At 39.8% G+C, this 138,433-nt stretch overlaps 4 protein-coding genes and 1 pseudogene across 5 annotated transcripts; 2 read left to right on the top strand and 3 right to left on the bottom strand.

Moving 5' to 3' along the window:
* The first annotated feature begins 510 nt into the window (after window positions 1–510).
* On the top strand, window positions 511–29,458 carry tfpia (tissue factor pathway inhibitor a). Its single transcript, XM_088352851.1, has 6 exons — window positions 511–743; window positions 17,442–17,645; window positions 19,360–19,536; window positions 20,964–21,035; window positions 24,944–25,132; window positions 29,046–29,458. Exons 1-6 carry the CDS (start codon window positions 629–631, stop codon window positions 29,111–29,113), a joined length of 825 nt encoding a protein of 274 aa, XP_088208977.1. The 5' UTR covers window positions 511–628; the 3' UTR covers window positions 29,114–29,458.
* On the bottom strand, window positions 16,633–16,752 carry LOC148352928 (U2 spliceosomal RNA; annotated as a pseudogene).
* A 1,852-nt stretch (window positions 29,459–31,310) lies between the features above and the next one.
* Window positions 31,311–58,635, top strand: calcrla (calcitonin receptor-like a). The gene is made up of 13 exons (XM_088352673.1): window positions 31,311–31,454; window positions 47,999–48,095; window positions 48,175–48,316; window positions 48,393–48,503; window positions 48,573–48,685; window positions 49,347–49,438; window positions 49,505–49,631; window positions 50,956–51,109; window positions 51,188–51,248; window positions 51,341–51,407; window positions 52,883–53,101; window positions 55,109–55,150; window positions 57,129–58,635. Exons 2-13 carry the CDS (start codon window positions 48,021–48,023, stop codon window positions 57,348–57,350), a joined length of 1,425 nt encoding a protein of 474 aa, XP_088208799.1. The 5' UTR covers window positions 31,311–31,454; window positions 47,999–48,020; the 3' UTR covers window positions 57,351–58,635.
* A 27,335-nt stretch (window positions 58,636–85,970) lies between these two features.
* LOC148352930 (protein FAM171B-like) lies at window positions 85,971–105,076 on the bottom strand. Its single transcript, XM_088353221.1, has 8 exons — window positions 104,720–105,076; window positions 96,555–96,788; window positions 95,750–95,842; window positions 94,263–94,421; window positions 94,022–94,192; window positions 91,122–91,238; window positions 90,938–91,061; window positions 85,971–89,746 (listed from the first exon to the last, which is right to left on the bottom strand). The coding sequence occupies exons 1-8, from the start codon at window positions 104,883–104,885 to the stop codon at window positions 88,888–88,890; spliced, it is 1,923 nt and encodes a 640-aa protein (XP_088209347.1). The 5' UTR covers window positions 104,886–105,076; the 3' UTR covers window positions 85,971–88,887.
* A 9,404-nt stretch (window positions 105,077–114,480) lies between these two features.
* On the bottom strand, window positions 114,481–119,669 carry lrrc3 (leucine rich repeat containing 3). Of its 2 annotated transcripts, none has more exons than XM_088352878.1 (2): window positions 119,486–119,669; window positions 114,481–115,953 (listed from the first exon to the last, which is right to left on the bottom strand). In XM_088352878.1, the coding sequence occupies exon 2, from the start codon at window positions 115,712–115,714 to the stop codon at window positions 114,935–114,937; it is 780 nt and encodes a 259-aa protein (XP_088209004.1). In that variant the 5' UTR covers window positions 115,715–115,953; window positions 119,486–119,669; the 3' UTR covers window positions 114,481–114,934. The 2 variants fall into 2 exon arrangements, with proteins under 2 accessions (XP_088209004.1, XP_088209003.1); XM_088352877.1 differs by having other exon boundaries at window positions 114,481–115,959.
* Between the last annotated feature and the right edge of the window lie 18,764 nt (window positions 119,670–138,433).

A 138,433-nucleotide genomic window follows, 5' to 3' on the forward strand; every position in this document is an offset into this window, starting at 1 on the left:
AATTTGATGTTTGCTGGTGATAGGAATGAGTGGAGGGGTGTTGTAAAAGGTTAGTGGGATGTTGAGACGCGTTCTAAGGGATGGGCAAGGCACCTGTATGATGCGGCAGGGGTAAACCAGTGAAAGCTGTCGGGCCCTGCTGTTGAACAGAAGAGTGTGTTGTGTCACCCTGACCGGCGTGACATGACCACTTTCTTGTGTCCTGTTTCATCTGGAGGGACGAAAGCATGACCAACTTGGGTGCTGAGGTGCTTAACTTGTCTGGGTGTTTGGGCATTTGGGTATGCCATGGACAAAAATTGCTGTGTGTCTTTTTTGCTACTTCTTCCCTTATTTTAATTTTCTTTGTTTTTGTATGTGTTTGTCTTGCTGTCGGTCACCCCTCTCGAGGGATATGACCAGGGTATATAGATAGATAGTTTGATGTTTCTTTTTCTTAGTCATATTTCTAATATGACGCATTTCGCGGACGTGCAATAATCACGTTGCCTTATCATAAGGCGTGCAGGGTGAAGTGCGTGCTCGTTACCGACGGAAGTGCGCGCTCTCTTTTACTTTTCGAGTAGTGTTTCTTGGAGGGAGGGGGACATTTGGGACACTTGGGACACTTGGAGCAAGAAAAGCAAACATGCCGACGCGCCACGACGACGCGACGCGGTGCGTCTTTCGGACAAGATGCGTTTTTTGGATCTGGTGCGTCTTTTGGATGTGGTCGTTTATTTGCTGCAGCACGACGGCGCAAGGTAACTTATGCAAAAATTCACCTTCGGGGTGAATTTTGTGTGGTTAAGTGTCGTTTGTGTGTGATAGTTTTCAAGTGAAAAGAAGCGTCCGAAGTCCACACTTATGCACGCAAGTGCGCGCGCCTGCTGCGCCTTGGCGAGTGAAGAAATCAGGCTGTTGTGGTTCCGCGTTATATGTCATTTTTTAAAGTTATTGAAATAATGCTGGGTGGAAAAATAAACCACTTACTCGGCATAAAGTGGTTGAAAAGAGATGAACATGAGGCTTGGGTTTTGCTTAAAAAAATTTGGTAAGTGAAAGTTGGAAAGACGACTTTTTCAAAACGTTGAAAAGACTTATTCCCGGGGCTTTACAATTATCCTTGAGTGAGACATTGATATCGTGATTTGGCCAGAGACGTCTTTTGGTGGTTCGAAAAATAACCATCAAAAATATGGCATGGTTTTGCTCTAAAACGTCTTAATTTGGTTAAAAGGTGACCGTTAAAAAGTGTCCTTTTGAAGACTTTGATAAAAAGTATTTCTCGTAGACTACTTAGCACTTGGGAAAAAAATGGTTTAAAATAGGTTAAAATACCCCAAAGTTTGGTCCAATAGATGTCTTGGGAAGTGAAAGCTAAAAATGTCCTTTGCAATATATTGACAAGACGTCTTCTGTGTATAGTTTTGTCCGAAAGATGTATATTTTGAGTAAAACAAAAGGGTTGAAAAGATGCCAAGGTTCCCTCCAATATAGTGTTTTGGGGGTTTTTGTTCAAAAGACATCTTTTTTTGGTTTAAAATACGTCGTAAAGATTCCATGATTTCGTCCCAAAAGACATCTGAATTTGGTTGGAAAGTTGAAAAACGTCCCTTCCAACATGTTGAAAAGACGACTTTCATCAAAATAATGCCATGTAGTTATCCCCAAATGTGAATTTATTTGTAAAGTGAAAGTTGAAAAAATGTTGAAGAGGCGTCTATTAATGGGCTTTAACAAGCCATTAAATGCATCTTTTGGGGACATAACGTTTTTTTCTGGAGTGGGAAAATAATGTCAACACCCACTCAGCAAAATTTGGTTGGAAAGACGTTTAAAAAGAAGCTAAGTTCTGCCCGAATGACATCCGAATATGGTTGAAAAGTGAAAGTTAAAAAGTGTCCTTTTCAAGATGTGGAAAAACATGTGACGGTTTCATCCCTAAAAGTGAATTTGTTAAAGTGAACGTGGAAAAAGGTCCTTTTGAAGACCTTAAAAAGCAGTCTTTTGAAAGGCTTTACAATGATGGATAGGTTTTGTCTAAAATATGTCTTTTTCAGTTGATAACTGCCAAAAAGATGCAATTCTTTCATTCCAAAGAAGTCAGAATTGAAATTTGTTTGGAAAGTAAAAAACAGGTATTTTTCAAGAAGTTCAAGAGAAACCAAAGTTCTGTCTCAAGTAATAGTTTGAAGTTGGTGAAATAAGTGAAAGTTATAGAAATCTGTTTGCGAGACATTAAATTGGACGTATTTTATGGGCTGGACAATTTATACTGTTATGGGTTAATCACGACCCAATTTTGGACACCTTTATTTATTAAACACAGCCCAATTCGGGAAGTCTGAAGGGTAATAGAGAACCCAATTCTGTACATTGCTTATTGGCTAAAGACGACCAATTTTTGACGTACTTTATGGGGTAAAACATTACTCCATTTTGGATGTTTTTAATGGGCCAAACACAACCTAATATCAAATGTCTTTTATGTGCTGAACAATAATCAATTTGGAGGCATTTAATGTGCTAAACACAACCCAATTTCGGACATATTTTATGGGTTAAACACAACCCAATTGGGAAGTCTTATGGGTTAGGGACAACCCAATTTTGGACTTTCCTTATTGGCTCAAGCCGACCAATTTTTGATGTATTTTATGCGCTAAAACATTGCTCCATTTTGGATGCTTTTTATGGGCTAAGCATGACCTAATATCAGATGCCTTTTATGTGCTGAACAAGACTCAATTTATGATGTATTTTATTGGCTAAATACAACCCAATTTTGGACATTTTTATGGGTTAAATACAACCCAATTTGGGATGTCTAATGGTTGGGAGACAACCTAATTTTGGACATTTCTTATTGGCTAAAGTCGACCAATTTTTGACGTAATTTATGGGCTAAAATATTACTCCATTTTGGATGCTTTTTATGGGCTAAACACGACCTAATATCAGATGTCTTCTACGTGATGAACAAGTCTCAATGTGGAGCTATTTCATCGGCCAAACACAACCTAATTTCAGAGATATTTTATGGGCTAAACTTGACCCAGATTAGGACATCTCTTATAAATTAAATCTGACCCAATTCAGATCCATTTTTAAAGACTAAATACAACCCAAAATGGGCTGTCTTTTGAGGGCTAAATCATGTCAAAAACAGACTCGATTTGTCTCGTTTCTGAAAACCATTACGGGTATAAGTAATTTTCACAAAATGTGCAAATGATCGTTTCCATAGAACTTTCTCGTTATCATCAACTAGGAGAGTTCAGCACTTCCTGAACGTGTTTCCTTTCCCAGAAACATTGTCGAGCGGCAAGCTTGATAGCCGATTAAGATGGTATTCCTATTTCAACGTAAGGAAACCGGTTCACTGAAAATAACTAGTGCTAAATTTTTCCCATATAAATACTCATGTGGAATGAATCATAAGGAAGTTGGCCTGTTTTCAGTCTTTAATTTCTGGAATAAAAACCCTAATGCATGACGAAGCCCGGGTGACTCAGAGTTGACTTAGCTTGCAAGTGGAAAAACTTTTGTTGTTATACACTTGCCCGAATATATCCCGGTTGGTGTTTATTGCCGTGGAGAGAGTGCTGCGCTGCTGTTTGAGTGGTCACTGCCTATTGGATTTTCGGCCAATGGCCGTTGGATCTCTCGTTCATTCTAAATGTGACGAAATATAACGTAGACCCGGGATATGGCGTTCCTTCCTTACGACGTTTTCACTTTATACTGTGGAATAAGATGACATTTGGCCCCTCTTTACAGCATTTCCCCCACTATGCCACAGCAACAAGAATATTCAATCTAGTCACCTGCCTCATATGTCTCTGATATGCCTGTTTGCTATTCGTTGACATCATGTAAAATGCTGGTCTGCTACTGGTTTGCGTGACTGTATCATAAAAATGCCAATATGCTATCGGCTGAACTCTCTGCCACAATACCTTTCTCCTAATTGAATTAAATTGTCTTTATTGTCTCTGATGTTAAAGCCGTGAAACATTAAAAGCAATGAGATTAGACATGGCACTCCAGGGTTAACCCATAATAAGACTTTAAAGTGAAACAAATATATAAAAGCCCCCCAAAAATCTATTTACAACGTGGTGCTTAGAGACTGGCTTAAGTTTTAATAATCGTGCCATGTTTATGAATGAAAAGGATAGTGCATCGTAACAATAGTGCAACGAAGTTAAGAATCTCGTGTGCTTCGTAAAGACTTAAGTCGGTGGTACAATACTGAATTTATTGGCATTGGGTCCGAAGGCTGGCAGTGATGCTAAAGGGAAAAGCAAAAACATTGTAACCTTGGTAACAAAGCTTGCGATTGTCAAGAAATAAGAAGGCACCTGAATGCTACCCTCACTAAGTTGCACGGCCTTAAATAATTGAAGGTCAGAACGATTATTAAAAATGAGGCAATAAAGGATAAAAAAGAAGAGAAAAACAAAGGGGCAATAAAAGCAACAAATCAGCACTAATTGGCATCGACCCAATACGCCACTTTACCTCCACAAGTTATGTCACACCAAAGATAAATACAATGTAACTTTTACTTTACACATATTTTTATTTAATTGGATGCACGTATAATACTCATAAGTAGTACTTGCTATATAGATAGATAGATAGATAGATAGATAGATAGATAGATACTTTATTCATCCCCGCAGGGAAATTTACATTTCCAGCAGCATCCCTGCACTGAGAACAATACAATAATAAAGCAAAAAGAATACAATATACAAATACCCAATGTGACGTGCTAATACCCACTGTAGCGTGTTATATAGAGTATCTAGATAGTGCTACACAAAATACACATTGCAATAAAATACAGCAATATGCAATGTAGGGGGTGTGGTTTAATGTGGGCCTTTACTCCGCCGGGTGGAGTTAAAGAGCCTCATGGCATGAGGAAGAAAAGATCTCTTCAGTCTGTCAGTGCGACAGACTGCATGGTAATACGCAGTCTGTCACTGAAGCTGCTCTTCTGTCTGGATATAATGCTGTGTAGTGGATGTGATGAGTTGTCCATGATTGAATGAATGAATGAAAATTTTATTTCGAACATAAAAATAAAAACAGGACAAAAACAATGAGTCAACAACGAAATAATGTCCCACAAAATGTTCGAAAAGGGGTAGTCAGAAGCAGATGCTTATTTTTCCTACCCCTTTATCTTCCCTATTAAATACATTTTATAGATAGCTCCCTCTTGTGTACAATACAACAAAATCTCATGGATATACTTATTACATAGGTCAGATATCAATAATTATAAGTTACAATAATCACATATTTTATACACTAATCTTCGCAATACCCATCCCTCAACATCATAATGCGCATGTCACTGCGGCACCAGTGATAATATCAATAAAAATGAACACAATATTTATAACAGTTCTGATGTGATAATAGCACAATAACAACAAGTTAGCCATGGTTTGAAGTGCAGTATTTCCAGTCTCCCTCATATCCCATTTTCTTCATCTCTGTATTTCGCCAGTAATGCTTTTTTGTATTTAAATTTGAACACATGGATATTTGGACATTGTTTGATTTCATTTTGCAAATTATTCCAAAGTCTGACTCCACACACAGACACACACATACTTCTCCTGGTGGTTCTCACCTTTGGGATTATGAATTCACCACAGCCCCTCAAGTTATAATTTCCCTCTTTCCGAGTGAATAATCTTTGTATGTTTTCTGGCACTATGTTTTTGTTGACTTTAAATAACAGTTGTGAAGTGAAAAATTTTATTAAATCATCCAGTTTCAATAAATTGGACTGCATGAATAAAATATTGGTATGATCCCGATATCCTACCCTGTGTATGGTTCTTATTGCACGTTTTTGAAGGATAAAAAGGGGCTTTTTTAGTGCCCGTCTCTCAGCTACGGTTGTCAGGCTGTCCAGCTCTGTGCCCACAACAGAGCTCTCTCTCAGTTTATTGAGACGAGAGGCATCCTTCTTCATGACGCTGCCTCCCCAAAACGATGCCGCATAGAAGAGGGCGCTTGCCACAACTGTCTTATAGAATATTTTCAGGAGCTTTTTGCAGATGTTGAAGGAGGCCAGCCTTCTGAGGAAGTAAAGTCGGCTTTGACCTTTCCTACATAGAGCTTCTGTGTTGGCAGTCCAGTCCAGTTTGTTGTCCAGCTGCACACCCAGGTATTTGTAGGTCTGAACCAATTCTACACAAGCTCCTTTGATGGTTACAGGAACCGGGTGAGTTCTAGTTCTCCTGAAGTCCACCACCATCTCCCTGGTCTTGGTGGTGTTCAGGTGCAGGTGGTTTGCGTCGCTCCATTGGACAAAGTCCTGAATCAATTTCCTGTACTCCTCCTCCTGCCCACATCTGATACATCCCACAATCGCAGGGTCATCAGCAAACTTTTGCACGTGGCAGGACTCAGAGTTGTACTGAAAGTCCAATGTATACAGAGTGAATAGGAACGGAGAGAGCACGTTCCCCTGGGGAGATCCTGTGCTGCTAACCACAGTGTCCGATGTACAGCCCCCCTGTTTCACATACTGGGGTCTGCCTGTCAGGTAGTCCGTAATCCATTCGACAAGGTGTGAGCTAACTCCCATCTCTGTCAGTTTCCTACTAAGTAGTAGAGGCTGTATGGTATTGAAGGCACTGGAGAAGTCCAAAAATGTAATCCTCACAGCCCCCTTAGCCCTATCCAGGTGAGAGAGGGATCGGTGTAGCATGTAGACTATAGCATCCTCCACTCCCACCTTCTCCTGATAAGCAAATTGCAGAGGACCTGTAGCCTCAGGTGGTGCAGCAGCAACCACTCCATGGTTTTCATCACATGTGATGTCAGGGCGACCGGCCTGAAGTCGTTGAGTTCCTCAGGTCTTGATTTCTGTGGGACTGGGATGATGCAGGAGGGACTGGGATGATGCAGGACCTACAAATACCTGGGTGTGGACAACAATATACTATTTTATCCACCATAAGTTTCAGACTATAAGCCGCAACGTTTGCCATACAATTTCAACTCTACACTTTGTCTAACATCTGCCAGGGTTGCTCAGGCAAAAAATTAATTGTGAGACAGTTGGTGTCAAGGAATATGCAAGACAGTAATAAAACACAACCGCCAATAAACACCATAAAATAAGTTTAATTGCTTTTAGATGAATACGATTAGTATAAACCAACTCATGGAAAGTGCAACTTATAGTCAGGTGAGCGGTTTATGTATGTTTAAAATTCTTATTCCTTTTAAAATGTACTGGTTGCATTTTATAGTCAGGTGCGGCTTATAAAATGGAAATTACGGTAAATGTTTTTATCTGGGTTAACAGTGGTTGTTTACGCTTTAGCTAATTAGCATAGGTTTCTATCCCCCGCTATACAGCAATTTCACTTTGCAATCCACACCCAAAACGGATTCCTGTTGTGGGTTTCTACGGTATGTAGATGTGTATATATAATACATACATTAACTTCAAATAAGCAAAAATATTTCTCCAGTGTATACACGGTACCATTTTACTTTTTTTCGCCACCTGTGAGCGAGCACAGCATCTCCCACACCACTCTGGTATCGTTTCGCTTTTTATCAGTGGCCCGAAGAAATCGAGATTGACGAATTTCACGTCCTGAAGCAATTTCCCGCCCGCTGCTACGGTCGGTTCTGCATTAGCGTGCCCGAGGTGACAGATAAATAATGAAAACGTTTGTCAAATGTTTAATGGATGCCGTTCCAGAACACGTTATTTACCCATTTATTATGCCAAGGACTGCATAATGATTTTTCCCCCCCAGTATTTTGTTCTTCTATTTAATATTGTTGAGGAATACAGTCAACTTTGCACTAACTTGGCAGAATACTTCCGGAAGGAGATTTTATGTATATATGACTGACTTGAGGAACTTACCTGATCCAAAGGTTTGGACACTCAAAATGTCAAATTTTGGTGTTGTTGATAAGATGTAAAAGGTAGCGCATAGTTTTTTTTTCTGAAGGGGGGGAGCGTGAGAGAAAATAATTTAGGTGCTCTGATTAGGGGTATCTTTAGGATTAGGGAGAGGGTTTAAGGTTAGGAATAGGGATTGGGGTTAAGGTTGTTATTTAGGGGTAGGGTTCGAGTTCGAATTTACTGGTAGACCGAAAGCTTTGGGTAGAGTTATGATCAATGGATTAGGCCAGGATTCAGGGTTAGAATTCATGTGTAGACTTAAGGGCATAGGCTACGATTTTGGCGTTTAAGTTACGGGTTTATAAGTAGGCCTTAGTATTAAGGTTACGGATTAAGATAATGAACAATTGTCAGATTGAAAAGAAATCGTTCAAGACCCAACCGACGGCCTACAACGTTGGGATCCGTCACTGTGAATGTATTTCCTTATCCACTCTCTTTATACAATTAGCATCCGTCAAGTCAAACTCGTTCGAAAGCTCTTAAGTACTTTTAAAGTTGCCATAATAAAGCCTCAACGTTAAAAATGTATATTTAAAAAGGGAATAGCCCCGTCGTCTCTATTGGCTGCCAATAGTTGCGCCGCTAATGAACACAAGGCAATTGCTTCCTCTTGGATTTGCTTGAACTTTGCCCCTTTTCTTGACTGCTCCGCATCACTAATGGTCGCAATCGCGCCAATCAGCTCCAATCTGCATCCGACTGTGGAGAATCGGCCGAGGCATACCAAATCACGCATGATATCCCGGCACTCCGATTAATTATCTCTCCATTGTTCTGTGACCGGACGTCAGATCAGGAACCGATTCCAAACGGACGACCAAAACAAGGACTCTACACCCTCATATTTCTCTATCATTAGCACAACGTCACAGCTACATAATAAACTTTCGATAACTGCTGACTTTAATTGTGAAAGTCTGCCTTTTGACCGCACGCCAATCGTCCCGTTAGGGTTATTATTGTGAGTGCTTCGTAAGAGCTGCTGTTGCAGAATCCTTGCCAGACATTCGTTGTCAGCAATACCTGTACAGTTAACGTATATTTGCTTTGACCCAATTTTATTCACAGTTGGTCTCTGGCTAACTATATGGGTCACAATTTTAAAATTGTATAAAATAATCACAAAATATAATATAAAATTGATTATTAAACCCTGTAATTATGTTTTTAGCCCACAACTAAATATATAACACTATGTATGTAATCTATAGCTACTTATATAGCACATAACTATAAATATAACCGTCACCTACAGACCCTAATCTACATATATAATCCATATATGACTGAGGATATAATACTGTTTATAATCTAGAACTACATTTAAAACTTATGAATTCAAATATAACGCATATGTGCATGTATAAACAGTTACTCTGGTACCTATACAACCAAAATATAAGTCATTACTATACATATATTTAACACCACATATTTAATCTATAAGTATGTAACACTACATATGTAATGCATAACTATGTCTACAAGCCATAACTATAAATATAACCTAGAATTACAGATTTAACCCATAACTACTAAAATCCATATCTATGTATAAAATATCTAAATATGTATACAACTCTTACCAATGTATATAGCTTAAAAATGAGAAAATAGCGCATATATACATATGTATACAACCTATAGCTACGGATATAACACTTAAATAAGTATATATCACCACATAAATAATCTCAAACTTCACACACAACCAAAAACTATGTATACTACTCTTGCTTACGGAAACAACTCATAGTTTTATATATTATATAAGTACTTTACTTATACAACCCCTAGCTATGGATGTAATCCATAGATAAGTATATAACAGCACATATATAACATCATACCTGTCAACCTGTACGGTTTTGCCGTACAAAGTACGTTTATTATGCATTTTAGGACGTGTACGACATACAAGAAAATATGTACGGAAAAACGCATATTTGTCAATTATGGGTACAATCCGGTATACCCCAACTATCACGAAAGGACAAATCAATCAAGTCAAACGAGTTTGCCGCGGTAGCCTCTATCTCCGTATCGTTTTTTTTCCGTTGCAAACGAAGCGCGCGGTTTGATGGTACTGTGCGCATGCATCTGCCGCCTTGGATTTCCTGTGGTAGTTATGTAGTGAAAGGAAGTCCGTCTCTTTTTAGAGAACTGGCATTTTCAGCTCAACTCATTAAAGAGAGCCGGCTCTCAAACGGCTCACTTGCTTTGATGCATTATATTACGAATCATTATTGTTGTATTAAGTTAAGAAAAAAAGGAAGTATAAAAGGGGAAAGGACAGGTTTGTGGTTATCCCTTTAATCAGTATATTACCAACAATAATTTAATGCAGAAAATAAATAACAAATTTGAATAAGAAAATTTATTATTCTATTTAATTATATTTGCATGTATTTTTTTCTTCTACAGTGAACGTCCAAGCTACTTCATTTTTGAACTTTTTTTTATAATAAACCTCATTCATGTCGAGCCACTCAGTATCTCACAGCAAAATGTTAATTAACAATATACATGACATATCAAAACACATGTACAATATAACATGTTGAACTAAATAAACATGTTTGAAAGAAAAATATGGTGTAAGATTATCTTGTATTTCGTAAGGGAAAATACAACATCTTTAAGGGCATGGAGCCCTGGAGGTTGACAGGTATCTAACATGTTACTACATATACAACTTATAACTATGTATACTACCCTTACTTTTGTATACAACTCATGTCTTTAAATGCAAGCTAACCGTCTACAACCCACAACTATTTATACAATCCATAACCAAAAGTATGGGCGGCAGTAGCTCAGGAGGTAGAGCGCTCGTCTTGGGATCAAGGGATCTCAGTTTGAATCCCGGCTCGTCCGTGTTACATGTCGAAGTGTCCTTGGGTAAGACACTGAACCCCTAGTACCCCCAATAAGCAGGTTAGCGCCTTACATGGCTGCAAGGCCGCTATTGGGAAATGTTTAGCACATTGTAAAGCGCTTTGGGAAGTCATTGACTTGAAAAGCGCTATATAAATGCAGATCATTTCATTTCATTTCAAATATAACCCATAACATATATACAACTACATATATAAAGTATACCTACATATACAACACTTGCGTATACAACGTATTACTATGTATACGACAATTAACCTATAACTACCTTTATAACCTACAACTATGAATATTATTCTTACTGGGATATACAATCCATATCTACATATATAACCTATAACAACGTACTCAACCCATAACTATAGTCCATAATTTTGAATATAACCAATAACTATGGAGAAAAGTTAATGCATAACTCTTAACTACATATACCGGTAGTATATAATACATAACTAATAGAGAGAGGTAAGATCTTGGGCCCAAACCCGGCCCAAAATTCGGGCATCAAATATCAATTATTAAATTGGGCTGAGCCAGGCCGGTCTTGCCAGTTTTATTCGGATTACTTCTTTTTACTTCTACTCGAGTAATATTATTCTGAAGTAACTGCACTTTTACTTGAGTAATATTATTCTGAAGTAACTGTACTTTTACTTGAGTATAAACTTTGTCCATGCCCTGTGGGAACTCGCGAACTTCGGCGCCAAAGTTCACACTGGATTTGAGGGACCGAGCCGAAGTAAACCCGAAGCTCCACCTCGGAGCTGCGTTTTGGCGCCATGCTTACTTCAGCCAACGAAGGCACTTGGGTGCCAAAGCGCATACTTCGCATGCCGCCGAAATGCGTTTTTTTCCTCGGATTAGGAGAATCAGTCGGTTCGGGATGGATATTTTAGGACCGATCTTGCCCCTAATAACTAAATAAATGACCAATCACCATGTATGTAACCTACAACTATGCATACAAGTAATGAGGTTAGGATACCAATAATTAAAGCAGTAAATATTTTAAACAGAGGTAATTCAAGTCAAATTGCGTTTCTCTGAATAACCCTTAATCACAAAATGTCTCAAAGGACTGTACGGATTTCAATCACACCATCTCCTGATCTTAAACCAATATGCCGGCAAGGAAAAACTCAAAACCCCAGCAAGAGGCAAATAAGAAACAGTACACAAAACCAAGTGAACATCAATAAAAGAAAACAATAGGTATTATTTTGAAATTTGTCCAGAAAGTACATAACAGCAACGACGCCTCAAGCCTGAAATAAAGTCCAAAAACTACATGACAGTAAAGATGGAGCTTCTTATCTCTGCCGGCTGGTAGATGCAGTCGTTGACATGCTTCAGGGTCAGACGCTGGTCCGCTGATTCATCTCGAATCGTTCTACCTCATATCACCACCAGCCAGGCAGTCGGAAAAAGACAGGAAAAGAATAGTATGAGGTGGGCATCAATCATGAGCTATCAAAGAGAGGTGGGTCTTAAAGTCAAGGTTTATCGGTTATTGTAAGACGGGGGGCAGTTTTATTTATCGTAGTGTTGAGTAACTCGTTGCCCTTTGTTGACTCAAATGAAGTCATGATCACATCACACTGGTGAGCCTTACCCGCCCTACCTGACCGGAAAATGTGTTGTAAAGTAGCCCCGCCTTCTTCAAAATACCTCAAAAAACAAAAAACACGTTTATAACCTTCAGCCAGTGGAATTCAGCCTCAGCATGAGTACTCCACCCCTGCAATTATTGAATTAATCTGCACAAGAGTGAACGGATCCCATGTTCATGTTCTTGGCTCTGCACTCAGATTATTATCTCGCTTTTGTGTATTGTGTGTCCCTGAAGGAGATTGTCACGGAGATGCCCTGGAAAATAATGCGGGTAGAAATTTGTCTTCCCTTGAATTTTTCATCCGGTTTTACTGTGCCTTGCAAAGTATTGCCCCGTCGCCCCCGATCATTTTTGACATATACCCATAAAGAAGGTTTCAAACTTATAAATAAAAAACTCAAAATATGTTCGAATAATCCACAATGTGTGAGACACAATCGTGAAAAGAAACAATATTTATTCAACATTTTATTTTGTTCCCTCAAAAAGTTGAAAAGTAGATGTTGCAAAAATATTGGCCCCTTTTAGGTTAATACTTTGTGCAACCTCTTGTCATGATTACTAACTCAGATCACCTGGAGCAATCATGTGGCTCCTGGGTGGGCGCCTTCTGATTGGCTGGCACTCCTCTCTTAAGCGCCCTGAGAGGAGTGTCAGAGCGTACATTCTCGTAACTCTGTGTGTTTCTCCCGATATCCCGTTCGTTTAGAACTCTGCTTACCTGATTTTTGCCTGCCTCTGATCCGACCTGTTTCCGTCCCACGTTTTGATCTCTTCTCCAACCCCGGTAAACTTGACCTGCCTGATTTCCGCACTATGATTGACGACTCATTCCAAAGTTATCTCCCCGGCGCCGCTGCTGACGTCTGACGGTCATCACGTCTCCAGCAAGCCCTGAACGCTTCCTTATTAAAAGACTGAAACGAATGCTCTGGGGTCCACTGGTCTGTCCTGCTTTTCTGATATTACTGTGATCACAGCCGCGATTCCTTTTTGCGTATGTCACTTTAAGAAGTAGAAATATTCGCACATTATTCCTTACAAAAAAAGCTCAATCTTCATAAGGTTTGATGGTGATCGTTTGTGCGCAGCATTCTTCAGATCTTTCCACAATGCACTATAAGATTGGGGTCTGACTTGGCTTGGCCATTTTAACACTTTATGTTTTATGTTTAGGGTCGTTGTCCTGTTGGAAGATGAACATGCGCCATATTCTCAGGTCTCTTGCAGACTCAAACACATTTTCTGCCAGAATTACCTGTATTTGGCTCCATCTATCTTCCTGTAACGATCTTATCTTTCCAGTTTCTGCTGAAGAAAAATAACCCCAGAGCATGATGCTGCCACCACACTGTTTGACAGTAGGGATGGTGTTTTCAGGGTGATGTGCAGCGTTACTCTTACACCGAATGTAACACTTTGCATTCAGCCCAAAGAGTTAAATTTTAGTCTCATCTGACCAGAGCACCTTGTTCCACATATTATTTGTTTCTCCCCTACGGCTTCTTGCAAACGCCAAATATGCCTTTAAATGGTATAATTTCAGATAGGGCTTTCTTCTCACCACTCCTTTATAAAAGATAGTTTTATACAGAGCATGACTAATAGTAACATTATAACTATATTTTGTAATAGTTCAGACGGATGTACTTATTGGCACGTGGTCTCAATTCATTGTAATGTACTTTTGCAGTTTTCAACATCCAGAGAAGGGAATTAAAGCTTCAACAACACGCCACCCATGTTCACCGTCCTTATTAGGTGATTTGGCCTGGTGTCATATCGACGAATCTACAACCGTTAACTGTCAATACATCAGATTAAATTTCTGTTCTAAAAACGTACTCTGCAATGTATTTGATTTATTTTTTCCGATATTTGGTACGCTAGAAAATTGTTTTGAGAGGGGCAAGCAGAAGTCCAGCCCTGTGCTAGCCTGAGTCCGATCGTGCCATTTATCAGCTCTAGTCTTCCGGTCAATACCGATTCCACAGGGCAGCGAAGGAGGATTTTACGAGTAACCGATAAGGCCCCCGCACTCAACGGGGTCGTAAATCGTGGTCTGACAGGGTACACTAATTCTAACCTGGTTCCCTCGGCGACGGAGCGAAATTTCCTCTTCTCTTTGTCAGCTGCATAGCTAGCCGGAAGGTGAAATTCATTCCTAATTTTTTTTTTTTTTTTTAAGGCCGGGTGACAAAAAGCTACATGTCAGCAAAAAAGCTCCCGGAGGAAGAGAGGGAAATACAAGAGGCGACGAGGGGTCCGTGCTAACGGCAACAGCCTATATAATTAAATGCAGGGTGGGCAGATTCAAAGTATCATATCGTATAAAGTATTCATATCGTAGGAAAAATGTATAAACTTTTTTTATGCTCTGTATATATGTAGTTATGGGCTATATACATAGTTATTGGTTGTATACACACAGTAGTTATAGGTTATACACATAGTGTTATATATTAAGAGTTATATACATCGATGTGGGTTATATATATAGGTGTATCCTTGAAGGGTTTTTAATTTAGTCGTAGATTATAGAAGTAATTGTTTATTAAGTCAGTAAAGCTGCGCCGCCATCGAGCGGCTGCCTTTCCAGCAGCTCTCCTGTTATCTCTCACTTTTTGTGATTCTTTGTTTTATTGTCTGCTTCTATCTTCGGTGTTTTTCTTCCCGTCTTGACAACTACCTGTACACTATGGATTACTTCTATCCTATGGACATGGGTTTTAGCGCAAAAAATGCGTTTATTCAAGGAATCAACTCCTTGCCCTGAAGAATTCTCATGCCGGCGTGATGAAGGGGCCTATCGTGGAAGAAGAGCCAGAGGTAGCGAAGCGGCTAGCGGCGTTATAAGTCTTCGGTACCATCCGTAATCATGGTAAATGCGAACTCACTACCAAATAAGACCAACGAGTGCTGGTAGAGCGCAGTTGCTGTGTTTTGCGTAAACGTGGCTCACGTTTAGCATTCCGGACGCTAACATGTAGCCACCCGGAGCTACCCGGAGCAATCCGGCTTCAGCGCCGCTATACAGAGACACGAAAGCCTGGGGGAATCGGAGAGGAGGCGGACTTGCTAACACGAGGTGGTGTATCCCTGGACACAAAGAAAAGATTTCCATCAGCCGCAGGGACGTCGAACTTTTGGACTAGCGTGTGACGTCATCCGCTCCGCTACAAGCACCACTAGGGCATCATGTTAATCTGTTAATAAACAACGGGGTAGACTGCTGGAAGTGTTAATTTCCCTACGGGGATGAATAAAGTATCTATCTATCTATCTAGTAGTTAAGGGTTTATATGTAGTTATAGCTTGTATATGTAGTTATAGGTTTCTTTCATGGTTGTTTACATAGTTATGGGCAGGGTTATATATATTTAGTTTCTTTTGTCTTTTGTTAGCATATTTGGTATTGGAGTAATCCAAAAGTAATTGAAAGTAATCCAGTTAAAGTAACCCTACCCAACCCTGGTTATGGGTTATATACATAGTTACGGGTGTACAGTAGTCATAAATTATATATGTAGAGTTGTATACATAGGTAAGGGTTGTATACATAGTTATAGATTGAAAAAATAGTGTCATATATTTATTTCTGGGTAATACATGGAGTTTAGGATGATATAAAAACCTATGGGTTGTCTATGTTGTTATGGATTATATATGTAGTGTTTTATGTAGTTGTGGGTTCTAAGTTACATACGTAGTGTTATATATTTATGGGCTATATACAAAGTTATAGGTTACATATATGGTTATGGGTTATGTACGTAATAGATTTATACATCTTTATATATTATTGATGTAGTTTTATATCTCTAGTTATGGGTTATACGTGTAGTTAAAGGTTATATATTTAGTTATGGATTGTCTACGTAGTTTTTGATTATGTAAGTATCCATCCATTTTCTGTGCCGCTTATCCTCGTGATATTAGTAGTTTTTGGGGTATAAATTATATATGTAATGTTATATGTTTAATTATGGGTTGTTTCAATATATACGTGGGGGTTTTGGGGTTTTTAAGGGTTATTGTTCTATCTTCGTTATTCATTATCCATTATCCGTTATCGGTCAGTTCATAATACGCTACAAAGCCTAGGAGCCGGGACACTTACTCTCAGCCAAAAGGCCAAGCTAAGGTCCTTGCCCTAAAGCCTTGCTGCGATCATTGCGAATGCACCGTTCCCGGAGGTACTGCAATACCGGGCCGATGCGTGGAGTGGACATAGCAAGCTCTTATTCCATCTCCGGATTGCAAAAATCAAAGATCATGGCAAAGGCCAAGTTAAGGACTGACATAGCATCAAAGCCACAGTCCAAAAACAACAAGGCCAAGCTAAGGACCTAGCATCATTACCAATGGACACTTCACAGAGCACATTGGCCAAGTTAAGGACCTAGCGTAGTGTTACATATGTAGTTATGTGTTGAATTTGTGACTAAGGGTTATTTACATATTTATGGGTTTAAGATTTTCTGTCCTGTTACATACGCATGTGTCACAAGGGTGGACCGGCCCAGAACGGAGGCAGGAGGCAGGAAGGGAGAACTCAATTGTGTTGACAATCATAACTTTTATTTAACAAAATAAAATTCGTCCAAAACTCCGGGACAAAACAGAACAAAAACATTCTTACACTCAGAATGGGCAAGTACAGGTTTCCTCCGACTCAAACTAAACAGGACAGGGCATAACAGAACGGAAAATGTGTAATGAGCCAGCACCCGCAAAACCCACAACCCAGCCTTAAGTAGCACACACGCAATTGGCTGATCTGCTTCAGCTGGTGCCCAGGGGGCGTGGCCAGCCGGTCACCACGGCAACCATGCTGGCCATGACAGCATGTTAAAGTCTTTCACAATAACGCAGCAGTTAAATAAACATTTTTGGTGCTAAAAAATGTGTAAATATACAAAACTACCAAACCATTTCTACCAATTCTAACTACTTGTTTTTTTCTGGATAATTTATTTTCAGAACCAGGGGCTCCAACGGAGCTTTTCATCTTCAATGAGCTCTGTGCCTTCAAGGAGGACCCGGGGCCCTGTCGGTTCTTGAGGGACCGCTTCTTCTTCGACGTGGACACAGGACGTTGCCGGCGCTTCCAATATGGTGGCTGCGGGGGCAACGCAAACAACTTCCAGACCTTGGACGAGTGCGAAGAAACTTGCGTAGTCTCAGGTCAGTGAAAACTGCTCACAAATCACAACTCCTAATCATCTTTTTTGCAATGGCTTTTACCTTGTTTGTGTCATATGTCAGACGTCAAAGATCGTGTCATCTAACACAGGCGAAGAGTCTGTGTCACCACCTGTTGGCGCTAGAATATATCAAACTGGTATTCATAGCGTTAAAGTCAATCTACAGACGGCAAAACCTGTGTCACGTGCCACAGGTGCAGATTCAGTGTTGCCACCTGGTGGTGCTACAGTACGTTACAACTAGTACATATTTAGTTTGTGCCGTTGGTCAGATGACAAAAAACAGTGCTATGTTCCCCAAGCAGAGAGTCTACGTCGCCACCTGGTGGCAAACAAGTACATCACAACCCTTATTTGGAGCGCTAGTGTAAATCATCAGACAACAAAAACCCGTGCAACCTGACCTAGATGCAGGGTTCATGTCGCTACCCGGTGGTGCTATAGTATGTCACGAGTTGTATTCATCCCGTTTATGTCATTGGTCGGACGACAAAGACCCGTGTCAACTGGCCTTAGTGGAGGGTCCGTGTTGCTACTTGGTGGCACTGGAGTACATCACAACCTGTATTCGTAGTGTTCATGCCTATTGCCAAACGGAAAAACCTGTGTCATATGACCCAGGTGCATAGTCTGTGTCGTCGCCTGGTGGAGCTACAGTACGTCACACCTAGTGCTTACGTCCTTGTGCCATCAGTCAGATAACAAAAACCGTGCCATCTTCCCCAGGGAGGGGGTCTGCATCACCACCCGGAGGCACTGGAGCAACTCTTAATCATAGCGTTCTTGTCAATCATTAGATGACAAAACCTGTGTCACCTGTCCCAGATGCAGTTTCTTTGTATCCCCCTGGTGGTGCAACAGTACATCATAACTTGTATGCATCTCGTTTGTGGTATTAGTCGAACAACCAGAATTTGTGCCACCTTCCTCAGGCAGAATGTCTGCGTTCCAACCTGGTGGAACAAGAGCACACCATAACTCGTATTCTGCCCTACGGAGATTGCATGCTGCCTCCTGGTGGGGCTACAGTACGTTATAACTCCTCTGTGTCGTTTTATTTTCTTTGACAAAAAAGACCTGAGCCACAACTCATACTCAAGTATTTTGCGTCCTATCTGTGTTTTTTCAGATGACAAGGGCCTGTGCCACCTTTTGCAGGTGAAGGTTCCATCTTGCTACCTGGTGGCACTTTAGTATGTCACAACTTTTGCAATTACTTACATCTCGTTTTGTCGTTTTTCAGACAGCAAAGACCGGGCCCTCTCTTCCCAGGTCAAGGGTCTGTGTCACCAACTGGTGGGGCTAGAGTACGCCACAACTCTAATTCATCTGTTTTGAGTCTCAATTGTGTCGTCATATGGTTTTTAGTTTCATCGATATGACAACAAAGACCTGTGTTACCTGCCTCAGGGTTTGTGGTGCACCCTGCTGATGCCAGAGTACGCATTCATCTATTTTGCATCTCTGTCTTCAGACTACTACGACCCGTGCCACATCCCCCAGGCGGGGGCTCTGTGTCGCCACCTGGTGACAAGTGGAGTACCTTACAACTCGTATTAATCTTATTTGCGTCCCGTTTTTCAGATCATAAAGACCCGTGCTGCCTGCCCCAGGGGCAGAGTCCATGACGCAAACTGTCGACTATGAGAGTGCATCACAACTCGTATTCATCAATTTTGCGTCTCGTTTTTCAGACGACAAAGACCCTTGCCACCTCCCCCAGGCGGAGGGTCCATGCCGGGGCCTGATAACGCGTTTTTTCTTCGATGACGTGGACGGGCACTGCAAGCGCTTCTTCTACGGCGGCTGCTTTGGCAACGCTAACAATTTTAGGAACGAAGCAGAGTGCCGGGCAAGATGTCTGAAGGGAGGTAGGTCCCCCCAACCTCCTCCCCTCCATATTGACTCTACCTGGTGTCAAATTACACTTTGACAGTTTTTGACATCATGTGTCACATGATAAAACGAATCCTAATACTTTGCTGTACATTGTGGCAAAGGTTTCCATATTGCAGTGGTTAGCACATTCATCTATAACGGGAAAGGTCCCGTTTCAAGACTGGGTGGAAACATATGTTACACAGGAGAAAGATGGGCCGCCAGGCTGGACTTGCCTAAGGCACACCATAGGAAATGCTCCTATGACCCTAGTGGTTAAGGACTGTGATAAATATATTTTTTTTTCAATAAAAATATAAAATAACCCATTATTTATATTCCCTGCGATTGGCTGGCAACCAGTTCAGGGTGTCCCCTGCCCACTGCCCGGAGATGGCTGGGATGGGCTCCAGCCCCCCCGCGACCCTGATGAGGATAAGCGGTACGGCTGATGAGATGAGATGAGATGAGATTATTTATATTGTTTTGTTTTTTTTTTTTTCAAAATAAAATGAATTAAATAACAGTTTGATTACACTTCAACAAATATGTTTCAAAATAAAGAAAACAAAAAACCCGCCTTATTTTTTTCAAAATAAAAAATTAAATGATTGTTGTACTAATTTAAATGATAATAATGATTTGATTATACAATGATAAATACATTTCAAAACCAAGAACATGATCATACGTGTTTATATTATAAATATTATTTCAAAATAAATACATAAACATAATACTTTGATTATATAATAAATAATAATAACGATAACATTTTCACATTTTCAATATACATTTCCTAATTGCTAAAAATAGTTAGATTATTTTATAATACATACACAATTTTAAAATAACACTCATTATATTAGTTAAAAAATTTGAAATATTTTAATTGTATTATAACATGATTAACCCCCCAAAATATACATGAAAATACAAGATGTTTTAAATTAAACAAAAATATAATGCCTTGCTTGTATTGAAATCAATATTTTAAAAACATTATATTTTTTGTAATTGTAGCACCAACAATAATACAAAAATAATAAGTAATTTGATATAAAAATAATAATACAATTATTTTATTATCAAAGTAAAACACTATATATTTATTATTTTCTTTGAAAGTTATGATGCTCAAATAATATTTAAATACTTTTGAAATGAAGTTTAAAAAAAAAAATTCAAATGAGGGACATTCATACATTCATAATTTAGCATTGGAATTATTTCCAATACATTTTCACCTCAAATAAGGAAAGGAGTAGCTTTTTGAAATGTGCTGAATTTTAACAGACATGCCCTAATTCATTTTTGTTTTCCCCTTGGCTAAAGTTTGTTTGTAGCAACGTTGCCAAAGCCACCTCCTTTTGTCCTGGCTCTTCTTGTCCCGACTTGTCTTTTGTCTGACTTTGTGCAGAAAGCCCACAAAGTCAGGAAAGTCGGACTGCCCCTGCGCAAAATGTGGAAGTTGAACCAACTGCCGCTCCAGGTGAGAAAAATCCCCAAATTCCCCAAATAAAGTAGCAAAAAAATTCATCTGAGTTTAACAATCCCCTTTAGTATGCTGGAAGCCTTTTTCCAACTGAGGTAAAACACTGACCTCTTGTGGCCTGAAAAAGACCCGCAACAACAGGACTGCAAATAATGCTATGACGTCACGAATTGACAAAGTGCGTTTAAACTCCGGTTGGCCAATTTGGGAAATATTTTTAGGAATTTATGAATGGATAAAAAGAGCTGTACAAACACATTTAAAATAATTAATTGGAATTATTTTCAAAACTATGAAAAGAAAAAAGTATTACATAACGGGTCGAAAAAGAAAAAAAAGGTAGTAGGAAGAAGTACCAAGCTTGTTTTAACCCCTTCCACCTTTAATTCCTGAATTACGATTTAAATATTTACTTCTTTATTAATACCTAATCATTAATTCTACATACTTTGCCTTTTTTCTTTTTCCGTGACAATACTTTTTAATTTTTACTTAATTACGGTAATCAAATACTAGTTAACTACTAAATAATTTTAGAATAGTGTTCATTTCAAGTCACATTAATTTCATAGCCCTTAAAATGTTCAAAGGACTGCACAGGATTACAATTACACCATCCCCTGATCTTAAACCAACATGCGGGCAAGGAAAAACTCAAAACCTCAGCACGAGGAAAGAAACCTTGAAGAGGTAATCCCCCTTTTCCAGGATGACCTCGGTGCAATAGATTTAGCATTTGGTAACAATACACAAAACATAGTGAACATCAATAAATTAAAAAGAATGAAAATAAAAAGAAATAAACATAGGTAATGTGTACAAAAATTGTCCAGAAAGTGCATGATAGCAACAAATGAAATAATTAATAAAACAATTGATTACTTCCTATTGATTCTAAATTTTGTGTTCTGTTTTCCTTTTATTCCTGAACTAATACATAATTATTCACAACTTAATTGATAACTAATAAATAAATCTACATCCTGTGTTTTTTGTGTGTTTTCATTCTTTTCCCATTTTTTAAATAATTTCCAACTTAACTGTTTCATTAATTAATCACTATGTACTAATTCTACATTATTCCCTTTTTCCCCCTTTTTAAGGTACTTCTTATAATATTAGTAGCTATTTAATAATCACCAAATAATTCTTTATTCTGTTTTTCCATTTCCTGCTTATTTTCTTCTTTCAAAGTTAACTTTTTAAATAATTATTTACGACTCAATAACAACTACTAAATAATTGTATACTGCTTCCACTTTTTTTACTTTTTCAATAATGACTAAATAATTATATATTCTGCTATTTTACATTTTTCTATTTTCCGAATGTATTAAATTACTAATTAATAGTTCCAAGTTATCATTTAATTGCTAGTTAATAACTTCTACATAATTCCATATTCTGTATTCGGGTTTTTTTTCCCCTTTTCCCGTTAAGTACTACTTAATTAATTACTTCTTGGTTCAAAATTTGAATTAATTCTAAATTTACCGTTATTGTTTGGTCAGTATCACTATTGGTTTAAAGATGGTGTGATATAACGTTCTTCCAAATTGTGACCAATTAGGACGACAGAATGGTGAGTGAGCGCCCCCGTGTGTTCTGTAGGTGAAATTACTCTAGTTCATCCATCCATTTTCCTCCCCTTATTATGATCCAGCCACCTCGGCACTCGGCCCCACTTTCCCATTCATTCTTAATGGGGAATAAGCCCCGCCCACTAGACGTCGGCACCACGATGACGTCACACACACAAAAAAAGAGACCACCAACTATCTGAAGGCCCATTCCCCCTTGGGGGGACTGAGTAGGGGCATAGAAGCAAGGGTGAGCCAAGATGGTTCCGAGGTGCTATAGTATTACTAGCTCGGTGGCCTTGGAGGTTGGGCGCCCGCCTCGAGACTGGGACGTTTCCGGTTCAAGCCTTGGCCCGGTTCATACTTAAGACTTACAACATTGGTACTCATTGACTCCCTGCTTGGTGCTCGGCATTAGGGGTTGGAATTGGGGGTTTTCACCTAAGGACTCCCAACACATCAGTTGGGTTGAGCGAAGGGGCTGGGAATCCCCTCCTCTGTATCAATCTCCCAGAAAGAGTCAGAAAAGACTAGCCACCTCCCACTAATAGTTTATTAATTTTATTAATTAATTCAGCCCTCCCACACAGCCTGGAGATGAAGTCTCTCTAGCATGTGCTGGATTGTCTCTGGCGCATCCTGCCAGTGGAACACACCCGGGACCACTTCAGAGGGAGGCGTAGCATCGAGTCCCTCCTGGATCACTGAGCCTATCTCTAAGGGAGATCCAAACCACCTGGTGAAGGAAACTCATTTCAGCCGCATGTATATTGTTCTTTCGATCATAACCCACAGTTTATGACTACAGGTGAGGGTAGGAACGTAGATCAACCCGTAAATCGAGAACCATGGTTACCGATACTCAGTACTTGGTGCCGATCTTCATCTCTGGCTCATCACATTAAGCTGCAAACCTCTCCAATAAGAGCTGAAGATCATGGCTTGAGAAACCAACAGCACAACATCTTCTGTAAAAAGCAGAGATGCAATGCCGAGGCCCTCAAACCCAACAACTTCAATGCCAAGGCTGTGCCTAGAGATATTGTTCATAAAAGTTATGAAGAGCATCTGTGACAAAGGGCAGGCTTGGCAGAGTCCAACTCACACTGAAAACAATTCAGACTTATGGTTGGAAATGCAGAGCAAACTCAGTATCAGTCCTACAGTGACTGTACAGCCCGTATCAGTCTGTCCAGTACCCCAAACTCCAAAAGTATTCTCCACAGGGCTCCCGGGGGAACACAGTTGAATGCCTTCCCCAAGTCCACAAAACACATGTAGACCAGATGGGCAAACTCCCATGAACCCTTGAGGACCCTGCAGAGTGTGTAGAGCTGGTCCACTGTTCCTCGGCTTGTTTTATTTATGTATTCATCCATCTAGTTGTGTTTTTATTTAAATATATAAATAATTTGAATTCAAATACAAATATGAAATACAAAATACAAAAATATACGAAATAAATAGACTTTGATATGTCACAAAAGCAAACAGACATAACGTCGTCGCCACAAAGTTTGTATTTCAACTAAATAATGAAAGACAAGAATGCAATACTTATTGTACTATGTGATACTCCAAATTTCGACACAAAATACTTTTCCCCAGTGATTTAGGATCTAGTAACACTATTGTCACACGCCCTGGTGTTTAAGGGATCCGTTACCCGTGAACAGTATGTGCAGTGTGTATAGCTGTAGTCTCAAATACAATATATATATTGTTTTAATCCACAGAGGGTTCACCCAAACAATCTGTCTACCCTGGTCATATCCCTCAAAAGGGGTGACGAGATAGGGAGGCCGGAGACCGGAAGGTCTTGCAAACCCTAGTTATAAGGTCACTAAATGTGAGAGGATGTGGAAGTAAAGCGACTGAGTGGAAGAAAGAGGAGATCGGAAGGATGATGACACCCAAACAAACTGTCGGAATACACAGACTGACAATCACACACACTTATAGTTTATAGTCTATTGGATGGACATTGAGGATTTCATGATCTGATGGAGTGGTTGTTTGAAACAAAACAATAAATAAGACGTTGCTAGAGCTACTCAGTACTTGAGTAGATGTTTTTAACCACATACTTTTTAACTTTTACTCAAGTAATTATTTAAATGACTAAATTGTATTTCTCGTCATATTACCTTGACGTAATGGCACTATTACTTGAGTAAAGGTTTTGGCTACTCTACTCACCTCTGCTCTCCAGTGCCCCCAAGTAGATCTTACCAGGGAGGCCGAGAAGTGTAACTCGGAAATTTTGCTAGTTTTAAAAAGGAAAAGAAAACTAAATGACTAGGTTTTTTCTTGTTGTTGTTTTAGAGCCGCAGGTGCCGGATCTGTGTTTGAGTCCGGCGGAACACGGCACGTGCGACGGGAACGTTCGGCGTTTTGCTTACGACGCCCGAAGCGGGAAGTGCCACGCCTTCCTCTACAGCGGATGCCAAGGAAATCAAAACAATTTCCGAAACCGACGACATTGCGTCAGGAAGTGCCTTCGCACCAATAAAGGTTTTTTCTTGTCCCATCCTTTTCCCCTTTTTAATGTTATTTTGTTGTGAACTCAGGCGGGTGAGTGGTTAGCGCGTCCGTGGCACAGTTCTGAGGTCATGGGTTCAAAATCTAGCGACCAGCCTTCCTGTGCGGAGTTTTCATGTTCTCCCTGTGGTTGCGTGGGTTTCCTCCACGCACTCAGGTTTCCTCCCACTTTCCAAAAACATGCATGTTGGGGCGATTGTCCGGTGTTTGCTGAAAATTGTCCCGCCGGCATGAAACGTCCCCCCTCGCACAAATTCTACTAAAACAACTTTGTATCTCATATTTTAGGGACTATAATAGAACAGTAAAGCACCTTGTATATAAATCCCTTCTGGGCTAGTTGAAAACATTGACTTTGGCGAAAGGACACCTTTTTCTTCCGTTTTCAACTTTGATAATTTGATAGTTGTATTAAAAGTACAAACGCTCCCCTAGTTACGAACGAAATAGGATCCTGACGATCATTCGTAAGTTGAATTTGTTCGTAAGTTGCTTCAGTGCTATATTTTGTATAATAAGGTTGATATAAGTAACCTGTATTGTTTTATACTTAAAATAATATGCTCCATAAAGATAAATGAAGTTGAGTTTAACTTACTTTTGGAAGATAGGGTTCAAGAGATAGGCGACGTTTTCTCAACCGCATCAAGCTTTCTTGTTCCGTTTTCGTATCAAAAGAAACGGCTCGCCTGTTCTTTACACTTTACACCAATCGTATTGAATGGAATCACAAAAATATTAAACAATAAAAATGTCAAAGTTCTTAGCGCGCTAGAGATAGTATAGACATGGTATATACAGTATAGAATGTTTACACACGACCTAGGAAGAGGTAGCCGGATTTCTTCTTCGGGGTGGATGCTGGGTGAGCTCTCACAGCGCCACACGCCGGTAGTGGCGGAAAGAAGTAATACAGTACTGTCCTCTCCTCGGAAAAATGTACACACAATACAAACTCTAACTTACAGCAATGACCGGATATTTTTCGACATCCCGAAAAAAATGTTCGTATCTACCGTTTTCTGTAAGTCGAATGGTCGTAAGTAGGGGAGCGTCTGTAATACGCTTTATGTTACAGGACATAACAGTTTTCCATAGATGCGAAATTCGGAAGATTATTATTTTGATTCATTAGTTAGTTGCAGTAAAATCAGCTCATTTACATGACAATCAATTGGTAAGTCAAGGTTTAGTCCTTTTAGTCCTTTCATGCAGGGCAATGTCATTTTGCCAAAGTCAAAATTTTCAACATGCTCAAAAATGATTTCTACAAGGTATACAAGCGACAAATGTTCCATGCTTTACTGTTCCATACCCCCAAAACTAGATTTGGAGTCGTTTTGCCTTCACATTTCATGCAGAGGGGGACAATTTTCTGCACAACGCCGGTCCACATTGTCCCTAAGTGTGAATGAGCGAGTGAGTTGTCTGTCTCTGTGTGCCCTGCGACTTGCTGGCAACCAGTTCAGGGTGTCCCCTGCCCACTGCCCGATGATTGCTGGGATGGGCTCCAGCACCCCCGCGACCCTACTGAGGATAAATGGTCCTGATAATGGATGGATGGATTGCTGTGTACTCATTTCACACTCGAAAAGAAATGATAAACAAAAGCACTGTTGATAGCATACCAGAATCAAACTCGCGCTCACAGTTCACATACCCCTGATCGCCATGTTCGTATGGGGTACCACTTCCTCTGGTGTGAATTGAGCGAGTACAGCCTGGCGGTAACTATTCCTCTCCAGACCGGTTGTTTGAGTAGGGGCTTGCTCCCTTTGCATGAAACAGGTTTCCATGGTTACCAGCAGTAAGAGAAGCCTTCTGATCTGACTTGGTCCACACTGCAGAGCTTAATGCTCAGTTCTGATTTTTGGGTGAAATCCGATGTTTTTGTCAAAGCGGTCTAATTTATGACTAAATGTGACTGGTATGCCACTTGTAAACGCCACAACTGTCACAGCAGGACAAAGACTAGGAACCTTCCCGTGGTGTCTTGCGAAGGGCTCTCTCCCGGGGGAGCCTTACGAATCCAACTCGATCCACTCTATCTTTCTTGGTCCTCTCTCCTTCTTTGTCTCTCCTTTTCTCTCTTCCCCCTTTACACTCTTGTCTCTCATTTTCTCTATCCCTCTCTTTCCTACTCTCTACCCACCACTCTCTTTTCCCCCTTTTTGCATTTTACCCTGTCTGTCTTTCTCTCTTTCTATCCGTCCCTCTCTTTCTCTCTTCTACTCTCCTCTCTCTGTTCTTCTTAGGGCGGGCGACTTCGAGAGCAACCCTGGCCCCCAGTCCAAATGCCAGTGGTGCTTTCGAACCATTCGCTGCGACCACACCCCAATCACCTGTACTGCCTGCCCACCGGGCTTCCATAAATCATGCACCGGCCTGACTGAACGTACTAAGGACTTCGGAGGCTTCGTATGCTTGGTTTGCTTGGGTCACACCCCGTCAGGCCTGGCGGCACAGGACAGTCGCAGCCCCCTCTCCTTCGGAGATCTATGGAGCCTCCCACGAGCGAGTCTAGCGCTACTAAGGATTACCTTAGGCGCCTTAAGTGACTCAACAACAACAACAACTGTCACACGTGCACAGGAGAGGACATGTTACGTCACACACAATGCGCTCATATTTGCAGAAGTACTCATGGATGTTTAACGTCGGAGCGTTGCACCCCCAAAAATGTCATAAATCCAAAACCTGGCTTTCCACAATTGAACGCTGTCTTTTGGGTGTGATTTGAATGTAAATATTGTTAACCACCACTAGAGGACAGGTGTCAGGCCAGCGGACCGCAGGCTGGATCAGGCCCGCCAAGGATTTCAATCCGGCACACAAGACGACACAGAGAAAAATTATGTGCAATTTTCAAATACTGTCGGTCACCCAAGCCAGGCACCACTCACAAACCAACTGGAGTCAAGTTTTTTTCTCTTTTTCATTTACTCTCCCTTTCTCTCTATTTTATCTCTCTTTCTCTTCATCTCTTTTTTTCTTTCTTGCTCCCTTTCTTTTTCTCTATTTTTCTATCTCTAACTCCCTCTTTCTTTCTTTCTCTATTCCCCACTCCCTTTCTTTCTCTTTATCTCTGTCTCTCTTTCTGATTCTTACTTTTTTCTTTCTCTGATATTTCTTTATCCCTTATTTTGTCGTCTTTCTTTTTCTATATGTTTCTTTCTCCTTTTTTCCTTCACTTTCTCTCTCTTTTGTTCTCCCTCTCTCTTGCTCTCTTTCTCTCTCTTTTATTCTCTCTCTCTCCCTCGCTATTTCTTTCACTCTTTGTCCATGTTTCTGTCTCTCTCTCGCTCTCTTCACCATTCTTACTCGGGCTCCCTTGTTGTCTCTCTTTTTATCTCTTTCTTTTTGTCTTACTCTTAAACTTACTACTGTAGTCCGACCCCGAGGAGATTTTCTCGACAACCCTGCAATATAGGATATTATCACTTTAAGAATGAACTCGAGCGACATTTGAATCCATAATGCGATGATGACTGTTCCTTGAGTTACAAAATAAACCAGTTTTCATCTACCATGAATGTATGATTTAATTATACGCGTTTTGTTCCGCCGTGGTTGTTTGTTTCTCCGCTTCATCTCGCCTAATTGAAGGCAGAACAGTGAAGTTTACTGCCCACCGATGACGTGCAGGTCGCCTGATGGCATCTCTACTGTTCACACAAAAGTCGCATTCCAAAAGATCAGATATGTATTGTATTTAGGACCGCATATGAAAGTGCCATATATTTATATATATATATTTAGAGAGCACATATGTTTGCAAAATGTTCTTTTTATTTATAATTCTTTTAAATATGAAAAGTTTAAAAATATTTGCCGAAAGAAACGATGTTTAACCACTTCATTTTTATTTATGTTTATTTTTTTACAGACGGCGTGATGAAAATGGCCCGGATAAAAAGAAAAAACTTGTCCAAACTTCTTCACGCCTCAGTCTGAAGATCGTCAGCCACATTTGTGCTTTATTTAACTTCTCCTATCCTTCTGTATTATTTGTTTATATAAACACATTTAATTCATTGTCTGAAAAATGAACACTTTGTTTTAACAAACCATATTTACAATGATTTATTGGGGGGGCGAACAAAATAACTAATCAACAATTTTACATTTTACTATGAGTATTTTTTGCCTTTACGTTTTCAAAAATATAGCACTTGATTTTCTTTCCCGGCGATTTCTGACTGTGGCAGCAAGGGGCAGTGTTGCCCAATTTAGCAAACCTGCAGATGGATGATCTTTTATTTTAGGACAAATAAAACATTTCTCCTTTTATCAATCAAATTATTGAAACAGGAGTCATTTTTTCCAACATACATATGTATATAATTACACATATATGTTTAATTTTTGGTAACCTCAAAGGTTACATACCCTACTAAAACCAGTAAATAAAAATCAAGATTAAAAAAGGGAGGCAATGATGCAGTAGTCCCAATGCGTTCTATGATGCAAGAGGGAGAAGCAAAAACATAACCATGGGAACGAAGCTGGCGATTTTCAGGAATTACGAAAATCGCTATCCTTGGAATATGGCCGAAACCAATCGGGGAATAAGAACTGTCATTATCAATTAGGTGAAAACTCAAGCAACAAGGCTTCTAAAGTGAAAGTTTTTTAATCGGTTTTGATTTGAATCTGACATGTACTCCCCTCCATGCCGCATCCACCTGCTACTCCAATGAACCAGCTCAAGTCAAGGTAAATAATTTTTTATTTTCATTACTTGTATATGTATTCATAATGAAATTTAATCAAAATACACGTATATAATACTTTATAAGTTTTCCCTATATTTTATGTTTTTTATTATTTGAAATTGTGTACGCCGTATGACAATTTTTGTAAAATATTCTGCTATGTATAATAAGCAACACTAAACTCCCTGCAAGTGGAGAAATAACTAAGCTATTGCAAATGCCCGCTACTCAACTGGACCAGCTCAAGTTACATCATATCAAAGGTAAATAAAATTTCGTTTTTATTTAACTTGTATATTTATTGATGTTATTAAATCATATACACATATATTACACATATACATACCTCTCAACCAATAGGATTTTTCTGTATTTTCAAGGGTTTTTGATCATGTTAAATTGTGTATGCTGTTTAACAGTTTTACGATTTTCAAGAAAATATTGTGTTATGTAAAAAGAGCAACACTACATTTTCTGCAACTGGGGAAGTAACTAAGAAAGATGGTGAAATAGTTGTTTGTGTTCCTTGTTAGGTAAATAAAATGAATTTGTTTTACACAAGTTATTGGGAAGAAGCGTAAATGACATCTGACGTGAGGGAGGTGGAAGGAGGAAGCCACGCGTCATTTAGAAACACAGAAACAAAGAGCTTGTATTAGTTTGGGAGGTAGAGCGCTCATCTTGGGATCAAAAGGTTGCAGGTTCGATTCCCGGCTTATATGTTGAAGTGTCCTTGGGCAAGACAGTGAATCCCAAATGCCCCCAATAAGCAGGTAGGCACCTTGCATGGCTGACTTCCTGTGAGTGTATGTGTGAATGGGTAAGTGTGAAGCACATTGTAAAGTACTTTGGGGGGTCTTCATTGACTTGAAAAGCGCTATATAAAAGCAGACCATTTACCATTATTATTTCTTGTTATATAGTCTGCATTTCTGTGAGTAAATAGGTGCTGTGTTGTGCTTGTCAGGTTTGTAATCGCTTAATAAGGGGGGCCATTGGCTGACAGGTCTGCATGTGCAGTATTACACACTATTTTGTTATTTTAATGCTTTTTTCCGGTACCAAGGTTTAGCATAGGTTTGTATCCCCCGGTATACGTCAATTTATTTTTACCACCCCCCTTTTCAAACGAATTCATGTCGTATTCAAGCTATCTACTAAATGTACATTTCATTTAGAAATATATCGGTCCTCTGTTGCTCGCTTTTGACCCCTTTCTGATCCTGCACTTCACTTTTCATTTGTGGAACTTAGAGAACTTTTTAGCATTTAGCTCTTTTCAGAATCAATTACTTAGAATTTCCTCTATTTGTATTATAGAACTAAGTATTTGACAGACACGTCATTTATGAATGAACTTGACGTCCATGGGGGCGCGCCCGTACTCCGTGCGCGCGCACGCGGCATCTGGGGGCAGGCAGTGACGTCACAGGAAGCGGTGGGCTGCTTCCCAACGCCAACCTGACAGCAACATTTCTCGTTTTGGCTGCGCTGAGTACGGATCTGAATCGGTTTCTGCACATTGTCACTACCGTTTTTATTATTTGGAGCAGGGTCGGATCCGGAACGCACCTTCCCGGGTAAGTACGCGTGCGAAATGAATGCTTTATGTTGCGTTATGCAGAAATGTGCAGAGGTGATGCGATGCGGAATGAATGCGTGAATGCAAGTGCTGATGCGTAATGCATACATGGCAGTGGCACTAGCAACCTCTTTTTTTCATCCCCTTTTCTCACCCTTTCTCCCTTCCTCACCCATTGACAATCAGGCCAACGTGGAATAATCATAACACGGATGCGCAGGGATTGGAAGGCACAGCTGGGCGCGCGCATGCGCTCTGTAAAATCGCTTAACGTGTTTTTTTTTCTCCCCTGTACTTTCAAGCGGTCGATTGCGCAACGTTGCTGTGGTGGTCAAAATAAGGTTGGCGGGATAGATGGTAGATACACAGAAATCTGCTAATCGGTTTTGAAAGTTTATTCGGTATTTGCATTGGGTTAAGATTTTTGTGTGAAGTATTTACAATGCAAAAGTTGTGTTAGCACGCTGCCCCACAGCGGAGGTTTAGGGTTCAAGTCCAGCTACTGCAGCCTTCCTGTGTTGAGTTTGCATGTTCTCCCCGTGCCTGTGTGGGTTTCCTCCGGACACTCGGGTTTCCTCCCACATTCAACAAAAATGCATATATGTGCCCGGCGACTGGCTGGCAACCAGTTAAGGATGTCTCCTGCCCACTGCCCCAAGATGGCTGAGATGGGCTCCAGCACCCCCGCGACCCTACTGAGGATAAGCAGTCCACATAATGGATGGATGGAATTGCAATATTGGGCCAATGATACAAAATACATTCCCTCACTGAGCAACAAATACAACTAGAGTGCCAAGATGGTGAGACCTTGCAATATAATCCTGGAACACTAAATAGCTCAAAGTGAACAAAACATGAAAGTAAGACAATACAGGATACCAACAACTTTTAACAGAGTGAACAGAACAATGACTATTCTGCCATTACAACAAGACTAAGAAATCAAATTAATGCTGGAAAATAACTAGCTTTAACTTAACAAAACATGAAAATACAACCACTCAAGTGCCATGACTGCAGAACCATAATGTTTAATACTGGAACACTGAGTAGCTTCAATTAAAAAAACATGAAAGGAGATTACGCCGGATATGTTGGAAAAATAAGAGGTTCTAACGGAATGAAATATACACTAGAAACAATCCCAATCATTGACAGAATAACAACAAGAGTGCCATTTTGACAAGATCATGGAATATAATGCTGGCACACAAACAAGCTCTGAAAGAACAAATCATGAAAGTCAAAACAGTGTATGTTAGGACTTTAACTCGCTCTAACTGAACATCTACGCTACATAACATTGAAAGACTAACTAGATCCAAATGAACAAAACACGAAAGGAGCAAGACACAGGATATCTTGGAATACCAACTGGTTCTAACCGAACAAAACACAAAACGACAGGGCCGTTTGGAACATATTCATGCGTGTATTGAACAACCACATACTTTTCCCATATCAGACAGCCCTAACAGAGCAAAACATGAAAGGAAAACAAAGCAGACTCGTAATAACGTAAATAAACAAACACATGAAAGTAATATAACACAGGATATATTGAACAATTAACTAACTGGAAAAAAACATGATAGAAAGAACACAAAGGATATATTGAAACACAATCTGGTTGGCGCTGAACAAAACATGAAGACAAAAATTAAAAGATAATTTGGGATATAATGGAATAGTAACTGGTTCTAACCGAACAAAACAAAGTGTGAAGTTGTGGGGATCATATTCACATGTGGATAGAACAACGACATAATGTTCTGACACCACCTAGCTCAAACAGAACAAAACATGACGGTAAGACAACACAAGACACAAGATCTTGAAACACTAACTCTTAACTAAACCGAACGGAAAGAAGAACAATGCAAGTTGTATTGGAATGCCAACTTATTTTAACTGAACAAAACATGAAAGTAATGTTGCAGGAAACATACTCATATTTGAATATAACAATTTAATAATGTTCCAACACCTACAAGTTCAAACAAATTAAAACATGTAAGAGACAACACAAGAAACATTTCAGCACATAGAACATGAAAGAAAAGGAAAAAGACACAGGGTAAGATGGAGGACAAAATGATTTCAAAACTAACTACCTGTAACAGAACAAAAACATGAAAGTCAACGCAGAATATTTCAGAACAGAGCTTTACCTGAACCAAACATACAAGTAACGCAGGACACGTTGGAGCAGTAACTCAACTAAACATAGAAGGAAGACGACGCAGGAAATGATGAGACACTAAGCAGCCGTAACTGAACAAAACATTGTATCCAATATTTTTTGTATCTTTTTTGTATTGCCCTTTTCCCCAGCTTTGGAGTGGAATTTTCTACCCTCCATGTTGTGTTCCAAATGAGCTGCATCTGTTCGATGTTGCCCCCAGGGAAAGTCACAAAATCGAGTTTACCAGAGATTAATCTTAAGATAAGTTAAGATAAGTGGCTATTATGTGTTTAGGCTGGAGGGGAAAATCTGCCTTATTGACTGATTGGAAACCTCTGATTCGAGTTGCGTAATGTAAACCAGACCTCAAATTGGCTCCGTTGTCTTGGATCCTCAATTTCAGCAACAGCATTTTCATTTTCAGGTTTTGTTCAGTTAGAGCGAGTTAAAGTTGTAACATACACTGTTTTGACTTTCATGATTTGTTATTTTAGATCTTGTATTTGTGCCAGCATTATATTCCATGATCTTGTCAAAATGGCACTCTTGTTGTTATTCTGTCAATGATTGGGATTGTTTCTACTGTATATTTCATTCCGTTAGAACCTCTTATTATTCCAACATATCCGGCGTAATCTCCTTTCATGTTTTTTTAATTGAAGCTACTCAGTGTTCCAGTATTAAACATTATGGTTCTGCAGTCATGGCACTTGAGTGGTTGTATTTTCATGTTTTGTTAAGTTAAAGCTAGTTATTTTCCAGCATTAATTTGATTTCTTATTCTTGTTGTAATGGCAGAATAGTCATTGTTCTGTTCACTCTGTTAAAAGTTGTTGGTATCCTTTATTGTCTTACTTTCATGTTTTGTTCACTTTGAGCTATTTAGTGTTCCAAGATTATATTGCAAGGTCTCACCATCTTGGCACTCTAGTTGTATTTGTTGCTAAGTGAGGGAATGTATTTTGTATCATTGGCCCTTTCATGTTTTGTTCAGTTGCTGCGTGTTTGTTTCCACCATTGTATTAGATGGTCTGCCACTTTTGTTATTGTTCTGTCCAATTGGGGGATTTTTTTTTATTGTCTTGTCCTTTTATGTTTTGTTCTGTTAGAACAAGTTGGTGCCCCTTCAATGTTTTGTTTGGTTAGAGTTAGTTAATGTTACACCATTATATTGCATGGTCTCTTTGTAATTGCTCTCTCGTCATCCCCTTGTCAGTCTAGTTGTTGTTCTCTCTCTCGACTGTTAATGTTTCTTGTTTCGTCTAATGTTTAATGTTTTGTTCTGTTAGAACATTTTGTTTTTCCATAATACGAGAAGAGGAAGTTTCCAGTGGAAAAACTTTGCGGTCCGGGAAACTTTCTCTTTTTGACCCATTCAGATGACCTCCACTAAGTACTGTGGGGGGGAAATAACAGTCGGCCGTCTCAACAATTCTCTTAACATGCATTTGGCTCAGATGTGTTGAAAGAGGGAGACCATTAAAACGCCATAAAAACAATTGAATACACTCTGTTGTACTTCTCCTGTTACATAAAAGCAACATTGAAACAGTTGTGGATTAAATTTCTGCTCATGAATTATGGAGGGAGGGCTTCATTTGTTCTACTACAAGCTAATAAAACACGAGGACATTTCTACTTCTGGTCAGGCTTTTCAAAATAATACAATACGTTGTTATCAGGTCTATAAACAACATCTATAGGTGGGATTACAGTATTTTAAAATTCACGCCAAAGAGTTGTTGGACAGTACTCCAAGCTATTAGAATATTTGAATAATTCTACTTCCGGTCAGGCTTTTCAAAAGAAAACTGCACGCCATTAGGACGTTTCCCAAAATAATTTAATAGTAATTTAGTAGTAAAAGCAGTAAAAAAAATTGAAAAGGGGAAGAATGCACACAAAAAAATCACAATGTGTAATTAATGATTAATCAATGTATTCATTTAAACATTTCTGAAATACTTGACCCAGTTATAATTAATGTTTTCAAATAAAAATTTTAAAAGCTGTATCTGAGCAGTGATTTAAAAAAAAAAAATGTAAAATACTAATATGTGACATCAACATTTAATATTTATTATTTTGGGTGTTTGAGTTCAAAAAGCATTTTCAAACAACATTATGTGCTACAAATAATTAGTATAGCCAAAACAGACTTTTTTCCACTGTTTCTCTTTCCAGCCTCTCGTTTATCTGAGTTCTGTGATACGCGGCCCAGACACTTCGATAGTGTGTGATTGTCTTTCCTTGAAATGATTTTAACATGCTAGCTATATCCGGTTTTGTGAAAGGTTCGACAAACAACTTTGTACTTATGCATTTTTTTTGGTAGTTTATTTTATTTGGGGTGGAGATGGGAGCGCTCTTGCATTTTTGTCATTTGTTTGAAAATTTACATAATTTATTAATAATTTATTTAGCTTACCATAGAACTTCCTCAAATAGTAAAAGGTCTGCATTTATATAGCGCTTTTCAAATCCTCCCAAAGCGCTTTACAATGTGCTTCACACTTCCCCTTTCACACACTCACTCACACACCAATAGGGAGTCAGCCATGCAAGGCACCTACCAGCTTATTGGGGGCATTAAGGATTCAGTGTCTTGCCCAAGGACACTTCAACATATAACACAGAGGAGCCGGGAATCGAACCTGCGATTTCTTGATCCCAAGATGGGCGCTCTACTTCCTGAGCTAATACCCTCAAGTATTTTTCATACAGGAGTGCATTTAGGCCAACATTAAAGTACGTCTAAGTATACCTGTTAAAATATTCAGAAAGGGCTTTCTTTCATTCAAATGTTTTTGAACATGCTTGCGACATGGTTCCCGAGGATCCTTGAAAAGTCTTAAAAGGCATTGAATTCAGTATTCTAAAGATATAAAGCCTTAATTGGCATTTAAATCTCTTCAATCCAATCTTCAAAAAGCTTAACATAAGATTTTTATTTGTTTGAACTAAAAAGATTTGGTAACATTTATCAATTGTCTTTAGTAATCACCAATTTACTATCTGGCAAAATTGCGTGACCACAAAAAGGGAACTATCAAAACAGTGATGTGGTTTCAGTCAGGCAATTTCAGAGCAGACTTAGCAGGCTTGGGTCTGCCCACAATACACATAGCAGCTTGTGACGTTTACTTAGGACCATGGGAAAGTGTGCATTTATTGAGAAGTGGCTGTCCGGCAAAGTTTTTTCCAAGGCTGAAAGCTGTGCCATGTATTGTGTGCAAGAAATATTTGTGTTTTTCTGTTTTGGGTGTTTCAACTTTATTTTTTTGTAGACTTGGTCTTAAATCTGATTTCAAAAAGCATTAAAAAAGTCTCGAAAAGTCTTTGATATTACTTGCTCTAAGCTGTAGAAACCCTGTAGCTAGCTAGCTCATAAGTTGCTATTGGCAACTAAAGGAAAATTTCAGAAACTTTTTTTTTTTTTAAATACGCTTGAAAAATTACATAAACATGATGTGTTCATCATTTACCTTCATAAAGATTTCCACTTGGTTACAGCCATTACATGATTTACCTTTTTTATGGATCCAGCTTGCATTTCTTCCGTGGCATAAGTGAATTGGAACATGATAGCTAGCATCAGTTGTACTCAGCGCTTGAATCATCATTATTATTATTTGGGAGGAGGGAATTACACTTATAAAATATGTTTCAAAGGTTAGGATTCTTTCACGATTTCAGAAATTAACCTTTGTTTCTCAGTATTAAGCTAGTGGTTAGCTTTCATGCTAGTCCTTTTGAATTAGAACATGCTTGTTTTTCCAGTCGCTATTCATCTCATCTCATCTCATCAGCTGCACCGCTTATCCTCAGTAGGGTCGCGGGGATGCTGGAGCCCATCCCAGCAATCATCGGGCAGTGGGCAGGGCACACGGGGACAGACAACTCACTCGCTCAGTCACACCTAGGGACAATTTGGACCGGCCAGTTCACCTGAAATGCATGTTTTTGGAATGTGGGAGGAAACCGGAGTGCCCGGAGGAAACCCACGCAAGCACGGGGAGAACATACAAACTCCGCACAGTAAGGCCGGGAGCTGGATTTGAACCCACTCAGGAGGTTCCCACGACTTCAGAACTGTGCCGCACACGCGCAAACCACTGCGCCGCCGTGCTGCCCCCCCCAGTCGCTATTGTCAATGGAAAATTATTCCAATCTCTTTAAAATGTTCCACGATTTTTTTTTTTAAATTATTTCTATGATGTTTTTATCCAGCCAACCCAAAAGTTATTGCAAGCATGTGTATTTCCATCAAAAAATATTTACTGTACTTTGTCTTTTTTCCTTAAAATTTTTGGAATCAGAACAAGCCAGTTAACTCTTCAGTTGCTACTTTCGACTTTATGAACAGTTTGATAAACTTGTGCTCGTATTTCTATAGCATAAATTATAACTATTTTTTTGTTTTTACTGGACTGAAAAAATTCCAAGTAGAGATGGACGTTTTTGTTGGCCCACCAACAAAATGTTCAGCCCCAAGACAAACAGCTGCTAATTAAAGTATTGGACAACGGCACTTTCATTATTTCCTCTAAATTGGATCAGGATGTGGGCCGTTATTTGACCCAGAACCTGATCCTAGAACTCAAGCCTTTCCAAGGAACTCCTATGCTGTGGCCCAAGGCCTTCCTCTCCACAAAGTTAATGCTTAACTGGCCAAACCATTTGAAAAACTATTAGGACATCCTACACTCACATCATCCCAGAATTTGATCCTGGAACCAACACAATTAAAAACCCTCACGAGTAACTCGTATGCTATTGTCTGAGGCGTTCCTTCTCCTCAAGGGTCGTCTTTACTAGGTAACTCCATTTGAAAGCCCTTCAGGAATTCCTAAAACCTGATCCTTGAACCCACCCAATCAAGATTACGTCTGAAAAACCCGTATGCTATTGTCTTAGACCTTCCTTTTCCTCCAGAGTCATCCTTAACGGGTTAAACCATTTGAAAGACAATTGGGATGTCCTAAAATGAAATTGTCCCAGACCTGAAAATGGAGCTATTTGAGCCAATCAAGAAAACTCATGAAGAACTTGTACGCTTTTATCCAACGCCTTTGGTTGGTCCTGGTTCCACACAGAAACAAGTACAGTAGCACTGAAGTGAGAACAAATTAGGTTTTCCTTGTCAAGAGTCATACTTAATAGCTGAAGCAATTCGAAAGACCATCAAGATGTCCTAAATCCACATGGTCCCCAAACCCGATGCAGGAACCGACCCGATCGAAATCACTTGTGAGCAACTCGTATGTTACAGTCTGAGGCCTTCGGTTGGTCCTGGCTCAGACCAGAAATAAGTATCATTGGAACAATTTGGTGGAACCAATCAGGTGTTACTTCTCAAGAGTCATCCTTAACAGGTGAAGCACTTGAAAATGCCACCAGGACTTCGTAAAACCTTCCCAGAACCTGATGCTGAAACCAAGAAAATCAAGAGCACTTGTGAGGAAATTGTACGTCATACTTTCTCCTCCAGGGTCATTCTTAACAGGTGAAGCGTTTTGATCATTAGGACACCCTAATACCACATCATGCCAAAACCAGGGCCTGGAACCAACCAATTTGAACCAATCTTGTGAGAAACTCGTATGCTATAATCAGAGGACTTCGGTTACTCCTGGTTCGACACAGAGACAAGTAGCACTGTAACTGGTTGGTGGGACCGTTCTAGTTGGTGAAACCGTTCACGTGCTTTAATTGACTCAATTGACTAAATTGAGAGCGCTTGTGAGGAACTTGTATGCTTTCTTTCAAAATCCTTGGGTTTGTCCTGGTTTGACCCCTGAAATAAAACAATCTGTGCAAATCTAGAAAACAAATCGGTGGACCAAATCAGTTTTTTCTCCTTCAGGGTCATCTTTAACAGGTGAACCCATTTAAAAGAACACTAGGACGTCCTAAAACCACATCAAAACATTTGGACTCCTGCCCCAGCAGATTTACAAGCAGCTTTGCAGGTGCAGTGCCATGACGGGGCCAGCTCTATTTATATCCACTGTATTTTTATCAAAGCTATTTGTACAATTTTTTCCCTTGCGCAGACGGGAGGCCCCCGGAACTGGATCCCTTCGCTATGGGAAGACCTTGGTGCTCTTAAAGCCGGCCAAAGTCAACTTTAGATATGGAACACGAGTACCATCGTGGGGGACCTGGTTAACGTGATCCTTTTTTTAGATATTTTGTTTTGTTTTGAGTCATGTCTAGATTGTGTTTTTTGATTTTGTTGTAGAACCCGTGTACTGGTTTGAGTCCATGGTCTTGTATATCCCCATTTTTTTGCCTATAAATCAGCTTCCCCGGTCACTTCTCTCAATTGTGAGATTCTTCCCCATGAGTTTAGTCTGCTCCTCGTCATTCAGTTCTTGGATTTTCTTCTACTTATCCAGGGTCAGGTTGCTGGGTGAAGGGCCTCAGTATGGAACTTCCCTACCCCCAGCCACTTCATCCACCACATCCGATGTGATCCTGATGCATTCCCGGGCCTGTTTACAAATATGGTCCCTCCAGTGTGGGTCCTGGGTTGCCCTTGGGCCGCCCTTGGGCCCTATGCCTGTTGGATATGCCTGGAACACCTCCTATCCCCAGCCTCTTCATCCATCTTGCACAATGGGATGTCGAAGCATTTCCACACTAACCTCTTTAGCGTGTCCTGAGTTGCCCCTGTGACCTCCTGCCAGTGAAGTATGCTCCGAAGGAGGTGTCCTGTAGGCACCTTTACCAAATGCATGACCCACCTCAAGTTTCTGTCATTTAGATTGTTGTGTTTTCATACGTTTTTATTTCCTAGGTTGTCCCTGGGGCCTTCTGTCGGTAGGACATGCTTTGAACACCTCCTGATCCCCACCCACTTCATCCGTCTTATATAGTGAAATCCCAAGGCATTCACAGACCAACCTAGAGACCTAGTCTCTCCAGCATGTCCTGAGTTGTCCCGGGACCTTCTCGATTAATTGATGACTCTGATTTCTTAAAGACATTTCTAATTTCCTCCTCTTTATTCAACTATTGAAATTTTGGAAAAAATATGCACAAAACAACTAAAAATTCTGTAATATAAAACAATCAAAAAATAATTTGACAGTTAACTTGACAATAGACAAAAATACATAGAAATGTATGCTATACACTTGCAAATATGTAAGATACTCTTTTCATACCACCTTATCCAAATATCATATTGTATTTGGACTTATCATACAACACCAAAAAAAGAAAGAGCAATAGGTTTTATTTTTTTGTAAATCCTTTTTTTTATATGCAGAAAAATATACAAAAAATGTAAACAAACCCATTTTTCAAAATGTTGTCAGCAAATTAGTTTTCTGGTGTTAAATTTTGGAATATGATAAACATTCCTGGTATGAAAATGATACAGTATATGCTCAAAACTGTGCTGTTTCTCTGTATTTCTGTAGCACTACCTGTTACCTTCAAAATGTTTAACTTTCTTTCAAGATAGAACAGTCAGACACTTCAAAGTTTAAACTTCCATACCGATTTTGTTTGTAAATGATGCAATGTTCAATATTTAGCACCCGTATTTAAAAAAAAAAAAAAAACATAACTATTTTATAAAGAGGTCGCCCTCTGCCGGACCAAAGTAGAACAACAAATCGCAGCGTCACAACAGAATGGTGTGCACTCTTATTTGCATCGATTTAACGTACTTGGTGGCTCATAAATCACTTGATTCAACAAATTGATCTAATTAGTTGTCAACACTTTTAATAATCAATGTTGTCAATTAGTTGTTGCAGCCCTACTTAGCAAGGTACACGTCTAGGAGGCATCCTTACCAAATGCCTAAACCACTTCAACTGGCTATTGTCCACAATGAGTCTCCTGCAGACGACTGAGATTCTCACCCTGTCTCCAAGGGGTTATTCAGTTCTTGCCAGATCATTTGTTAGCCTCAATTTTTCTATTCAATCTTTTTCTTTGACACTCTGTTTGCTTTTTGTACATCTGGTCCTACGACTTCCCCCCAACCCTATCAAGAACTAAAACCCCTCACGTGTCAAAGGTTGTTTCCACAATTCTCTTGGGCTGTAATTTTGTCACACGTGTTATACTTTGCTTCATCTTTCCATGACATCAGACCTGGCATATATTCAAGACCTCCAAGTGAGCCTCCAAAAGCCTACTTCCCAAAGATGTCTGTTGTATGTGGACGGCTGGACGTCTAATTGGGGTCCTTTTTTGTTTTGTTTTTTGGGGGTATGGGGGGATTGCTGAGTTTTACTGACAGTTCGCTTCTCCGGTAGATCTTTTGCAGTATCCAGAGCTTTGCAGACTTTTAGGTGTTCCGCACCTGGTTGCCCCAAACCAGTTTATTATGGTCTTATCAGGTCCAAACAAATCTAAGTAAAATTCTTGTTTGTGGGATTTTTTTGGGTGCAAATTGGTATGTGTATTTTGTAAATACCCCTAAGATACAACATTAATCCATTCTGAGTTGTGGATCGCAAAGGAAAATTGCTGTATAGCGAACCTATTTTAATTAGCTGATGTGTTCCAAACCCCTTAGACCTCAGATAAAAACAAAACAACAAAATGCCACTACGTATGTGTAATATATGCATTTTTGTCATAACAAATAAAAATTAGATAAAAATACTTATTAATGAAGGCAGCACAGCGGCGCAGTGGTTAGCGCGTGTGCGGCACAGTTCTAAGGTCTTGGGAACCTCCTGTGAGGGTTCAAATCCAGCTACCGGACTTCCTGTGCAGAGTTTGTATGTCCTCCCCGTGCTTGCGTGGGTTTCCTCCGGGCACTCCGGTTTCCTCCCACATTCCAAAGACATGCATTTCAGGTGGATTGGCCGGTCCAAATTGTCCGTAGGTGTGAATGAGCGAACGCGTTGTCTGTCCCAGTGTGCCCTGCGATTGGCTGGGAACCAGTTCAGGGTGTCCCCTGCTCACTCCCCGATGATTGCTGGGATGGGCTCCAGCACCCCTGCGACCCTACTGAGGATAAGCGGTGCAGCTAATGAGATGGGTAATGAGACATATTAATGAGAAATGACATATTAATTGCCTTTGGTGTGACGTGACTTTAGATGGTCTACTGGAGTGGTGGATGGTTTCAGCAGAAGTACGTGACAGCAGATTAGAATAAAAAATGATTCTAATACAACAAATGTGTGGATTTTCATGCAATCGCGTCATATTTTTATATACTCATCCCGATTTCCACTTGGTTACAGCCATGCAACTTACCGAGGGTAGCCATTCATGTACCTTATTTGTATTTTATGATAATCGCAAGCTTTGTTTCCATGTTTATCATGTTTTTGCCTCTCCCTTTAGCATCACTGGAAGCCTTAGCAAAAAAGATGCAGTCCAAAAAATTACAGTATTGTTACGCCTCTTCGTCAAGTCTTTATGAAGCACCTGAGATTGTGAAATAAATGTACAGAGAAATGTACTGTGGGAAATAGTTCTAGCCATTAGCATATCCGCTTTTTCATGATGCCAGGATGCAAACCATTACCAGACAAACATCCTTAATGATCTCAACCAATAATATAATTCTGTTGTTGTGGTCTTATAGTGAGAAAATGAAGCACAGTAAAATAAAAATGTTGGAAAATTGGGTCATCATATCCCAGGGTCTACTGGTATCAGCACGCCATCCGTTTGCTAGTAGTTTCCACATGTTGTGAAGTGCTCGTATTTATTCCAGCAGTTGTTCAACACGGAACAACTTAATATTTTCCTTCAAACGATTTGGTGAGTTGCAAATGATCAAAAACGGTTTCGATTAGCCCAGTTTAAATTCCAGTACTTGTGAGTCTTCTTCTCAAGATTTCTTATTTTCTTCATGCTTAGGTTTGGAGTTTTACCTTTCCCCAATGCTGGTTTAAGATCAGGGGATGGTGCAATTGTAAGCTGTGCAGTCCTTTGAGACATTTTGTGATTAAGGGCTATACAAATAAATATGACTTGACTTGACTTCAAGTTATCTTTCTATATTTACTGTCAATTTAATATATAGGTTATTGCGTTATAGTTTGCTTTCAGGAGTAAATTCCACGCCATCCTTTGGGTCTCTGAGTAAAAAGGAAATGTTTGTGAATTCCCTGTATACAGTCAAAATATTTATCCTCAGCTGGTTTCCGGGATTTTTCCACAGGTGCCGGAGATAAGGCACAGACTTTCCGCTCCTTCTTTTATACACGTGTGTCTGACTATAGTTGTATTTCTGACCCTTTCTAATGATGATCATAAAAATCCCAATATAGTTCTTGATAGGGCATCTAATGTGTCTAGATCTCTAGTTTTAGGGTTAAAACTTGGACTTTGGTTGAGGTACTGTGTTAAGGGTTAGGGACAAGGGCTAGGAAAGTCATTGTCAGTGGTAAGTCTCAACTTTCTTGTGTTCATTTATATTTGTGACCTTCTTGGGCCAATTTTGGGATTTTTATTATACACTTAAAGACTAATGTTCCTTATTTTGGCATTTTGGTGTGTTTATGTACGGTTAATGTTTGTGGACATATAAGAACATTTTCAGTGGCTGTATCCCATTTTTCCTGTTAGAGCAGGGGTCGGGAACCTTTTTGACTCAAAGAGCCATAAAAGCAAAAAATATTAATTTTATTTTGGGAAAGAGCCACACCATATATTATGAGACAAATTTACTAAATTGCTAAACCGGCGCCCCAGACAAAAGCTTAGTCTTCAGCACATTTATTTTTGATGATTTGATCAAAATTATGAAAAGAGAATAATGCCAGAGCCCCTGTCCCAAATTCAACAAACAGACCACTTTAAACTTGTCTCTTTCTTGCAATTACTCAAGATCGGTTAAACTCCTTTTGACCCTTTTTTCATACATATTGGTTTCAAAACCAGATGCAAGCATTTATTTTGTAAAAACGTCACAACATTCTGAGAATAGGGAGCCTTATGTGTTACCTTTGGCGAGAGATGGGAGGGAATCCTTGTACTTTTTGCATAGCTCCACCCATCCCCTCCACTCACCCAATCAAATGACTAAGTTCTCTTCCGGTGTTTTGGCGTATTTACAGTTCTGTGGATTCATCATAAAGTATCTGAACACTGAACACAGATTATATAGTGAACTTTTAAATAAAGGATTCTTTAGCGTTGTACAGCCAAATCGACTTTTTTTTCCCCCCTTTTTTGTGTGACACCTTGACTGTAAATTGTAGTGAAAAACGTGCCCTATATATACTGCGAAGTGTTACCTTTACATTTAGCTCTGTTTGGCTTTACGTGTACCTGAATAGGATTGACAACTCTGGTTTTGAACAAGATGGAGAAATTTTGCATGCAATCAAATTGGTCTCTGAGCCACAGATACTCATAGAAAGAGCCATATATGGCTCGCGAGCCATAGGTTCCCGACCCCTGTGTTAGAGCATATTATTTGAGTTTGTGTTGAACTTGCAGATGAGGGTTAAGGGTTAGGGTTAAGGGCTAGAGTCAAGGGTAGGTCTAAACATGAACAGAAAAACAAACGTTTGTGTGTTTTTGCGCATTTCTAAGAACATTTACTTTGGCTAGACTATTTTTTTCAAGTTCGAACTTGGTTTTTGAGTTAATATTGGACTTTGGTCGCCATTGGATTAAGGGTTAGGGTTAAAGGCTAAAGTCAACTTTAACAGAAAACCAAAATGTTTGTGTTTCAATCAGGGTTGGGTAGGGTTACTTTAACTGGATTACTTTCAATTTCTTTTGGATTACTCCAATACAAAAAATGCTAATAAAAGACAAAAGAAACTAAATATGAATAAAATTATGACTCACAACAAAATGAAAATAAATCCAAGCAGCTTGCCAACATCATTTTTGCCGTTCCATCTATTCCGTTACTCCCCAAGCCTGCACAAAATTGAGTAATTTTATTCATATTTAGTTTCTTTTGTCTTTTACTAGCATATTTGGTTTTGGAGTAATCCAAAGGTAATTGAAAGTAATCAAGTTAAAGTAACCCTACCCAACCCTGGTTTCAATGTACTTGTTTTTGAGACCTTCTAAGGACCCGTTCCAGGATTTTAATAGACATTTAATCAAGTCAAGTCAGGTCACATTTATTTGTATTGTCCTTAATCACAAAAATGTCTCAATGGACTGCACAGGATTACAATTACACCATCGCCTGATCTCAAAACCAACATGTGGGCAAGGAATGTGGCTAGATCCCTTTTTAAGATTAGAATGTGGTTTTAGAGTCATGGTTTTAGTTGGACTTTTGTTGAGGGTAAGGTTAAGGGTACGGGATATGAGCGAGGAAATGCATTAAGTTTCAACTTAGACAGAAAACCAAAACAGTTCATTTGTACAAATTTGAGTAATATGTGTGCACACATTCAAGTTATACGCTGAGTCGGCTATAGACACAACAACTCGATTATCGACTGATCCGATGTTGCGTTCAGCTAATAAAATTCAGCGCAAACGTAAATAAGCTCCACCCTCACATCTGCGTGGGAACGATTTTTCTCGACATCTTGCTTTGCCTTCAGCAACCATAAAGATCGTTCTCATGTCTTGAGATTTATAAAGTCCCCTAGATGATAAATTTGGATGCATGTATACATCATTTGTTTAAGGAATGAGGGCAAGGGTTAGCAAAAGGAGAGCAATCCCACGGGAAACGTCCGCTAGCTAAAATTGGTGGAGTGAGAGAGGAAATGGGAGTGTGTTTCCAAGCTGATCCTTCCTGTCGTCCAGTTCCTCTTCAGTTACAACACTTTTCGAGCTCGAAGCCTGAGGGAAAATTTTCCTGTTTACACCGACGGACTTGCTCGATTGCCGTTTTATATGTACTTCTTCTCAACAATAGAATTGTCTTCATTGTCATTAATAAAAACGTAGAAAACACTGTTTACAATGAGATAAAACATGATACTCTATGATAAACATGTCATTAAAAGTAAGAAAAAAAAGATTATTTTATAAATTCCATAATTAAGATTGGGCAAAGAGCAAACCATAATTTTCTGGGCTGTGATGATTGCTCTCTGTAAGGTTTTGTTTTTGATTATAATTTTGGATTCAAGTTTTTTGTTCCATTCTAAATTGGCTGTTGATTTCATTGGCTGTGTTGATGACTCTCTGTGATGTTCTGCTGCTGTGCCATAAGCCGGCCTTATCCTCCAGACTGGGCAGAGAACAGCCGTTGATGTAGATGTGGCTGTGTTGATGATGACTTTCTGTGAAGTTTGTTTTTTGGTTGATCTATAGATGGGTTGAAATTTAATCTTGAAATTGTGTTTTGATTGGCAGGGGACAGTCAGTTATTTTCTGGGATGTGTTAATGACTGTCTGTGAAGTTGTTGTTTTGTGTAATCTATAATCTTGAAATTGAGTTTTGATTTTGTGTCATTCTAATTTTGCTGTCGAGCATAGCAATTTATTATTTCGTGGGCTATGTTAATTAAACTCTTTAGGTTCTGCTGCAGTAGTTCAGGCTGGCTATATCTCCAGACTGGGTAGAGAGCAACCAATGTTTTTTTCTGGGCTGTGTTGATTACTCTCTCTAAGGTTTAGTTTTTAGTACATCTATAATTAGAATGACCTATAATCTTGGAATTGAGTTTTGAATTAGTTTTAATGTAATTTGGCTTCCAGGGAGCAAGCAGTTGATGATTTTCTGGGCTGTGTTGATAATTCTCTGTAAAGTTTATTTTTTTGGGTTTATCTATAGTTTAGTTAATCTATAATCTTGGAATTTAGGTTTGGTTTTGTGTCATTCTAATTAGCCTGTCAGGCAGAGAGCGTTCCTCGTTCTGGACTTTGTTGATGACTTTTTTTTAGAGTTTAATTTTTAGTAGAGCAGCCCATGATTTTCTCAGCTTTGTAGATGACCATGCCAAGTTTTGTCTTTCTTTAAATCTGTCATTTGGTTTACCTAAAATCTTACAATTGAGTTTAGGTTTTGTGTCATCATAAGGCATCAGGCAGAGAGCAGCCCATTGTATTCTGGGTAGTGTTGAGGGCTCTCCGTGAGGTTCTGCAGCTGTAAGGCAAGCAGACCATTTACTCTTTATCGTACAGAGAGAAGCCCATGATTTTCTTGGGATGTGACTTTTGATTAATCAAATTATAATCTTGGAATTGAGTTCTAATTTTGTGTTGTTTTTATTCAGCTGTTGGGTAGAGAGCAGCCGATAATTTCTAGGCTGTGTTGTTGACTCTAGTAGGACACCAGCAGCTTTTGTTCTAGATGTTTTTGTGGAGTTGCTGGTGGCGTTCACTTCTGCTGTGTTTCAAAATAATTGATCCCTTTTGGAACTGTTTTTAAATTATGAATTTAACCCTGTGAAGCAAAGTCACCTAGAAAATCCTGTCCCAATTATCTGCTCTAGATCTGCAGCTGTTGAATCTTCAATGGCCGGCAGGAAAATGGAGATCATCGGGATGAAAACCATCACCGCGCTCCTGCTAATGTGTTCGGTCACGACGGTAGGACACTCAGTTTAACGTCCGTTCCTGGCCAGAATCCACAAGGTTCCCAACAGTTTTTTCTCTGATCTGATCAAAGGCCAGTCTGGAAGTCAACGAAACCCAGCAACAGAACCCCACCAATGTCTACCACGACATTGGCCTGACCAGGAACAAGATCGTCACTGCCCAGTTCGAGTGCTACCAGAAGATCCTCAAAGACAGTCCTCCTGATAGACTAGGTGGTCTTGCTCTCTGCAGCAATTCTATCCTTTTCTTCAGCGTTCCCATTCCTAATCTCTGCCGATCTGGTTCTAGAACCCATGTGTAACCGGACCTGGGACGGTTGGTTATGCTGGGATGACACCTTGGCCGGTATCACCTCAGAACAACACTGCCCAGATTACTTTCAGGATTTTGATCCTTCAGGTGAGTCTAAGTTCCGTCATTGAGTCCAGGGTGGTGGGGTGATGTGGTTTTTGTTCTTTTGGCCTGCAGAGATGGTGACCAAGATCTGCACTGACGGAGGTCAGTGGTTCCTGCACCCAGACAGCAACCGGACCTGGACCAATTACACCCGCTGCAATGAACATACAAACGAAGGAAGAGTGGTAGGACAAAGCTTAGGAAAAACCTTTAGGATGATTTATGACCTGCTAATGACAAAGAGCCCTTGTCATTGTTGTATATTCTTGTCAAATGTTTTTCTGTTTCCCACCTTGCTTTTGGCTGAACCACTGTTATGTGGTCTGCACAATTATTCCACACAGCCCTAGCTGACTAATTAGAACAAAGGTAGCACCTGTATCAAACTAAACTGGTGGTAACTTCAGTATAGAACTGAGTATGCCTAACTATTAGGCACGGAAATATTATCAGTATCAAACTTAGACCCCGCTAACTAATTAGCATGGAGGTAGCGTCTCTATCAAACTAAGCCCCTGCTAGCTAAATAGCAAAGAAGTAGCATCAGTTTCAAACAGACCCCGGCTAACAAATTAATGCGGCGGTAGAATTGGTATCAAACTGAGCCAGTAAGTAGCATTTGTATTAAACTAATTAGCACACTGTATTGAACTCACCCCTGAGTAACTAGTTCGCACAGATTTAGCATCCATTTTGAACTCAGCCCCAGTTAGCTAATTTGCTCAGAGGCAGCATCCGTATCAAACTAACGCCAGCTGATGCACCCATACTGAACTGAAACCCGGCTAACTAATTAGCATCGAAGCAATACTGGTAACATGGTATCTAATTTGTTTTTTCCCGCAGACAGCGATGAATCTTTTCTACTTGGCCCTCATTGGACACGGACTCTCTGTGACCTCCCTCTTCGTCTCCCTTGCGATTTTCTTCCACTTCAAGTGAGTCCCTTCAGATTCAGTTCTTAGGACTTTTACAGTTTTTCCTGACTTCCCTTGTCCCCACAGGAGTTTGAGCTGCCAGAGGATCACCCTCCACAAGAACCTTTTCTTCTCTTTTGTCCTCAACTCTGTCATCACCATCATCTGGCTGACTGCCGTGGCCAACAACCAAGAACTGGTCCAGAGGAACCCGGTCAGTCTTAGGAGATAACACATGGATCGTTTTTTCTGTGACGAATGATTTGCAGCAGTTTTCGGAGATCCTGGATGTGGTTTCAGGACTTCCTATACAAACTTTCTCAATTGGACTCTTGAAAGAAGCTTTCTTATATATGAGACATGCTAAGTGGTTAGCATGTCCGCCTCACAGTTCAGAGGCCCTGGGTTAAATTCTAGCCACAGACCTTCCTGTGTGGGGTTCCCGAGTGGGTTTTCTCTGCAGACTCCTGTTTCCTTCCTTGATTGACAGGTCCAAATTGTCCCTTGGTTGAAGTGGGAATGGTCGTCTGTCTTTGTGTACCCTGTGACTGGCAACCAGTCTGGGGTTATCCCCTACCCACTGCCTTAAGTCATCAGGGGTGAGTTCCAGAATTGTATGCTTAGCTTATGAGTGCTTGTCCTTCCGTATAGAAAATACACATGCCTGTCTCTAGAATCCATGGGGGCAGTTCCACTTCCAAAAAATGAAAAGTCGACTATTTTTTCCTCAGCAACCTTGTGCAAAGAAGCATGGCTTTGTTGACAAAATAAGGGTGGTTATGTTCTAACATGGGTCATATTTTCATTCACAGAGGCAACACTTCGACACTAAACACTGTACCTCTGCTTTTTTTCATTAATATTATATGATTCTGAACCAATTGCTTATAAAGGGCTTTACTCAGCCTAGCTTCTGAGTCCATATCTAGTCCAGAAATAAACTTCCATTCATTTATTCTTTTGCGTTTAACTGAGATTGTCAAGAAACCAGACCTCCTTTTTACCAGCCACTTAGTTTGGCTACTGCAATGGGATCCTGAAACATTCCCAGGTCAACCCAGTGACATAGTCTTTACATGGTGTCCTGGGTTTCCCCGAAGGCTTCCCGCCAGTCAGACATGCCCGGAAAACCTCTTGACCCCCAGCCACTTTGTCCAGCTCAGTCAACAGGATCCTCAGGCATTCCCTGGTCAGCCTAGAGACGTAGTCTCTCCAAGGTGTCCTTTGTTGTCCCTTAGACCTACAGTTGGTGGGATGTGGCCAGAACACCTGCTTGATCCCAAGCCATTTTGTCCAAGTCATCTGACATGGATCCAGAAGCCTTTCCTGGCCAGCATAGTATTTATCCCAGTCGCTTCTTACTTGACTGAGGACCGTGGTCTTGGATTTGGATGTGCTGATCTCCCAGCCGCTTTAAACTCGGCTGCGAACCACTCTAGTGAAAGTTGGAGAACCTATTTTGAGGAAGCCAAGTTATTGAGAATGTTTTTGGAATTATTTATTTTGAATTTTATTAATTATGATTTTTTTTCCCCCAGACAAGCTGCAAAGTCTCACAGTTCATCCACCTCTACCTGTTCGGTTGCAATTACTTCTGGATGCTTTGCGAAGGCATATATTTGCACACTCTGATCGTGGTGGCTGTTTTTGCTGAGAAGCAGCACCTCATGTGGTATTACCTGCTGGGCTGGGGTACGTCCGATTATTACAATTTTTCCCCTGTCACAAGTACTTCCAAGAACTTATTCCAAATAATCTATTTTCTCTCAGGTTTTCCTCTTATTCCTGCGTCTATCCACGCCATTGCAAGAAGTTATTACTACAATGACAAGTGAGTAAACCCTTTTTTAGGAATTCTGTGATGCCGTGGCTCACTTGCCCCACGTGGTGTTAATCCTATTTTTTTTATCCCCTGCTCATTAGCTGTTGGATTAGCTCCAAAACATCACTCCTCTACATAATCCATGGTCCAATCTGTGCTGCTCTTCTGGTAAGAACTTCTTGTCCATGTCAAATCCATCTTGAACTCATTCGTACCGTAAACCAGAATAATCTTGTTCTGGATATACTGTGATACAGTAGACCCCTGGGATACAACATTCATGTGTTCAGGTCATTGGACTCACAGTGAAGAAATACAGTATCACCAAATGAAATTTGGTTTAACTTTGGCTAACACTTTGGAGTTAGTGGGTAGATGCAAAGAAAGAAAGGGGCGATGGATATGAAAATGTAATAATGCTAATTAGCGCCAATTCCTTGCTTAAATCGCATCTATTGGCCGTTCTTCATATTTCTTGATTATCTCAAGCTTCCCTTTCATGGTTCATGTTTTTGCCTAATCCTGTAGCATCACTGCAAGCCTGGGAGCTATAGTGTATAAGTACAGTAAAAAGAATACAGTATTGTATCGCCGAATACTAAATTTATTACTAAGCACAATATTTCTGAACTAAATATTGGCATTTTCATGACGCCGTGACACAAACCTATTACATCCTAGAAATTCATGACGTCAATCAATAGCCGACAGGCATTTTATAGACGTAACTCGGCTTATGCATGAACATCGTAAATGTTTAATTTTATAAACATTTTATGCACGAGAAATCCTTTGTTGTCGTTTTTGTGGTATCGTGGGAAAAATGCCTAAATGAAAGGGCCGAAAAACCTCTTGTTCCACATTGTAATGAGAAAAAGAATTAAGGGGGTGACACCCTATCCCAGGGTCTACTGGACTTGAATAACCAAAACTCATGTGATTTTCAGATTTTTTGTGTTTGGGGTGTCTGTGTTTCGGTAAATAAAAAAATCTAAATTTCACTGTCACAAAATTCTGAATTCCACTTATAATAGTCACAAAACTACGACAGCTTCCTTTTGAATAGAATAGAATAAAATAGACTAGAATAGAATAGAGCAGAGCAGCATGGCGGCTGAGTGGTAAGCACATCTGCAGCACAGTTCTGAGGTCATTGGATCAAATCCAGCTACCAGCCTTCCTGAGTTTGCATGTTCTCCCCATGCTAGCGTGGGTTTCCTCCAGGCACTCTGGTTTCCTCCCACATTCCAAAAACATGCATATCAGGTTAATTGGCCGCTCCAAATTGTCCCCATATGTGTAAGGAGCATTTGAATTTTCTGTCTCTGTGAGCCCTGCGACTGGCTGGCAACCAGTTCAGGGTGTCCCCTGCCCATTGCCTGAAGATAGCTGGGATGGGCTCCAGCACCCCCGCGACCCTACTGAGGATAAGCGGTGCAGATAATGGATGGATGGAAGAATAGAATAGAGTAGAATAGAATAGAATTGAATGAAATTGCCTTTGCTGTCATTATACAAAAGTGCAACGAAATTTGAGGGCTTCTTTTTTCAGTGCAAAGTAAGTTGAATTGATAAGATAAAAATTTGTAACAACGATCCAGGTCCATTAACGCCCAATCCGTATGTTGTACCCCCCGCCTTAGGTTAATCTGTTCTTCCTTCTGAACATCGTGAGGGTCTTGATCACCAAACTGAAGGTGACCCACCAGGCCGAGTCCAGCCTGTACATGAAAGCCGTAAGGGCCACCCTCATCCTGGTGCCGCTTTTGGGAATCCAGTTCGTTTTGCTTCCCTACAAGCCGGACGGACGGATCTCATCTGAGATCTACGACTACGTCATGCACATTCTCATGCACTATCAGGTCAGAAACACCTTTAAAAGATCTGGTCTTTGTTTTTTGCATGTACTTGTGATAAATGTAGTTTAGTGGACACTCAAAATAAGGAGAGAGGACATAAATAAATGTTGCACTTGCAAGGAGAACCCAAGAGAGCTTAACGCTCAAATATGAAACCTATTCTAAAAGTCCTTTCTTAACCCTTCATCTTTAATAAACCTTCTAGGTTACAATCTGCAATAAAGGGGTGTTGAAATAAAAAGATAAAAAACACCATCATGATTGGCCAATAATGACAATGATGAAAAAAGTGCATAATAGTCGAAATAATTAACTTTAATCCAAGCCAATGTACTTTGCAGGTGTCTAGTATTTAAAAAAAAAAAAAAAACAACGAGACTCCTACCCACAATATTTCGGTTTCGGTCATTAAAGCTGCTTTAAAGTAAACTTCACAACCAATAATTGTCAGGTAGTATTCGAACACCAAGTAGATCTAACTTAACCAAACAAGAAAGAAGGGCAAGGAAGGAAATATATAACTGTACTTAAAAAGACTTGAAAGGAGAATGGTTAGAATGCAATTGGTCAGTATAGCAAGCTTGACAACCTATTAAACCAAGGTAACTCTAACGCCATCAAAGGATATACATAGGTAATTAAAGACTTGGAAGGAGCATGTTTACAAGGTGATTGGCTATTGAAGCAAGTTTGAAGACCAATCCCTGCCACTTAGTATTACAAAGTATCTCTGACTTAACCATACAATAAAGTAAGGCAATGAAGGATATTTATATGCACACGTGTTGTATCACTCTAAAAATTATAAAATGATATCGTAATATATGTCAAAGATACTTGGAAAGAGAATGAATAGAATTTGATTGGTCAGTAAAGAAAGCTCGATGACCCATAACTCTTAACTTAACAAAACAAGAAAGAAGGAAGTAAAAACAAAGTATAAATATCATAACATACAGAAAAAAACAAGTATCATGATTTTTTTTTCTCTGCATGTTAATTTGATTCTGGGTAGTGAGAATGTAGGTTCTAAGAATAAAGGCCAGAGACGATAAGCAGTTCCTTTGAAAGTTTTACTTCCAGAATATTCCACGCACAAACAAGATACAGACAAAGACTACTGACTAATCACAAGTACAAAGACTAAAATGGCTTACAATTATTCTTGTACAAAAACGGTGGCCCCTAAGCTGAAACAAACCCTTAACACAGACCTGGGCACTCCGGTCCTGGAGGGCCGTATGTTCTGCATGATTTTTGAGGTTTCTCTGATCCAATACAGGTGATTCCAATCACCAGTACCGTTAACGAGCACTTGCTAGCTTGCTAACGAGGTTATAATTTGTATCACCTGAGTTAAAGAAGAGCAAACTTCAAAATCTGGCAGGACGTATGGCCCTCCAGGACCGGAGTGCCCAGGTCTGCCTTAACAGATAACAAAACTTGTGGTACTTTGGTGGTGGAAATTTCCACTGCACAGCGACCCTTTGTTTTAACTAGTTCTAGCAAGTCTAATATGATAGCGCTCAAGACCACAGCTGGCTACAAAATAAGGCACAACTGAAATGATGGAAAGGTTGTATAATAATGATTAAATACGTTATAATAGAATAAATAATACAATCATTACTGAATCAGGGCAGAGGTACATTTCAATATTTCACACATAGTGTATCACTTTAAATAAACTATAAAAAGGTATTGTGACATATTTTAAAGAAGGAGAACGATTAGAATAAAGAAACAGTTCCCCTTCCTTTTGTTTATGTCTTGGGCGTCAGGAAGGAAGTGGGAATGGATGCGATAGGAGAAGTGTTGAAGTAGCCGGCCCGTTAGCTTACTTGTTATCTTAGCGCGTTTCCAGGATGGGCGCTACAGGAAGCGTCTCTTATGCAAGTGGGGGCGATCGCCTAAACAAACCGGAGAGTTCGAGCCGGACGAGATGAAATATTTGATTTTTTTGTTTTTGTTCCACTCACGTTTTTTTTCCACATTTGCTTGTTGTTGCAGGGTCTACTGGTGGCCACCATTTTCTGCTTTTTCAACGGAGAAGTAAGACTTTATTGTTTTTGGGATTGTCCTTGCGCGTCATTTTCACAAAAAACACAATTACAGTAGACCTCCAGGTTACGGCGTCCTCACCTTATGATGATTTCACCCTACGATACCAAATTACATGTTTTTGGCCCCTCTGTAAGCCGTTTTCCCCACCTGCGATATCAACAACAAATTTTAAGATTACCTATGTTCAGTAAACCCAGAGGTTATATCGTACCTAACTAACCTTTACACGTTACGATGTGGGACCTGAACTTTTTCCAGCCCCGCTTTTAAACATTTTCCCCAGAACCACAACAACACCTTGCAATGTTTTCACATTAAAACACATCATATTCCATTTCTATCTCCCTCGTTATGGCATTTTTCCCATCAGACAAAAACTACCAGTTTTGCGAAAAAATATATGTACAGTTAACCCCCACGTTACGAAATCCCCACATTTTCACGTAACAGTGTGGAATCCAATGTTTTTGGAACCCCTTGTTACGGTGTTTTCCCAACCATATGGCAACACACACATTTTCTGAAAATATACATGTAAGGTACATTCCTGTGTTATAGCGCCACTAAGTAGCACGGCGGCGCAGTGGTTAGAGCGTGTGCGGTACAGTTCTGAGCTCATGAGATCGAACCTTGCTGTGCGGAGTTTGCATGTTCTCCCCGTGCTTGCGTGGGTTTCCTCCGGGCACTCCGGTTTCCTCCCACATTCCGAAAACATGCATGTCAGGTTAATTGGCCAGTCCAAATTGTCCCTAGGTGTGAATGGCGGGTAAGTTGTCTGTCCCTGTGTGCCCTGCGACTGGCTAGCAACCAGTTCAGGGTGTCCCCTGCCCATTCCCCGAAGATTGCTGGGATGGGCTCCAGCACCCCCGCGACCCTACTGAGCATAAGCGGTACAGATAATGGATGGATGGATGGCGCCACTGCCTTAGAACATTTTTATTTTACGGTGGGTTTTGTCAGCCCCAAGTTACAGCCTTTTCCCCACCATTTGACAACAACAACGCCTTGAGATGTCTTTGCATTAGGAGTGGAATACAGTGTTTTTCTGGCCCCCTCATCGCGGTAATTTTCCCACTGTACCACATCAACAACCAATTTTCTGAAAAAAATATATGTACGGCATCCCTACTATATGATGTTTTTATGTAACGATGTGGAATATAAATTTATGCGGCCCCTCGTTACAGCATTTTTCCCGTCATATGAGAGCAACAACACTTTACGACACCTTTACGTTAGGATTTGGAATACAGTGTTTTCAACTCTCTCGTTACGGCATTTTCCTCACGATACAAAAACAACAAATCCTCCGAAAGAATATATGTATTGTAGAGCCGCAGTATACAGTGTTCCTACCTTCTGATGCTTTCACATTACTGTGTGGCATTCCATGTTTTTTCGCCCCCTTCGTTACAGCATTTTTTAACAGTACAACAACAAAATTAGATTCTCCCAAAGATATATACAGGGGTGGAAAACGTGAATTGTTGTTGACGTATCCTGTAACTAATGTTTTTTTTCCCTTCTAATGTATAGCTCTTGATTATTAAACTGACATAGAGGACAGCCACAATTTTTGGACTCAATAAATTGAAGATTTCGTAAGGCGGGGTCGCCGTACCCCAGGGTCCTAAAGCGTAAGCTGGGGTTGCTGTATCCTCTTCTGTAACAAATGCTACTTCATTTTCCTTCAAATGTATAGCTCCTGATTGATAATCGACCAGTAGAAGGCAGCCACAGATTTTGGCCACGCAAACGTTTTTACCGTAAAGTGAAAATGCTGTAAGCAGGTGCATCCTGGGGGCCTATTGTAATAGCTAACCAAAGTAAAGATGACGAAGACTGGAAGTCCAAAATAATCTGGAACTTGTCATAGTCCTTGAAATGTTTATAGTCTCTGAGGAAAGAACTTGAGCAGGAACTTTTTTCAGCAACTGACTGTTTTTTCTCATCTTACCCAAACTAGGTCCAAGCAGTTTTACGGCGGCACTGGAACCAGTACAACCTCCAGTTCGGTAGCAGCGTGGGAAACCATTCGGACGCCCTTCGTTCGGCGTCCTACACGGCCTCCTCCATCACCGAGGTGCCAGGTTGCTACAGCATTGACGGACATTCGGAGCACCTGAACGGAAAAGGGTGCTTTGACGCAGACGCCTCCATCCTAAGGTCCGACAACCCCTTCGCCTGATTCACGGCCTCCTCCGACCCCCCAGGCAGCCGCGACTGGACTGAAAGGAAAAGACCGAATACAAAAGGTCTTCAGTCGGTGTTGTTCTCTGAAGGCCTTGGATGAGAGGACTATCGGTGAATCCTTTGGACCATTGTGCCAGAATCCTAAATCTTCGCCTCCAAGTCCCGTTAGGATTGACGGTTATTCTTCTTTTGACTAATCTCCAGAATCTGTACGTTCCTCCCAGATGACGTTTTCACAGATCAACGGAAGGTTGCCATTATGGATCACTTTTTTCGTTGACAAAACTATAAGGCGGCTTGAGACGACTGCAAAACTACTTTTTTGTGGCACTCGTTTATCATAATACAGAAAAGATCTTCACCAAGTTTTGTATATGTATGGGTATATATGCGAAAAAATGTGTTCAAGGAGTCCCAGAAGCCGGTTTCCCAGATAAACCTCAATTCTTTTGGCCCAATTCTTTGTCGACAAAACGACAAAGCAACCGTCGACACAAGCCCTGAGCCCCGATTTGGTAAAATACGGAACTTTTTCCGAAGTTATGTAGATAAATAAAATATATACATCATATCTTCTATGAGTCCCAGATGTCGTTTTCACAGATCAACCAGAAGTTGGTTGTTCGCAGCAGTTTTTGTTGCCAAAAAAACAGGCGATGCAGGACAACGGTTTTCGTGACACAGATTGGATTTTCACTTAGTTTTATATATGATATTGTATAAGACAAGTCCTAGATGTCTGATTCACAGTTCAACCCTCTTAGTATTTACGTTTATTCTTATTTTGATTAACCAAGCTGCAGAAATTGTACATTTTTCTACTAGTCCCAGGTGTCGTTTTTACAGATCAACCGGAAGTTGGTGGTTTTGGACCAGTTTTTTGTTGACAAAACAAATGGTGATGCATGACGGCGGTTATTCCGGCGCCTGATTTATCAAAATATGGAACAGATTTTCGCATAGTTTTAGATTTAGTATATCTTCCACAAGTCTCAGATGTCCGTTTCACAAATATACCAAAAAGACAGGGCGACTGGTGACACGAGACGTTGGTTCTCGGAATACGGAACAGATTTTCACACACACGCATATACATATATGTATGTATGTATCTCTTTTTATACTATCTTTTTACAAATCAACCAATCAACCCAAAGTATGCCATTTTGGACAAAACAACACCCCGACACGAGACGACGGTTCTTATGGCACCCGATTTAGCGAAATACAGAGCAGACTTTCACATAGTTTATATATATATATATATATATATATATATATATATAAACTATGTGAAAGTCTGCTCTATATATATATATCATACTGTATTTCTTTAACTGCTATAACTGCTATAAATAACGTGATCATATTTATTTTTTGCTGTTGATAAGCTTTTTTCAGGATAGAATTATATTTGTTTGAATAAGCTGAGGTTTATTTTATTTCTTCACCAAATGGCACATAACAGTAATTTTTTGGTGGTTTATTCATTATATCTTCTAACACTGGAAAAGAAGGGCGGGGTTCAGCTGAATTTATGTGAATGTTTTGGTGTGTTGAACACACGATGCAGTATTAGCATTAGCGCTTGTATTTAGCTTTCATGAATTGAACAGATGTTTGTATTGAATGTGAGCGTGAATGAAAAAAATGAATAAACGATGACATTTTTTGTCCCTATGATTATCAGTCAATGTACTGGGAGAATGTTTTATGAATACGTAGCTTGTTTGAACCCGCAAAAAAACATTTGTTGCGTTTGTTTGTTAGCCCTCAAAAGGACGTATTTTCAACGTCTTGAAAAGTACGTATTTCACACCCGAATAAAGACTTCTTTTGGACAGATCATTGGTGTCTTTTAACGTTTTTAACTAGTATTTGCCAGGTGGGTTAGTACATGTTTCTAGAAAAAGGATGTGGCTAATATCGCTAAGGTGCTGCTGTGCTAGCTTTCGCTTGCTAGTCCAGCAAAGTTTGGATTGCGACCGCACAAAGAATTGTACAAATTGAGCTTTCTAAAAATTTTAATGAAACAAATTGCCTGATCCAAAGAAAACATTTGAAAGAAAAAATATCAACCCAAAAAAATCAAACGCGTTGTTTCTTTTTTTTTGGTGTGGTCCCACATTCTTACAAACATTTGGTGGAAAATGACGCACATTTGACTGATTTATTCCTTGGATTATTTTAATCCAACTTTTTTAAAACAAAATTACTCCGTTTTTAGTTTTAGTTTTGTTTTCTGTTTTTTTTTTGCCCACTCCTGCTCTAAATCCAGTCTCAAACCCAGATGATACTGAAGTGTCTGTTTTAAACCCTAATTTGAAACCCTACTTATATGCTACCTAGTCAAAAACACTCATTTAAAACCCAGATTTAAGTCTGAAACCTACTTTCAAGACCTAAATCCAGTTTTATAGTTAACCCTAAACCAAGTGTAATATGACAGTTTGAAAAACTAAAGTGTCTTTGAAACCAAACTCTCAAAACAAAAATATAGTCAAGAACCCTTATTGGAAACCCAAAGTTATGTCTGAACCTTCTTTGACGGCAAACATCTGAACTTGAAATCCTAAAACAAGTTTAGAATCCAAATTTTAAACACTAGAGTGTGTTTCAACCTGGACTTTAAAACCCTACCAAAACCTAGTCAAGAACCTTCATTTGAAACCCAAAGTTATTTTTGAAATTTACATTGAAGACCTAAATCAAGTCTTTAAGCTAACTTTAAATCCTAAAACAAGTCTAGAATGGCAATATGAACCCGAAGATGTTTTGAAACCTTACTCGCAGGATTAGCAAGTCTGCTTTCAGTATTTTAGCACCGGCCGCTTCCCCCCCTCTCAGTCAGTTCCCGTATGGAATTTCTTGGGAGCTTATCTGGCTGTTGAGCAACGTGGCTTCATGGGAGGGAAGGGGCCAAGAAAAGGGCAACTGAAAAACTTTTCTTGTTTTCAGCCGAGGCTTCGGAGAGATCACATCTCGGGCAGAGTCTGACCTTTTTAAGAGAGTTGCTGGACCATTGGAGATTCATAAGAACCAGAACCAAGTCCTATCCAAAGATTTTAGCTCAGGCTCCAGTGGGATTACACCGTCACTTACGAACGTTTGAGGGTCTTGCTGATGCCTCAAACCTTAGAGAACTATGGAGGCTCCTCTAGAAGTAGAACCAAGTTCTACACCAAGTTTTCAGCCAAGGTCTCAGTGGGATCACAACACCAACTAGTACCAAATTCTAAGAGTCTTGCTGATGCCTTAAAGTGGACAATGGAGGCTATTTAAAAACCAGAACCAGGACCCGGTCCTCTGTGGGGATAACAACACTGAGACACAGAGTCCTATTCTAAGTTTTTAGGCCAAGCCTCGGTGGGATCACAACACAGACATGTAAGAACTTTTAAGGGTCTCTCTGAGGCCTCCAGCCTTACAGCACATTAACAGGGCTCCATAAGAACCAGAACCAATTCTTCGGCGGGATCACAAAATCAACAGGAGTTTTGCTGACCCCACCAGCCTCAAACTACACCATGGGGGCTCTTTAAGAACCAAAATAAGTCCGCGGCTGGATCACAACATGGGCAGGTGCCAACTTGGAAGTCTCGCCGATACATCCAAACTCAAAGTGGATGATAGCGGGTGCTTATTAAGAACCAGAACCGAGTCCTATTCCGTGTTTTTATCCCAGGCTTAGGCTGAAAGTGTCTCAGTCACTGAATTGTTATAATTTTGGCCCGTACTTAGCTTGAAACTCTGACCCAGGTCTCAACACCATTGACCTGATTTCCAACTCCTAAAGTACTTGAAACCATATTCCCTGTTTCAATTGTTCATTTAAATGATAACATTCTGAAATTTAAAGCCTAGAAGAAGAGGAAAGCTTTTTTGAAGCGAAGCCCTCCAGACTTTGACTTCACTCAAGTCCATCATTGGCAATTATAGAAGGAAAAGTTTGTTCGGCTGGCCGGCTAATTACCGTGAAGGTCTGCCGTTTTTTTGAAGTCTTCCTGTGATTGTCAGATTTTCAATGTTTGTCGTTTAAGCTTCTGTGGCTAAACGTAGCAAAAACCAAAGAAAAACACATTAGGCAAGTCCATGTTCCGAACATTGTAGTCCTTGACATATTGACAGCCCTGAGAAATAACTCAGGGCTTTTCCAAGTTCAGTTGAGCTTTGAAGCCTACTTTAAACCCAAATTCTTGTTCAAAACCAGAATTTAAAACCCAAAGGTTGGGGCTTCTCCAAACATTTAGAATTTGAATTCCCAGCAATTCCAAACCCATAGTTTAGTTGTAAACCCTAATTTGAAACTGTAATTATAGTTCAAAACCCAAAAGTGACCGTTAAAGCTTACTTCGAAACTCTAGTTTGAAATGCCTAAAACGAAACCCTGATTTCACGTTTTGCTTTAAAAGTCTCGAGCCTTGTTTAAACCCTCAGATGAGTTCTGAACTCAAGTCCTACTTTAAAAGTCTAACTTTTTTTAACTTTGAGTTGAGTTCTGAACTCTACTTTGGAACCCTAATTCGGGTTTAAAGCCCAAATTTAAAACGCAAGGATGACGTTTAACTTTTACTTCGAAACTCAATTGCTAGTCTGAAACACACCCTAATCAGAAAACAAGATTTCAAGTTGTTTAAAGCCTTAAAACCCCAAATATAGTTTGAAACCTTACCTCATGATGCCTGAATATAGAGGGCGCCGCGCTTTGTGCTAAAAATAGTAACACGGCTTCGTGCCGGCATCTTGGAAGTCTGTCGATTACAAGCGGTGATAGCGAGAGGAGCAAATATTTACTCTGTTTGTCTATTTATTTACTCAACTAGCTTCGTTTGTGTACGGATTTTGTCCATCAACACTATGGAAAACTACGTGGAGAGTTTAGACAAGCAAGCACGCGAGCGGTACGCTGCGAAGTTGCATTTTATTGGAAAATTGGATCCCTACAAAATTAAAAACAAGGACTGGAAGTCTGATCCCGATTTGTTGCCGTGTGTGACTTACATCGAACTTGTTAACTATCTTATTTTCCACCCAAGTCCCTTTTGTGAACTGAAGGATTTTCAAAATTACAAAAGTATGGAAGCCTACGACAGATTTGTTGAGGAATCCTCTTACTGTGTTTGTCAAGGTTTGTGATGTGGCGAAAACATGCGAACATTGGATGATACTACACTGAAACTCAAAACGCTATCCCGCCCCCTCAGCCATTGTAAATTAAAGATGTTAATTATGAGCCTTTCATCTAAACAAAGATTGAAAATAAATACAATTGCAAACAGCGCATACTTCATGTTTGTTTGATACATGTGTATGGTGAAGTAGTTATTTAATAATGTTATCCACTGAGAGAGACGAAATAAATCACCAAAGTGGATGAAATGCACATTTACTATATATTCTTGGTATATAATTGTTCAACATCTAGATCTTTTAAGAATATTTTTTCAGAAATGTTACTCAAGAAGCAACACCTACAGTATTTAACCTAGCCATACTTGAATGGTGTCGACAGATGTACATGAAGTACACATCTCCCATAACCTTTTTAAAATTTATTTCTACATCATAAATAATTCAATTTACCTGTCAGAACAAACACGAACACAGTCAAGCTTTGGCAAATTCGACCGGTTGATAGCTGCCAGCCACATTCGTCTTCGCCGTTCACTTTTCTCCTGAGCTTCAATCCCCTGATTGTAAACACACTTCGGAAGTCTAAAGAAGCCCTTCCCACCCTTTCCCCCTCGGCTACAACAGCCAACAATAACGCACGTATTCGGCATTACAATGTAGAATCTAACTGGTTCGCTGAACAATAACAATGAAGTGAAAAGCTTTGTGGACTTCCAAAATGGCCGCCAGCAATGCATTGTGGGTCATCTTAGGACCTCGAAGCACTCTATAGTTCACTGGTTGACTTTGTAATCTTAATTTTTGTCCGAAAACCCTAACATGATACCGAGACTTTAAGTCCTACTTTGAAAGTCTTAAACATTATTCAGTTTAATAAAACTCAACAACTGTGATTTGAAACCCTACCTCTTATGGCCTGAATTTATCCATTTAATGATTGGCTTTGGAACTCCTATTCTTATCCTAAAACTGATTTTAGATTCCTACTATGAAAGTGAGGAATCTTATTTAAATCTTGGAAACTCTAACCGTGATCTGAAACCTTACCTTTCTTACGCCTAAATATATTTCTCAAAGGTTGATTCAGCTGATGCAAAACATTTGATAGTAGCCTCCCCCCGGAAACGAGTTTTTATTAAAGGTTCCGCCCCCGTCGGAACTTCCCGCGTGGGCGTAATTGGAAGTGGAAAAGCCGCAGTGTTCCGACAAGTGCTGAGTACGGCGATAACTCGAGAAAGGGCGCTAAAAATAGTGCTCACCTCCGATACTGAGTTCTTTTGTACCACCACTTCCCACCGCCGGTGAGTCATCACAACATTGAGTCAGGTGACTTTAGACCTTGCGATTATACAAAAAATGGCACAATCGCCCACCCGTCCAGTTTTTTAACTTCGATGGGAAACAACATCCATATGACGTGAAATACCCAGGAAAATCAACAATAAGCTGCATTTATATTCAAAGACACTCATCTAGAGTTCAACGTTTTCAGGTAACATTTGAACCTGACCATTAATGACTGTTTTGATTATGTATTCCTGTTGTTGGTTTTCGTACCAGTGCTGGACGACTTTTGGCAGTGGATTCTGAACTGGAACTGGTCAGGTCCGCTTTGGACATGATTTTTCAAAAATGGGTGTGAAAAATTGGGTTTTGTTGAGTCCATCCTAAATAGAGCAAATTTTGTCCAAAAATGGTAGTTGTTGTGGTTACCTTGTCCTTGTAAAAAAGATGTCTTTTTAACATCTTGAAAAACCCGTTAATAAAGATGTCGTTTGGAAAATGGATCATGAATTAAATCTGGTGCATTTTAAACATAAGAAAATTGACATAAGGAAGACATTTGATTTTAGGCTAATTCTAAATCGGTTCAATTTAGACATTATCTCGTCTAAAAATACACATCAAAATTGGCCCACACAATGTTGAGCTAATTTAGTCTGAAGATAATCTTAGTTGTGTTAACCTTGTCCAAATGTAGCCTTTTAAATGACATATTTTTATCTGCTTGAAGAAGACCTTATTTCCACCAAATTGAGACGTCTTTTTAACGTCTTTTCAAACAGTTTTTGCTGCGTGGGTTGCTACTTTTTCCGGATGTGGATGATATTGCTAAAATGCTACTGTGCTAGGTTTAGATAAAATTCAGCCCACCCATCTTGAACCAAATATAACGCAAAAATAATCGTTGTGTTTACTGTAGTCCAGATTCAGGCCTGAAAAAGAGCTTTTTTCCACATTTTGAAAAATACTTATATGTAAACGTCTTCTGGATGAAACATTAAATATTTTTAACGTCTTTTCAACCAGTTTTCGCTTTTTCCAAACGAGGGATCTTCCTAATCTCACTAAGATGCTACTGTGCAAGTTTGCGCTTGCTCGTTTAGCAACATCTAAATTTAACCGATTCTATATGGACCCAAAATGTCCAAGAATAATCGTTGTTGTATTTACCTCATACAAATTTAGCTCAAATAGTCATCTTTTTAAAGTCTTGAACAATACCTTAAATAGATGTCTTTTGGGTGGAACTTTTGCCTCTTTTGAGCTTCTTTTCAAACTGTTTTCACTGATTGTGATACTACTTTTTTCTGGACTAAGGGTATGGCTAACATCGTTAAGCTTGCTAACTTGTGTTTGCTAGTCCAATGTAAATCAAATTTAGTTCAAAGCAATATGTTGCTTCTCTATTGGGGTTTGAATTCCGCCCTCAAAAAGTCTTGAAAAAGACCTTAATTGAAGAGAATTTTGTCATATATTTAACATCTTTTCAAAGTCTTTTCAAGATCGTTTTAAGGTCATTTAATCTCGTCTATACTGTGTGGGTTAAAAAGATTCCGGACCGAAGATTTGGGTAATATCGGTAAGATACTATACTGCTATCTTGCGCTTGGTAGTCAGCAACGTCTGATTTCATCCAATTGCCTTTGCACCATCCATCCATCCAACCGCCATAGTGGATTTGGTCAGAAAATAATTTTTGGTTTGTTCACCATAGCAAAGACACCTTTGGACGGTCTTTGTCGTCTTTTTAACGTATTTTCAACCTCTTTAAACCAGATTTTGCTGGGTATTCATAGATGCAATGTATACTTTGGATTGTAGCATTAACGTGTTGCTAATGTATTGTCTCTATATTTTCAAGCAGGCAGTGATTAAAAAAAACTGTCCTCAAAATGTCCTCATAAATATGGAAGTCTTGCTCTCAGTGAAGGACACAAAGTGAGCGTTACATTATGGATGACCTCCTGGCTACGGACAATAGAAAGAACCTTCTTCCTGCCCGAGAGAAAACGGGAATGTTTATTTTGTCAAAGTGGGACGGGGGGGCCACCATCCATCCCAGAACACAGGAAATGGGGGAGGGGGGAGGAAACAGTCCTGTATGTTTTTCTTTTTTCAGGAGACCCGGCGGCTAGCGTCTAATCGGTAAAGATGGATGATACCATTCCGATCAGCGCACCAAAAGAATCGAGTCTGGCAGGGAAGGAAGCGACAGCGCCAAATGTCTTGGAGCAATCGAGAACGAATTATCCCTGTCGTCAAAATTGAGTTGGCGAATTCGATTAGCTGCCGATTAGATAAGATCTGAATTGATTGCGTTGTTTTGTTGATCATCGCCAAACCATCGTCAACTGATTTCACAATTTTCTAGAATAGCAGATATCTCAACAGGATCTTTTGGGCTTCTATAGACATATCTAACACATGAAACAACTTCATTCTTTTCTTGAAAAGCACACGAGAACATTTTTAGTTGTATAAATGTTCGTGACTATCAAAAGACTTCATACTTTTCTTGAAAATCAGATCGCTCAACAAGAACGTTTTTGCTTCTATAAATGTATGAGACAATCTAATGTCTTCACACTTCTCCAGTAAATTAGATATCTCAAAGAGAACATTTCTGGTTTAAAAAACGAAAGTGACTCTTCTCAAATTACTTAAATCTTTTCAACAAAGGTAGATCTTAGAACAGTTATGGTTCTATAAACCTACAAGGCTATCAAATGACTTCATACTTATCTCGAAAAAAAAGCACAGTAGGTCAATTTTTGGTTCTATAAACATACTTGACTTTCAAATGACTCAACTTTTTGTCCCAAAAAATTCTTTATTCCATATCATTGCTTTTAAATTATTTAATTCAAAATTTGATTTAGTCAACAGGAAAACTCTCGATTCTACATAATTGCTTTAAATTATATTTATTTAATTCAGAATCTAATTTGGTGGTTACAGAATTGGCCAGCAAGTGGGGCTCACAGTTTCCCACCTGAATTAATTCGACATAGCCTCACATTGTCTCCAGCATTTATCACGAAGGAAGCAATACTCTAAACATATTTTAACCTTAGCTTTAAGATATAGATTTTTCAGTTAATTGATGAGGATAATGATTGATCAGTCCAGAAGGAAAACAGTACAGACACACAAAAAATTATGCACGTGTTTGATACTAATAATCTGAATTTATTGACATGACAAAGGAGAACTGAATCATGGTGTTGAACACTCAACTCATTCTAAAGATCATGAATTATTTTCATAGCATGTCTGAAATGAATTATTAGTTGCCCCCGCACCAAAACAGTCCATTGTGAATGATTTCCTTGTTTTACATCGCGGTTACCCAAAGGTGTCTTGTTCTTCTGAAGAAACAAAGCCCAGTCCCTGGGATACTTAGGGTTTGGAACATATTAGGGAATTAGTATAAGTTTCTCTCCTTGCTCTACAGCAATTTTACTGTATGATCCCTGCCTCAAAACCAATTAATGTAGTATCCTGAGGGTCCAATTTTTTTGCAAATTAAATATTGGAGTGTTCCTCTCTACTCCTTCTTTGATTTATTCGTCTTTTCCATTGTTGAACAGATTGGTAAACACAGTTAATCTCGCCTTTATAGCTGATACTTGATCACCCCGCAATCGCATAATTTATCGCCGTAGGCTATCCTTTCAATTATTTATCCATTTTTTCCACAAGCAATGCGAGGGTGGAAATGGTTGTTTTGTTTTATTTATGAAACCATTTTTCCTTTAGCAGCAAGGCCAAGTGTGCCGGTCAAGAGGTTTACGAGCATGAAGTGAGCGCTGCGTAACAAGCAGCGTTCGTGCACCAGGTGGCCATAATGAAAACAGACAGATAGCCTGACAAGTGTCTCCAGGGAACCTAACCTTTGGGGGAGACAAACAAGATGGCAAACAAGACTGCAAACGAGACGAAAAACGAGACAGTAAATAAGGAAGCTTTACGTAACAAGCAGCATTCGTGCACCAGGTGGCCGTGAGGAAGACGGACAGATAGCCTGTTAGATGTCTCCGAAGAAAATAACCAGGTCGGGAGACAAACAAGACAGCAAACGAGACGGCAAACAAAACGGAAATCGAGTGATCCTTCCATAATGAGAAGTTTTTATACACTGGGTGGCCATGATGAAAAAAGTCAATCTAGCTTCTCAAACCACTCCAGCGGACCTAACCTTGTGGGGAGGCAATCGTGGTGGCTTATGAGACGGCAAAAGAGACGCCAAACAAGACGGCAAACGAGGTGGTAAATGGACGGTAAACAAAATGGCAAACGAGACGGCAAATGAGGGAGCGTTACGTCATGAGCAGCGTTTAGGCGCCAGGTGGCCATAATGAAAACAGACAGATAGCCTGACAAATGTCTCCAGGGAACCTAACCTTTGGGGGAGACAAACAAGACAGCAAACGAGACGAAAAACGAGACTGTAAATGATGAAGCTTTATGTAACAAGCAGCATTCGTGCACCAGGTGGCCGTGATGAAAACGGACAGATAGCCTGTTAAACGTCTCCGAAGAAGATAACCAGGTCCCGAGACAAGACAGCAAACAAAACGTAAAACGAGTGATCGTTATATAATAAAAAGCTTTCATGCACCAGGTGGCCATGATGATGAAAGTCAATCTAGCTTTTAAACGGTTGAAACCACTCCAGCGGACCTAACCTTGTGGGGAGACAAACGTGATGGCTTACGAGACGGCAAAAGAGATGCCATACAAAACGGCAAACGAGGTGGTAAATGGACGGTAAACAAAATGGCAAACAAGACGGCAAATGAGGGAGCGATACGTCATGAGCAGCGTTTAGGCGCCAGGTGGCCATAATGAAAACAGACAGATAGCCTCACAAATGTCTCCAGGGAACCTAACCTTTGGGGGAGACAAACAACACTGTAAACGAGACAAAAAACGAGACAGTAAATGAGGTAGCTATACGTAACAAGCAGCATTCGTGCACCAGGTGGCCGTGATGAAAACAGACGGATAGCCTGTTAAACGTCTCAGAAGAAGATTATCAGATAGGGAGACAAACAAGACAGCAAACAAAACGGAAAACGAGTGATCGTTACATAATGAGAAGTTTTCATGCACCAGGTGGCCATAATGATGATAGTCAATCTAGCTTCTCAAACGGTTGAAAAGACGTCAAACGACTAGACAAACAAGACGGCAAATGAGAGAGTGTTTAGCAACAAGCAGCACTCATGCACCAGGTGGCCAGGATGAAAACATACAGCTAGATAGTTAAACGTCTCCAGGGAAGCTAACCTTGTGGGGAGACAAACGAGACGGCAAACAAGACGACAAACGAAACTGCAAAACAGAGAGCATTGCGTAACAAGTGGTGTTTGTGTACCAGGTGGCCATAATGAAAACAACTAACTTGTCAAATGTCATCAGGGAAGCTAACCTCGCGGGGAGACAAACGAGACACGAATGAGACAGAAAACAAGACGGCAAACGAAAGAGTGTTACGTTATGAGCAGTGTTCGTGCACCAGGTGACCGTGATGAAAACAGTTAGCTTTTCAAATGTCTCCAGGGAAGCTAACCTTGCGGTGATACGAACAAGACGGCGAACAAGATGGCAAAACGAGGCAGTGCTTAAATCCTGCTTAAACCATTGTGCACGAGACACTGGGGAGGAGAAAAAAAGAGAAAAAAAAAACCAAACAATTCCAACATTTTATAATCTTAACTTATTCTATTGAAGTAGGAGCAAAACTTGGTCATGTATCCTCTCTACCTCTCTAAAACTTGGGTGAGGCACAGGAGAGCTAAGCCTGTAGTGTACCTGTTTTCAGGTTTTGTACTGGTTTAGCAAAACATAAATTTGTCACGGTTGCCACGGCGCCCAATTGGTCCCAGCCGTGTTGCGCCAGGTTCTGTCATGGTTGCCACAGCACCCATTTGGCCCCGCCCATGGACACCGGCTGAAACGCGTTGACAGATTGCTCCTTGGGGGTTCTTAATCGTGGTCCTTTGAGCCGTTAGTTGTCAGAGCGTCTGCAAGACTCCTATTAATGCCTAATTCTGTGAATTTGCCTGTGTTTGATCCTGTTTTATTTTTAGCCTGATCTGTTTGATTTTGACAACTCTTTTGTTCTGATTTCAATCCACTTCCGCGAACATCGATCCACGGATCGAGTGTGCGCTCATTCCTCTTCTCCCCAATAAACTGTGAGTACGTTACACGATTGGGTTCTCTATTCCAGTTTCCTGTCCTGGATCGTGACAAAATTTGCGTGACGTGCATAGCTATGAGAAACTTCTCCAAGTGACTTCTTAGACACTGTCTTTAAGTGTCATTTTTCTCTTAAAATACAAACATAGTTAAATTAAGCAAAATTTTTATATGTATATATATATATATATATATATATATATATATATATATGTAACCGCCCTGCGATTGGCTGGCAACCAGTTCAGGGTGTCCCCTGCCCACTGCCCGATGATTGCTGGGATGGGCTCCAGCACCCCCGCGACCCTACTGAGGATAAGCGGTGCAGCTAATGAGATGAGATATATGTAACCGCGGTGCACCTGTCCCACCAAAGATCCACATTCACGCTGGACTGGATGATGAGGTTTTTATTACAGTTGCTTCAAATGAATGAGTCACAACACGTAGTAAGCTGCTCTGCTGGCTTTGATCTCTTTAATCTCGTTGACAGCTCGCTGTTAGACTGCCAGCAAACATATCAAAGAGTTTTCTTTTCAGTTTACATAAAATACATTTTATAATATCAACCATGATAATACATTTTTACATCCATTTTAACAAGATACTTTTAACAAGAGATCGTATAGGGGTTTTTTAACGTTTACAATGAATTCAACATATTTTTCTTTAGTCTGAATTTTAACCAACATCATCCTTTTTATATATATGAGAAAATAGAAATAATAACAATAATGAGTATAAATCCGGGTACAATTTACCTGCAAATGAATGAGTCACAACACGTGGTAAGCTTCTCTGCTGGCTTTGATCTCTATAAGGGGAATTAGCATTTTAGCACAACATGCAACGTCCGGCAAAACTAACATAAAAGGTGACAGAAACAAAACGTAAATAAATCCAAACAGATTGCCAACATCAATCACATTACTGTGCATATTGAGAGATTTGGTTTTAATGTTTAAAATTAACTTTTTTTGGAGCACCATAAGATCATGTCTTGCCGTTGACAGCTTGCTGATAGACTGCCAACAAACCCCGCCTTCCGGTCACATGTCAAAAGACAAAACCAAACTTTACCCCATACCAGCAGGTGGCACTGTTGGACTCATCATTGCAGGACACTTACCAAAAACTATACAACATATTTCAGCAGGAATTTCAATAAAACAAAAGTTATTATTACACCCGTTACATATATATATATATATATATATATATATATATATATATATATATATATATATATATATATATATATATATATAGTTTCCCTTTCAGTATAAGAGTGATTGTTCGCCATTTCAAATTTCCTTAAGAATGATCATCAGCCATCTAAGTCTTTGCGAATGTGAATTCCTACAGTCATTGTTGTGTAACTCATTTTCATCTGGAATATTCTGTAATAAAAAACTTCAAAAGGACTGCTCATCCCTCTAGCTTTTATTTTGAACAATATTCCGTCCAACAAACCGCATATAAACGAACACGCCATGGAAGAAAAATGATTAAGTCTCCACCAAACTCGAGTAATATAACCCACACTTTCGACTAATCCCTATTCCAAGGCAGTTTAACCATCAGAAGGGTTAGACTTTCTTGTTAATATCCCGCTCCGAGCCTAACTTTTTTCGATTTGCAAAATCATAAATCACGTTCCCCGAACAAAAGCCCCTCTCCCCTTTTTCCTCTCAATGCAAAACACATGTGCTCTGCCGACGTTTAGAATTTCCAGCAAACGCTTCCTGGAGCCTCCGAGCTAGCGAGCAAGCAAACGCATCTGTGCTTCCATTAGCCGCCACTAAAGATAGCCACGTCTTCCTGACCTGGCCGCGAACCCCACTCGGATCATTTGCCTCCATTAAGTTGACATTTTCACGTCTGCTTTCCCTTCGGAAACCGATGCTTCGCTTCTCGAGCTACCAATTAGCGCTTTGGCTATATTTCCAAATTAGCGGTTGTGTGTTTGTTGAACCATTTTTGTTCTTGAGCAAAATGTTGTCCTAGATTATCTCCGCACCTGCAGGTGGCAAAGTGCAAACACGGCGATTCAAACATAAAAGGCGCCTTTTGCTATTTGCACAATAGAGGCCTGGGTCAGTCTCACTGCACTTGGATTAAATATTAGAGATAAAGGCTATTCCCTTACTCTGAGTGTTTATTTGTACCTGGATTGTAACACAGTAATTTGGTCAAAAAGCTGGAGGTATTGTCAATTCCTTCGAAGTTTTTATTACAAAATGTTCAGGGCAAAAATGAGCTTCAAAAATGGTGAAAAAGTGCGAAGACTAAAGTGGCTGACCATCACTCTTATATTAGGAGGGCCGTCTGAAGAACCAAAACCTAAGGAAATTAAAACTGGCAGAGAATCACTTTTATACTAGAAGGGCAGTTCCAAAGCGGATGAAAACAAAACTTAAAAGAGTGGAAATTTTGTACTGAACGAGGCCTCTTGGTTTTAACCGGTTCAGACAAGTTTGATACGATCACGTTCAAGACTATATTTGGCAACAAAACACAAGGCACTTTGAAATGATAAAGGTTATACGCTGTTATATGAAATAAGAAAGATAAAGTTGTAATCATGCCTAAATATGGAGTTATAATTGTGGTTAAATATGAAAAGAAACATATTTCAACCTCTTATGTTTCAGATCCTACCTTTCAGATAGGACGCATTGTGTTAAATATGGTGAAATGACATCTGAGCCCTGTGTTACCTGTGGTGTTCCGCAGGGTTCAGTACTAGGCCTCCTTCTTTTCAGATTTGACATGCTTCCATTTGGTGATATTATTCGCAAGTATAATATCAGTTTCCATTGCTACGCAGATGACACTCAACTATATCTTCCGATGCAGGAATCTTCCCCACCAAACTTTGGAAATTTGGAGGAGATTAAAAGTTGGATGTCACTCAACTTCTTGCGCCTTAACTCTGAAAAGACCGAAATGTTAATTATTGGTCCATCGAAATGCCATGACCTGTTCTCAAAAACTGCTCTGAACATTGACAAATGTAACCCAGAGTGACTAAGTCAAAAGTTTAGGTGACCCCAATTTGTCCTTCCAAACACAGGTTAAGAATATGACTAGAACAGCTTTTTTCTATCTTTGCAACATTATGAAAAATTGCCCTATGTTGTCTCAGTCCGACGCAGAGATTATAATTCTTGCGTTAGTTACCTCCCGTCTCGATTACTGTAATGTACTACTCTCCGGTCTCCCGAAGTCCAAAATCAAGAGCTTGCAGCTGGTACAAAATACTGCAGCGAGGCTTTTCACTAAGACAAGAAAGTTTGATCACATTGCCCCGATTTTAGCTAACCTGCATTGGCTCCCTGGTAGATGTGATTTAAAGGTTCTGTTGGTTATTACAAAATCATGCATGGACTTGCCTCCTCATATCTTTCAGGTTAAATTCCCACCTATGTTCCGAAAATGCTGGTCTACTAGTGATCCCAAGAGCCAAGATGGGAACCGCAGGTTCGACAGTGTTCTCCATTCAGGGCCCCGATGTTGTGGGATGCTCTGCCCCCTGAGATTCGATCTGCAACCTCAAAGGAATTGTTTAAATCTAGGCTTAAAACTCACTTCTATTCTGTAGTATATGAATAACCTATATTTTTTTTGAAAATATCTATGTTTTGTTTGTTATTGCAACAAAACACAAGGCGCTTTGTAGCCTGGTCATCCTGGAAGGGGGATGACCTCATGTGTGGTCCCTTCTCAAGGCTTCGTAATTTTCCTCATGTTGAGATTTTTCCTCGCCCTCATGTTGGTTTTAGATCAGGGGATGGTGTAATAATGGTCTGTAGTTTGCAATAGTCTGTGTAGCCCTTTCATACTCCTTGTGATTAAGGGTGTCACAAATAAACATGACTTGACTTCACAATACAGATGTCAAAGAGAGGGATGCATGATAACTGTTTTTTCTACCGATACCAATAACCAATAAAACTTCTGGAGACCTGATACCACTGATACATATTTATTTTGATCATCATTTTGATCAATGTTGTTGATGTGTTTCACTAGACACAAAACCAAAGAAGAAAAAAGATGTTTTATTCGAAAAGATGAAGAACAGACACAAAAAACAAGGGTTATTAGGCTTCAAGTCAGAGGAATGCCAAAAAGCGGAAGATAAAAGTAAAATGTCACATATGTTTGAGTAGAAACAGAGACACTAACAGCTGCTACGCATCTGCAAAAAATTCCATCGCCGCTTCATGAGTAACGTTTTTTATTTTGCTGCACGAAGACACTTTGCAAGAAAGATAAATGTATTTTTTTCTGAAAATCAAAACATGTCAATTAAAAGAGATTACGATATTTGTGAATTATGATATACAGGTTGTCAGTTCAAATTAAATATCTATTTATTGATTTCATTTTGCCACATGTAGGCTTCCATAGCTAGTTGCAAACTTTCTACCAATTGCGATAAAAGCATTTATAGTCAAAACCGGAAGTAGTGTTTTTTTTTTCAGTGCCCATCACAAAAAAAATGGTTTTCTGATATTAAAGCTTTTTTTTAAATGAAAACATATAAATGAAATTAGAAATAAGGTTAAGATAAGTATGATGTTTTTAAGTCAAACAAATATAAACTATTCAATTCAAATACAAAAATCTATAAATTGGTTTAAGGATTAGATTTAGGTCTCAATTTCACAGACCAAGGGCTAATTGCGCCCTGCGGGATGATAAATTGAGGCCCCCGCCTTGATTGAATTGATTATAGGAACAGTGTATATAACTTAGTCCCTCTCAGTGGTAGAAAAATATGTTTATGAAAAAAAAACAGCACAGTGAAAGGTTTGGCAAAATAATTAAAAGAAAAACGTTGCGGTTTGGTTACTTTAAGGTTCTGTAGTTTTTATTGTTCCATGTGCATTTTGGCACTACATTCCTGTTGCAGTACATAAGACAGCAACATCTAGTGGTCAAATAATAAACACAAATCGTAAACACACACAAATTATAGATATTCATTCATTCATTATCTGCACCGCTTATCCTCAGTAGGGTCACGGGGGTGCTGGAGCCCATCCCAGCTATCTTCGGTCAGTGGGCAGGGGACACCCTGAACTGGTTGCCAGCCAGTCGCAGGGCACACGGAGACGGACAAGTCACTCGCTCATCCACACCTAGGGACAATTTGGACCAGCCAATTAACCTGAAATGCATGTTTTTGGAATGTGGGAGGAAACCGGAGTGTCCGGAGGAAACCCACGCAAGCACGAGGAGAACATGCAAACTCCACACAGGAAGGTTCGATCTCATGACCTCAGAAATGTGCCGCACACGTGCTAACTGCTGCGCCGCCGTGCTGAAATTATAGATATATGAAGGATGATTTATGTTTTTCCCCGCGACCCTAATGAGGATAAGCGGTACGGCTAATGAGATGAGACGAGATGAGATTTATGTTTTTATTGGGTCTTTCGTGTGGAAACCTCAATTAAGCTTAAACTTCAGGCAAATTAAGTTTGAGAGTTTTTAAGATGTAGTCTGAATTTTCTTTCTTGATTTAGTTATAAATACTTTCCAGAGAGCGTTCGTTCTTGGTGCATTTTGGCTCTGTTGGGCTCCCATAGTTTAATGGAAAACTTTCTACAATCTTCTGATTTCAGTGTTTACAACAAAACAGGAAGTAGCAATTTTCAGCTCGCATCGCAAAACAAAATGATGGTGTACTGTACTAAAAAAACGCTTTTTGTTTAGATTTTAAATTAAAACGTGATACATTAAATAGAATTTAAAGAGATTAAGGAACGTATGATGTTCTTAAATCAGAAAAAAAAAACAATTTTTTCCAAGAAAAAAACATCTCATAGATTTTTATAAAATAGTAAGTATGTCATACTAGTGACGCACTATTTCTTATGTATAGTTTTTTTTAAAGTAAAACAATTATTTATATTTAATGTATTTTATCATACAAACTTTATACTGTCTTGCGTTTTATACAGTAAGTATTTGTGCCAAAAATACGAAAGTGTTATTTCTATGAGTCAATCAGGAAACAAAATAAAAGTTAAGTAAAACATGGAAAAAATAGGGTTTTTAGGGTTTCGATTTACCGTAAATTCCGGACTATAAGCCGCTACTTTTTTCCCAAATGTTCAGCCCTGCGGCTTATTCAGTGAAGCGGCCAATTTATGGAATTTTTCTAACGGCCACCAGGGGCGCTGGAGTTTATAAGGTAAGATTTAGACCAGTAGGATATGTGCGCCAAGAAAGACTGCAACCTCTAAGTCTAAGCATATACTGTTTGTAAAGTTAAGGTATTTTCCGATATTGAGGAAGACGCCCTCGATGGCGACAGTTACGAGGAGAAAGTTGAGAACGATCTACTGTGAAATTCACAATTACGGGATGCTTTCTTTTGACAGACACGTTTGATGCATTGCGAGCGTGATCCTACTAGCGTGTTGGTACCTTTCAAAGGCACGGTTTGGGATGAAAGTTATATTATTATTATTAAAGCTTTGAAAACTCTCTCGGTGTACCGTCTTTCTTCGTAAATATGTGTAACCATGTATAATATGTATTTGCAACTGTATATTTTGTAACGTATTTATTTTAGAGATGTATTCTGTTATGTGTTCTACGGACGAATCAAAAAGAAGGGGTAAAGCTGAGTTACCGGTAGATCTGTCTGTTGTCGCAGCGGACAATAGTGGATATATATTTTTCCCACCCTTAACTTTGGAAATATACATTTTGTTTCCTTGGATTTCAACGGGACCCGGACTTTACAAGTCTGCATCATACGTTAATTCCGGGTATTATTTATCATTTATGATGTCAACTGGGGTTCTAGAATCTATGTAGTCACAATCGAGGAACTCACAACCTGGTCTGGATTAAACTTGTGATTGTGTCGCAAGTATTAATACGGGCGCACACGGCTTGTACATGGGTGCGGCTTGTGTGAGTACAAAAGTGGCAAAATATCTTAAAAGTGGTGGGTGCGGTTTATAATGAGGTGCGCTCTATAGTCCGTAATTTACGGTAACTTTTGCTGAAAGTTTTAGAATGAAATTTCGTTAACTCGCACCCTTCTGTCCCGTCTGTCTTAAATCATCACGATATTTCGCGCCTTCTTTAAAATGTCCGCCCAGAATTCTGTTGTTATCGATCCTTCTTTTCGAATTCATTTTGAATGACCCAAATTAAAAAATGTATAAAAATGAAAAAAAAAACTAACGAAATGAAAGAAGATCAAGATAAGCATGACATTCTTAATGTTTTCTCCTGTGGTAACAAGTTGTGGAAATTATGTTGTGCCATGTGGTGGCTACAGCGCGGCACATAGACAAATGTTGGGAAAAATGAGATGTCACTTAAGAAGAAGAAGAATCCCCCGAGGTTTCTCCTGCTGGCTTATTTTACCCGCTGGCTATTTCAGTGCTCATTGACGACGAGACATTCTATTTTCAACGGTTAGTACAGTGAGTGTTTGATTACACTTAACAGTTGGGCATTTATAAATCTTTTTATTTAACCCACGTGATAAATCATGTAAAAAACAAAAAATAGGTCAGTGGTAACTTTTAGATTCAAGAAATAATCTACTTTTAGATTCAAGCAATAATCTAATTATTGCCAATTTTACGATAAATGCGCAAATGAGTCCGATTAAAGGGACATTGTGTAATATTTGACCACTGCATGTCGTTGAAAACAAGTGCTGTAAAGCAAAAGGACAATTACAAACTAAGTAGACGCAAATTGACCAAAACAAACCATTATACTTGTTTGTTCCCCAACCTTTTTGAGGATTTTGGGTACCCTTAGCAGCAAGATGGCTGACAATTATCTCAGACCGCATTTACTAAGGCTCATATTATGTAGAAGAATGCTAAATTCTTATCATGAGTATTTTAAATACATGTTTATATGGTGGTTCATGTATTTTTGCTTATTTAAATAAATATTGTTTTTTTAATGAATTGGGATTTTTATCACTAGGGGGCGCTCAAAAAAGCCTTGTTCATTCTTTTGCATCGTCACTGCAATCGCCTTCTTCTAGGCTTTACCTAGTCTCGCACCGTCCCCTTTAGGAATTTAATCCAATAGTTGCTCATTTTTATCTTAAATGCATGTTGATAGTACATGCATTTTTGCTCGTTTTTAATAAAATATTATTATTTGTTTTTTACTACTACTACTACTAATACACAATGTCACTTCAATGAGAAAAACATTTACAAGTATTGTTCATTCTTCCGCATCTTCACTGAAATTGCCTCTCAGTCCTGCTTTTACGCTTGATCTTGGCTCCTAGAGTCCCCTAAAGGAATTTAAATTCTTTAAAGTTCTTTCCAAATAACACACACTGTCCCTTTAAGGTCTTAGTCTATCTGCAATGGCTGGGTCCTTTCATTTTCCGTTGACTCATGCATGCATTCAAGTAATCCGATAGCTTGTTTCCTTTATCATGGAAATTTTGATACTGCAAATGTAAAGACCCTCTTTCATGCACGACACAAGGTTTCACAGTCACTCGGTTTATTGCCTGCATTCAGTAAATAAAACAATACAAAAGTCAGGGCATCTGTTCACGACTGCAATTATCTTCAGCGCATACAAATTCACTGAAGCCACGGCAAGCAGACAACATGCGAGCACATTAATAGTGAAACTTCAATAATAACAATGAACATAACTTTCCCACGTACCTGCATTCAGTTAACAAAACAATACAAAAGTCAGGGAATCTGTTCACGACTGCAATTATCTAAAACATTAAAGATACAAAAAAACGGGTCATCACTCAACAGGCCGCACCCCGTGGCGTGTTTGCATCAAAACATGTTGCATCATCGTTTCAAGCTGTATTACTTTACTTCTTATTTAGTGCTTTTTTTAATATACATCATTTAGCACAACTTATATATCTTTATATACAAAAATAATTTGCGAAAACAGTTCATATATCTAGCAAAATATGCATTTTTTTATCCAACTGATATTGTGCACATCTTACCTTCAGCGCATACAAATTCCCTGAAGCTACGGCAAGCGCTGAAGCCCATAAAGTGCCAAACAAAAAGACAGTCGCAGACGCCCATGACTTAACAACTGAATGAGGTACCGGAATATTAACAGTAATACAACAAAAACACAGATTTTGTGAGAATTCAAAAAAACATTCAAAACAATCAAATTTCAACTCTGTTACACAAAGCACTGTGAGACCAATGATACACGCCAACTTTGGTTTACCAGCTCAAAAGCCTCGTGTTTATTCGTTAACTTTTCTGGGATTTTTCGGTTTTATTTTCTGCATCCAGAGAAAAAACGCCACAGTTACTCCCATCCATTTATACTATAATCCAGGATATTTTTATGCCGAAAAGAACTGTGCGATTTGTAGTACAGAGACCAATGATACACGCAAACTCCGGTTTACTTGCTAGAAAAAACTTCCTGTTTTTTCGTTGATTTTTTTATTTTTATTTCTGCCCCCACAACGAAAATTCCGTAGTTGTAGCCATCCATTTATAGTCTAATCCAGGACATTTTGATGCCGGAAAGCACTCTGGGACTTCCCAAATCAATCATTTTGTACATAACAAAACAAACAGCATTTATACTCAAATCGTTATTTAGCTTCAATGTTTTTTCTCTTAACTTAGGCATTTTCTTTTTTAATTTATTCAATCATAATTATTCAGCTTCGCCAATATTTCAGTTGTGTTCTATTTTGTAGCCAGATATGTTAGAAACGGTACAAAGATTCATTGTGTAGTGGAAATTTCCACCACTTCTGTACCATAAGTTTCATTTCCCACATAGTTTAGGTTTCATTTGAGCTATGGACTGCCTTGTTAGTACAGCCATTTTCTTCTTTCCACCTGTGAATTTCTACCCCCATTGTCTGTATCTCATTTGTGCCCAGAATATTCTGCAAGTAAAACGTTCGAAATAAGTGCTCACCATCTCTACCTTTTATTTTTATAACCTACTCTTTTGCTTTATGGAATCAAATGAACAGGCAAAAAATAAAAAGATGATTAACAACGTCCTAAGAACTCCCCCTCGGATGGGTCTGGCCTTGATGCGGCGAGGGGGCTTGCGTGTTCCAGTGACCCTGGAGAGCGATACCGTCGGGAGCTTGCTCCTGGTAGGGTCACCCATGGCGGGCCGGTCTCCGGGGTAGGTTCCAGACAAACAAAGACCCCAGCGTGTCGGTACGCTGTGAGGTGGCAGCCCCACCAACCGACTATCCTGCGGAGGGCTAACAACTCACCCAGGAGAAACACACTTTGTTACGAAACTGACCAGAGAAAGAAGCCGGACTGACCAACACGGTAACGGACCCCAGCCTGCCCCCGACCAACGAGTACGGATCGATCTTCGTCATAAGACCCGTGTCGCCACCTGGAATGTCCAGACACTCCTTCGCCCCGGAGCTGCCACCCTGCTGTCCCGAGAGCTCTGTCGCTATAACATCACCATGGCAGGGCTCTGTGAAGTACGATGGCAAGGCAATGGTGAAACAACAGCTGGCAACCATTGCTACATCTGGAGTGGCCCCGAGAGTCGGACCGGCCTTTACGGTGTGGCTCTTGCCATTCCAAAAGCCCTCCGGAGGTCCCTCATCAGCTGGACACCAATAAGTGACAGACTACTGTCTGCTCGATTCCTCCACCATCACGGCAAGATGACAGTGATCGTCGCCTACGCCCCCACCGATGTCGCTGATGAGGATGCGAAGGACGCGTTCTTTGACCAACTCCACCAGGCTGTCAACCAAGCCCCACCACACGACGTCACCATCATCCTCACTGATGCCAACGCCACTCTATCCAGCATTGATCGGTCCCCCGGCTCACCTGTCGGCACCACCTTCGTTGACAGCACAACAAACGACAATGGCAACCGCCTCCTCCTCCTCTGCCACCAAAACAACCTTTGTGCTGCTGACACCTGGTTTCCCCGGAAATGCATCCATCACTGGACGTGGTACAGCCCAGATGGCAGAACCAGGAAGGGATTGGACCACATCCTGATATCACGACGCTGGAAGTCGTTTGTAACCAACTGCCGGGTGTTCAGAGGAGCACAGCTTGGCAACACAGACCATCGTCTGCTGGTGGCCCAGCTCAAGCTAAAGCTCCGAGCCAACCAGCACAAGACTCTGCCTCGCCCCGACTCCTCCCGACTCAGCGACCCCAACATCGCCAGAGACTTCAGTTGCTCCATCCGCCGCTCTCTTGATACCCTGGCTCCTGACAAGCTGACAGACTGGGCGGCCTTCAAGGAAAGTGTCCTCCAGTCTGCTCACAATGTCCTCGGACGCCCGCGATCCTCCCCGAGAAAGCCCTGGATATCAGAGAGGACACTAAACATCATAGACCAGCGGCGTGAGGCCCGACTCCGAGGCGACCTCACAGAGTATCGGAGACTGAATCGCCTGCGCAATGTGGCCATTGCTGAAGATAGGGAGAGGTTTTGGCAGGCAGAAGCCCAACAGCTTGAGTCCGCGGCCAACAACAACAACATGAGCCGCGTATTCAGTCTACTACGCCAAGCCCGTAGCGGCCCACACATAAAGACAGCCCTGGTAAAGGACTCAGACGGCAACCTCATCATGACAGAAGCCAACTGCCTCGAGCGCTGGAAGGAGCACTTTAGCCTCCTCTTGCAGCACAGCACCATCCCGGCTGATCCCACCCTCCTACGGGCTGCGAGCACAGCACCTCCTAACGACACCTGCTGCACAGACCCCGTAACACCCGAGGAAGTGAGAGCTGCTCTGAAGAAGCTGAACACCAAGAAAGCCCCCGGCATCTGTGCCATTACCGGCGAGATGCTCAAGGCCGGCGGTGATGGCATGGTGGAGTGGCTAACCCGCCTATTCAACCAGGTGTGGGAATCGGAGCAGCTGCCCACCGACTGGACCAGAGGAGTCATCTTGCCCTTCTGGAAATGCAAGGGCGACAGGCTTGTCTGTGGAAACCACAGAGGCATAACCTTACTCTCCATCCCGGGCAAGGTCTTTACCAGGATCTTGCTCAGCCGTGCCCTTCCAGCAATCAGAAGCTGCCGCCGTCCCCAGCAGGCTGGCTTTATGCCCAACCGCTCCACAACGGACCACATCTCTGCCGTCCGTTTGCTGATAGAAAAGACCCGTGAATTCCGTAAAGATCGCCATCTATATATCGGATTCATTGATCTGAAGGCCGCCTTTGACACCGTCTGCCACTCTTCACTGTGGAACATCCTCCAAGCTCTCAGAGCACCACCCAAGATCATAGCCCTGTTCAAGCTGCTCTACAGCAACACAGAGAGCTGTGTCCGTATCAACGGCATTGACTCCGACTGGTTTGCTATCTCCAGCGGCGTTCGCCAAGGCTGTGTGGCTGCTCCCGACCTTTTTAATTGCATCATCGACCATCTGATGTTCAGGGTTAGTGAGCGCATCCCCGGAGTGTCTTTCGGCAACTACCACCTGACTGACCTGGAGTATGCTGACGACACCATCATTCTCAGCACTTCCTACAGCCAGCTGAGAGACGCTCTGGGCATTTACAGCGAAGAGGCAGCGCGGCTTGGCCTGCAAGTGAGTTGGACGAAAACCAAGTTCATGTATGTCGGTGATGGACCAGATCCACCTCCCATCCAAATTGGTAGCGACATCGTAGAGCCTGTCAAGAGCTTTGTATATCTGGGGTCCATGGTGACAGACAATGGGGACCTAAAACCAGAGATTCTCCGCAGAAGAGCCCTGGCAGCATCTGCTCTGCAGTCTCTCTGGAAACCACTCTGGCGGCACCAGACCATCGCACGCAAGACGAAGCTCCGCATTTACAACCTCGCCGTACTCCCTATCCTGCTTTATGGCTCAGAAACATGGCCCCTGAACGACACCCTGGCCACAAGAATCGATGGTTTTGATAGCAGGGCTCTCAGAACCATCGAGAACATCAGGTGGCCCCAGCGAGTCTCCAATAAAGAGCTCAGAGCCCGTACGGGCCAGCCCCAAGCATCTTCCTTGGTCGCACAACGCCGCACCCGCTGGTTTGGCCATGTCCTTCGTCTACCACCAGACCATCCGACACGAGCCATTCTCCAGTTTGACCCAAAGGCCGCAGGCTGGAGACGACCACGAGGGAAACCCCGCACTCGATGGCTCGACGTCGTTGCGGGCGACCTCCAACAACACGGAGTTGCCGTAGAGGATGCAAAACAGCTGGCACAAGACCGCCAGCATTGGAAAAACCTGGTTCATCTGGTCGGCTCAACGCACAGGGACGGGACCCCCCGACCTTCGCTGGAGCAATAAGTAAGTAAGTAAGTAAGAACGACTTGGGAAATTATCTAATTAGTGTGACAAAAAAATGTTTAAAAATAGTACCATAACTAGTACTGTGTGGATTGGGTGCCAGTCTTGTCACCAGTGTCCTTTCGTGCGTCTTCCCGGCCACATAAAAAATACATTTTTCATTAAGTATTAATGTATGTACTGTGCTTAAGTCCAACATACAAGTCCCCGGAAATGCTCTTCTACCTGTTTTTTTTTAACCGTGTATTTATTTAACAAGATGTTTATCATTTTGTCATACAAACAGAAAGACGTTTTTGAGATTTTCAATGTATAGAATAAAATTTAGTGCTTTTAAAAGGGGACCTCAAATATTGGTTTTCTTTAATTCTGTGTTTTAAAAAAATTGAAATGTTCAATCGATAAATATAAAATGAAATGTAACAGATATATGTATGTATGTTTATTCATAGATGCAAGTCGTCTCTGCTATTCTAAAAAGACTTATCTACATTTTTTGTTATCTTTTATTCTTTGCAGAAATTGAATGTTTACAATGAAAAATGGTCCAAAATGGAGATGTGTTTTTTTCAATGTAGCAGCATCAATATGAGAGAAAAATTGGATCTTTATAATACAGAATTTGGGACCGTATTCGCAGATACAAAAAAAAATCAAATCATAAATTCATTTTTTTCTGCCTCCGCCCACATTTTTAACCCATTTTATCAACCCAAGGACTAAACCCATTTCAAGGTTAAGTTAGTTTTAAAAGATTGACCTGAGGTAGACCTACGTTGGGGTTAAGTTGTTAATTGGTGTTCATGGTTAATGTTAAGATAAGTTCCATCATATCAATTTAACGAGGATATAAAAAACGTTTTTGTGTAAGATCTTTTCATGTTTTCCATTAAATGGAGGCCCTGAAGGCAACCCCTGACCCAGAAACAAACCTTGTGAAAGGCTGGCCCCTAGTGGACGTTTTTATACCCGTTGCAGACTTTCTGAAAGGGTAAATTGATCCAAATATTTAAAGTACAGATAAACTGAAAAGAAAATTTGCCACGGAAAACTGAAAAGGAAGCGTTGAAAATTAAATCTAGTAATAAAAAATTCTTAATTCACACTATATAATCACTATATAATGTCACAAGGAGAGACAAGATTTAGAGCAAAAATGTGTGGGACTTTTTTCTTCACAGAGCATGTTTTTTTATGAAAGCTTATCAAAGATTACATTAAAAAAAGTACTCTGGAAGAACTAAGAAAATCCAATTTTTGTCAGACTGATGCTGATGAATATTGGATTTTATAGGTATTAGTCTTTGTCTTACCATACTGTTGTCTTATGTAAACAACAATTATGGGAACAAAAATCATGGTATTCAATTTTCTATTATGCGCTGAGGTGTAATTCAACACATGTAATACTTAACTTATGAGCATTGTACACATTCAAAAGCTAAATACTAGAAATCAATAACAATCATTAGCAAATCTACTTCAACGTGTAAAAACATTAAAACAACTGCCATCATATTTTATTTTTTATGGTCATTAGGCGATCATTATACTGTTCAGGTTCAAGAGCGTTCTTCATTCGGGCCCCAGTGCTGTGGAATGCTCTGCCCCCTGAGATTCGATCTGCAAACTCAATGGAACTGTTCACATTGTTGGGAATTAAATATCAAAATGTACTGTTTACCAAATTGTTCGAATTGATTATCTGACTCCATTAACCAAACACAACCTACTATCACCCAAAAATGTATGCGCGCTCGTTTCTTGAGGGAAAAGATGAACAAGAAAGCCGTCATTTTCACTCGGGTCAGATTTAATTTCATTAACAATTTAACTAAGTGTACTCCATCGAAAACGGCCGAATTAGTGTTGTTGGGGTCTCTGGGAAGCCCTCTTCTGAAGTCGTTTAGCTTTTTTTCTTGGCCCACGTCTCCCCGCAAGATGGTGTGCCGGCTCCTCCTATGGGCATACCAAGGAAGACCAAATTGGGGCTTCTCAAAACAACGCCGAGCATTTCTACGTCATCAGGGCCTTGTTCTCAAAACAACTCCTGCCGTCCTCCGTCAGTCCTGTTATCAAAATTCCCTGCATTTGGAACAGCCTGACCTGTCATTGAACTAAAGCCCAGTCAGCGAATACGTTGCATTAAACTCAATAAATGTAACTTGTATTCAATCGTATAAAATCCTTTATTGTTGAATGTATAAAATCCTTCAACATCTAGGCTTAAAACACACTTCTATTCTATAGCTTATGGATGACCTGTACTTCCTGTTGACGATATCTGTGTATTAATTGTTATTACAACATCCGTTGCAGCCTGGTCATCCTGGAAGTGGGATTACCTCAAGGTTTCTTAATTTTCCTCATGTTGAGGTTTTGAATTTTTCCTTGCCCTTCATGTAGGTTTTAGATCAGGGTGTCAAGTCAAGTCAAATTTATTTATATAGCCCTTAATCACAAAAATGTCTCAAAGGACTGCACTGGATTAGAGTGTAGTCTGTAGTTTGCAATAATCTGTGGTCCGTGCAGTTCTGTGAGACTCTTTGTGATAAAGGGCATCACAAATAAACTTGACTTGACTATATACAACATAACTGACAGGCAGATTACCAGATGCTAATTTAAGATGTTTAATTCATCAAACTCTCAAAAAAAACAACAAAAAAGAGAAACGGAAGGCAACACTTAAATTGCACAAAGAAGTTTATTTTGGGTAAAAACTAAAAAAAATAAGTGGATTAAAAGAAATAGAAACAGGGAGGAATGCTATCTACATTAACACGTTTTGGAGTCAATAAAATTTGACGACAATGCACAAGCAACTCGGCGATAGCTTTTGGTATTTTTGAGAAATACTAATTGGCATCAACCATGCGTTTGTTTAATGCAATCATGAGCGCATAGACAGAAAACAAACATGAAGCTCAAGAGCAACAAAAACAAACAATATTTTGCATGCAATCAATGTAATGCAGGCCAATACTTGAGTATTAAAACGATGAGGCCATTCTAAAAATATGAAATGAGTTCTGATTTATGAACCATGGACAATGACATCCACCTGATTCGTTCACAGAACTGAAAAAAATGTTAATACCACCACAAATGTAATAAACCACATGCGCCACATTTTAGAGCTGGTTTTAGGTTGTTTTCAAGTGTCCTTTCTGTCAGCATAATGCAAAAATTGAATTTGATTATTAAGCTACAGCAGATCCCCAGGATATGGCGACCCCGCCTTATGATGTTTTCACTGTACGGGCTAGAGTAAAAAAAAATTGGCTCCTCGTTATAGCATTTTTCCCATCTCGAAGATTGATATTTGCTATCGGTTAGCATCATATAAAATGCATGTCCGCGATAAAAATGCTGAGATGCTATTGGCCAAACTACCTCCCACAATGCCTTCCTCTCTCTTCATTCAGTTCAGAATATTGTGTGCATAGAATACCATATTTTTTTGTACTGGTATTTTAGTTATAACCAGAGAAATGAAGCTTGCGGTGATCAACAAAGTATGAAGAGGGTTCTAGAATGGATGCCCTCACTTAGGTTGCATGGCTGTAACCAATTGACGATTGGAACTACAGTATTAAAATGAGACCAAAAATAATGGGAATGTTAAAGCAAAGAAATATTGTAACGGTATATATTCCTTGCAAGTGTAAGTTTAAATATCAGTGTCGATTTGAATCTGCTGTTGCTCTGTTTTTCTCAAAGGGGATCATAAATGATTCAAGACATCAGCATTTAAACCGCATACGTTCTGGAATTTGTGACTGATAACAACAGAAGTTGTAATTAATCATACAATTGAATCCTCTGTGAACTCTTTTTTTTTTTGCATATTTATCACTCACATAGGCTTAAGATCATCAAATCAGTTTTAACATCACACAGAGACAACCCAAGAAAATACAAATGTTGTTTTGAAATGTTGATTCCATTATTAAGGCACCAAAAAAAAATCAATCTATATGTCCCAAAGTGAAAAAGTAACCTGGGGCCACATATGGCAGCTATGACAGAAATCGAAATTTTATGAGAATTGGTAATGAGCCTTTCACATTGCTGAGGAGGAATTTTGGCCCACTCTTGCAAAATGTTTTACATCCGCCATATTGGAAGTGTTTCCAGCATGAACAGCCTGAATATACAGTAGTCACACCACTCCTGGGAAGGTTTGCCACTGTTCCCAGTTTTCTCCATTTGTGGATAATGGCTCTAATAGTGTTTCACTGGAGCTCTATAGATGGGAATTCTTTTGTGACCTTTTCTGGACTGATAGATATTAATCACTTTTTCTTCTATTTTATTTTTAAATTTCTTTGGATTGTGGCATGTCAATTATGTAGTTCTTTTCTCAAGGATCTTTTGTAACCTCCTAGATGCGCCTTAATCGCACTCTTGGAGTTATCTTAGTTGGGTGACCACTCCTGGGAAGTTTTGCCACTGTTCCAATTTTTCTCTATTTGTGTATAATGGTTCTGACAGTGGTTCTCTGAAACTCTATAGCTATGGAAATTGAATTGTGACCTTTTCCAGACATAAAGATTTCAATCACTTTTTTTTCTTTTGGAATTTGCTTTGGATTGTGGCATGTCAATAATGTTCTCTCGATTTATTAGCCTACTTCGTTTTGTCTAACAGCTCAAATTTAAGTGATTTCTTGATTTAACACACGGGGTGGCAATCAATGTTGGTTATGGCCTGTGGAATTAGACTCAGCTTGGGCTCTCTCTGTGTAATATTACAATTGTTTTGATGATATGAAACCTTTTGTGAGTGAAAAATATGAGAAAAAAAAACCTGAATTCAGGAAAGGTGAAACTACTGTTTTATAGCAATCGAATACGCCTCACCATTTTTAAAGCCGCTGGAACAAAAAAGTAGCGGCCTGTATTCCTTAATTTACAACAATCCTATACACATATATTACATATGAGTAGTTTTCACAATACACTATTTAGTTATTTAAATGTCTTAATCTGGGGTGTCAATGTTGACAACACATTAGCTAATTACCATTGTTTTTTTCCTACCCCATCATATGGAAATTTAACCTTGTGATCATCTCAGAACGGATTTCTGTCGTATTCCAGGGGTCCACTAAAATTAGCTTATATTTTTCTGCCTATTAAGGAGGAAGAATTTAATTTTGTATAAGGGACATTATCAAAAACATTTTTCTCCCCCCCAAAAAAACACACATGCCATGGCTAAGATGAAAATATCATACGTAGAGGTCGATCAATCCATTTTCTGTGCTGGTTATCCTCAGTAGGGTCGCAGAGGTGCTGGAGCCCATCCCAGCCATGTCCGGGGAGTGGGTAGGTGACACCCACAACTAGTTGCCAGTCAGGGGGAGACGTAAAACCATTCACAGGTTCAATCACACCTAGGGACAATTTGGACCTGTAGGAGGAAACCAAAGTGCCCGGAGGAAATCCACGCAAGCACAGGGGGAACATGCAAACTCTGTATGGAGAGGCTGAAGTAGCTGGAATCAAACCCTGGACCTCTGCACCGTGGGGCTGCGCGCTGACCACCCCGCACCTACATACGTAGATGTGATTTTGTAAATACCAGACCTTGCTTGTCATCACTGCGATGCGTTTTTTTCACTGGACATTTTCTTGATAAAAGTGGCATTTCGTTCCAGCGTGGCGGCTCTACGCCCCGCCGCTGGATTCACTTCCATCATGTCCACACCTGAATCCAAACTGGCGTCCTGACTACCGGTTGCCAAACTGGCGTCCTGACTACCGGTTGCCAAACTGGCGTCCTGACTCCCTGTAGCCCCCCTTCTGCGTCGTTGCTCCACCGCGTACCGGATCTCAGCTGCAGGTTTCCCCTCCAGGCTGACGAACCAGGCCCTTGAGGGCTGTGACGGTGCAGCTTGGCAAAGTTCCGCTGCCACATCCATCGAACGCCTATCGGTTCTCATTTTGCTTAATGTTTCTGGGACGGAAGCCGATTCCTGGAGACCGTGCTGGACTCTGGTTCCTGGAGGGTTTTTGAAGTCTTTTGCGTGTCCTCCATCCTGGTCTTGTGATGATTCATTCGTGTGTCCAGTTTCTTCACTTTTCATTTGTGATTGATCCCGCCGCGGCTGTTCCTGCACTTGAAACAATGCCGATGCGTGCAAAACAGCTAAAGGCTGATTGTAAAACAGCAAGGAGTCCGTCAGGGATGCCGGGACTCGTATAACCTCCCTGGTATCGCCCGGGGGGATAAAAACCATGGGTTCGGCATTGGCATCTAGAGGATTGCGATTGGTGATGATATTGCTGTCATATAAGGACAGGTTCATGTTGTGCTTGTCATCCTTTCTTTGTGGTAACGAGTGTGTGACATTGAGCTGGTTTTGAGACGATCCTTCAAGGTTTTGGATGCTTCCGGTGGAGGTGGATTTGTCTTGTTGGGTCAGTGGTAGAATGTGCTTAGTTTGTCTTGCGGACCTTACAGAGAGGAGAAAATCATCACTTAAGCTTCGAACCAATAATCCTTAGAAATACAGTAGACCCTGGGTTACGGCGTGCCTAGCTGATGATATTTTTATAATGCATTGTGGAATATCTCCCCTCTTATCTGCATTTTCCCCACTAGAGGACACTGACAACAACTTATCTGACATTCCTAGAAATCTTGCATTTTCAAACTGTGTTTGTATGTATGACTGTGTTGAGGTTATACCGTAGACCACTAAGATAAAGCCTCCCAATCTTACAGTGTTTTCACTTTACAGTGTGGAATAAGAGGGTTTTTTTTCAGTCCCTCTGTAAGGCATTTTCACCACCCTGCAACATCAACAAATTATTTTGCATGTACGCTAACCTATGATCTTCTACCTTTGCAGTGTTTGTGCGTTTGATGAGTTCTGTCTATAAGACATCTATCTGCTAATAGTAGACATCATATCAAGCTATGCTCTGCTCTTGGTTTGCGTTATGACGAAAATGTCTATATTCTATTGGGTGAACTCTCCCCCACAACGCCTTTCTCTCTCTTCCTCCCTTTAGAATCTTGGATTTTTTTTCTATTGTACGTATTTGATATGGGTCCTTGCAGTAATGCTATCGGTAGATGATAACCATGGGAACCAAGTTTGCGATTACCAAGAAATATGAAGAAGACCCAATATGCTAATGAAAATGGCCTCAACCAACCGCCAATCAGGACCATTGTTAAAAAAATGAGGCGATTAGTCTGTCAAGAGCATGATAATCCTTCTAAGTGAACGATTAAAAAGTAGTTTTGATTTTAATCTGCCATCTCATCCCCTCCTTAGCACCCTTCTGCTACTCCACTGGACCACACCTTTATATTTATCTAAGTTACTGAATCATGCTAAATTATATTATGTGTAGGTAGTACGTATTGTAAACTTAATTTACTACATCTGGAGCACCGGGGAAATGTAATGTATTAGCTAAGTGGCATGGGTTTCCATCCCCCACCATATGGCAATTTACCTTTCCGGCCCCCAACTCCAAACAGATTTGTATCAAATATCAGGCACTAATTCATGAATCTGTGAAGTTTTCCATTCCATGGTCCAAAACTGTGATTGTTAGTGTAATTGACAAACATCTTCGATTTGGCTAAACCCACCCCTCATGTAAAACAATAAAAGTAGAATCCGCCATTACCTGTGGCAACACAAAAATCCGACAAGGAGACAGGCAAGAAAAAGGATTATTCCTCCGATGACAAACATCAGCAACGACGAATATTGGACGAAGAAGTCACTATGGATCTCCGTTTCGAAGGCATCTAGAAACGTAGATTGAAAATGAAGCCGCACAAATGAAACGTTTGATACTTCGTTCTTACCTTGCGTTTGTGGCATGGGTGCGGCAAGCCAGTAGCCAAGATGAGGAGCGGTGAAGGTCCAACTCAGTTTTTTACCTTCAGACACCACCGTCCCTAGACCCTTTCTCATCCAGCCACCTACACGAAAAACCAAAGAAAACTGGTAATGCGGTAGACCCCCGGGATACGACATGAATGCGTTCTGAAGTGGGGATCATAAGGTGAAATTGCTGTGTAGAGGGGGATAGAATCCTATGCTAATTAGTGATAAAACAGTAAGATAAAAAAAATAGTGGAATCCACATGCATATAATTAACATTAAAAAATATACACGTACAAGAAAAATCTTTATCTGTTGTTGTTGTCGTGAATTGAGCTGGAACAGTAAAGTAGCAGGAGGATGCAGAGGGGGAAAGAGTTAATGGGTTAAAACAAAAACTGATTTTAAAACGTTCACTTCCGAGGACTGTCATGGCCTTAGAAGATCATCTTGCTTGAATTTGGTCCTTTTTTTTAATAATAGACCCGATCTTCAATTGGTTACAACTATATTCTTTACAGAGGGTAAAGATGTATGTGCCTTTTTCATATTTTTTCATTAACACAAGCTTCTTTTCCATGGTCATCAAATTTTTTCTAGCATCAATACAAGCCTTGGGACCCATAGAGAATACATACACAAACAATACAGTATTGTATTTCACCAACTCACAAGACCACAAAATTCTGATGTGAACCAAGAGAGAGAAAGGCATTTTGCTAAAATAGATGAATACTATGCTAAAATAGATGAATACTATTTTATTTGGAAAGGCTCTCTTAAACATGCTGTGCCTTTAAGAAACAAATTGATGATGTCACTGCTGTTACTTTACAAAAAATACAGTATTGTATAACCGCCTCAAAAAGTCTTTATGAAGCACATAGGCTTCTGAACTTAATGAAAAAACAAAAAGGCATTGTGGGACGTAGTGAGGCCAATCAATAGCATAACATAATTTTAATGTTGTCGTGAGGCAACCTAAATGACGTTGACCAATGGGAGACGTAACTAGGTTGAATTTTATTATTTTGGGAATGCAAAATAATGCATTATTTTTGTGGTGTATTGGGGAAAATGCCTTAAAGAGGGCCCAAAAACATCTTACATAGAAAGCAGTCACTGATGTTGTTAAGACATGTAGGTAACTCACTAAAAGGGGGGGATGTGGGGGTATTGGTAGGGGCCTGTGTTGGTAGCTGACTCAGTTCATTAAGGATAACTCCCATTCCCAGAATGCTGCTACAATTTAGATGACGATTAGCTCGAGTGTGTTATTGAAGCATCATAAAAATGTGTTTTGTGAGTCATAGTGAAACAGACGATGCATAGAATATTGTTCGGGCTTCATACACATTTTCATTCAAGCACTTTTCAATGAATTTAAAAGCTAATTTTCCAATTCTTCCTGTACCATTAAGAGAAGAAATCCGGTTTGAATCAAGTATTTTTCAAAACCACAAATATATCTGCGATTTACATATGCAATTTTTAATCTTGTGTGTGCATTTATGAAAACATATGATTTTTAGATCTTGAGTAAACCGCGAATGTATTTGTCTTTGAGACAAATCTCTCCTAATATGGGTTCTGGGTAAAATAACAATAATATCTGTGTCTTTCAGTTGCAGGAAGTTCTTTCAATTACAATTTACCACTGTGAAACGCTTCCTTATTTTTTTTGCATGGCCTACAACAAATGTCCATTATTGGTGGAGCCCATCCCAGCCATCTCTGGGCAGAGGGCAGGGGACACCCTGAACTGGTTGCCAGCCAATCGCAGGGCACACGGGGACAGACAACTCATTTGCTCATTCACACCTAGGGACAATTTGGACCGGGCAATTCACCTGAAACGCATGTTTTTGGAACTTGGGAGGAAACCGGAGTGCCCGGAGGAAACCCACGCAAGCACGGGGAGAACATACAAACTTTGCACAGGAAGTCTGGAGCTGGATTTGAACCCACGACAGGTTCCCATGACATGAACTGTGCCGCACAAGCGCTAACCACTGCGCCGCCGTGCTGCCCCACATGTAAAGGGTTAAACAATATAAATCAACATACATGTCAAGGAAAAATGACATATTTTCCTTTGGCGTGACATGACCTAAAGCCCCTGTGTGTAATATTTGACCACTAGAATGCACTGTATTGTCTAATGCGAATGAAAACCAGTGCCAAATGCAGCAAGATGCCACAAAAACCTGGCTCCGACTTTTAGGTAGGGATTCCACTATGTAAAAGAATTAAAAATTTCTCGGAAATTAACATTGATGTAATTCCTGGTTTTTTTGCCTAGTATTGAAATCAATGTTTTTTTTCTGGATAAAAGTGTTTTTTGTACCACTAGGAAGCACTAAATATTACACACTGCGCCTTTAAGATGATGCAGTGGAGTAGAGGGTTGATGCGAAGGAATCGGCCAAAAACAGCCCCCCTTCTACCGAGTCCTCACAAATTAAAATTAGAAAATTCGAGTTTGGTTTGGGCTTGGTCGCTAAAATTAAGTTAACCGGTAGCGCTCAGGCTGGTACGAGCTTTAATACCTGCAGGCAGTGAGGCTAGATTTTTTTAGGCCGATCTTACCTCTACTAGGAACCAATATGTGAAACAATTGTGCTTGTGTTGGTAGCTCATTCCCGGAATGCCAGTATGAATCAGATACAGACGAGCTCGGGTGTGTTATTAAAGCATCATAAAAGCATACACTCGAGACTTAGTCATACAGACAATGTATAGAACATGATTATGGGGATCTACTGTATAATCCAAGTGGAGGTCAAGAATGCAGTCCTTCTATGAGGACTTGTTATTTAAATGTTACGAGTAGTGACACGCATCAAGCACAAGAACAGCACATAGCCTCGGTTTACCCACCCGTGGTGCGGTTATATAACCAAGCAGGAACAGCGCTCGATGATTTAAGTCCACAATCGTCGGAAAGAGTTAGGCTGATCTTCACGGCTCCATTGACGTGCAGCTCTGTATCCCCGGAAAACAATCGCACGCTAACAGCCGCTACTGGCTTCAACTCCATGCTAACGTATCCTGGCAAAGACACAAAACACACGTCGTCGTGATGATCGGACCGACAACAACAAGGTAGAAGTGTAATAACCTCTTGCGTTGTCCATTACACCCAAAGCCTTGAGAAGATCCGGTTCTCGTGAAGAAGGTTTCGGGACGGTCAAGTAGGATCTTAAAGAGGAGATTTCGGTACCCTCACTCAGGTTCAGCAGGCTTTTAGAGAACTGGACCACGGGCGCTAAGCTAGCATCTGCAACAGAGTCTTTTATTGATATTTCAGACCTACCAAATGTTATGTATCTTGCGTAGTATACTAGCCCAGTTTTTAGCAAATCACCGAATATGCATTTTATATGAAAACTACCAACATTTTAAAACTAGGAAATGTTTATTTTTGCTCCTCTACATGGTGTCCTGGGTATAAATACAAAAGATAGTTTTAAACTATTTTCAATCAATCGTAAAATAAAGAGCTCCATCTAGGAATCAATATCACGAGGGCTTCATTAAGAATAACTCATCTTGTATTTTGATAGGGTTTTTGAAGTATTTATGTATTAATATGTTGTAGTATTTCCACAGTAGTATTACTGTGGATGTATTTATGTATTTCAGTCGTAGTATTTTTGTAGGCTTTTAGGTAGTTTTCTGTAGTGATTTTTTGGAGTATTTCAGTAGTATTATTTTTGTAGTAATTCTGTAGGATTATTATAGTATTTCTGAAGTGTTATTGGAGTATTTCTGTAGAATTGTCTTAGTAATTCTGTAGTATGTGTCATAGTATTTTCGTAGAATTTCTGTGGTGTTTTTAGTAGTTCTGTAGAAGTAAATCGCAAAAACTGAGGGATCTCTGTATTTCTGTTGTAGTGTTTGTGTAGTACTTCTGTAGTACGATTTTTATAGCATTTCCATCTTAGTATTTTATAGAATTTCTTTCATATTTTTGTAGTATTTGTCTTCTTTTGTAGCATTTCTGTAGTATTCCTGTAGTCTTTTTGAAGTATTTCTGTGGTAGTATTTTTGTGTTGTTTCTCTCGTATTTGTCATGTCTGATGTATTTTTTCTGTATTATAGTTTTACTGTGTTTGTATCTTTTTATATTTCCGTGTTTTTCTTCATTTCAGAATGAAAGCATAATAATGTGTAAGGTTTCTGTTTTTAAGCACTACATTGAATATTTGGTTTTGTAGTAGTTATGTATTTTTGTAGTCAAGTTTTGTAGTATTTTGTGGTAGACACACAAAGGAAAATTGGCACGTCAAAAAAATCTTCCTTTTTAATCTGTAGTACTTTATTTCCTATTAAATTTATTGTCACTAAACTGAAAATTTTCATTTAGTGGGCCAAATAAGTATGTTGTCCACAACTTTCAGGCAACTGATGTTTTTTTTCCCATTGCTTCCTTCTCTAGCCAATCGTGTTTGTCACTTGTCTGCAGGCAAAGGCCTAACCCTGTACTAGGAACATGTTTTTGAAATCTGAAAATTCTCTGAATCCATTCTGAAATATTTTCAATATTTACAAGCTCTGCTATTCATAAGGGTTTGCAAACGTCAACACGGCTAAAAAACGGAATACCAGATGTTTTGTCCGTGATGAGGACTGAGTCTTGGAAAAGCCAGATGTTTCCCTGCACCAGACGGAGTAGCGACATCGTGACTGAGGAAAAAACTGAAAAAGTCATCGTTAGATGTTTTCAAACCAATAAAACAACAGTAATGATCTTAGGGCTGCAACAACGAATCAGTACAATCGATTATTAAAAACGTTATAAATAAATGTTAGCATTGATTTATTGTGTAGCCTGATTTATCCCCCACTCAGCACATTAATTCAATGCAAACGAGAGTGCATTGAATTTCATTTTGATGTTGAGGGAATATGCTAGTAAGACCACTTCGATCCGGCAAAGGGCGACTGGAGACCACATTTTGTTCTGCGACTAATTCTCGGTTAGGTGATGAAGTTGTAGTAGCACCTTACTCAGGCAGAGGGCGCCTATTTTGATGCACGAATGAATGAATGACCTTTATTTTCTTTTTTCAAGTATAACAAAATTGGAGGGCTTTGCCTTTCAGTGCAAGTAAGACAAATTAAAAACTTAAACATGTGCAAAGGATAAAGACGTTTGAAATGCGCAAAGTCCTCTTGATCTGATAAATTACTCGCATTTTCCTTCAATGATTTTAAATTGCACTTTATCAAATATTCTTGAATATTCGCACGTGTATAGCATACATTTCAATGTATTGTTTATTGTTAAGCTTATATTTCTGTATTTAAAAAAAATCTGATTAATTGATTAATCAGAAAAATAATCGACCAGTTCCTCGATTATTTAAATAACCGTTGGTTGCAGCTCTTATTGATTTCAGAATCTTACTTGGTGTTCTTGAAGTTGTGTAAGGAAGCAAAGTGCAAACATAGCCGTCCTTGCACGCCGCCACCGTGACAGGCGATCCGGTTTCGAATGGAACTCGGAGCAAAACGCTGCCGTCCTCTCCCGTAAGAACGGCTTTGGTTCTGCTGTAATTGGCGTAAAGGTCCACTTCGGCCCCGCTCAGGAACTGCCGTGTAAGGAGGTCCGTAACATGGACCTTAAGGTTGAAGTTGGGACCTGATTGAAAATAATACAGTTAACACTTTGTTGATCAATAGGGTTAGTAGTTGAAAGTCTCCTGTATTTAATTGCATAATAGTTATGAGAAAACAAAAAAAGATTTTCACCGTTTTCATCCCAAGACTTGCTGCTAGTCACTATTGTTATTGTTAGGTGCTTCTACTTTGTCCTTCACTGACTAATAGTCAGTGAGTTCCATGACTTAGTCGACCAAAGCGACGGTGGTGATAATTCAGATTCAGATCTACTTTATTGTCATTCTAGTACACGTGTATACAGAACGAAATGTCGATACATCTGACCCGCACAGTTTCCTTGAATGTACAGATATAAATAAAATGTTGTATTGAGTTGTAGTATTGAGTGCTAATAATATACTAAATAGTTATGGCTATGTATAGTATTTTACAGTAGCGCAAATAGTGCAAGAGGAGTAGCCAACCAGATGTGCAAGATGGGCAATCAGGTAAACAAGTCAGGTAAACAGAACAATAACACTGTAACAATAACACTGTAAGTACGATAGTGCAGAGAAACAGATGTGCAAGGAGTGGCTAGCTATACAGAACTGCCAGTAGTGCAAAAAGTCAAACAGAACCCACAGATGTACAGATTAGCAGCAGTTTAGATTTACTATGTGTTTGAGTGACCATTTAACAGTCTAATGGCCAGGGGGACAAGACTATTGTGGAACCTGGTGGTCCTGCACCGCACACTGCGGTACCTCTTCCCAGAGGCTAGCAGAGTGAACAGTCCATGATGGGGGTGAGAGGGGTCCTTGATAATGTTCTTAGCTTGGGATAGGCAGCGCTTCTGGCCAATGTCCTGAATGGAGGGAAGAGAAGTCCCGATGATTTTCTCTGCTGTCCTCGTCACTCTCCTCACACTACCCCAGTCGGTAGCGCTGCAGCCTCCACACCACACAGAGATACAGCTGGTCAGGATACTCTCTATGGTGCCTCTGTAGAATGTGATGAGGGAGGGTGGGGGCAGGCGGGCTCTCCTCATCCTCCGCAGGAAGTACAGGCGCTGTGCCCTCTTAACCAGTGATGCAGTGTTCACGGACCAGGTGAGTTTGTTTGTGATGTGCACCCCTAGGAACTTGATAATGTTTTCTTTTGGCTATTTAAACGTGTGTGTGTGTGTATATAGACATATACATATATGTATCTAGACTTAAACCCATCTGGAGGGACAAGAACATAGCAGTGAAATCAAATATCAGACTCATGCAAGCGCTGGTTACTTCCATCTTCCTCTACGCTTGCGAGACATGAACTCTCACAGCAAAACTGGAAAGGAAAATCCAGGCCATGGGGATGCTATGCTACAGGAAATTTCTAGGCATCAGCTACTTGGGCTAGGTGAGAGACGAAACTGTGCGCAACACCATCAGAGCGCACGTTGGACCCTACGAAGAAGTGTTGTCAACTGTGCGAGAACTGAAATAGTAGCGGTATTGTCGTTACAAAACCATCAGGACTGGCTAAGATAATTCTGCAGGGCACAGTCCAAGAGGGCAGGAGGAGAGGAAGACTGAAAAAGAACCTGGCCGACAATATTAAGAAATAGACTGGTGCCAACTTTCCCTCCACCCAAAAACAGGCTAGGGCCTGGAGAGGGATGTGTGTCACAAGGCTGTACTTTCCCAAGACACACCAGAGGAATTGGTGCCCTATGGTCAAGGGACAGTATAAGCATTAGAACCACATTATTTTTCAAGAGTAATTAGATGATGAGAAGATTTTTTTTTCATTAAAATCCTTTCTCGTTTACCATGCTTTGTGGATGTGACTTCATTGCCGTCTCATTTCCTTACATAATTAGTGTATTTAGGATTCAATAGTTTACAAAGTCCCACAGTCATCATGGATCTAGCTTCTAGTTGGCCCTAAATTGCAGCAGATACAAATTTGAATTTAAAATGTACAATGTAAATGGTCTGCGTTTATATAGCACTTTTCAGGTCAATGAAGACCTTCCAAAGCGCTTTAGAATGTGCTTCACACTTTTCCCTTTTACACACCAACTAACCCATAGCAGTGTCCGCCATGGAAGGCAACTATCTGCTATCAGGGGCATTAGAGTTTCAGTGTCTTGCCCAAGGACACTTTGACATATAAAATGGAGGAGCCGGGAATCGAACCTGCAACGTCTAAACGAGCGCTCTACCTCCTGACAAACAAACACAATTTCTTTCCACCCACCAGGGTCTCACAACATTTTATGGGAAACCCTTTATAAGTGTGTGTTTGTTTGACCACCCAAGAAAAGGGGGGATACATTTAGATATGACCACCATCTTTCACAGGCAGTCAGGTAGGTTACCCTTAATGTAAAATATGCCAAAAAAGCTGATCCGGCACTCCTGTTTTTTTTCCCAGAAAGACATTCTCACTCTCCCAGGCCAGAACGGCATTGTCATGTTTATTTGTAAAACCCTTAATAACAAGTATCAAACGGCTGCATAGACTACCATTACACCATACCCTGATCTAAAGCCATCATGAGGGCAAGGAACAACTCAAAAACCTCAGCGTGAGGCAAATGAAGAAACAAAATATTTTACAGTAAGTATGGTAGGTTATCCTAGATGTGAAAAATGCCAAAGTTGTTTTGTTTCAACTTTTTTTCCAGCAAAAAAAGCAAGAGCAAGAGGATGACTCAACAGCTGCTTTTCAACTTTCAGTCTCCTGTTTTCTTTTGTTTCCCTCTTGAATCCAATACATCCTAAGGTTACATGTTTCCAAACAATATAAATGTAGAATGACACATTTGGGCTGTTCATACCCCTATTTTAAGATTTTAGTCTCCATTTGCATTTGTCTTATTCTTTGAGTTTTCTCCTTCTCTAGCTGCTCTTGTTTACCACTAGGCTGCAGGCCTTGGCTTGCCACTAGCTGTAATTACTATTATTGGTAGCTGCTCCGTGTAAATATGTTACTCCGTCAGTCTTTGCTCCTGCTTTGTCCTGTATGAAGACTTGTTTACATAACAGTCCGGGATGACATCATCCAGGCATGAACAAGATTCTTGGTTGCGCCTCTCACGTAAAAAAAAAAAAAACAACCAACACTTCCAGTTTTAGAAAACCAGACCAGATGACGCTTGTTCTCCCTTAAATCTGATTCTGTGGAGGTAGTCGCGTGCGAGATTACAATAATCTCCCCCCCTGAACGCAGCATGCAGAAAAGAGGTTTATATGACGAGCATTGACATAAAATGTTTAAAATTTATCGTTGTGTAGCACTAGTTTTAATTCAATCCACACAAAATATTTGAAAGGTAAACAAATAAAGATTATAATCCCACCATCCGCCAGTAACCTCTTTTTGAAATCAAAGCGAATTATGAACGGTGGGTTCTCCAGGACTCCACCAGACAGGCTGAACAGATGGTCTGCTAGCGACTTAGCTCTCGGGAAATAAAACAGCAATACCCACCCTTGCAGATATAAACGTGGTGTTTGTATCAGAATGAGGTCACATGTTTCACAACAGAGAGAGAAATGTAAACCGGAGTTTAATGTGTCTCTTCTGAAGAAGAACAAGACTCGATGTATGTGTAATTCTGACTTTTTTTGTAGTTTTTACATGCAGCTGAAAATATTTTTCAAAGACTTGAATTTCATTGACTGCCACTCTTAATTTTCTGTTAGCATTAAGCTAGAAAAAGATTGTTTAACTGCATACCTGTGTGTCTTAAAATCGATGCATTTACATTTTGTGAGAGCATATAGAAGAAAGTAACTTTGTGTGCCCGTTTTTCTCATGTTGGCATCAAAGCTCCAGTGTGTATTATAAAGCGACCCCTAGAGGTGTAAAAAATACTTTATTTGTTCAGATAAAATACTATAGAATCCTGAGTGAGGATTTTTCAAAAGTAACTTTTCCCAGTGGTGCATTTAGCACTAACAACTACTTAGCTCGTACAGGCAAACGGTTGAGTCTTGTGAGTCAGGCATTTCCTACTTTTATTTCCACTGTTTCCATCTTTAGCCACTTGTGTCATTTAGCTGTTATTGTTAGCTGCTCCATGTAAATAACTTTGCTCTTGCAATCCTTTCCTGACCTATGTTAAATAGCATATTACACTAACTGCAAAAGTTACCCACTTCCACAAGCACTGACCATCCATCCATCCATCCATTATCTGCACCGCTTATCCTCAGTAGGCTAGCGGGGGTGCTGGAGCCCATCCCAGCTATCTTCGTACAGTGGACAGGGGACACCCTGAACTGGTTGCCAGACAGTCGCAGGGCACACAGGGACAGACAACTCACTCGCTCATTCACATGTAGGGACAATTTGGACCAGCCAAATAACCTGAAATGTTTTTGGAATGTGGGAGGAAACCGGAGTGCCTGGAGGAAACCCACACAAGCACGGGGAGAACATACAAACTCCACACAGGATGTTCGATCTCATGAACTCAGAACTGTGCTGCACACGCGCTAACCACTGTGCCGCTGTGCTGCAGCTCTGACCATATTCAGCTTTTTGGTCTTTGAAGTCACTCCGGGATTTCAATGTAGTTTGGGAAACAAATTCTTAAAGTGAGGTACTTGTTTATTTTAAGTATAAATTTGTATTTCACTGGAAAAAAAGGTAAAATGTCACAAAATTACACTTAAAATAAGCTACATCTTCTGGCCGTTGGATAAAAAGTCTGGTTATTTTCAGTATTTTCTAAAATTGAGATCTCTTCATGAAACAAGATAACATATCTTGAATTAAGAAAAAATAAGTACTTACCCTGCAAAAAAATATTTTAAAATATTTTTTTCTCATTTTAAGACATTTTTACTTTTTTTTGAGTAACTAAGTTTCTTAAAATCTCTTTTCATTCGCTCAAGATGCATCCAGCAAACTTGGTCCTTTCCTGTTGCTTATTGGAATTCATCATGTGATTCAGGCATCTTCTGTTTTTCCCGCTTCCTTTTTTAGCCACTCATGTTAGCCACTTGGGTGCAGGCCATACCCGCCGCTATTATTATTGTTCGCTGCTCTTTTAGTGTTTCTGAACGAACGTCGACGTTGCGTGATGCAGGCATCTTGTCAAGTCATATTTATTTGTTCATTTGCCCTTAATCACAAGAAGTCTTAAAGGGCTGTACAGACTACTCTTACACAATCTCCTGATCTTAGACCTAAATGAGGGCAAGGAAAAACTCAAAAACCTCAGCGTGAGAAAAATGAAGAAACCTTAAGAAGGGATGATAAGAAGATTTTGCAAGGGTATCAACAGATAAAACACAGACACTGTCATTGTCAGTTTTTCCACTGTTACCTTCTCTAGTTGCTCTTCTTAGCCACATGGCTGCAAGCCATAGCTTGCCACTATCTGCTATTGTTCGCTGATCTGTGCAAATAAAGTTTGCTCTTTCACTGTTTTACTAGCTTTTTAGTAGCTACTCTAGCTAGTCGCTTAAGTTAGCCACTTACACCAGTTCCTGTGATTCGGATGTCTGAAACATCTTCCACATTTTTTTCCTACTGTTTCCTTTTTTAGACGCTCATTGTAACCACTTAGCTGGTGCTGGTCTTCCACTTTTTCTCACTGTTTTCATTTCTAGCCACTCATGTCATGTTAGTCCCTTGGATGCAGGCTATGGCTCACAGCTAGCCGCTTCTCTAAACGTTTAGTGACTCAATTTGCTTGCTGCTAATGTTACCCGCTTTAACCGGCTCAGACCAACTCCAGCCATTCGCTTCAGCTCCATTCTTTTTACCCACTGTTGCTCTAAAGTGCCTATGGTGCCAACTTTGCCACTGTTCTATTTGTGTAGTGCTTCTCAGGATTTAAAAAAAAATGCTTTCAGCAATCAACAAGCGAAGCACATGTTTTTTGTAGCGTCTCCATAGAAACACCGGTGACAACCGCGGCGGCCGATGCCTTCCAAGAGCGAGTTTTGAGCTAGAGCTAGAAACTCATGTGATCAGCGCTTCTACCATGCCAGATTTGTCACATCTCTAATGTGAGAGAGACAGTCTCACGAGGAGCATTTGTGTCCGTGTTGAATCAACACAAAACAGCACTAAGAAAATTGTGCTCCATGTCCTGTTACAGTAAACCCCCGGGTTACGTGTCCTTGCATTAGGACATTCTCTCTTAACGGTGTTGAATGCTATTTGGCCTCTCTTTATGGCATTTTCCCCACCATATTACATCAACAACAAAATATTTCATGTCAGATTTTTAATAGGCCTGTCCGCTATTGGTCAACGTTGGTCTGCTATTGCATGGTGTCACACTAGCCGGCAAATGCTGATTTTCTAAGGGCTCTCTCCCAATATGCCTTTCTCTCTATTTGTTCAGTTCAGAATCTTGTGTGCTTTGAAAAGACGTTGTAAGAAAGTGATTTTAAACTTTATTTTGTAAGGGAACAGCAAGCTCATCATCAAATTGCTTGGTAAACGCACAGCATGTTTAATAGCATTTCTGATATGAGTTCATTGAACATTTGGCAAAGCCTTTCTCTCTCTTGGTTCAGTTCAGAATCTTGTGTTATTCATAAAGATTTTCAGAATCGACATTACAATACTCTTTTTTCCCCCTTTTTTTATTTGGTAAAGGAACAGCTGTGACGTTATCAAGTTGTTTCTCAACAAACAGCCAGTTTAAAAGCATTTCGGAATTTGATAGTGTTAAATTATTTTTTGCAAAAAGCCTTTCCCTATCTTGGTTCAGTTCAGAATCTTGTGTGCTTACGTCTTGGTGCGATACAATACTGTATTTTTTGTGTGTATGTAATTACTATTGTCCCAAGGCTTTCAGTGATGCTAAATATAGAAAAGCAAAACGTGATGACCATAGAAACAAAGCTTGTGATTATCAAGAAATAATATGAAATAGGCACTAGAATCGCTAACCTGGCTAAGTTGGATGGTCATAACCAATTGACAATTGTGACAATTAAGAATTACTGTAATCAAGATTTAAAAAGGCCATAAAGGCAAAAAAAACTAAGGCTCAGGGGTAGGGAACCTATGGCTCATGAGCCATAAATGGCTGTTTTCACGAGTACAGACGTTGCCCTACTTATGAACGAGACGATCGCTCGTAAGTTGAATTTGTTCGTAAGTTGCTCCAGTGCTATATTTTGTAAGGAATGTATGTTTAAGCTTTATATAAGTATGTTTAAGGCTTGTATAAGTAACCTGTATTGTTTCGAAACTGAAAAATAAAATGCACTGTCTGGAGAATGGGTGGGTTTGGTAGTTTTGCTGAAATTTGTTTTAAAATATATAGTATGGCTATCTTGCTCTCTCAAAAAAAAAAAAATCAAAATATTTTGCTTTTATAGCTCTGTTGGTCAAAAGGATTCCCAAACCCCTTTTCCAAGGACATTTACATGTATTGTATGTGTTTCAATAGTCAATTATTCGGAATGATTAAAAAATAAGTTTAAGGCAGCGCAGTGGCTAGCGCGTGTGCGACACAGTTCTGAGGTAAGGAGATTAAACCTTCCTGTGTGGAGTTTGTATGTTCTCCCCGTGCTTGCGAGGGTTTCCTCCAAACACTCTGGTTTCCTCCAAACACTCTGGTTTCCTTCCCACATTCTTAAACCATGCATGTCAGGTTAATTGGCCTGTCCAAATTGTCCCTAGGTGTGAATGAGAGAGCGAGTTGTCTGTCTCTGTGTGCCCTGCGACTGGCTGGCAACCAGTTCAGGGTGTCCCCTGCCCACTGCCCGAAGATGGCTGGGATGGGCTCCAGCACCCCAGCTATCTTTCAGATAATGAATGGATGGAAGAGTTTAAGATAACAATAGTAAATAATTGTTGATAGCAAATTCACCATCTACAACATACAAAATATGTAATTTAAAATAAACAAGTGTATAGATAGATAAATACATTAATATGAATAATACTGTGCGTTGATATAGAGGTAAAGGGGAGAAAAATGTTTAATTCCCAACCAACCGTTCGATGGCAGGGCGACTCTCGGCATGGGCTCCCCAGAAAAGTTCCCCCAATCTCGGTCAACGAGCGTTCGAAGCTTGGGGGGTCCGGTCCCGGTTCCGTCGAACTCCCCCGTCGCTTCCTTAGCGGATAACGTCACAATAAATAACAAAAACGGTAGCAGCATGTTCTGAATTGGAAAAAATGAAAAAAACAATAAGGGCAAAAGAAAGAAACGAAAAAAAAGTATCACACGAGCGTTGGAGGGGCATCCATCTTTGGCTTCAGCCTCTTTGGAGGGAGGGTTTTGCCTGCCTGGCCCCGCCCCCCTATAATTGTATTTTTTTTTGTCTACTCAAATATTATTTTTACCTTACACGAACAAACATGTATTGTATTAGTTATTATTACAAATTAGATGAAAAAACAAATTAAAAATTGAAATGTAACTACAATATACGTCCGGTGACCGTAAACAGTAAACTTCATTCGCGAATTCTGGTGACGTCATCAAGCAACGGCCGTTCTAAACAATGTTTACATTTTTTTCTTCTTACATAATTAAAAGATAGTGGCAATATTTAACATTAAATTAATTTGAATGAGGGAATCAAAAGCCCCGGGACAAATTTTGTCTTCAATATCTTAGGGAATAGGGGGGCGGAAAACTACTCCAAACTGATTTTTATTATTTATTATTTTAGTGTACATAAACATTACAATAATTAAATGCATATTTTATGAGAAATACCAATCGAGAATAAAAAATACATGAAAATAATCATGGCCATCTGAGTAAAAATTAATTTGTGTCTTTGACGTCATCAGACATCCAGGACTTCGTGTCATAAAAATGACGTTTGCTACATCATATTACAGTCCAAGAATCACAACGATCAATACAAATGAGGTTTAAATGATAGAATAAATAGCTACGGAAACAAACTATAGAAAGCATTTGTTTTTGCTGCTGTTGGTGTCGGTGGATTTGTTCAGACCGAGGACAATCGACTTTGGCCTGGACGGATCTATTGACACTAACAAAGATGTTATATAATGAAATTGTGAATATGCTTGATTGCTAATAAGATTTTCGAGAAGGTTTGTTCAAACCTCACTTTGTGTTTACTGTTAAAAACGTAATATTGGAATATAATATTGTGAATGTGCTTAATTGCTGTTGAGATTGTCATGATTGTTTTCTGTTTTTAGTGTCAATAAATTTGTTCAAACAGAAAAAAATTCCAGATAAAATAGTTGCACTGGTTTGTTTGTGCCACTGGTTGGCGACAAAACATTTACAATGGATATTTTGTTGTTTACGTGTGCAACCCTCTCAATAGAAAAGTCTGTAACAGTATCTATCTTTAAATTCTGCAACTTCAGCATTCTACAAGTCTGCAAGGTTTATCTATGACGAAAGTGGCCAGGGGGGCTGAGTGGGGGGTCTTGGGCAGGGTTTTGTTTTAACAGCTGTGTCCATTCTTAAAATGACCATAAAATACCCTCAGGTGACAAATGATCTGAGGACATGAGACACCCTTGCTGTTTTCCTGTCTAAGAGGTTAACAGCACTTTCAGTTAAAGTTTTGCACCAAAACCTTTATTAAAAAAATATTCAAATTTCAAAATAAAGCTTTAATCGTGTCATCGGTTTACAGTCGATCACCTGGAATATGGCCACCCCGCATTAGGACTTTTTCACTTCTCAGTATGGAATAAGAAGTTTTTTACTGTATTTATTGACTATGTGTCCAAGGCTTGTCGTGATACTTAAGAGAGAAGTAAAAACATTATAACCTTGGAAACAAAGCTTGCTATGATCAATAAATACAAAAAGGCCACATGAATTCCTACCCTCGCTAAGTTGAATGTCGATAACCAATCAACGATCAGGACTATTATTAAAAATGAGGCGATCAAAATGAGGAAATCCTCTAATGGTATGACAATCCTCGCAAGTGGAAGTTTTAAAGTCTATTTCATTCCTTCCCGTCCCAATGCATCCACCCGCTCCTCCACTGAAGTCATGTCACACCAGAAATAAAATGTTATTTTTCTTTTCACTTTAATATGCAGTATCTTACCCCCTTTGCGTCCACCGCTAGCCCACTGTACCAGCTCAAGTCTCGTAACACCAAAGGTAATGTCAGGGCGGACCAGAACAGAGCAGGAGACCCCAGAACGTTCGTTACAAGTCTTTTATTTGGGGAAGCGTACAGGGTTAGCGGGAGACGCGATGACCGTCGAACGTCAGCAGCAACGCCGTGAAGACAACTTCGGGACACGTAGCCAATCGTAGCGTGGGACGGAAGCAGGTCGAGTTTACCGGGACTGGAGAGAAGATCGTAGCGTGGAACGGAAGCAGGTCGGATCGGAGGCAGGCAGAATCAGGTAAACAAGTCAAAAAGACACAGGAAAATCAGGCGAGTCAAACGGGGTAAAAAGTATCCTCAGACCAAGAGGTCTCCGCGTAGCGTGCTTAAAAAGGGAACATAAACCAATCAGGGAGCGCATTCCAGCGCGTCAGATGATTACCCCAGGTGGCTCCAATTAGGTAATCATGACAGGTAAATCAATTTGAATTTTTTTCATTACATGCATATTTATTTGTAATTGTGTTTAATCATATACATATATTCCCCGTGACCCTACTGAGGATAAGCGGTGCAGCTAATGAGATGAGATGAGATATACATATATCGTGGACATTAGCATTACTTGTTGTAGACTATATCGTCATTCGAATGTTTTTACCTGGTGTACCATGGTTAGCTAGTTGGCATAGGTTTCTCATTCCCCACTATACGGCAATTTCATTTCACAATCCCCAATCCAGGGGATTCTGTACGTCCAAAATTAAAAAATCAATTGTCAAATGTCCAGAAAAAACATAGCTAGATATTAAAACAGACAATGGCGGCAGTGGCTCAGTAGCGCTCGTCTTCGGATCAAGAGATCACACTTCGAATCCCAGCTCCTGTCGAAGTGTCCTTGGCTAAGACACTGAACCCCTAATGCCCCCAATAAGCAGGTTAGCGCTTTACATGGCTGCAGGGCCGCTATTGGGAAATGTGAAGCACATTGTGAAGCGCTTTGGGAAGTCTTGACTTGAAACATGCTATATAAATGCAGATCATTTCATTTCATATCTGTCAACCTCAGCCAATTGCTTCCCTTCTTGGTTGGTTGGATCCCTTAACCACTAGGGTTGTAGGTTGCACTATTTCCTGTGGTGTGTCTTGGGCAAGTACAGCCTGATGGCGCCCATTCCTATCCAGGCCAAGCTTATTAAAAATGACAATTCCTCTTAAGTGATTAAAAAAACCTTACAAACGCAACACTACTAATCTACTTACTCACAGCAAGACTGACTATTTAGAATACTGTGACAATACTGGCTGTCTACGATGACATTGTCTATTCAATTGACCGAGACAATTTTGATTAGAGCCAAAGAGGGCAAGACAAGATCAGTCTGATAAATAAAAATATTTTTTCCTTCGTACAAAAAATGTTATATGGGGTACACTATTTGAAATGATCAAAGAAGATATAAAATATGTGGCAAACATATAAGTTGTCAGGTATGTCGTGGAGTCCTTCTGACAGTCCCTAGTTAAAGGACCGCTCGGCTTTTTTAAAGATGAAGGCTAATCGAAGAACATGACATGCTAACGGCTCATGCCGTTTCTGTGGGGTAATGATGCCGGACTTCGTGCTAAGCTTTCTGATCTTAACATGTGAATATGGAGAAACATACCATATACATGTTCTTTTTCAACTGGTAGCTGCGAGGGCAGAGCTCAAAGAAAGCTCACATAAAAGCACTTTTCAACACCTTCTCTGATTTATGTTCCCATTTATAAAAAAAAGAAAGAAAACAAATCATAAATTGAAAGTGTGTGAGAATTCGCCACTAGAGGTTGAAGCTTAAAATGGAGGTGAGTTTGTGCAAATGGCGCTTTTAATTTTGTGTTAGCATTATTTTAGCAGAAGGTTGTTTTACAGGGACATTGTGTGAGAATTCCTCAGTCAAGGTCTTTGTAGCCTAGAAGGGAGTTAAAGCATTGGAAGAAGACATACTTCAGAAACCAGAAGGCGGAATTTCCAACTCCTACTTCCATTTTTTCTGAAAAGAGCAAGGGTGACATAGTGAGCAACAGGACTGTAAAGAAGCTGTTAATCCACACAAATGAGATCAAAAGAGAGAGAGAGCTGGAAACAACCTGAGCGACTGAAGAGAGCCAACATCTGGAGTTCATCAGAGCTGGTGGAAGTGGCTAACCTTAGAAGCTAGGAGAAAAGACTTAAAAGTCAATTAAAAGATTGCAAAAGTCCGCTTTATTTATACAAACAACTTATACAACTATAGCAGTTAGAGGCGAGCCTTAGCCTGGAGCTTCGTGACTAAAATGGGTCGTTAGAGAAGAAAGTGGAAAAAAAAGCCCCAGATGCCTGAATCCCATGACTCAGCGACGTTCGCTTGCATGAGCAGCTGTGGAAGGTAATTTACACTGAAGAAGAATTAGGATCAGCTAATAAAAATAGCGGCCATTCGTGGCCTGCAGATAAGTGGATAATTGAGTGGCTAAAGAAGGACACGGTCGGGAAAAATGCCCACCAAATCATAGAAATCAGTTGTGGAAGGGTAGTGACACTGACATATGAAGCGGGTTTGCTACAAAAAACAATAGTGTGTGGCGGCGAGCCATAGCTTGCTGCCAAGTGGCTAACATGAGTGGCTAGAAAAGGAAACTGTGGAGAAAAATCCCCAGATGCCTGAGAAACATAACTTGGCAATGTTGCTTGCATGCGCAGGTGTAGAAAGCACGGTAGGATAGAGCAACAATAACAATTGGGTCTAGCGGTAAGCCCATAGCTCTATGCCAAGTGGCCAACAAGAGTGGCTAAATAAAGAAACAGTGGAAATGACTGAATCACAGTACTCAGGATCAGCTTTGTCCGGTAAGTGGCAATTACATGCTAAAATAAGCACAGAGACAAGCCAACTTCGCAATGTCCTCAATATAGCTTCCGCAGTACCAAAATAGCCGCCAAACATGCTTGCGTTTTTAAGTTGTGTCCTATTATTACAAATTACTAAACCTAATATTGTGTCTTTGAGATAGTGAATGTGTCTTTGCTTATTATTTTAATCAAGTCTTTTTAAATAAGTATATTTTCACCTCTAAGGGTTGCTATGTATTTACTGATAGGATTATTGTAATTAAAATGAATTTACTCAAAAGGTTGATCATTACAAAGTCCTTACAGTTGAGTAAAGTATTTCTTTCACTTCAAAGAGTCTTATCTTCTTGTGATCTACTTAACCCATTAACCATTTGCCTGTGGTGTCAAGCTGCATTCTTCTGTTTGATGTTCCCCTGTCAGCAATAGAATGTCCCTTTGTCTTCCCCCAACTTCCCTCAACAATTCTGTGACTGTGTTGTAATAAAAAAAGGTATTTGTTGAATTTTTGGTCGGATGAAAATCAGGCCCGGAACTGATTACATCTCCTCATGAGCTGAAATGATTATTTCTTGTCTGTCATCGTGTGTTTTATTCAGAGATTTAAAGTCATAAATCTAAAATTTACTCACTATGGCTTTAAGATTTTTGAATGTCTTTATTGACTTAACTGTAGAGCAGACGCACAGACACAAAAAAAACCCAAACAAATTGTAATGGTGTGCGATCACTGAAGCCAAGGTGAACTTTTCTCCCAAAGATGAAAATCTCACATGACAGGGCGGGCACGCTCCTCGATAGCGGCACAATCTCATTCTTTTGTGGTGTAAATTGCTCCACATTTTGGAGGACGCTCCACTTCCTGGAAATCAATACTGTACTCTGTTGAGGAAAAAAAATAAAAAGCAAAATCCATGACAGAAAGTGACAGGCAGCCAAGCGGAGCAAATCAAATTTTCTGTAGATGAAGAGGAGCAATTTTTAGTAAATGGATTTCCTAAATGGCTGTGCTCACTACATCAGAAGGGAATGAATTCTAACAAAATAAGGGCACAGTTCTTGATTGTGTGTGTGCATCAATTGGGATTGCATCATCTCTTTTGGAATGAAAGAAATAAACATCTAAAATCTCCCAAGGTAATGCAGATAATTCCGGTGCAGTAGATCCTCACAATACAGCATCCCCGCCCTATGACATTTTCACAAATCAGAGTGGAATGAGATTTTTTTTCAGCTCCTTTTTTACAGCATTTGCCAAACTATTTTACTTTAACAACTAATTATTTCACTCTCCCAAAACTTCACAAGTTATGTCTGTAAGATGGTATCTCCTATTGGTCGATGTCATATCAAATTCTAGTGTGCTATTAATTTGGGTCATGGGAAAATGCCAATATGCTATTGGCTGAACTCCCTCCCACAATGCCTTTCTCTTAAATTAGAATCTGGTGAGCTTCGTACAGATTTTGTGACTCTGAAATACAATACTGTTTTTGTTTTGTGATTGGTTTGCTCAGTAAATCAAATTACATTACAAAAAAATTATATTTGCAGACTTTTGGAAAAAGTCTAAGTTTCATTATAATCAAAAATATGTTTGCATAATTTCGGAAAATATTTATTTGTATGTTGTTGTTGTTTTTTCGTGAATTAAATTCTATTGTAATCCAAAATATTGTTTTGCATGATTTTGGAAAATAGACTATGTGATTTTTTTTAATTTATTTAATTTATCTATTTACTTATATTAAATCTAGTTTAATTAGCATAATAAATATTTGTTTTGCATACTTTTGGAAAAAGAGGCTTTTTAATTATTACATAGTTAGTTAATTATTCAATTTATTTATTCATTTGGAGGAATCAAGTTAGAATAAAATGATTTTTTTGCATACTTTTGAAAGAATAGATTTATTTTTAATTGTGTTTTTACGGTAAATCAAGTTTCATTCTTATGTAAATTATTTTTTTCATATTTTATGAGAAAGACTGTATTCTTTTTTTGTTTGTTTGTTAATTTATATGTTTATTTATTTTAGTAAATCGAGTTTCATTTATAAATAATTGTTTGCATGCTTTCAGAAAAATGATTTTTATTTTATTTATCTATTTTTATTTATGTATAATATTTTATGTTATTATTTTTACATTTTATTAGATTAATTGTGTATTTATATTATTTGTCATACAATATGTAATGTTATATTATATTTATATGATATTATTGAATGTTTTATTGTATTACTTTTTATTGTTATATTTATATTGTATAAATATTTTACAAAATAAAGCGTGACTTGAATCGACTTTTGAATTAGTTTTACTCATTGTTTATGTATGTTTATTTTGCTTTAGGCTCTATTTTATTAAGTCCCTCTATGCTTTTTCAATGCAATGGGAAATGAACACTTAAGTATGAGTTAAAGGTTTTTTTTGTCGAATTGATTGTTAAAGAATTCATTATTTGGTTAAAACTGGCAAAAATCAAAAGCAATTACCCACATGAATGTGACCTAATCTATCGATGAGTGCAGACTGGAGCGGAGATAAACTAGTCAAAGAGGACGCTAATCTCAAGAGTGAAACGATAACCACGGAATCGGAATCGATTCACACCCATTTTCATCATCCAGCCAGTTTCGCCTCGTTTTATCTTTTTATTTATTTTTTAATGCAGCAGCTTTACTTTTTTATACGTTGTTAACAAAGGACACACAAAAAGCTATTTTTAGATGACCTGCTTGCTTGGCTAAAGAACATTAATCAGAATCAGCATTTTTCATTTGAAAGCAACATTGTGTGTTATATAGATGTCCCTAGTGGTGAAAAAATACTAAATTCATTTAAATAAAAACAACTATTAAATTGAAATAAAAAGTAATCACACATATAATCCCATAAATGTAATTTTAGGTTTAGAAATTTGTAATCATATGACTCGACTCAACATGTTCTGCGTTCATCTTGCTACTACAAAAGCCCAAATGTGAATTTGATTTCGCTCGCCTGTCTCGGTGCTGCTTTTAGCACCTAATGGCCACTACCACATGTGCGGTCCCTTCCCAAGGTTTCCTCATGTCGCGGTTTTTGAGTTTTTCCTTGCCCTCATGTTGGTTCCAGATCAGGGGATGGTGTAATAATAGTCTGTGAAATAACCTGTGCAGCCCTTTGACACTCTTTGTGATTAAGGGCTATACAAATAAAAATGACTTGACTTGACTTGACTACCCGCACACAGTTAAGCCCAAACCTTGTCCTTTAGGTATCTTCTACTTTTTCTCCACTGTTTACTTCTCTAGCCACTCATCTAGCTATCGTTCGACACTAACTGCTGTTGTTGTTAACAGTTCCTGCTCTGTTTTTTAGTGTTCCTCACCTTCCACGGCTGCTCATACAAACCAATGTCACAGAATCGCGAGATACATTCATCCTCCACTTTCACTTATACTTTTTTCCCACTTTTTCCTTCTCCTTCTACTCATGTAAGCCACTGGTGTTATTGTTAGTTGTCAGAGTCAAACTCTTCACACAGATGAGTTTCATGATACAGGCATATTTCACTTTTTTCCACCGTTTCCTTCTCCAGTCATTCTTGTTAGCCACTTGGCTACAGGCTACAGCTCGCAGCTAGCCGCTATTGTTATTGTTAGTTGATCCTGCTTCTTCCTTCCATGTCAATCATCTTACATAACTGAGTTCCGTGATTCAGGTTTTTTTCTCTTTTTGCCTTTTTCCTTCTCTAGCCATTCACGTTAGCCACTTGTGTACAGGTTATGGCTAGCCCCTAGCCTCTATTATTATTATTGTTACAAATCCTACTTCATTGTCACTGACCTGCAACACCTGATTGTACCTGAATTCTATGATTGAGGGTTCTTCCACTTTTTTCCACTGTTATATTCTCTAGTCATTCATCAAGGCACCTGGCTGCAGACTATGTCTCGCCACTTTGTTTTAGTTAGCTGCTCCGTGTAAATAAAGCCTTCATCCTTCAATCACCCACTGAGTTTTTTTTAGTAGGGTATGTTGGCCTGGAGTCGGATGGGCGCCATCAGGCTGTACTTTCCCAAGACACACCACAGGAAATGGTGCCCCTACAACCCTAGTGGTTAAGGGATCCAACTAACCTCTGCTTGCCACTAAAGTTAGCCACTTACACCAGCTCTGACCAACTCCAGCTATTTTCCACTTTACTCTATTGTTTTCTTGTTTTAAGATATTTCATCTTGTCTCCTGAAAGAAAAAAACCTTAATATGAGCAAAATTATATCAAGCAAGAGAATACGGAAGGATTATAACACACTGTCACTCAAAAAATGATTTTATTATAATGCATACAACTCCACAAAAACACAACAAAATTTGGTTGATCTTGGAAAATTGGTTTTATTCACAAACACTGATACAATTTTTACATAAATCTCCCAAATAAACAAAACAATGTGACTCAAGGAAGAGAGAGCCCTTTTATTTTCCACCACGTAAAAACTAACATTCGAGCTACATTGTTAAATGACTAACATGCTTAAACGTTCTAGTGTTTGTCTCCATTTTGATCCATATCTTAAAACAATAAATTCTTAAAATTTTCTTTGTAAAATTGTACCTAAAAAGAGCAACATTTTCTGTCAATGAGGTTAGATATTTTTTTCCGTTTTTTCAATACCCGTAGCAACAAAATGGCTGACATTAAGTTTATGATATGTAAACTAAATGCAAATTTCTTAAGTACAAACCCCCGCCTGCCCCACCTTCGGCGTGGGGCTTTAAAGCCCCCCCCCCCCCCGCCGTCGTGGATATGTGGCGTCAGGCCCAGTGTCTGTTTGCCAGAATATGTGTGAGATAAGTCTTAAATTTCATTGGATGTGGTATTGAAAAAGTTAAAAATATTTTGAAATTTGAATGTAAAAATCCTGGGGCAACCCTGTTATTAGCGTAGGCTTTTCTCCCCCACTATACGACAATTTCACTTGTGATCCCCACCTCAAAACGGATTCATGTTGTATCCCGGGGGTCAACTGTACATCAATCCCAAATATTAGCAAGTAAATTTGAGCCCTGGCTAACCGATTAGCATCAATATCAAACTCGTGGATGAAGCTTTCATATTATGGCAAGGCCCCCAAACTATATTTTTGTGGACACCACATGGGCCGTGGACAACGAGTTTGAGACCCCTGATTTTAATGTTCAAATGTTAAAACTGGACCTAGCAATGTTTTTACCAGTCCTTGAGATTTTGTTAATGAACTAGTGGATACGGTGCTAGAGAACTGTGCTAACGGTGTCCAAATCTTTGGCCACATTTGAGCTTCCTGGCAAGGACTTGAGGTACTCCAGGTGTCTCCTGGCGTCCTCCTGATTGTGGCGAACGTAGTAGACCACATACCCGATGACCATTCCAAACCAGGCAAACATGGTCACGAACATGGCCACGTCGGTAGTTTTGTGGTGAAAACTGCAGAAGTTGATCCCCGAGTCAAGGACCTGGATAAGGGACCTACCGGCATACTCCTCCTGGACCGCCGTCTGGCATAAAACGTCCTTCACCGACTCCGGGTCCAGCCTGAGTTCCCGAAGAACCTCCTGTAGGACACACTCGCAGTGCCAAGGGTTGTTGGACAGGTTAATCTTGGCCCTCAGGTGGGCAAAGACCTCTTTAGGGACAGTCTTGATTCGGTTGTGGGCCAAATCCAGGACTAGGAGGCTGTCTGAGAGTCCCCCAAAGGCAGCCGCTTCCAGGCTCTCGATGGCATTGTTGGAGAGGTCTAGCTCCTTGAGGTGGCGCAGGTCTCTGAAGGCGTGGTCCGGGATCCTAGTGATGCGGTTGGAAGCAAGGACCAGGGCCACTGTGTCTTTCGGAAGGTCTTCCGGGATCTTGTCCAAGTTTAAGAACGTGCAATGCACCGCCATCATGCCGCTTTTTTCGGTGCAGTGGCAGCCGCTAGGACAAGATGCTGCCGCTATGCTAGCTAGGAGGAGTTCAAAAAGCCACACCCACACAACTGTGAAGCATTTTGGAGCGTTCCTGGATGCTTGCTGCATCCTCCTTTTTCAAAAGTCCTCCAAGGTCAAAGCGCTCATCCTTCTAGTTTATGATCCGTCACAAATTAACATATTATCAATTCTGTGGCACCAGACTTTTTAAGTTGGGCTCGACCTAGTGTGTCACATTGTCTCTTAGAGTTGATGTTTTTCAAAATGTCTTCTGAGGAACCATCCAAAATGATTGTAGGGGTGGCGCATTGGTGGGTCTGAAAGAGTTGGAATCAAATGAGCTGCTCCTGTTGCTACAAAGAGAAAGAGAAAATTGTTATCTGAGAGAATTGGTTTAATGAATGGATGGATTAAGACTTGGATGGGTAGATGGATGGATGAAAACCTAGATAAAGACCTGGATGAAAAGATGAATACTTGCAAGGATGGATAGATGGATGAAGACCTAGAAAGAGCCCTGGATGACCGGGTGCAAACAACACCGGTAAATAGAGAAAGACATGGCTGAAGACCTGGAGGGATGGATGGATGGATGGATGGATGGATGACTTGATGAAGATTTTGATGGATATATGAAGACTTGCATGAAAACCTGAATGGATGGATGAAAACCTGGATAGATGGATAAGGACATGGACAAAAGGAGGGATGAAGACACAGATGGTTGAAGAGATTGATGTAGACCTGGATGGATGGATGAATAGATGAGGACCTAGATGAATGAAGACTTGTATGGATGGATTGATGGATGAAGACCTTGGTGGATAGATGAAGATCTGGATGGATAAAGACATACATGGATTCAATGAAGACCTGGATGATGACATGAATGAAGAAATGTCAATGAGGACCTTGATGTTGAAATGTTTATACTAAAACAATAATTCCTTTCAATGTACACAAAAAAATTAAAATAAAACCGTCAAATGCCAAAAAAAGTGTAAAGAGATCTGTGAGAAGAAACTAAATGAAGCAGCAGTATTTCTAAACTTCTTTTTAAAAACAAAGGCTTAAAAGTTTTTAATCCCACCATACATATGTATTTTTTTCATTTTGAATGCTTCCTCTTTATCCAAAGAACAAAATTGCTAATTCCATTTCATGAATACAAATTGCCTCCATCGCCACAAACGAGTTTGCCCATAGAATAATGCGATTATTTTTTGTGCACATTTCATTTCCGTGTTTATAGCTCATGGCTCTATTTTTCTTTCCTTTTAATTAGAAGAAAAAAAACCTTGTTGTGTTCTGGTCAGAAACAATGACTTTCTTGCGTCCATCGTAATTGCGCTCATTTGCTTGCAAGCGAGCACGGACAAAAGGGCGCTCGTTTTCCTCCCAAGTCAACAAACTGACTTCGTAATTGCATCTCCACAAAAAGCAGACATATTAAGAAACGGCAGGGACAATTTTGGCGATCCACTTTTTTTTCTTTTATGAATTATACATAATTAAATCTGACCTTTCTAAACACATTTGTATCCAAGTTACAAAAGGTTAGCAGACCTGTGGTTGTATCTCTGATTCGTTGATGTGGTATGGTGGGTAAAATACCATAGACAGGGATGAAAAAACATCTTTTTCCACACTGTTAAGGGAAAATGCTGTAAAGAGGGGTCATCGCATCATTGGGTCTACTGTAATATTCAATCAGCCAACATTACTAGTTAAGAAGATTCTAAGCATTAATATACTTATATTTGATTTTCTACAGAAGTTGTTACACAATTTGGTAGTGTCTCCTCTTTACCTCTTTGTAATTTGTTTGAGGCACCGGAATGCTTTGCTTCTAAGAAATATTCTTATAGCATTTATGTCCCTCTTGACAATGTATTTTCATTACTGTATAAGATTACTAGCACATTTGGATAAAAGTAGTAGCATAAATTGGTCATGTGTCCTCTCTGCCTCTTCGTAATATGTTTCGAAACACTGAAAAGCTTGGCTTGTTTGATAACTTCCAGGCATTTATATTCCCCATTCTAAAATATTTATTTTCTATAGATGTAATAGCAAAAGTCGGTTATGTTTCCTCCTTAGCTTTACATAATCTATGTGAGGCAACTGAGGGGTTCGCTTGCTAGAAAGAGTCCAAGCATTTTTTTCAGTAGTATGCATGCGCTTATATATTCTCATTTAGATCATTGTAATGCCTTGCTCTCCGGTCTTCCCAAAAAGTGCATTTCCAGGTTGCAGCAATTACATCACGCACCAGCACGTGGCTTACAGGGGTTATGGGATCACATTAAACCAGTTTTTAAATCACTGTGTTTGCTCCCTGTGCGTTTCAGGATCACTATAATGTTGCTTTTACAATTTTTAAACGTCTCAATGTTCTTAGGCTATCTTATCTCTCTGATTTTCGTTTATTTTATCAGCCTTTTCTGTAGAAGTAGTAACACGATTTCTTTGTGTGTACTCTGTACTTCTCCTCATTATGCGTGTGGCACTGGAAAACCTGGCCTGTTAGAAAGATTTCAAGGGTTTATGTTCCTTATTAGAATATATTTTGTTTACTGTAGAATTATTAGCACAACTTGGCAGGTCTCTTCTTTACAGCTTTACAATATGCGTGACACACGATGGAGCTTTGCTTGTTAGAAATCTTCCAAGAGATGTATGCTCCCTACTGATTTATATATAAATATATTCTCTCTGCCTCTTCATAATATGTGCAAAACACCGGCGAGATTGGCTTGTTAGAAAGATTCTAAGCATTCATGTCCTTCATTCGAATATATTTAGATTTTCTATAAAAGTAATAGCAAAACTTGGTCATGCTTCCTTTTTAACTTTACATAATTTATGTGAGGCAACGGAATGATTGGCTTGTTAGAAAAATTCCAAGCATTTATTTTCTTCATCAAAATATATGTTGTATCTTCTCTGTACTTCTTCATAATGTGCGTGAGGCCCCAGAGAACTTGGCTTGATAGAAAGATTTAGAGCATTTACGTTCCTCATTCGAAAAGATTTTGATTTTCTATGATAAAATATAGCACTATTTGGTCATGTCTCCTCTCAACCTCTTTACAACGAGGAGAGGCACCAGAGAGTTTGTTTGTTAGAAAGATTCCAACCATCAATGTTCCTGGTTACAATATATTTTGATGTTCTGTAGAAGTATTAGCACAACTTGGTCGTGTCTCCCCTTCTACCTCTTTACAATCTATGCAAGGCACTGGAGAATTTGGGTTTTTAAAAAGATTATAAGCATTTGTGTTTAACATTTGAATACATTTTGATTTTCTGTAGAAGTAATAGCACATCTTGGTCATTTCTCTCTTTACCTCTCCATAATTCATAATGTTAGGACAACTCTGTTGGCAAACTCCCGTCCGATTTTGTTTCCTAATTGTAAGCAAACCCAATTTATTTTACCTGCAGCCTCATGGGGTCATCTGGCCCAATTGGATGTCCCCCTCAACCCCCCACCATTCTCTCCCACCTGCCGCTCACAAATGGATGCAATTTCCTCAAGTTACCTCGGCAGTGCATCCCAAAATTTGTTTTAACATCTTTCTTAAGATGCCCCTAATTGCTCACACTTTTCATTATTTTTTTTGTTGACTTGGCAGGACCTGCAAGAGCTTGTGATCATTAATCGTGTTCGCTTTCTTCTCAACTTCGCAGGATGCGACTTGCCCCTAAACAATGCATGACCACACGGTTAAAGAAAATTGCATAGAAAGATAATTAGAACAAGAAAAAAAATGAATATGCATTAATTGATTTGCATACAAGTCTGTCAGCAGTTGTAGAAATAATGTAATAACAATGTAATAACTAATGTTTCCATTCATAAAAAGCATGCATTACCATTTGGACATTATCTTTCTTTTGTCAGCTATATCCACATCTGATGAGGCTTCGGCAGGAAGTTTATCACATGATGAAAAGTAAAAAATACTAATACTAATGATAATAAATTCCTTTTGCAGCAAAAAGATCTGGAAGAATCGGTAATCGGTCCAAAGAAGAGGAGAAAGAATATGCTCCTCTTTGCAGGTGAAGCTGCTGAATGTCTCGCCAGTGAACGTTTACCCTTACCGCCTCCTTTCCTCCACACCCCCTAACTCCCTCACCCTTAACTCCCCCATTCTCCCTCCCACCCAGGCCAACCGCCACCTCCCATCCTCGAGGGTTCCGGCCAAAAATGTCCCATCTTGATGGGAATTGGCTAACAATATTTGTGGATGAGGAAAATAAGCTCCTGTGTAAGTGAATATATAATCAAAATGAACTAATAAAAAATACATTTATTCATAAACTTATAAATAAATAAATGCCTCTTCTCGATAATTAGTCACTTTTAGCCATGCTATAATATTCAATCAGCTGCCTCTTTTCCTATTAAGGTAGTCGCAAAACTTGGTCATATACCCTCTATACCAGTGGATAATTAGTGTGAGGCACCAGAAAGCATTTATGTTCCTCTTTAGAATGTGTTTTGATTTGAAGTAATTTTGTCATGTCTCCTCTTTACCTATTTGTAATTTGTTAGAGGCACTGGAGAGCTCCCCTTGTTGAAAATATTCCAAACGTTCCCCATTAAAATATATTTTTGTTCTATAAATGTAGTAGCACATCTTTGTCGTGTCTCCTCTCTACCCTTACATAATGTGTGCGATTCACTGGAAAACTTGACTTTTTAGAGTCTTAGCCATTATGTTCCTCATTCTAATATGTTTTGATTTCTGTCCGAGCAGTAGCATAATTTGATTGTGTCTCTTCCCACTTTGTGTTTGTGTAGATAGAGCATTCAGTTAGAAAAACAAAACAAACATAAAAATGATTGGATTTTGCGTTTGTTTTTATTTTTGTCAGCCAATTGTAGCGCATTCAACGTTGGGACAGAATTCCGTTTTGCAATGTCAAAAAAATATGATGAAACAATATCATGAAAATGTGCATCGAATACTCAAGTCAAGTCAAGTCATGTTTATTTGTATAGCCCTTAATCACAAAGAGTCTCAAAGGGCTGCACAGATCCAAGACTATTGCAAACTATTATTACAGACTATTATGACACCATCGCCTCATCTAAAACCTACATGAGGGCAAATAATACACATATTATCAACATAAAATATAGATTATTCATATGCTATGGAGTAAAAGTGTGTTTTAAGCTTAGATTTAAACATTTCCACTCAGGTTGCAGATCGGATCTTAGGGGAAAGAGCATTCCACAGCACCAGGGCCCGGATGGAGAACGCTCTCAAACCTGCGGATCTCTTCTTGGCTCTTGGGATCACTAGTAGACCAGCGTTTTCAGAGCGAAGGCTCCGGACCGGAACATAGGGGGAAAATACTATTCTTTATTGCAATTATTCACAGTGAAACACAGTGAGTTATCTGGGCGTGAGATTTGTTATCATTCATGTGGGAAACAAATAAACAGTCCGGTTGTCTTTACGACGAGTCCCCAGGGGGCCGGTCATATTGGTGGGAGCAACCCACGTCCCCCAGTCCCGCCCCTCCCCCTGCCCTGGAGCCGGGAGACAGGCGCCTGACACCTCGCAATTCAGTTCCTTCATAGGTCCGGCTTACAAAAGCCCAAAAGAGTCTCTGGAGCCAGCGGGCTAGATTTTAGCCAAACAAGCAGCACAGGACAGAATCCTGGCCCGTGAGCAACCAAAAAAAAGGATCTGACCAAGTCCCAGCTTAACAAACAACCAGAGAACCTTGCCGAGCCAGTGGCCGAACTGGTGGGACCCAGCATGCAACCTCAAAGAAAGCTTCCAGCCACCAGCAGCCAACCATGGCTCAAACACATTGCATCCCGTGGTCTCGACCGGGCCTCTTTCCTTGAGGTTTTCGCACCGCTCTAACACTGAGGACATCAAGACTGGGTCTTCACCTTCATTGAAAAAGAACCACAGTCCATCTCAAGGTGCAAGGTATTGGTATTGGTGTGGCATTTAGGGGGAATTCTATCAAATTACAGAAACGCAATAATTAAGATGGCGTTGTTTTCCATCTAAATTGTGCTAGTTAAGATCTCAACTTCTTCCTTTCTTTGCTTTATATCTTTTTTTTTGCTTTGAGTTCTTGTCATGATTCCCGATGAGAATCACCTGTGCCCGCTCATTTGTCGCTGACCGCCGCGGGTTCTGATTGGCTCCCTGTCACTATTTGAACCCAGTCCTGTCAGTCCCCGTTGTCAGTCTGTCTGCGAACCTCCGTGTATACTAGACAAGCCTTTTTCGCCCCTGACTCCCACCTGTCCTGTTTTTGCTCCCGTCCGTCTCCGGCTACGACCTGTTTTGATCCTGACCACGTCTGCTCTCCCGTCCCGGTTTACGACCTCTTTTTGTCCCCGACTACGTCGACTCTCCCGTTCTAGCTCACAACTCGTTTCCGACCCCGACCACGACTTGCTCTCCGAGTCCCGGCTACTGACCAGTTTTTCCGTCCCTGACACCGCCATCGGTCGCTCCGGAAGATCCACTTCCGTGTTCGGATCACTGTCCGAGTACGAACACCGGATCGTGGGCGCAGCCCTTCCTCTTTCCTTCAATAAAACTAGTGATAAACGCTACGCAGTTGCATACCTGTCAACCTCCCCGGCTCCATGCCCGTACAAACTGTCGTATTTTCCCGTGCAAAATACAAAATAATCTTTCAACATTTTTTTTTTCCGGAATGATGCATGATGAGAAATCCCCAGGCGGCAGAAGCATGCACACTGTAGCATCAAACTCGCTTCGTTTGCAATTTTTAAAAAACGGTACCGAGATAGAGGCATCCGCGGCGAACACGTTAGACTTGATTGATTTGCCGTTTCGTGAAAGTCGGTGTTTACCAGATGGTACCCATCATTGACAAATTAGCGTTTTTCCGTACAGATTTTCTTGTACGTCGTACACGGCTTAAAATGCTTAATAAATGTACTTTGTACGGCAAAAACGTACAGGTTGACAGGTATGCAATTGGGTCCTGTTTCTGTTCTGGTCCAGACAGTTCTGTTCAAGTTTCTTCTGTACACAATAGTTTTTGAAAACTCCATAAATCCAAAAGAGTGTGCATGTCTTAATTAAAGTACATTAAACTGTCAAAAACCGGGAAAAAAATCACCTAAAGTCGTGTGTAGCCTTCCTTTCAGAATAACTAAAATCGTTTTTTGTAAGTTTTCCTGATGATCCATTAACATATGTGGTGCTCCAAAAAGCTAGACAAGTTTAGAAAAAGGACAATCTCGCCTCTTCAATTTAGTCGGTCAATCGAATATTTGATGAAATAATTTGTTGACCACCCTAATTTAGCTACACAATGCATGTGTGACATTTGGTATTGGAGTACTGTATCTTGTTTCCCCTCTACCTATTCATAGTCTTGAGATAACTTTGATAGAAAAGCTTGTTTCCTATTTGAAACCATTAAACCTGGATTCTTTTTTTGACAGGGGGGGGGCATTCCTGGATGTTTTTTTCCAAGCATTCTCAGAAATTCTCCAAGTCAGCCGGCATGTGGAGATTCTTTCTATCTTTTGAATAATGCATTGGGAATGGAGTCTGCCGCTCGCTGCTTGAGTCTGAAGCCGACAGAAACGATTTTGGATTATTGATGAAGACTGACCGAGGAACGAGTAAGACTTTGCATGAATGTAAAAAAAAAATAATAATGAGGCAATTTGATTGGTTTGGGACCCCAACGGTGAAACGCGTTTGTGAAAAACAGTCGCCCTATTAACACGGCTTGAATTTCCAAAGATTATTATCGTGACTGGACGGCTTAAACCGCTGTCAAACAAATGACCGTCGCCTGTCCGGGAAACGGAAAAAGCCGGTAATTACATTGCAATCAAAAACGTGTTTAAGATCTCTTCAATCTTTTCAAAACTGACTGCAGTCTTAATCCTTTGGCTGAAAAACAATAAACATAAATAAAATGAATACAGCACAACCTCGGGTTACAACATGATTCCTCTTTGGGGAATTTGCTGTATAGCGGGGGATAAAGCAAATTGTGTTCTGAACCTCTGTTACCCCAGATAAAAACTTTCAAATAAAGTAATACATAAAACTTACTATTTCCATGTAATGTTTGTGTTAAGGATTACATGACATTATAAATAAATACATTAAAAAAACATTTTATTTACCTTTGGTGTGACGTGCCTTGAGCTGGTTGAATGGAGTAGCAGGTGGATGTAGAGGGGGGAGGAGACAGGATTCAAATGAAAACTAATTTTAAAACATTCACTTGTGATAAATTTCATGCAAGATGCCATTGGTTTGAGCTCCTTCTTATTTTTAATAATTATCCTGGTCATCGATTGGATACGGCCAAATTCCTTAGCGAGGGGAATGATTCAAGAAGTCCTTTGCAAACTACTATTGGCAAATACCGGTTAGTTATCATGTTTATGTTTCGCCGTTTAGCATCACTGCAATTCTGGGATCCTTACTAAGAAAATCAAGTACGTTACACCAGATTTGGAAGTGATTTGTGTGCCCTCTTCGTATTGATGATTCCAAGTTTGGTTTTCGTGGTTTTCTTCGTTGTGGAATGTGAATAATAGCTAGTGATAAGTATTTAGGCATCTGGTGAAGGTCTTGGGATGACGTTGCAAGAGGTCACAAGCTGATCTGCTGAGGAAGCCGGGGAGGACGACCTTCACGAGATATCTTATATCTATAAAAGCCAATGTTGAACGTCTGGAACTTTGAACGTCTCCCGAATGCAATAAAGCGTGTTCCCTTTTCGCCATATCTCCTTTCTGTGTATTTTTTGTGGCGACGCCCAACAACGAGCTCTTCAAAATAAGTGGCGCCACTTATTTTGGGGCCCCACGTTGGGCGCCACCTATTTTGGAGGAAACGTCGTTGGGCGTTGCCCCAAAATATACGCAGAGAGTAGAAATGGCAGAAAGGGAACACATTTTATTGAATTCGAGACACGTTTAAAGTTCCAGACGTTCAACATTGGCTTCTATAGTGTTCTTAAATAAAGTTAAGGTATCTCGTGAAGGTCCTCCGTCCCAGCTCCCTCAGCATATCAGCTTGTGACCTCTTGCAACAACGTCATCCCACGACCAGATGCCTACATATTTATCATTAGTTATTATTCACATTCCACAACATCTTCTTCCTTTAATGTCACTGCAAATCTTTGGACCCATAGCAAATGATCAGAAAAAGGAAAATACAGTATTGTATCGCCAACTCGTAAAGTCTATGGAGCACACAGATTCTGAACTGTGAATCGAGAGAGAAAGGCAACGTGGGAAGGAGTTCAGCATATAGCATATTAGCAGGAGGTACATGGCTAGTTTGCATTCAAAATAATTTATTGTTGATATTGTATGTGAAAAAAATGCTGTATAAAGGGATAAGAAAAACAAAATATTCTTCATGGTAGCGTGAAAATATTTTAAGCTGGAGATGCCGCAAGAACAATTATTACAAATTAGTACTATTTTGTAAAATAGTCATTTGAGTGTGTCATGTGTTTACCTCTTCATAGGAGAAATTTTGCCCAGAAATGTTCGAAGAAATGGTGACAGTCCCCCCTGGCCATCACGGAACAATAGCGAGCAATACCAAGTGGAGCAAGGAGGGCGCGAGACGAGCTCTACGGGAAAAAGAAAATAATGCTCCGCTTGTGGAACAATGAGAGCCACGGCCTACTTTGAAAAACCCACGGGAAAGTCAGAATGGAATCGCACAGGTCGGGGCCAGAAGCTTTCCATAACCCAAATTACAGAGCTGCTTGAAGCCTTAGGTACACTTACTATGTTTTTTTTTATCTTTAAAAGGATGTAAGCTTCAAAAGCACCAGAACTGTTTTTTTCCTATCGATGCCTTATAAAAACACCAATATGCATAACTACATTGTTTTTAGTGTCACACAGTTATCTCTATGTGTGTATATGTTTTTCTTTACAAAGAAAATAACATTATGCAGCTTTGGTAAACACGTCATTGTATTTTTCTAACACACCAAGCTATACGGTGCCTCATGCACATTATTAACACTACTTCACAGTTCACAGATTCCTTCAACACATGGGTCTTTGGGACACCAATGAGGACGCAACTCTGGACAGCTTTCTCCACTGTCAACGGTCCCTGGCCTGTTTTTGGGTGGAGGCAAAGTAGGCACCAGTCCCTTCCTTAATGTTGTCGGGCCAGTTGTTTTTCTGTCTTCCTCTCATCCTGCTCTCTTGGACTGTGCCCTGGAGAATTATCTTTGTCAGTCCTGATGATCTTTTGATGACAATTCCACTTAAGTTTCAGTTCGCGCACAGTTGACAACGATTCTTTGTAGGGGCCAATGTGCCCCCTGATTGTGTGACACACTGTTTCGTTTGTCCAGTGTCTGAAATAACATCTGCCCGGACACCCGGGGTGTGCATCTTTTACGTCGGGCATACAACTTACACAACATCTCTGCCCGGGTGGCTGACAAATTTTTCAAGGGAAAAAAAAGATCTTTCTTTTTAAATTATTTTTTCCAATGAAACGTTTGCATTATTACGATTTTGAAATCTTCGTTCGCTTTGGAATTTCGGTTCGTTAGGCAATTTGTATAGTCTGCAGCCAATGAAAAGCCTGTCTCGAATAACTTCGTGCTTAAAGACTTTCCCGAGCGTTATAAGGTCGTGTATTTGCACATCATTTTCCAAAGTAGACGCACAGAGAACACACGAAAAATGGATAAATGGTTAGGAATCAAGCCAAAACCTCAGCCCCAGAAGAAAGATTCGAAAGAAGTTAACAAAATTGATGACGCTACAAAATGTAAACGTACATCAAAAGCATCGTGGAAAGAGGAGTGCACGTGGCTTGTAGCAAACATTGCATGAATGAAGATGAGTAATTACAGGTACATACTGATGGCAGATGGAAAACAGCGATGTCATATACCGTAAATTCCGGACTATAGAGCGCACCTGATTATAAGCCGCACCCACCACATTTTAAGAGGATAACCGCTTTTGTACTTACACAAGCCGCACCTGCATATAAGCCGCATGCGCCCACATTAAAACATGAAACACAATCATGAAATTAACCCAAACCCGACTTTGAGTCCCACATTTGTAGCTTTTTTTTTGGTTTGAACAAATTTATTGACACTAAAAACAGAAAACAATCATGACAATCTCAACAGCAATTAAGCACATTCACAATATTATATTCCAATATTACGTTTTTAACAGCAAACACAAAGTGAGGTTTGAACAAACCTTCTCGAAAATCAAACATATTCACAATTTCATTATATAACATATTTGTTAGTGTCAATAGATCCGTCCAGGCCAAAGTCGATTGTCCTCGGTCTGAACAAATCCACCGACACCAACAGCAGCAAAACACAGCCATCAAGCATATTCACAATTTTTTTATATTTGACAATATGACGTGACGATATGACGTTTTAACATTTTTTCCTGACATTTTCAACATCAATTAAACAATTTCAGAGTTATTTTCTTTTAACAGTAGTTAACCAGCGTGTAAAAGGCAATACTAGCTAAATATAAAATACACAGTCCAAAATCAACAGCCGGCAAATTGAACGTAAAATGATACCGGTACTTAACATATGACGCAGACCTGCAGAGTCCGGGTCCCGTTGAAAATAATCCAAGGGAAAAAAAATGTATATTTCCAAAGGTAAGGGTGGGAAAAATATATATCCACTATTGTCCGCTGCGTCCACAAACACTTCTCACCTTTACTCCACTTCCCATCAGCCCCCGTTGTATTCGCCCCTTCTTTTTGATTCGCCCGTGGAAAACATATCAGAATAAGTCTCTAAAATAAATATATTACAAAAATATGCAGTTGCAAATACATATTATACATGGTTACACATATTTACAAAGACAGACGGTACACCGAGAGAGTTTTCAAAGCTTTAATAATAATATTATAACTTTCATCCCAAACCGTGTCTGTGAAGGGTAGCAAAACGCTACTAGCAACACGCCTTCGGGACACAAGTGAATGGGTCTGTTAAAAAAATACGGTATTTGTAAAAATCATGGTAAACCGTGCTCATTTTCCTCCTTATAACTGACGTCATTAAAGTCGTCTTCCCCAGGATGGGAAAGAGACTTTGTCATATTGACGTCGTCCTACGCTCCTTTATTCAAAAAACACGCTAGCAACACACTCGGATATATTCCATCGGTCTAAATCTTACCTTTTGTACTCGAGCGCCGCTGGCGGCTATTAGAAAAAATACATAAATTGGCCGCATCACTGAATAAGCCGCAAGGTTGAACATTTGGGAAAAAAGTAGCGGCTTATAGTCCGGAATTTACGGTACGTGAAATGAATGTTACAAGTAGATTTATAGGAAACTTAATCTTAAATTGTTGTTCTGTTTTATATTCTGATTATCAATCCTTGATACTTTGCAACAATGCTTTTTTGTGATTAGTTGTCTTATTGTGTTTCAAGTTGTGAAAAATGAGGCAGGCAACTTTTCAGAGTTGTCTGCCCTGGTGTCCGCTAACTCTTTGTCATGAGTTTCATACACTGGTTTGTCGCATGGGCTATTTAGCTGATGCCTAGAAGTTTTACTTTACCATCGCCTGGATTTTTTCTTCCTGTTTTGCTGTGAGTGTCCATGTCTCGCAAACGTAGAGGAAGATGGAAGTAACCAGCGCTTGCATGAGTCTGATCATTGATTTCACTGCTATGTTCTTGTCCCTTTCAGATGGGTTTAAGTCTGGTAAGTGGGGCAGTGGTTTGATCTATTCTGGTCATGATTTCTAGGTCTGACTCTTCTTCTGATATGACAGCTTCAAGATATTTAATGGTGATAATTGTAGGGATACCTTGGTGATTGTTGGTCATTACTTTTGTGTTTTCTGTGCTAATTTCTATCCCATACTGGTTTGATGCTTTGTTCAGGCGATTTTGCTGATATTGCCCAACTGTGCAACTACTTCATCAAAAAAACAAATAAGCATTATAATCACGATCATAAATAATTGCTTGGAATCTTTCTTACAAGCCAAGCTCTGCAGTGTCTCCCGCACATAATGAAAAGGTGGGGAGGAGACAAGACCAAACTGTGCTACTACGTAATTAGAATATCTACATATATTTTAATCAGGAACATAACACTTAAAATCTTGTTTTGGCCAAGCCCTTCAGTGACTCGTGCACATAGGGAAATGTAGAGTGGAGACATCCCCAAGTTGTGCTGCTACTTCTATAAAAGAAATCGAAAAACATTCCAATTCAGGAACAAAATGCTTACCATCTTATTTGGCTCTCCAGTGCCTTGTGCACATAGGAAGAGTTGAGAGGCTAAACGATTAGGTTGTGCTATTACTTTAACAGATAATGAAAATGTATTCTAACAAAGAACATAAAAGCTTGGAATATTTAGAACAAACCAAGCTCTCCAGTGTCTCTTGTGCTACTTGTACACATTCATCCATCCATTATCTGCACCGCTTATCCTCAGTAGGGTCACAGGGGTGCCGGAGCCCATCCCAGCTATCTTCGGGCAGTGGGCAGGGGACACCCTCAACTGGTTGGCAGACAGTCAACAGGGCACACAGAGACAGACAACCATTCACACCTAGGGACAATTTGGACCGGCCAATTAACCTAACATGCATGTTTTCGGAATGTGGGAGGAACCCGAAGTGCCAGGAGAAAACTGACGCAAGCACGGGGAGAACATGCAAACTCTACACAGTAGGTTCGATGTCATGACCTCACAACTGTGCCGCACACGCGCCAACCACTGCGCTGCCGTGCTGCCCATATATATTCTAAATAGGAACATGAATATCGTCTGAATATTGTAGTGTTATTAAAATTTACTTGCGCTAATTGTGGTGTATTAAAACGAATTTAATTATAAAAAATATATTTTAAAATACTTTTTGTGCAAAAGGAAACCATTTAGCACATTTTCATTTTATGATACGACACGTTTGGTTTCAATTATTGAAAAGTTTTAAATGAAATAAAACACAAAACCGATATTGCAATCCACATTCAATATATCTTTATTCAAAACCGGCAAATTAATAACGAGGATGCCTTAATTCCTCCTTATTGCTTTCTTGTCAGATTTCTTTGTTGACGTTCATTTTTGTTACTCCGCTAAAATCAATATTTCATGAATTTCATGATTCTTTTTTTCCCGATGATTTTTTTTCGTGTTTCCTGCAGGGCCACAAAAGCAAACAATAAATCGGTCCCGATAAAGAACCACAGCTGAGCTTCGCACCACTATAAATGGATGCTAATGCCCTCCAGCGGAAATCTGTCAAGCTAGCAGACAAGGAAAACAAAAAAAATACATGTTTTTCAATAGCTCCGGTCCTCGTTAGGATGACTGCAAACGAGGTTACAAGACTTAGGGTCACTGTCGGTTCATTTATTATTTATAATAGTTTAAGGTTGTGAAAAATGCATGCATTTCTACTGCAAAGTTAAAAATAGTTGGAGTAAAACATCTTTCTTTCGATAATCGCTCTGGTTTTCAGCATTTTATAAGCATCTGTTGTCAATAGTACATTTTTGAGTTGTTGCCTGTCTAAAGGACGCTCTTATTTTTTGGACGCAGGTAGGAGCTTCTTTAATTTAATACTACAGCCTTGATTTCTTAGGTACATAAAGAACACTCTCGCTTCGTCAATGACTTTCAGCAGAGGCAAGAGCATCTGTAGTCAATAGTATAGCTTTGGCCTCTTCTGATGTGCTGCTAAGGAAGATATCCTCCCACAATGTCGTTTATAAATATAAATATAATATAATAAACTATAATATAAATATATAAATGTGTTTTTCCCCCTGCTCCAAATACTTAACCTTTGAGAGAAATTCAGCTTTGTAAGTACAAGGGTTGTTGTGTGGGGTTGTGTTTTTTTTTTTTTTTTACATACCTCAAATGTATGCGACTAACGCTAAGCTAACAGCAAGTAACACTAAGCTAACCATGTGGAAAATGTAACGAGCTAACGCTTACCTAATGCTCAACTATTGTCAAACTAACGTTAAGCTAACGTTAACCTCACTGCTTGAATATAGTACCTGTAGTATGACTGGCGTCAATGTGGTTTTCTTTTATGTTTTATACCCCTCAAAGGTCCAAGGGTAACGCTAAACTAACGCTAAGTTAACGTCAGCTAAAACTTATCATACGACAAACTAATGCCAAGCTAACACTTAGTTTGAATGTGGACCTATTGTATTTCTGGCGTCGGTGTGTTCATTTTGACGTTTTATATTCTTCAAAAGTCTGCGGCTAGCAGTAAACAAATTATAAGATTGCATCAAGCTACAGCTAAGCTAACACTTAGCTAACGTCAAACCAACATTAAGCTAATCCTAAGGTAACTCCTTGAAGACCTATTGTATCTCTACGTCGGTGTGTTTGTTTTGATGTTTTATACCCCTCAAAAGTCAGCTAAGTTAACATCAAGCTAGGCTAACGTCAAACTGACGCAAAAGTAGCAAAAACACTATTGGGCTTGAATGTAGACCTGTTGTATGTCTGGCGTTGGTGTGTTTGATTTGATGTTCTATACCCCTCGAAACTCTGCCGATAATACTAAACTAATGCTAAGTTAACGTTAAGCTAATGCTAAGTTAATGTCAAACCAACGCTAAGCTAACTGCTCGAATGTAGACATATTGTTTGTCTGATGTTGGTGTATTTGTTGTGATGTGTTATACTCCTAAAAGGTCCGCGGCTAACACTAAACTAACGCTAATGTCACACTAAAGCTAAGCTAACACTAATGTAATTGTGTGTATGTTAGGCCTGTTGTGTGTTTGGCTCCAATGTCTCGTAGTTTTCTTTTTTACAGTTACTATCAATATGTACTATAATGCTGAAACTGCCCTTAAAGTAAAAAAGAAACCACAGACGCTGCCCTACGTATGAACGTGATAGGTTCCAGACGATCATTTATAAGTTGAATTTGTTCGTAAGTTGCTTCAGTGCTATATTTTGTATGTTTAAGGTTTATATAAGTATGTTTAATGCTTGTATATGTACCCTGTATTGTTTCGTACTAAAAAATAAACATTTCCTAAAATAATATGCTCCATAAAGATAAATAAAGTTGAGTTTAACTTACTTTTGGAAGATGCCCTTCAAGAAGTCCTCCTTTGTGGTACAAAGTGGCCGAAAAAAAACGTTCCGACTATTTTCTCAACCACATCAAGCTTTCTTATTCCACTTTCATTTAAAAAAGAAACCGCTCGCATCTTCTTTCCACTTTACACCAACCATATTGAATGGATGCACGGGATATTGAACAATAAAAACGTCAAAGTTCTGAGCACGTAGCACTGTATGTTTACATACAAACTAGGAAGAGGAAGATGGATTTCTTCTTCAGTGAGGATGCTGGGTAACCTCTCACAGCGCCACACGCCGGTAGCGGCGGAAAAAAGCACTACAGTAATACATACAAACTAGGAAGAGGAAGATGGATTTCTTCTTCAGTGAGGATGCTGGGTAACCTCTCACAGCGCCACACGCCGGTAGCGGCGGAAAAAAAGCACTACAGTAATGTCTTGTACTCAGAAAAAAGGTGCACACAATACAAAATCTAACTTACAGCAAAGTCCGGATATTTTTCGTCATCCTGAATTTTTTGTATCGACTGTTTTACGTTAAGTCGAGTGGTCGTAAGTCGGGGAGCATCTGTACCAATTTCCCAAGAAGAAAACAAAACTGGAGAAGTAACAGAAGAGAAAAATGACTTTTAATCACTTCTAAATTGATCGGGCTGTTCGCTTCATCATTCATTAGAAAAGAAGGCGTGACGCTTCTCCGGTTCCCCTTGACCTGATAACAAAGTCGGTTATTAATCAGGCGAGGAATCGCGAAAATATGTCAGTCGAAATAACGCCTCACTCTTTTTACCAAAAATAAAACATACAGTAGACTCCCTTACCCAGGTTACAGCGTCTCTGTTGTTCTTTAAAGTGTGGAGTAAGATGTTTTTTCGGCCTTTCTTTATCACATTTTCCCCACCATACCACATCAAAATAACTTGACACATCTGAATTAGTCCTTTGAGCCAGAATTATTCGTTATAGAAGACCCCCGTCTCATGGCGTTCATAGCTTACGGAACTTTAAGGTTACGATCTGTATTACAATGTTCTTTCTGGCCCTCTTTATGGCAATTTCCCCACTATACGACATCAACAAAATCACTTTGAAAAACGTTACGTCTCTTTAGGTTATTAAAATAGGTCACTGAGAATGTTGTCACCATATCCAGGTATATTATGTTTAATATTTATTCATGAGAGCATTACTTCAATAATAACATTACTCATTTAGTTGTTATAAATGCACCTATGTTCATTCACATATATGAGTGAAGCAGGATGGGCCCAAGCCTTAATGGGGCCCTAGGCAAAATTATATTTGGGGCCCCCTATTACTTGTTAATTTGCATACCTACTAGAACTCATTTCATGGTTCAGTGGTTAGCGCATGTGCGGCACAGTTCTGAGGTCATGAGATCGTCCCTTCCTGTGTGGAGTTTGCATGTTCTCCCCGTGCTTGCGTGGGTTTCCTCCGGACGCTCCGGTTTCCTCCCACATTCCCCAAAAACATGCATGTTAGGTTGATTGGCCGGTCCAAATTGTCCCTAGGTGTGAATGAGCGAGTAAGTTGTCTGTCTCTGTGTGCCAGCAGTTCAGGGTGTCCCCTGCCCACTGCCCAAAGATAGCTGCGATGGGCTCCAACATCCCCGCGACCCTACTGAGGATAAGCGGCGGAGATAATGGATGGATGGATAGTTACATAAAATTGGTTTTGAAATTACCACAATTGAAGCAAAAAAGATGGATAGATAGATGGATAGACAGATAATTTATTCATCCCTGAAGGGAAATTCACACTTCCAGCAGTATCTGTGTGTTGAAAAATAAAACAACAAAGATGTAGAATACAAAAATACCCAATATAATGTTTTGCTATAAAGTATTTAAATAATGCAACAGAAAATACACACTGTAATAAAAATAGGGTAATATGCAACTGTGGGGGTGGGGTTTTACTCCCAGGGGTGGAGTTAAACAGCCTCATGGCATGAGGAAGAAATCATCTCCTCAGTCTTTTGTATGTTTGGTCCCTCTTTTAAGCACTTCATTTGGTATTCAGTTTTGAAGTATAACTAGAGTTATATTTAGGTTTTTTGTTCAAGTTCTGTAGTTTTTTGTTGTTACTGTAATTTTATCTTTGTACTAATTTTGTGGTATTTTTGAAGTATTTTATGTAGTATTTCCATTGTAGTACTTTTTTAGTATTTCTGTATTACTTTTGTTGTATTTCAAAAGCAGATTTTTAATTGCATATCTGTAGTACATTTGAGAGGGAAATTAAATGTTTTTGAGATGAAGTGTTAGAGGAGTATGTTAGGAGTGACAAGATTGGATAGATTGAGAAATGAAATTGTGAGAGACAGAAGTGGAGTAGTGGTGGAACTGAGCAAGCGTGTGGATAAGAGAGTACTCGGTTGGTTTGGACACATGGAGAGGATGGATGAGGAGAGAATGTTGAAAAGGATCGACAGAGCAGAAATAAATGGAAGGAGACCAAGAGGAAGGCCGCGATAGACGTGCATGGATGGTGTTATGAGCTACTGCAGGAAAGAAGTCGAAAAGAGGCATTTGGATTGTGTTTTTTGCTACTTTTTCCTGTTTTCTTTACTTTTTTTTTGTATATGTGTTTGTCTTGCTGTCGGTCACCCCTCTCGAGGGATATGACCAAGGTAGATAGATATCTGTTGTATTTTTGTATTATTACAGTAGTTTTATCATAATAGTATTTTTGTAATATTGTTTTTGTATTATTTTTTTTAGTATTTTGTTGTATTTTGTACTTCCATATAAGAATGTTTGTTGTATATCTGTAGTATTTGTGTAGTATTTTTGTAGTACAGTGGTACTTTAGCTTTATTTTTGTGAAATTTCAATTGGAAATTTTTGTGGTATCGTTTTTTTTGTTGTAAACCTCTTGTCGTTGTATTTTTATATTCATAATACAAATAATATATATTTATATATAGTATTTCCAATGTGTAATGTTTCTCTAGTAGTTTTTTATATTGTATTATGTATGGGATTTTTTCTTAGTATTAGTATTGAGTAGAAGTATAATTAATGTATTTCCAAAGCAGTATTTGAGTTGTATTTTTGTAGAATTTTTGTGATATTTCCATAGTAGTATTTTTGGAGTAAATAATTCTTTACTAGTATTTTGTAATATAATATTACTGAGGTAGTATTTTTGGAGTAATTCTATATTCTTTAAATTATAGAATGAAAGCAAAATTATATATGAGGTCCCTGTTTTTAGGCACTATAATTGATATTTAGTTTTGCAATTATTGGGTAGTATTGAGTAGTTCTCCTTTCTTTTGCCCTGTAATGCAAGATCCCAGAGGTCCTTGTTAGAGTTTCATGTTCCTTTTTGCAAATCCACACCTCTTCCCTATAAAACAGGGAAACCATTCTTCCTAGCCTTTTGGTGGGAGCGCACTCCTGACCATAGGTTGGAGAGCGCTTCCCATCGACTGGTCCTGAGTGCATTTTGATTTGGTCTTTATTTGAAACTAATAAATGTCCTTAACAGCAGTGCTTCCCCAGCTCTATTTTCTTCAAAGTCCGAAAACTCTGGTCCAGGAAAAGGACATTGGAAATGTCCTTTCGCCTTCGTTCTCTCAGAATCACGTCTGCTATTGGTTGAGACCACATAGGATGCTTTCCTGGATTTGCTTCTGTCGTGTTTTCATAGGTACAGTAGACCCCTGGAATACGGAGACCCCACCTTATGACGTTTTCACTTCACTGTGAGGAATAAGATGTTTTTTATGCCCCTCTTTACGGCATTGTCTCCGCTATAACACAAATTATTTTGCAGTGTTCGTGTGTATAATGGGTCATACAATACTGATTTGCTGTTGGCTGAACTACTTTCCACAATGCTCTCATTCTTGCTTTTTGTTCGGTTCAAAATTTTGCATGACAAACTTGATTTTTTTTTTGGAAGGTACGGGCCCCAAAATTCGTAGTAATACTAAAGGGATAAGTAAAAAGATGGAAAACATAACCATGGACATAAAGCTTAATTGCTGACCCAATCGGCAGCCAAATCGGTTTTAAAAATAACGAAGCAATTATGCTAAGTAAATCACTATCACTGAGTAATGCCAAACTACCGCTGAGCCAACTTTGTCTACTGCCAAAATTAAGCTAACCCTTTGTACTGCCAACACTAAGCTAAGGCTAAGTAACACCAAGCTAGTGCTTTCTAACACTAAGCTAAAGTATTCTAACGCTGATGCTAAGCCAATGTTAAGTAACGACGAGCTTACGTTAAGTAAAGCCAACATCATCTTACACTGACGTCAAACTAACGCTATGTAATGCTAACACTATGTAACTCAAAACCACTGCAGAGTTAACGCAGTGTCATGCTAAAGCTAAGCTAGAAAAATACACTAACAATGATAATGTAAAATTAGCACTTCCTATTTAACGTTTTGTTATTTTAAGGCTTTTATCAGAGGTAGTGGAGGTTCATAAAGCATTAGCTAATTATCATGGGTTTCCATCCCCCGCTATACATCTATTTCACCATAACATCTTCTCGGAACCGATTAATGTTGTATCCAGGGTGTAGAGTTGAGCACCGAGCTGCAGTTTGTGAATGAATTTTCCTTCTAGTTGTGAAAATCACCTGGACAAAAAGCATCATTCAATAATGTGCGAAAGCAATCATGGCCCCCCTGGGGCGAGGACAGGAAGGGGGCGGGTCGTTTGACAAGGTGACCTTGACCATTTTTCTTCAACACGTCCCATGTGGCTTTGTCACATAAAAAGTCATAAGTGGAAGAAATTCGAAGGGTAGCCCGGCAATACAAATGTGAAATAGCAAAAGTTGCTGACATTAACAAACGCTTCATAATCCAAAATGTATTGCTACAAAATAAAACAAAGGAACCCTATAGTTGTCCGACTTCCAGATGTCATCATCCTTGGGGGAGTTTTGCTCGATCTGCTCATTCTTTGCCTGAGGGAAGCATTCAGTTTGTACTTATAAAATGCCCGTAAGAGCCAACACCGTGCTTTTGTTTTTAAAATTATAAATAAACATACTGTAAAGATATCACCAGATGTTTTAACAATAGAATTCAGAGATAGAGGACTTGAATGTTTTTGTACATTAAAAATTCATCCTCATTATATCCCGTTGAAATGTCATAACAGATAAAGAACAGAAGAATCAAGAAAAACTTTTTTTTTCTCTACAAAACAATTTATTGTCAAGCACAATGAACAATAAACCGAAATAAAATGTATCTCATTTCACTTTTTTATACATTGAACAGTAAATAGACATTGTGTATTATTCAGCGCCTCCTAGTGGTGAAAAAAAAACCACGATATATGTTTGAATAATGAGCAAAAATACATGAACTTTGCCTTTTAAAAATACTGGTCGGTGGAGGAATTGACTTTTATTTTACACAACATGGGCCTTACCTAAAGGGAGCTGACAGCTTTTCCGGCCATGTTGCTGCAACGGGTACCCAGAATTAACAAAAAGCTTGCGAAAGGCAAAAAAAATTGCGGTTTGATCACTTTGAGTCTACGGAGTTTGTATTCTTCCTTCCTCGTTTTTGGGTATAGTATATACTGCAGTGACATCCAGTTACACATTGTCCCTTTAAAGCAGACCTGGGCACTCCGGTCCTGGAGGGCCATACGTCCTGCCAGATTTTGAAGTTTGCTCTTCTTTAACTCAGGTGATACAAATTATAACCTCGTTAGCAAGCTAGCAAGTGCTCGTTAACGATACTGGTGATTGGAATCACCTGTATTGGATCAGAGAAACCTCAAAAATCATGCATGACTTTTTCGTAGCGGCTGCCTTTTCCAGCAGCTGCCCTATTGTTTTATTGTCTGCTCCTATCTTCGGTGTTTTTTCTTCCCGTTTTGACAACTACACTATGGATTACTTCTATCCTATGGACATGGGTTTTAACGCACAAGAAATGCGTGTATTCAAGGAATTTCAACTCCTTGCCCTGAAAAATTCTCGTGCCGGCGTGATGAAGGGGCCTATCGTGGAAGAAAAGCCGGAGCTAGCGAAGCGGCTAGCGGCGTTATAAGTCTTCGGTACCATCCGTAATCATGGTAAATGCGAACTCACGACCAAATAAGATCATCGAGTGCTGGTGGAAAACATCGAAGCGCACAGGGAGCGCAGTTGCTGTGTTTTGCGGAAACGTGGCTCACGTTTAGCATTCCGGACGCTAACGTGTAGCCACCCGGAGCTACCCGGAGCAATCCGGCTTCAACGCCGCTAAACAGAGACACGAAAGCCGGGGGGAATCGGAGAGGAGGCGGACTTGCTAACACGAGGTGGTGTATCCCTGGATTTTCACAAAGAAAAGTTTTCCATCTGCCGCAGGGATGTCGAATTTTTGGACTGGCGTGACGTCATCCACTTCGCTACAAGCACCCCTAGGGCATCATGTTCATCTGTTAATAAACAACGGGGTAGACTGCTGGAAGTGTGAATTTCCCTACGGGGATGAATAAAGTATCTATCTATCTATCTATATATCTATCTATCGAACATACGGCCCTCCAGGACCGGAGCGCCCAGGTCTGCTTTAAAGGGACGCCAAAATTCCGGAAAAGTTCGTACATCTAGTTCTTTTCATTTAAAAAAAATAAATCAGCGACACGGAAAAGGAACAATGTTTTTAAATGAGAAACACTCTTCCAGGTAACATGCT

This window comes from Urocampus carinirostris, chromosome 14 (genome assembly GCF_059441175.1).
Source record: "Urocampus carinirostris isolate Australia breed hairy pipefish chromosome 14, RoL_Ucar_1.0, whole genome shotgun sequence".
NCBI lineage: Eukaryota > Metazoa > Chordata > Actinopteri > Syngnathiformes > Syngnathidae > Urocampus > Urocampus carinirostris.

Bases quoted from the DNA above. Each gene is read 5' to 3' on its own strand.
- tfpia (XM_088352851.1), top strand. From the start codon at position 629: ATGCCGACGCGCCACGACGACGCGACGCGGTGCGTCTTTCGGACAAGA. The intron at 744-17,441 runs GTAACTTATGCA...ATTTATTTTCAG, and splicing joins CTGCAGCACGACGGCGCAAG to AACCAGGGGCTCCAACGGAG. The intron at 17,646-19,359 runs GTCAGTGAAAAC...CTCGTTTTTCAG, and splicing joins AGAAACTTGCGTAGTCTCAG to ACGACAAAGACCCTTGCCAC.
- calcrla (XM_088352673.1), top strand. From the start codon at position 48,021: ATGGCCGGCAGGAAAATGGAGATCATCGGGATGAAAACCATCACCGCG. The intron at 48,096-48,174 runs GTAGGACACTCA...ATCTGATCAAAG, and splicing joins TAATGTGTTCGGTCACGACG to GCCAGTCTGGAAGTCAACGA. The intron at 49,439-49,504 runs GTGAGTCCCTTC...TTGTCCCCACAG, and splicing joins GCGATTTTCTTCCACTTCAA to GAGTTTGAGCTGCCAGAGGA.
- LOC148352930 (XM_088353221.1), bottom strand. From the start codon at position 104,885: ATGCTGCTACCGTTTTTGTTATTTATTGTGACGTTATCCGCTAAGGAA. The intron at 95,843-96,554 runs GTAAGATTCTGA...TGACTTTTTCAG, and splicing joins CACAACTTCAAGAACACCAA to TTTTTTCCTCAGTCACGATG. The intron at 89,747-90,937 runs GTAATGGCGGAT...CCTCTCTGTAAG, and splicing joins GGATTTTTGTGTTGCCACAG to GTCCGCAAGACAAACTAAGC.
- lrrc3 (XM_088352878.1), bottom strand. From the start codon at position 115,714: ATGCAGCAAGCATCCAGGAACGCTCCAAAATGCTTCACAGTTGTGTGG.